This window comes from Triticum aestivum, chromosome 3B (genome assembly GCF_018294505.1).
Source record: "Triticum aestivum cultivar Chinese Spring chromosome 3B, IWGSC CS RefSeq v2.1, whole genome shotgun sequence".
In the NCBI taxonomy this organism is placed as follows: Eukaryota; Viridiplantae; Streptophyta; class Magnoliopsida; order Poales; family Poaceae; genus Triticum; species Triticum aestivum.
This window is the reverse complement of record NC_057801.1, coordinates 147,491,151-147,635,329: the sequence shown is the minus strand read 5'-3', so window position 1 is coordinate 147,635,329 and position 144,179 is coordinate 147,491,151. Positions and strand designations below refer to the sequence as shown.

The 144,179-nt window shown below is 46.2% G+C and overlaps 2 protein-coding genes and 2 pseudogenes across 2 annotated transcripts; all 4 read right to left on the bottom strand.

Annotated features, from left to right (window-relative positions):
• Positions 1 to 19,662: 19,662 nt before the first annotated feature.
• On the bottom strand, positions 19,663 to 20,718 carry LOC123067407 (uncharacterized). The gene has a single exon (XM_044490212.1). It carries the CDS (start codon positions 20,716 to 20,718, stop codon positions 19,663 to 19,665), a length of 1,056 nt encoding a protein of 351 aa, XP_044346147.1.
• Positions 20,719 to 64,207: 43,489 nt separating this feature from the next.
• Positions 64,208 to 65,346, bottom strand: LOC123065066 (uncharacterized; annotated as a pseudogene).
• An 18,129-nt stretch (positions 65,347 to 83,475) lies between these two features.
• Positions 83,476 to 127,396, bottom strand: LOC123067406 (palmitoyltransferase akr1-like). The gene is made up of 7 exons (XM_044490211.1): positions 124,768 to 127,396; positions 124,532 to 124,663; positions 124,257 to 124,396; positions 84,625 to 84,711; positions 84,389 to 84,516; positions 84,311 to 84,341; positions 83,476 to 83,637 (listed from the first exon to the last, which is right to left on the bottom strand). The coding sequence occupies exons 1-7, from the start codon at positions 124,964 to 124,966 to the stop codon at positions 83,476 to 83,478; spliced, it is 879 nt and encodes a 292-aa protein (XP_044346146.1). The 5' UTR covers positions 124,967 to 127,396.
• LOC123069084 (uncharacterized) lies at positions 121,193 to 123,120 on the bottom strand (annotated as a pseudogene).
• Positions 127,397 to 144,179: the final 16,783 nt, after the last annotated feature.

Sequence of the window (144,179 nt, the reverse complement as noted above, 5' to 3'; positions counted from 1 at the left end):
CACTTCCGCGTTGCCCTGGCCCTGCTTCTGCCACGGGACTCCTCGGCCTCCACTGTTGTTGAGCCCCCACGACCGCCTAGTGGCCGTCGCCGTTGTAAACCGCCCGCGAGCCGAGCCGGCCATCGCGCGACCTCGCCTCGCCCTTCGCAGGAAAATGATTTTGCATCAGTGGTCGGTTCAGTGGCCGGTTCTGCCATCCACCATTACCACAAACCACCGTGGCCGGCTCTACCTCTGCCCCGTGAGTTTTCGCTGCTATCACACAAGAAGATAGAAGCCAATATCTAGTGCTATATTGTCTGCATCTCACGTAAAGACTATCAGCCAACTAGTACAACTGGTCAAACTGTTACATCTACTCAAAGAACTACCAGGTTTACCGTTGAACACAAGATGTGAGGACTCCAACTAAGGGATTCAGAGTAAAGAAATAAACACTACTATACTATGGCGTGGCTACACTACTAGCATCATCAATCATTGAGCCGCCTGCGGTCGACCGCTGCTAAGGACCGCAACCTTGCCCCGAGCGTCTGCCGCCTCAGCCATCGAGGCCCGCAGCCGACCGGTGTCAAGCCGTTGTTCTCCACCTGTGCCGTGACCCGCCGACACCTCCGCTGAGCCATTGCTGCTCTCTGCTTCTGCTGTGTCCATGCCTAGAGGTCGCCGTTAGTCGCCGGCCTCTGCCTTGTCAGACTGCCTCAGCTATAACAAGCACGGAGCCGCCCATGGCCCTGGAGGCTGCTCTCTTCCCATGCGTTTGCACTGATTGAAAAAAAGAAGGGGGGAAGGCAACCGTCCGTGTTCATCTGACCAAGTATACCAGGTGCTATCCTTTTTATATATCTTATTAGCACATATTAAATTATTTGAGAACAAATACTCCGGTCTGTGGTATTTTTTCGCAGGACCATTATTCATTACAAAGGTGTTGCAAAGAGCCATGCGCCAACATTATTTTTGCACTAGCGCTCGTCTATGCCCTGCTGCTCGATGGATACATGTGCAAATCGCCGCCCCCGCTACGTAAACATGACGTGGTTGATTCGCCCGTCCGCGCGGCTTACCATGCCTGCGATGGACTCGCCCGTCCGCATTGGCTTACAACGCCGTGACCGGTTCATATATCCGCTCTCATGGCCAACCCGGTCGTGCTTGAGTTCAGCTTCATCATGGTGATCATCAACTCCGCAGTGGATAATCACTGGCCTAACATATCAGGTGAAATCCATCTAGTATATTTAATATTACATATTATTTTCTTTAAAAGAGCAATTACTTTATCTTGCAAGTTCTTCCATGCAGGACTCAAACCGGTCTATATCACGGTCAAATATGAAGAATCTCAAGCCAACTTTTTGAGTCGTCTTAAGACTCGGGGGCTACAATGACATGGCTCAGTAAATGTTGCCAGTTTAAAGACCGTCAGAAAATATCCAGTTTAAAAATCCGGTTCAAGCTCTCAAATATCCGGTTTAAAATTTTGGTTCAAGAAGGATTTATCTCTCGCAAAGCTCGAGTTCTCAGGGAAAATTAAAGGGACCAAAGAGAGTCTGTTGCAAAGCACAACTCAAACATAGGTGTCCTGCTTCAAATGACCATTGGGGGCTTCTTGATCGTATTTGAATCATAGGTTTAACCCCTTTTGGGTCCGACTTTGATGGTATTCGAATCAGAGTCATTAAAAAAGTCTCAAGGTCATTTGGGGGCTTCCTGTTCAAACATAGGTCATATTTGAACCAAAGAGAACATAGCTGTCGGTACCCTCTTGATCGTCGCAATGCCAAACCCACTAGGGGGCTTCTTGATCGTGTTCGAATCATAGCTTAACCCCTTTTGGGTCCGACTTTGATCGTATTCGAATCAGAGTCGTTAAAAAAGTCTCAAGGTCATTTGGGGGCTTCCTGTTCAAACATAGGTCGTATTCGAACCAAAGAGAACATAGCTGTCGGTACCCTCTTGATCGGCGCAATGCCAAAACCACTAGGGGGCTTATTGATTGTATTCGAATCCTAGCTTAACCCCTTTTGGTCCGGCTTACTGATCGTATTCGAATCAGAAGCCTCACTTTTTTCTCTCTATTTGACTTAAGTTTTTTGAAAACAGTCTTTTGGGTTTGTCTTGAGACTTTTTGTCCATATCTGAAGCATATATGTGGTTTCGATTAACCCGGCTTGACTTTGGATGACAATTCGCCATCATATGACAATCATAAACATTTGGAAGTTTTGGCTTCTAAAGATTGGGTTATCACCCTTACTATACACGTATCCTAAACCGGCAGTATGATTCAATATCACAGGAACCGGTTTTCCCAACCGGATTATATTATTCAAATCTTTAATAGCCAACATGGCTCGATTTTTATTATGGTTATCAATAGCCAATATTATGATGGAGGTCTTCAAGGTCGCTTCAGCGCAATGGTTATTATTTTATTAATGGAGATGATTTATTTTTACAATGGAGGGAACAGTCCCGAGTCGCTTCATGCTTACGACCCGGCACTTGGGGGCTACATTATTCAAATTGAGATTACATCACATATGCAAGTCCCATGTCACTGCCAGCATGCACCATGGCACTTGGGGGCTAATGTAAAGTCATTTTTTGATCAACTTGTTGAAGACCTGACTCATCCCATTGTAATGAGCCGGCCCTTGGGGGCTACCAATTGCTCTTGTCAAAAATTCAAGGTACACAAGCCTCGGTCCATTGTTCTTTTTGAAAGGAAAATGAATGTTCATGGTTCTTACTGGAAGCCTGAGTAGTACCCCACAACCACATGAGTGTCTACTAAGGATCCTTCAGTGGACCCATCCACCTTATCTGGCTTCACTTGTGCTAACCCTATTCTCATTGATGAATCTTTTGACGCCAATTATAAGCTTTTTAAGAATCAGAATGGTGAAGTGTTTGCCAAGTTTATTGGTACTAACTGCACAAATGGGCCACCTTTGAAGAAGATCTGGGTGCCCAAAAGTTGTCTTGAGAAGCTTCCAGTGAATGTCGTCATGGCACCACCTGGGAAGAAGACAAACCCCAGACCAAAGGCGTCACATGGCCAAAAGGCTTCATACAGATAGAGGACCTCACAAGGTCACCCTAACGCCAATGTTTTGCAGGGAAACCATCATCAAACTCATGAATATGAGTGTATTTCTTCTAACCACCATGTTAACAAAACAAATAACTTTTTTGCATATTCTTATGAGTATTATTTACCTCCTACAAAACTATTTGCTAGGGCTCCAAAGCCAAAGTTCTCAGTTGCTGCACTTAGACTTATTGCTTCTAAGCCACCCCTGAAGATGTGGGTGGTTAAGAAGAATTAACTTCTCTTGCAGGAAAAGGTCTCCAGCCGAAAATCAAAGACTTCATACGCCAATGCTAGGGACCTAAAACATCTTGTGGGATGCAAGATAAAGTGCCAGAATGGTCTTACCATTTATTTCGTCCCAGGGTTTCTTGACGAGCATCCTATCTTACCAAACAAGAATCTTAACTTTGACAATATGCTTGTTCGTTATATGTTTCGGCTTCACAATACTCTTGGTGAAGCCTATCCCACTAACTGCATTGTAGGGTACGACTCCGAAAGCCACTGAGTGGATAATGGACAGTGGATGCACTAATGATAACCCACAAGTGTAGGGGATAATTGTAGCCTCTTTCGATAAGTAAGAGTGTAGAACTCAACGAGGAGCTAAAGGTAGAACAAATATTCTCTCAAGTCCTATCTGCCACTGATACAACTCTACGCATGCTTAGTGTTCACTTTACCTAGAATAAGTATGAAACTACAAGTACTTTGTAGGTGTTGTTGGATAGGTTTGCAAGATAATAAAGAACACGTAAATAAAAAGTAGGGGATGTTTAGATAAAGAAGCAATAAAGTAAATATAGCGAGTGGGGAAAAGTGGTGGTAGGAATTGTGAAATTGTCCCTAAGCAATTGACTACTTTACTAGACCGGTAATCACTATTGCAATTTTATTTGAGGGAGAGGCATAAGCTAACATACTTTCTCTTTCTTGGATCATATGCACTTATGATTGGAACTCTAGCAAGCATCCGCAACTACTAATGATCATTAAGGTAAAACCCAACCATAGCATTAAAGTATCAAGTCCCCTTTATCCCATACGCAAACAACCTACTTACTCGGGTATGTGCTTCTGTCACTCATGCCACCCACCATAAGCAAATCATGAACATTTGCAAAACCTACAGCGGGGATCCCTCACGCTTGCACGACACGGAGAGCACCATATGACAGCACCAATAATAAAACATGCAACTCAAACCAATCATAGCAATTCATCAATCACCGATAGGACAAGGAAAATCTACTCAGACATCATAAGATGCAACACATCATTGGATAATAATATGAAGCATAAAGCACCATGTTCAAGTAGAGGGTACAGCGGGTTGCGGGAGAGTGGACCACTGAATATAGATGGGGGAAGGTGATGGAGATGTTGGTGAAGATGGCGGAGGTGTTGGTGAAGATCGCGGTGATGATGATGGCCCCCGGCAGCGCTCCGGCGCCACCGGAAGCAAGGAGGAGAGAGCCCCCCTTTCTTCTTCTTCTTCCTTGACCTTCTACCTAGATGGGAGAAGGGTTTCCCCTCTGTTCCTTGTCCCCCATGGCGTGGGAGGGGCAAGAGCCCCTCCGAGATTGGATCTGTCTCTTTGTCTCTCTCTGTTTCTACGTTCTTAGATTCTGCCCTTTCACCGTTTCTTTTATATCCGGAGATCCGTAACTCCGATTGGGGTGAATCTTTCGCCCAGATGTTTCTCACAAAATTAGCTTTTTTGCGGCAAAAGAAGAGCGTCAACAGCCTTACGGGGTGCCCACGAGGGTCCAGGGCGTGCCCCCCTGCCTCGTGGCCCCCTCGGGCACCATCTCGCATTGATTCTTCCTCCCAAAAATCACAAATATTCCAAAATAATCTCCGTCCATTTTTATCCCATTTGGACTCTGTTTGATATTGGGTTTCTGCGAAACATTAAACATGCAACAAACAGGAACTGTCACTGGGCACCGGATCAATATGTTAGTCCCAAAAATAGTATAAAAAGTTGCCAAAAGTATATGAAAGTTGAATAATATTGGCATGGAACAATCAAAAATTATAGATACGACGGAGACGTGTCAGCATCCCCAAGCTTAATTCCTACTCGTCCTCGAGTAGGTAAATGATAAAAAAGATAATTTTTGATGTGGAATGCTACCTAGCATAATCTTGATATAATGTCTAATCATGGCATGAATATTAAGACACGAGTGATTCAAAGCAATAGTCTATCATTTGACATAAAAACAATAATACTTCGAGCGTACCAATAAAGCAATCATGTCTTTTCAAAACAACATGGCCAAAGAAAGTTATCCCTACAAAATCATATAGTCTGGCTGCTGCTCTATCTTCATCACACAAAGTATTTAATCATGCACAACCTCGATGACAAGCCAAGCAATTGTTTCATACTTTAGTAATCTCAAACTTTTTCAAATTTCACACAATACATGAGTGTGAGCCATGGACATAGCACTATATGTGGAATAGAATGTTGGTTGTGGAGAAGACAAAAGGGAGAAGATAGTCTCACATAAACTAGGCGTATCCACGGGCTATGGAGATGCCCATAAATAGATATCAATGTGAGTGAGTAGGGATTGCCATGCAATGGATGCACTAGAGCTATATGTGTATTAAAGCTTAAACTGAAAACTAAGTGGGTGTGCATCCAACTTGCTTGCTCATGAAGACCTCGGGCATTTGAGGAAGCCCATCATCAGAACATACAAGCCAAGTTCTTTAATGAAAAATTCCCACTAGTATATGGAAGTGAAAGCATAGGAGACTCTCTCTATGAAGAACATGGTGCTACTCTAAAGCACAAGTGTGGTAAAATGATAGTAACATTGCCCCTTCTCTCTTTTTCTCTCATTTTTTTTATTTTTATGGTGGGCTTCATTGGCCTCTTTTTTTTATTTGGGCTTCTTTGGCTTCTTTTATTTTTCATAAAGTCTGGAGTCTCATCCCGACTTGTGGGGGAATCATAGTCTCCATCATCCTTTCCTCACTGGACAATGCTCTAATAATGATGATCATCACACTTTTATTTACTTACAACTCAATATTACAACTCGATATCTAGAACAAAGATATGACTCTATATGAATGCCTCCGGCGGTGTACCGGGATGTGCAATGATCTAGCGTAGCAATGAGATCAAAAAAATGGACAAGCCATGAAAACATCATGCTAGCTATCTTACGAGCATGAAAAGCAATATGACAATGAATGCTCAAGTCATGTATAAGATGATGATGGAAGTTGCATGGCAATATATCTCAGAATGGCTATGGAAATGCCATAATAGGTAGGTATGGTGGCTGTTTTGAGGAAGGTATATGGTGGGTGTATGGTACTGGCGAAAGTTGTGCGGCACAAGAGAGGCTAGCAATGGTGGAAGGGTGAGAGTGCGTATAATCCATGGACTCAACATTAGTCATAAAGAACTCATATAATTATTGCAAAAATCAACAAGCCATTGAAAACAAAGTACTACGGCATGCTCCTAGGGGGATAGATTGGTAGGAAAAGACCATCGCTCGTCCCCGACCGCCACTCATAAGGAAGACAATCAATAAATAAAATTGTGCTCCAACTTCATCACAAAGCAGTTCACCAAACGTGCATGCTTTGGGAATCACAAACCTCAACACAAGTATTTCTACCAATCCACAGTCACCCACTAGCATAGCTCTAATATCACCATCTTTATATCGCAAAACTATTGCAAGGAATCAAACATATCATATTCAGCTATCTGCAAGTTTATGTAGGATTTTATGACTAACCATGTGAACGACAAATTCCTTTCATCTCTCTAAATAGATATAAGTGAAGCAAGAGAGTTTAATTCTTTCTACAAAAGATATGCCCATGCTCTAACAATTATAAGTGAAGCAAAAGAGCATTCTACAAATGGCGGTTTTCTATGTGAAGAGAAACAGGCAATCCAAACTTCAAATGATATAAGTGAAGCACGTGGAGCATTCTATAAAGCCATACGCAAAAGATTTAAGTGAAGTGCAATGAGCATTCTATAAATCAACCAAGGACTATCTCACACCAGCATGGTGCATAAAAGAAAAGTGAAAACTAAATGCAAAAGATGCTCCAAGACTTGCACATATCGCATGAACGAAACGAATACGAAAACATACCGATACTTGTTGAAGAAAGAGGGGATGCCTTCCGGGGCATCCCCAAGCTTAGACGCTTGAGTCTCCTTGAATATTTACTTGGGGTGCCTTGGGCATCCCCAAGATTGAGCTCTTGACTCTCTTCCTTTTCCTCATATCGAGACCTCCTCGATCAAACACTTCATCCACACAAAATTTCAACAGAAAAATCGGTAAGATCCGTTAGTATAATAAAGCAAATAACTACTCTAAGTACTGTTGCAAACCAATTCATATTTTGTTTTTGCATTGTGTCTACTATAATATAACTTTTCCATGGCTTAATCCACTGATAAAAATTGATAGTTTCATTAAAACTAGCAAACTATGCATCGAAAACAGAATCTGTCAAAAACAGAACAGTCTATAGCAATCTAAACATTCACCATACTTCTGGTACCCCAACAATTCTACCAAAAATAGGAAAAATAAAAAAAATTACAGCAAGACATTTCAAAAAGAATCAGAACCATTTAACGTTCTAGTAAAAAAATGTAAAATCGCGCACTACAACCAAAGTTTCTGTTCTGCACCGTACAAACCAACAAGCATTGTAAACATCCTAAAGGCAAACCTTAGCACATTATTTTTTATGATAAAATGGAATTGTACAAGGGGATAATTATTTTTGATGAAAAGATTCTGTAATTAAGATTCACAAAGTTTCCGTGAGCATGAACAAAGTTCAAGGAGCTCTCCCACTTCAACAATGCTTATCTCTCTCACTTTCACCTTCCTTTTTGAAAAGTTTTGGGTTCCCCTCTTTATTTTATTTTGTTTTTAAACTATGTAAAAGCACTCAACAGAAATAAATGACTGTCTAGAACTTCCGGCTTGTCTCCCTGGTAGTGCTTTCTTTAAAGCCATTAAGCTAGGCATATAGTGCTCAAGTAATGAATCCACCCGGATCCCAAGGTATATCAAAGCCAATTTTAATTAACAATGATTTGTAATTTAGTAGTGAGCACAAAGTAACATATATCATGCAACAACAAAGTCTAACTCTCTTCCTATGCATCGGCATGTCATAAAAGAACAATTCATGCACACCAAGTAAAGGCCAATGCATAGTATAAGCAGTTTCTTGCAATTCTATCATATTGGAAACATAGAGAGGTGGAGATATAGTTCCTCTCTCATAATAATTGCAAGTAGGAGCAGCAAGCACATGCATATCATATTCATCAAAATTATCATGTGCAATGGTAAAAGGCAACCCATCAATATAATCCTTAATAAGCACAAACTTCTCCGATATAGTGTAGTTGGGAGAATTCAAAAAGATAATAGGACTATCATGCGTGGGTGCAATAGCAACAATTTCATGTTTAACATAAGGAACTATAGCAAGTTCATCTCCATAAGCATCATTCATATTAGAATCTTGTCCACAAGCATAGCAAGCATCATCAAAAAGGGATAGTTCAAGAGAATCAACGGGATCATAACAATCATCATACCAATCATCCTTCGGTAAGCACGAAGGGGAATTAAACAATGTATGAATTGAAGAGTTACTCTCATTAGAAGGTGGGCACGGGTAGCTAATCTGCTCTTCCTCCTTTTGTTCTTCGCTCTCCTCATCATCTTTTTCATCCAATGAGCTCACAGTTTCATCAATTTCTTCTTCCATAGACTCCTGCAAAATATTAGTCTCTTCTTGGACAGCGGAGAAGTCCTCAATATATGGTTTAACATAGGCATTATAAGCATAATTATCATAACAATATTCAAGTATGGCAAAATTTTCAGATTTGTAGAGAGTGGCATCATACTTTTCAATCAAAGAAGCAATTTCATAAGCACCCTTAAAAGCAACAAATTCTTCAATTTGTTGAACGTCATAGTAATTATAAACACCCTTAGCATACGAAGATACGATACCATTATCAATAAACTCACATTGGTAGGGAAGGTGTTTCTTAGGGTTTTCAGAATAACAAGTAACATCATATATTTCACATAAATTCCAAGCATAGCATTGCAAATGATGAATTTGATTCAGTAAAAGTTTCCCTTTTTCAGATATACGGTGTCGCACATAACAAGCATGCTCATCTAAAGATTTGCCCTCAACTAAGCTAGTGGGGGGTTCAGCACGAGCACAAAGGGATCGAAGATGATCCAAGTAAAAAGCTTCAGGAGTGTGATAGATTTTGAGTGGTTCTTCAACCATTGGTTCGGTAGGTACAACTAATTTTTTTGGTATTTTGCGTTTCCTACCCATAACTAAAGATAGAAAACAACTAAGAACAGCAAATAAAAATTACTTGGTGATAAAGCAAACAATCACACACGAGAATATTCACCCCATGCTATGACTGCCCGGCAACGGCGCCAGAAAAAGGTCTTGATAACCCACAAGTGTAGGGGATAATTGTAGCCTCTTTCGATAAGTAAGAGTGTCGAACCCAATGAGGAGCTAAAGGTAGAACAAATATTCTTTCAAGTCCTATCTGCGACTGATACGACTCTATGCACGCTTAGTGTTTGCTTTACCTAGAACAAGTATGAAACTAGAAGTACTTTGTAGGTGTTGTTGGATAGGTTTGCAAGATAATAAAGAACACGTAAATAAAAAGTAGGGGCTGTTTAGATAAAGAAGCAATAAAGTAAATATAGCGAGTGTGGAAAAGTGGTGGTAGGAGTTGTGAAATTGTCCCTAAGCAATTGACTACTTTACTAGACCAGTAATCACTATTGCAATTTTATTTGAGGGAGAGGCATAAGCTAACATACTTTCTCTTCTTGGATCATATGCACTTATGATTGGAACTCTAGCAAGCATCCTCAACTACTAAAGATCATTAAGGTAAAACCCAACCATAGCATTAAAGTATCAAGTCCCCTTTATCCCATACGCAAGAAACCTACTTACTCGGGTCTGTGCTTCTGTCACTCACGCCACCCACCATAAGCAAATCATGAACATATTGCAAACCCTACAGCGGGGATCCCACACGCTTGCCCGACACGGAGAGCACCATAGGACAACAACAATAATAAAACATGCAACTCAAACCAATCATAGCAATTCATCAATCATCGATAGGACAAGGAAAATCTACTCAGACATCATAAGATGGCAACACATCATTGGATAATAATATGAAGCATAAAGCACCATGTTCAAGTAGAGGGTACAGCGGGTTCCGGGAGAGTGGACCGCTGAATATAGATGGGGGAAGGTGATGGAGATGTTGGTGAAGATGGCGGAGGTGTTGGTGAAGATCGCAGTGATGATGATGGCCCCCGGCAGCGCTCCGGCGCCACCGGAAGCAAGGGGGAGAGAGCCCCCCTTTCTTCTTCTTCTTCCTTGACCTTCTCCCTAGATTGGAGAAGGGTTTCCCCTCTGGTCCTTGGCTCCCATGACGTGGGAGGGGCGAGAGCCCCGCCGAGATTGGATCTGTCTCTTTGTCTCTCTCTGTTTCTACGTTCTCAGATTCCACCCTTTCACCGGTTCTTTTATATCCAGAGATCAGTAACTCCGATTCGGGTGAATCTTTCGCCCAGATTTTTCTCATAAAATTAGCTTTCTTGTGCGAAAAGAAGAGTGTCAACCGCCTTACGGGGTGCCCACGAGGGTCCAGGGCACGCCCCCTGTCTCGTGGCCCCCTCGGGCACCATCTCGCATTGATTCTTCCTCCCAAAAATCACAAATATTCCAAAATAATTCTCCGTCAGTTTTTATCCCTTTTGGACTCCGTTTGATATTGTGTTTCTGCGAAACATAAAACATGCAACAAACAGGAACTGGCACTGGGCACTGGATCAATATGTTAGTCCCAAAAATAGTATAAAAATGCCAAAAGTATATGAAAGTTGAATAATTTTGGCATGGAACAATCAAAAATTATATATACGACGGAGACGTATCAACTAACCACATGACTGGTGATCGAAGTCTTCTCATGGATTCAACCCTACGTCCATCTACTAAAATCCACATCACATTCGCTGACACTAGTAAAAGCAAGGTATTGGGCCTAGGTAGAGTTGCTATCTCAAAGGATCAACACATGGACAAAGTGATGCTTGTTGAATCCCTTGGATACAACTTAATGTCTGTCTCAATGCTTTGTGATCTGAACATGATTGTGATATTTGGGAAGTATCGTTGCCTTGTGCTTATGGAAACTGACAAATCTCTAGTCTTTGAATGTTATCAAAGAGGTGATCTATAAATGGTAGATTTCTCTGCAGGACCACAACTTGACGTATGTCTTCTAGCAAAAGCTTCAGAGTGTTGGCTTTGGCATCGAAGGCTAGGACATGCAGGCATGAGGAACTTACACACTCTCGTGAAGAAGAAGCACATCATTGGCATCGAGGGCGTCAAGTTCAAGAAAGATCATCTGTGTGGTGCTTGTGAAGCCGGGAAGATGACTAGTGCCAAGCATCCCTCAAAGACAATCATGACTACATCACGTCCCTTTGAGCTGCTTCACATGGACTTATTTGGTCCTACTCACTACTCTACCATTACTACCTCTGCACATCTCTATGGCTTCGTTATTGTTGATGATTATTCAAGATACACTTGGGTGCGCATAATTCTCTATAAGACCGAAGTGTAGGATGTCTTCAGACGCTTCGCAAATCGTGCCGTGACCAATTATGGCATCAAGATCAAGCACATCAGGAGTGACAATGGCATAGAGTTCAAGAACACCGGCCTCAACACTTATCTTGATACATTGGGCATCACACATGAGTTCTCTGCTCCATACACACCTCAGCAGAATGGCATCATGGAGCGCAAGAATAGGACCCTCATTGAGATGGCACGCACGATGCTTGATGAATACAAGACTCCAAGAAAGTTTTGGCTTGAAGCCATTTATACTGCTTGCCACATCATCAACATAATTTATCTCCATAAGTTCTTCAAGAAGACATCCTATGAACTTCTGACTGGTGAGAAGCCAAGCGTCAGCTATTTCAAGGTCTTTGGTGCTAGGTGCTGGATCAAGGATCCGCTTCACACTTCACAATTTGCACCGAAATCACATGAAGGTTTTATGCTTGGCTACGGGAAGGACTCGCACACCTACAAATTCTTCATCCTCTTTCACTATAAAGTGGTTGAAACTGTAGATGTGTGGTTCAATGAGACTAACAGCTCACAAGGAGAGCACCTGCCAAATGTGCTAGATGAAGCTACACCTAGTGAATCTATCAAGGTAATGGGTGCTGGAGAAATCATACCCACTAAGGAACAGACTGAAGAGGAAATCATCATTTCTGCACCTAATCAACATGAAGACAATGCTCAGCCTGAAGCCAATGCTGAAGATGAAGACACCAATAAACAAGAGCAAAATCTTCGTCCAGTTCATCCTCGGGTCGCAAATGAAGTCCAAATTGAGAAGATCACTAATAGTATCAATGCACCTGGTCCCCTTACTCATTCAAGAGCTACTCAACTTGCAAACTTCTATGGACACTTTGCGTTTGTCTCTATATCTGAACCTAAGAAAGTTGATGAAGGCTTCATGGAACCTGAATGGATTCAAGCTATGCAAAAAGAGCTTCAACAGTTTGAGCTGAATAATGTATGGTAGCTAGTCAAATGTCCTGATCCTCACAAGCACAATATTATTGGCACCAAATGGATATATCACAACAAGCAACATGAGCATGGTCAAGTTTTCAGAAACAAAGCTTGTCTCGTTGCCCAAGGTTACACACAAGTGGAAGGAATTGACTTCGATAAAACCTTTGCTCCTGTGGCTAGGCTTGAAGCCATTCGTATACTGCTAGCCTATGCTAACCACAACAACATTGTTCTATACTAAATGGATGTGAAGAGTGCTTTTCCTCAATGAAAAAATTGAAGAAGAAGTGTATGTTGCTCAACCACCTGGTTTTGAAGATCCAAAGCATCCTGATATGGTATACAAGCTCAACAAGGCATTATATGGCCTCAAACAAGCAGCTCGCGCTTGGTACAACACACTCAAAGACTTCCTCAAGAGCAAAGGCTTCAAACCTGGTTCTCTAGATCCCACTCTCTTCACAAAGACATATGATGGTGGACTGTTTTTATGCCAAATACATGTGGATGATATTATCTTCGGCTCCACTAATAAGAGATACAGTGATGAGTTTGGGCATATGATGCAAGAGCAATATCATATGTCCATGATGGGAGTGCTAAAATTCTTTATTGGTCTTGAAATCCTTCAACAGAGGAATGGTATCTTTGTCTCACGAGAAAAATACCTCAAAGACTGCTTGAAGAAGTTTGGAATGCAAGATTGCAAAGGGTACACGATGTCAATGCCAACCAAAGGCCAATTAGGCCCCGACGACAATGGTAAAGAATTCGATCAAAAGGTATACCGCTCCATGATTGGTTCTTTATTGTACTTATGTGCATCTAGGCCAGATATAATGCTTAGCGTTTGCATGTGTGCCCGATTCCAAGCGGCACCAAAGGAATCACATCACCTCGTAGTGAAGCGAATTCTTCGATATTTGGCTCACACCCTTACGCTAGGATTATGGTATCCAAAGGGCTTAGAGTTTGATCTAGTTGGATTCTCAGATGCTGATTATGCTGGTGACAAGGTTGATCGCAGGTCCACATCAGCCACATGTCACTTTCTAGGACGATCTCTTGTCTGTTGTTCTTCAAAGAAGCAGAACCGTGTATCACCCTCCTCTACTGAATCTGAATACATTGCTGCTGGATCTTGTTGTGCTCAGCTTCTCTGGATGAAGCAAACTCTCAAGGATTATGGCATCAACATAAAGCATGTGCACTCTACTGCGACAATGAGAGCGCCATCAAGATTGCTAACAATCCAGTTCAGCACTCGAAGACAGAGCACACTCAGATCCGTCATCACTTTCTCAAAGATCATGTTATGAAGGAAGACATTGATATCATTCAGGTCAACACTGAAGAGCAATTGACAGATATCTTCACGAAGCCCTTGGATGAGAAAAGGTTTTGCAAGCTGCGGTGTGAGCTAAATATCTTAGAATCCTCGAATGTCCTGTGAATGGACACACATCCTAAATCTTGTGCATGTTGATGACTTAGATTTGCAACACATGAAGTAACGTATAACTTCAATCCATGAAGACTTACCCTCTGAGTGAGAATACATTTATGTGGAACTTGACTTCAGAGCGCCACGATAATTGTGGGCCGTGTCTTGGTCTAATATTTCCTATACGATGGGTAACGCCACTACCACACTTTCTTGAAGAATTTCATTTGGCGTCATGATTGCATTATCTTCATCTTTGGTTTGTCTTCAACATTGGTTTGACTTTATAGTTTATCTTCGCAATGTTGATTTGGTCCTCATATATATGCTAATATTAGCAGAATAACTATTCTGGTAACACTTCCGCACTGCACGCTCAACGCAAGTGCACGTCATTTTTTGTACCAAGTGTGCTGCAGTACTCACGCGAGTGAACTTCCCGTCGCAAAAAACTGCATGTTGTGTTTTTTTGGTACCTTTTTTGTTCTAGTTTTTTAACCGTTTCTCAGAACGAAGCGTGTAATATACCGTTGGACAGCGATGGATTAGGCGCAACTTCGCCATGTTGAAACTTTTCGAGATTCCACGCGATTTAAGAGCAGTTTTGAAAATGGTGCGGCCCACAATGAGTGGCAGCGACCGTTTTTTCACGTTTTTTCCTAAACCGCTCGGCAGAATGAAGCAAATGACATGTTGTTGGATAGATATCATCGAGGCGCATCTTTTTCATATATAAATGTTTCTCTAATTTGTTACAGTTTAAGAGCAGTTTCAAATTTACTAAATCGCGGAATTCAGTTTTTTGAAATTTTTTCGATTTTTGGTACTGTTTTCCCTCTAGTTTTTGAACCGTTTGTCGGAACGAGGCATGTAATATGTCGTTGGAAAGCTATGGACAAGGCGCAACTTTCATATGTTGAAATCTTTTTGAGATTCCTTACGGTTTTAAGTTAATTTTGAAAAGCGTGCGGCGGACGACGAGTGGCAGCTGCAGTTTTTCGCAAAATATTTACAAGACGCTGGTCGGAATGATTCAAACGATACTCCCTTGGAAAGATATCGACGAGGCGCAACTTTTTCATGTAGAACACTCTCTCTAATTCTTTACGGTTTAAAAGGAATTTCGAATTTACCGAAATGCGGACACTCTGTTTTTCACGACACCCAAATCGATGTGCGTACTTCATCCGACTGAAAACCGCACTGCATCGGACGAAAAACCGTACTTCATCAGACTGACAAGTGCACTGCATGATTCCTTTTTTGTGGAACATATTTTTCCCAAACAAGATGAAATGCACTTCATGTCGAGTGTTGGTGAGCCGCAATACTATGAAAAGTGAACCTCGAGACTACCGTAAACACGTCGTGACACTACCGAAAGTGAACCACTTGAGCTTTTTCCAAACTCAATATTCTTTACATGCGTAGACCGGGCGAGTGGATCGCAGGGATCGAGCAAGGGAACTACATCCAATATAAGAAGCGCGCTTCTTTTTGAGATGTTTTTGTTTCTGTATTACCAAGTGAACCACATAGGAATTTAATAGCGACTACTTCAGGTCAAAAATGCACTTCTTCAAATGGGCAAATGAACTGCAGAATTTATTTTCCGCTTTTGTAGTTTTTGGGTCTTTTGGTAGCGACATCTACACGGACGGAGAAAGCGAACCGCACGGTTGAGAAAAATGAACCCCCAACACAATTCCAGATGAGTTGCTTCTTTTAACAAACTCATATACATGTGCCCGAAAAAACAACACAAGCACCACTCAAAAACAAAACTTTTGTTTTTACAAATAAACTGCATTTGTTTTTTTAACTCCCAAACGTCCTGTTTTTTGTGCAGAACAAACTCACACACACATATCAACCCACTCTCACACACACACACATCAAACCGCGTGCACAACCGGCACGCCTACACAACCTGAGCTGCACGGGATGAGACACCAAACCGCATGCCTGTGCAAAACGAGCTGCACGGGACGAGCTGTCGGAACTGGACCGTAGACAAAACTGTGGAGATATCTTTTTTCAAAAAATCTAGACTTACGGGCTGGTTACGACATCATCTTACGGACTCCTCCCACTAACCAATCTCTCCTCCCCTTGAATTCAATAGTGGGCATTGCTTCTGATTTTCCATCCAACCAAAAACTACCACACATGTCCGTAACTTAATTCTGTAAGATGTGGCCCGTAAGTGTAGCAAAGCTCATCTTTTTTCGTCATCACACGATGAGCCCGTGAAGTGCAAAAGTTTCTGTACCACACAATGAGCCCAAAACTGCAGTGCACTGACAAAAAATTGCATATATGTTTCTAACTTTTTATACAAAACAAAAATCTGCGAGCAGTGAACCGCCGACGTGATGAACTTTCCCTAAAAATGGAAAACAAAGGGAAAAAGAATTGCACGCACAGGGAAACGAACTGCATCGACACCCTCCCGCAACAAAGATGATGAAGGGGAGGAGCAACTTGGATCTGCTCATGTGATCAACCTGAGCAGACCGGAGTGGGGCGACGCCCTGCTAGCCGACGGGCGCCATCTCAACCTCCTGTGGCCGCCACACATGGGAGCAAGGATGGAGCATCCAGATGTGTATCTGCACAAATCCATCCATCCATCCAGCGATGGACTGCATGCATGCGAGCGAGCTGCACGAACGCGACGGACATACTGCATGCAGGCGAGCGAGCTACACCAACGCGACAGACGTACTGCACTCCGTCGGGGGGCGGACTGCGTGCGCGCCAGGGTGCACTACGGAGAGGAGGTGGGGGCTCGGGGCCGAGCCGGCTGGGCGAACGGAGTGCAGATGCCAGCAACGCTAGAAAGGAAGGTAGGGTCGGCGAGGGATCCCTCCATGGCCACGGACGGCGGGGCTGGATCCAGACGGATCCATCGCAGGGGAGGCGCTAGGATGTGGGGGCGCTCGGCGTGATCACCATCAAGAGGGAGGGGCTGATGGCCGAAGGACGGTTGGACAGGGTAGATCTCCGGTTGCGACACCCGCTTGAAGAGGGAGGAGGTGAGGAGGACGAGGCAAGATGGCGGATCTAGTCGAGGAAGAAGCTTGCTGGGTGGGGGCGCGAGGGAGGCACGAGATCGAGCGGGGACCGTGCGGATCGGGCCCGTCAGCGGCAAGTCGCGGCCGCCCCCACCTCGATCTGGACTGAGTCGTCGTTGGGGGAGGTGGCCGCGCACTGCTGGATCCGGCGCAGGGAGGGCGGCTGTGGTGGATGCAGGGATGGGGATGGGCGGCCCGCCGGCGGCCTGGTGGGAGGCGTGGGGGTGGTGGGGCGCCGAGGTGGGTGGTGGTGAGGCGCCGCAGGGGTGGGTGGTGCTGGGGAAGGTGGGCAATGGGGTGGGTTACATCGGGGGAGAAGGCGTGTGTTTTGTCCTCTATATGTGTGTGTGTGTGTGTGTGTGTGTGTGTGTTGTCCTCTATAGCATTCACTTATAGTATGTCTTCAAGTTGCTATTTTCTAAACTAAGTGAATGTGATCGGACCCTAACCCCTTCTGTGCTTATCCCTCAAATTCTTTCTGTCTTCTCATATGCATTCTATTGACACATGTCGAATGTCTTCACTGTGTCCTTGTCAGCTGAAGATACAGAAATACACATTTAAAATTGTTTTAATGTTCTTATCCCTTTTGCCTGAAAACCGGAGAAGCCGGAACAACCACCCGACAAACCAGGCGCGCATGGGATCGTGGCACAACCATCGATAAGTTGCATGCGTGCCACGTGTCCACCAGATGTGAATCGCCAGGGGCACCTGCGTAATAATGCAACTTTAGCAGTCTAGTATAATTTACACACATATTGTATTGTACTTTCATGCATACATACAAATAATAATAGAATGTATTAAATTAGCAAAACAAGTAGCATTGGTATTACCCTTAAAAAATAAAGAAAATAAAAAAAAACAAAAAGTTTCACACAATTAGCATAAAAATGCACTTTTTATAATATGTAGAATAAATATATGAAAGTGAAGTTTGAGTACTCAGATGTAATTTGTACGTGTAGTACTTGTATGTATACATTTTCACGCACTGAACATCGAAAAATACACATAAAAAAATAAAGCTCAACTGAAAATTAAAAAATAAAAGCATACACATGCAGAAAACAAAAATAAACACATGAAAAAAGAGGATACACACATCAAAATCCAGCCCAAGAAGGAAATCGACTGTCCCAAAATAGGTGTCAATCGAATCCAAATAGCCCAGTACCACTAGCGAAATGTGACAGAAAAAATAAAAGCTACACAAATCTTAAAGCACAATCCAAGGGTCAGAAAATCGATTGACCACAAAACAAAAATTCAGCTGACTGAAATCTAGCTAAAATGGCTTTGTAGCCTCCTTGACTCTGAAGTTATCATTGCAGTTTTCTTTTTGTTGCAACCTTCTCGCCAATGGCTGCACCATCCATGTTAACATGGTGTCTTTTGTTTGGTCATGTGATTGCTTGAATTATTTTCTGTATGCTCAGTCCTTATTTACGATTTTTATTTTGAAGACCAGTTCAACCAGGAGACAATGGATTTTAATCATTGAAGTGAAGTTACCAACATGGCATACAAGGTGGCACAAGATCTATGAAAATGGTATGTTTGACATAGTAAAGAAGGTACAACACATTCCACATTATTTTTCATCTCGGTAGATAGTTCTATTGTTCACATGTTTGTTTAGGCTTCCAGGGCAGTGGATAACACCATCAAGAAGTCTGAAGACATTTTTGGATGAGGGAGTGGGTATCGTTGACCATTGTTATCCCTTATTTATTTTGAGAGAATAATCGAGTCTGCTAATGCTGTTGATATTGTAGATATGTTTCAAATTCTCTCGGCATGATGTTAGAAATTTAGAATCCTAGGTTAGTTTGGTGGCATCGGTTTCCGTCTTCATCATGTGTTAATCTAGGCCATGAATGCCAGTTTGTAGCAGTCTCTGCATAAAATCTCAAATCAGAATTATGGCGAGCAGCTTATATTTAGGCACAATAGGTGGACATGATAACATGCAGCTATAGCACGTCAAACATGCATCGATGCATGTAAAAAAGGCAAAAACAACATGCTACCATCAATGGAAAAAGACACACAAGAACATGCAACCATTACACAACTTACATTTCATAAATATTTTACATCATACGTACATCAATTCATTTTTTCTACTTCATCAAAATATATATATCAAACTATTCCCGCAACAACATGGAGTATTATCTAGTTTTCATAATCGATTGTGACTCAAACAATTCTCAGCACATGGCCACCTTAGAATTGAACACGGGTACGAGGATGATCGTCGGCCGGTGGATCATGACCTGCGGCATTACTGGCACCAAGAATACTGGAGCCAACTAGCACACCGGATTACTCAGCTCTGCTGGCCGGAACGCCGCGGCGTGGGTTTGTGTATGTTGGGTAGCTCTGGCTGCTGATGTCGACGTAGTGGTGATCAAAGAAGCCGCGCCATTTGTCGAGTCTGCCGTCAACAATGGCGACGACGCTATCCGCCGTGCGAAAGCAGGGGCGAGCGGCGGCTTGGAGGGCGCCGTGCCAGCTGTCGATGTCTTGCACAACGGATTACTCAGCTCTGCCGGCCGGAATGCCGCAGCGTGGGGTTGTGTATGTTGGGTAGCTCTGGCTGCTGATGTCGACGTAGTGGTGATCAAAGAAGCCGTGTCATTTGTCGAGTCTGCCGTCAACAAAGGCGACGACGCTCTCCGCCGTCCGAGAGCAGGGGCGAGCGGCGGCTTGGAGGGCGCCGGGCCAGCCGTCGACGTCTCGCGCAATGGATTCGGCGAAGTCATGATCCGCGGCACGGGAGAGGGAGCGGGAGCGGCCAGGCCCTGGGAGGGCCGCCCGTCGACGTCGGCCGGCTTCGCCGGCAACAGAGCCGGCGACGTCGCGCTGTGCCGCATGGGAGCTGGTTTTCCGAGGGCCTGGGAGGTCGGCGACGGGGCGGCGGCGGCGTCGCGGAACAGGTAGACCCGGAACCGGCGCGTGTTCTGGTCGTTGAACAGCCGGACCTGCAGATCCCGGTAGAGCAGCATGTCCAGCATGTCCCGCAGGTCCTCGTCCGTGTCCACGTCGCAGAGCGAGTCCAGCCCCTCGCCGGAGTAGCAGTACTTGAGGGAGAAGTCGGAGAAGCCCGCGCGCGCCGCCAGCAGGTCGCGGAAGCCCCTCGTGGAGACGGACGAGACGACGTTGAGGAGCAGGTGCTCACCGTCGACGTACCTCGGCGGCTGACCCTGGGCGCGCTCGATCCTCCCGCCGTAGCTAACTGTCATGACCCAAGGGGAGGAGGGGAGAAGGGGGATGAGATCTGATCGGAGAGGAGAAAGCAGGGGATGAGGAGGGAGCTTGGCGAAGGGGAAAGGAGATTCAATATTCATTACTCGCTGCCCACGCATTCCGTCACGGTACATTAAGTAGCTGTCCCCGCGGGCTCACACACACACCCACAGTGGGCTGGACCCAACACACCACATGGCCTCCGGCCCAAACACAACACACACACCAGTTGCGGTTCAGTTAACAGTAGTTACTGAACTGCACTTGCAGTCCGCTGCAGATCGTCATCTGCAGGTGTGACATTGCCCCCGTCTTGAGAAGAAGCTCCTTCCCAGATGCAGGCCGAGGGGTAGCGCTCCCTTAAGGTGGCATAGTCTTCCCAGGTTGTGGCTGTTGGGGACCGATTGGACCACTGCACTTGTAGCTGAATTACTGGCGCATCTCCTTTCTTCATCATACGACGCTCCACAATGGCCACTGGTTCCGTCTCACTGGTGACCAAATCTGGCACCTGCGGCAGCTCGGAGAAGACGGGAGTGTAATCAGGGGTGTACGGCTTCAGCTGAGAAACATGAAATACCGGATGGATTCGGCTGTCGGCTGGAAGATGAAGATGGTACGCCAGGTTGCCGATCCGTTCGGTCACCATGAACGGCCCGTAGAACTTGTAGGAGAGCTTCCGGCAAGGGCGATTCACAACCGACGACTGGGCGTACGGTTGCAGCTTGAGCAGCACTTGCTCGCCAACGTCGAACGCGCGCTCGGCACGGTGACGATCAGCCTGCTTCTTGAAACGCGACTGAGCGTGAGCAAGCTGAGCACGGAGGCGTTCAGTGTGTGCTGCCCAGTCCAGATCCTCCACAGGTGTGCCCGGGGTTGAGTCGGCACTGAAGTGAGGTAACCCCCCCAGGTTGGGGTCAACGCCGTAGAGCGCTCTGAACGGCGAGCACTTGAGAGACGCGTGGTGTGTGGAGTTATACCAGAACTCTGCTGCCGGAAGCCACTTGCGCCATCGCCGCGGGTTGTCGTGGACGGCGCAACGCAGGTACATCTCCAGACACTGGTTGACCCGCTCCGTCTGGCCGTCCGTCTGGGGGTGGTAGGCGGTGGAGTAGAGGAGCTTGGTGCCGGCCGCAGTGAGCAGTTCTCGCCACATTGCACTGGTGAAGATCTTGTCGCGATCGGAAACGATGGAGCGAGGGACGCCGTGCAGCTTTATGACGTGCTCCCAGAACGCGCGGGCCACCTGCGCTGCCGTGAAGGGGTGATGGAGTGGCACGAAGTGCGCGAACTTGGTGAGTCGATCGACGACGACCAAGATGGAGTCGCAGCCTTCAGACTTGGGTAGACCCTCGACGAAGTCCATGGTCACATCTTGCCATGGCGCGTCCGGAATCGGCAGGGGTTGAAGCTTGCCGGCCGGGTGCAGGTTCTCGTGCTTGGCGTGCTGGCAGATGTCGCACTGACGAACGAAGTCTTCCACGGCGCGCTTGAGGCCGGGCCAGGCAAAGAGCTTGCGTACTCTGTGGTAAGTGGCTGTGGCTCCCGAGTGGCCCCCGACCGCGCTGTGATGAAGCGCGGCGATGAGCTTGGTCTGGAGCGCGGAGTTGGCGCCGATCCACAGGCGGCCGTGCTGACGTATTACTCCATTCTGCAGTGCCCAACCTTGATCGTCCTCGCCCACAACTGCCAGCTTGGCGAGCAGCTCTTGTGACTCAGGGTCAGTCTCGTAAGAGTTCGCCACCTCTTGCAGCCACTGGGGTTGGCACATGGACAGCGCGTCGAGCTCCAGCAGATGGCCGACGCGGGATAGTGCATCCGCGGCGCCGTTGTCGACGCCTTTCTTGTAACGGAAGGAGAATTGGAGGCCAACCATCTTTGACATAGCCTTGCGTTGCAGATCGGTGACCAGCTGCTGATCGCCCAGTGCACACAAACTTTTGTGATCGGTGACAATCTCGAACGGGGCACGTTGCAGGTACGGTCGCCACTTGTCGACGGCCATCATCACGGCGAGGAATTCTTTTTCGTATGTGGAGAGCTTCTGATTCCGCACCCCTAGAGCCTTGCTGAGATAGGCGACAGGATGGCCATCTTGGGTGAGCACCGCGCCCACGCCCGTGTCACAGGCATCCGTTTCGATGGCGAACGGGCGTGTGAAGTTGGGAAGGGCCAAGACTGGCGTGCTCATCATCGCCTGCTTGAGCATGTCGAACGCTCGCTGAGCCATGTCGTTCCAAACAAACCCTTTCTTCGAGAGGAGCTGCGTCAGAGGCTTGGCGATGATGCCATAGTGAGGAACGAACTTGCGGTAATAGCCTGTCAATCCCAAGAATCCCCGCAGCTCGGTTGGTGTCGAGGGCACGGGCCAGGCCTGCATAGCACTGGTCTTGCTTGTGTCTGTGGCAACGCCGTCTTGTGAGATCACGTGCCCGAGGTACTCAATACTGGTTTGCGCGAACGAACACTTGCTGGCCTTGGCAAACAGCTGGTGCTCACGAAGGAGGTCCAAGGTGAGGCGCAGGTGTTGTTCGTGTTCCTGCAAGTCAAAACTGAAAACCAAGATGTCATCCAGGAAAATGATGATGAACTTACGGACATAACGGCCGAAGACTGTGTTCATCAGGCACTGAAATGTGGCTGGCGCGTTGCACAAACCGAATGGCATGACGCGAAAATGGTAATGGCCGTGATGAGTCTTGAAAGCTGTTTTTTCTTCGTCTTCTTCCCTCATACGGATTTGGTGATATCCCGCGCGCAAGTCGATCTTGGAGAAGTACTTGGCCCCGGCCAATTCGTCGAGCAGTTCGTTGACCACAGGAAGTGGAAATTTGTTCTTCACTGTTGCTGTGTTCAGTCGTCGAAAATCAACACAAAAGCGCCAGCTGCCATCCTTCTTTTTCACCAATAGCACGGGTGCAGCGTAGGGACTCATGCTGTGCGTGATGAGGCCCGAGTCGAGCATCTCCTGAACTTGCCGTTCAATCTCATCCTTCTGCGCCGGTGAGTAGCGATACGGCTTTGTGTTGATCGGCGGAGTGCCTGGTTCCAGGTTGATGCTGTGATCGTATTGGCGACGTGGAGGTAGGGTGGTTGGTTCTGCAAACACATCTTGATACTCGCGCAGAACCTTCTGAATGTTGGCGGGGACCGGTGCAGATGGTGGTTCATCAGTTTTCTCCACGGTGACCAGAGCCGCTGTCCAGATATCGTTGGCTATTTCCATTCTGTGTAGCTCATAAGCATCTAGCTCTGAAATTGGAGGCCTACTGGTGTTTGTGATCCCTTGGAGTTTCACAGCCTTGCCCTCGGTGTCAAACTGAATCGTCTTCAGTTCCCAGTGGCACAACATCGGACTGTGGGCAGAGAGCCAGTCCATTCCCAGCACGCCATCGTAGGCACTCAGTTGCAATACCCGAAGATCAGTGTGGAATGTGTGACCGGGCACTTGCCAGGCCAGTTTGCGCACCATTCTGTTGCATAACAGCCGTTGCCCATTGGCCACCCGAACAGACACAGGAGGCAGATCTTCGGGCTGGACAGCAATCCGGGCAGTGAAGTGTTCACTAATGAAACTGTGGGAACTCCCGGAGTCGACCAATAGCAGCATGACCTGATCGCCTACTTGAGCGTGTAGGCGAAGTGTAGATGTCCCTTCCTCGCCGGACATGGCATGCTGGCTCAGGGAGCAGCATTCGGGTTCCTGTTGAGCTGGTGCATCCAACAACTGAAGGGCGTGCACCGTGTCGTCGGACAGAATTTCTCCGAATTCCCCCACTTCAATCATCAGAATCTGCCCCATGCGTTTGCACTGATGCTCGCGGGAGTACTTATCCCCACAACGGAAGCACAAGCCATTAGCTCTTCGGAATTCTCGTAGTTGTCGTTCCCGAGCAAAATCATCGTTCGCTGGCCGCGGTTGCGCTGGTGCTGGCCGGACTGGAATGATGGCTGCTGTAGATGCGTGAGGAGGTGGGCGACCCACTGGCACGATCCGATGGCGTTGTGTGCGTTGTCGCTCCAACTCCTCTTCCTGAATCCTTGCAAACACTGCTGCTCGAGTGATACTGGAGGGGGCCTGAAGGCGGACGCCCAGCCGGAGTTCATCCTTAAGACCCAGCAGGAACTGTGAGATGAAAAACTGCGGGCTCAAGTGCGGATCCAGAGACAGCAAGTGATACATCGATGTCTCGAACTGCTGGCGATACTCTTGCACGCTCCCAGTCTGACGCAATTGCACTAGCTGATGCATCTGCGCTTCGAATTCTTCAGGTCCAAACTCTGCTTCCACTGCTGTCCTGAAGGCGGGCCACGACAGAGCAGGGTGCGTCTGTTTGTACGCCTGAAGCCACATGGCTGCAAGCCCATCCATATACAGGCCGGCAATGGCGACCCAACTGTGCTGCGGCACCCGGTAGAGCTCGAAGTAAGAGAGACACCGCTCCAGCCAGATGCGCGGCGCGTCGCCGTCGAAACGGGGGAAGTCATGCTTGGGCGGCTTGGTGTATTGCTCGGCGCCCCGCTCGTACGCCGTGGGAGAGTTTTGCAGCAGCAGGGGCGGCCCGTGGTTGACGAGCCGGGCGAACGGCAGCTGCGCTGCGCCCTCCGTGTAGAGTGGTGGTGGCGGGGGTGGACGAGTCATCGTAGGCGGAGGTGGTGGTGCGGGGTGGAAGGGGCCTGAGATCGTCGACGCTCCGGACCCAGATGCCCCGAGATGGCTTGTCGCGGCGGGATCGACAGGCGGAGGGGATTTGCGGGCCTCATCCACATCCGCCTGTGTCAGATCGATCTGCTTCGCCAAGTGCTTGAGCTCGTTGGAGACATGGTCGTTGTAGGCGACTTGTGCGTGGTGGCGCTCGTCGGCGGTCTTCTGGTGGTCGTCGAGGCGGCGCAGGATGGTCTCGAGGAGGCCTTGCATCTTGTCGGTGGTTTCCGTCATCGCATCCAGCACGCGACGGGTCTGCGCGGAGGGCTTGGACGGTGCCGTGGTCGCGATCCAGATCAAAGCGAACCCCGAGTAGGATTTCGAGCGAGCACGCCGGGGCGGCTCGCACCTAGCTCGGTGGGTGTTACCGCCGATCGAGGACACAGCGACAGCGACGGTGGTGGCGGAAAAAAAATTCGGAGGCTCTGATTACCAGATTGTCATGACCCAAGGGGAGGAGGGGAGAAGGGGGATGAGATCTGATCGGAGAGGAGAAAGCAGGGGATGAGGAGGGAGCTTGGCGAAGGGGAAAGGATATTCAATATTCATTACTCGCTGCCCACGCATTCCGTCACGGTACATTAAGTAGTTGTCCCCGCGGGCTCACACACACACCCACAGTGGGCTGGACCCAACACACCACATGGCCTCCGGCCCAAACACAACACACACACCAGTTGCGGTTCAGTTAACAGTAGTTACTGAAATGCACTTGCAGTCCGCTGCAGATCGTCATCTGCAGGCGTGACACTAACCATCAGCTTCACGCGGCGCTGCTGGTCGATTGCCATGCTCTGTGCGTGGCGTCGCCCTTCTTCTCGCGAACGGGATTCCAATGATCCGCTGGGTGGATCTAGACTGGAGGGGGCCGCGCGTTGCCGTCTGACTTATATTGGTTCACCTTTGCCCCTTCGAACGAGTGACGGACCCGGACTCATGACCGAACGACAGACGGACCCGGACTCAGGACTTGGATCGTGCTCCCACATCGCACTTGGCGGCGCGACACCGATCCCCTTCTTCCTCTGTTCTCCGCCCTCCACCCCTGTTTCCGTTTGGTTCTTGCACTCTCCGTTCCAGTCTCTGCTCTGATCTACCTCCCTGGCTCATCTTCCTGGCCATCTGCTGCTGTTCATCCTCTTCCGCTGCTGTTCCATCTCTGTCAACCATCTCCATCCCTAATCCAAATCTGCTCAATTCAAATCCATGATCCGCTGAAGCCTTTCATTGATACGGATAAGGAGATCATCCCTTTGTTTCTGCGGGCAGAGACCATGGATTTGTCCTGTCCATGGATGATACGGCCTCTTCTCTTGTCTGTCATCGACATCCTTTGTCTCGTGAGTTAAAGGTTGGTGATCCGCCGCCGCTGCTATGGATCCAAGCTGATGGAGTTCGCCCTGATTTCCCCATCGCCCCAACTAATGATCTGAATATTACTGTTCATAGTGCTACTTTCCACTATATATTAGCTAATGTAGTTCATCCTGCTTCTGGGGTCCAATTTTGTTTGATTTGTACTAGCAAACATGCTTGCAATGGTAGATTTTTTTTAACAGACCCCAATTTCAATAAGCATTGCTCAAGAATGAAAAATAGAAGACAATACTGAAGGTGCGTTCGTCTGTTCACTCTTGGCTGAGGACATAATGATTTTTGACATGATGTCACTATTAATTGTCATAGATTGTGGACACAGGAATAGTAAAGACATTTTTATTCACTTCTAGAAATATAATAGTTAAATTGTTGGCATGAACATGGTCAAACAAATATAGAAGGGCTGAATAATAGTACCACTATAAGCTTAACAGAATATAGTGAAATTCTGCATACCAGGCCAGCAAATATCAACAAAATATATAAAACACATACATCATCGGGAATATTAGGATCTGCTCCAGACTTTAATAGGAGCTTAATGAAGTTGGTATAACCTCCATGCATCGTAGCAAGCAACAAAGGAGTCAACATGGAACCATTGCAATTGACATCAGCACCAGCCTGTGAAAAGAATTGTGCAAAATTATGTTCATGGTGATATCTCCATGCAGAGATCGTAGAGTAAGCAAATCACAACATCGCATGGAAAAATAATCCAGAGAATACTCACCTTAATGAGTAGCTTCATGCACTTCAATGAACGGTAAACAAGAGCACTCATAAGGGGACTGGTAGTACCATTGATAATGATGTTAGGCTGAAAGCAGAGCATTGTTGTATTAAGATAAGAAGCACAGGTGTTATGATAAATTCAGTAGTTACGTTTGAGATGAACAAGGATATGACTATCAAAAAGCATGTCATCATATAATCAACTGGTGTGTGTCCGGTGGTTGAAGGGATCAGATGGTAAGTAGGTCCAATCGCAATTCTGACCTAGCATGCTTGATTTGTTGGAGGATTGGAATGGGTTGCTCCATTAAATGAATCACACTTCAAAATCTCAATTGAGTGTCCCTAATAAAATGATTATGTACTGCGGCATCTAAGTATGTATCAATCCGAGCAACCAAAGCAGACCCAGATTAAGACATATTTGTCCACGTCATATAACTCTGCACAAACTTAAAACTTCCCGTCGAAATTAACTATGAATCAAGAGAAATAAGAAATACCAGAGGCCATATACATTTGCATGGTGCTCTAGCAAAATCTTAACTGTCTTATCCTGCTCATTATTAGCAGCCCAAAAGAGTGGTGTTCCACGGCCACAATCTATGTCAATAGGCACTCCTTTTGACAGGAGGAACTCTGTAACCTTGCAGCATCCTGTGGTGAACGAGATGATCCCATAAGTCATGTGGGCACATGCATTGAACAAATGACTGGAGTAGAGTAAATAATTACCAGTACAATGACTAGATTGCAGAAATTAAGTGTGAGGGTGTGTGACATGGGGAGTACCTATACCCACAGCATGGTGGAGAACTGTGCGCCCTTTGTCATCTGCTTTCACAAGATCACCACCATGATCAAGAAAATACTTGACAGTAGCAACATCACCAGACTGAGCAGACACCATAAATGGAGTCGCACATGTAACAAAAGGCACATTGTTAGCATAATCGTACATCTCATACCACTTCTTCTTCGGTACAACCCCCCTAAACACAACAACGGCTGAGATCGCTCCGTACACCTTCATTAAAAAGGGTAGGATCGTCCCAGCACATATCTACGTGATTACTACGGGATTGATTTTCATGATCTTTCCCCCAACTCCTTCCTCAATATCTCGACGTTCATCGTTGTGTGCGAGGCTTTTCTCCGGATCCCACTTCACTTCGGCCTGTGGCTGAAGATTTTCAATGTGAAACCCAAGGTGGTGAGTGGCGAACACGCCGAGTGTGGCGGCTCCATGTTAAGCAAGATGCCCAAGGCTGCTTGGCCGAAGGGCGCTTTCAACGACTCCGTCAAGGAGTGGCAATAGCAGTGGTTCTATATCACCGAACCACACGGCAAAAAGCGGGTGGCAGCTCTAGAGTTCAGATCCGGAGCTCCACTGTGGCTCACGTCCTGGCCCAAGAAGGGCCCGAACTGGTCCTCGCCCGATGAGCTGTCACAGCTCCAGACGCGTGTCCAGAGCATGGTTGACAGGGACGTCAAACTCGTCGACGTAGTCCAGGTGATGCTAGTTCGCCTGGTTCTCCCTTGTCAGCGCCGAGCTTGTACTATGTGGGAGTTCGACCCAACCGAGCACCAAACCCTTCAGGAGCTTTATGATTCCTCCCACAAGGATATCTGGAAGGTGCTCTTCAAGTCTGGCAAATCGTGGCCGGGCCCCGCCGAGGACCGTGGGTATCAATTATCCCATCCTGCAAGCTCAGTAAGTTACAGCCACGCTCTGTCTATTCATGCTTCAGCTAGCATGTCATGAGGGAGACATCCTAATCGTGCTTCAATTGTGAGCTCAGGGATGGATAAAGAAAGTGGAGCGGATACATTGTCCGGCCCCGCTGCCGGAGGAACCGGCGGACCCCTTCTGTCGAAGATGCTGGTCCCCGCGCCTTACGAGGCGCCAAAGAAGGAGGCTTCCAAGAAGGTCAAGAAGACCCGGAGTGGCCTCCGTCGCCGCGAGGCTTTGGACGCAAAATCCGGAGACTCAAGGGACGCTCCTTCTTCAGAGGACGAAGAGGAGGAAGCAGAGGAAGACGAGCCTCACTCTGGAGGTGGGAGGAAGCGTGCAGCTTCCCCATCCCTGGAGGCCGAATCGCCCAAGAGGGGGAAAGGTTCCCTCCCAGAAACATCCACCACAGCCGCCGACAGCAGCCCGGAGTGGGATCCCAGGGCCCAGCCCCTGGGGAAGTCGTAAGTATACAGAATCCGAACTCACGTATGCGTCCGGGATTGTTTTCAGGTTTATCGGCTTTAACTATTGCCGCATTTTGCATAGCCCGGCGAGGTCTCATGCCGGACAGTCCTCATCGGAGGATTCACTAGGCTCAGACGCCTTGGCGAGCGAGACGCCTCCACAGGCCCCTTCCCCAAAGTCCAGGCGCGACACCGAGGTGTCATCCCGACAGGACCCAGACCAAAGAGGACATATCCCCGTTGCAAGACACACGGGGGCGGATAAGGCCCCTGGGACCTCTAAGGTTCCAGAGTCGAGCGGACAGCCACCTTCGATGGTGGGGGGCCTGCCTACCCCGCTGGCATCCTCTATTCGAGCAGAGCTTCCCGGCGATGTATCGATAGCGTTGAAGAATGCATCTATCGTTGATGAGCACCGCACTCTCATGGGCGTGGTGGTGGAGAAGATTCAATCCGCCGAAAGTGGACTGAATGAGTCCTGCTTTGGCCTTATAAAGGCCTTTGAGGTATGTTTCCTAAGAAACCTTTGAGGAATTTTCATAATAGGAGTAGTAGCCCCTGATACATTGTCCAGCGGAGAAGACGGAGCTGGGCAGGGGATCAAATCTTCTGCTTTCGCAGGAGCTTATGTGAATGACGTGTACCCCTTTATGTGAAAACAGGCTTCTGCCGAGAGGACGGCCGCTTATAATGCGGAAGTGTCCAAACTGAAGCATAGCCTTGCACGGGCCAAGGAAGAACTCGACCGTGTAAAGAAGCAACTGGAAGACAAGCAAGGTATGTTGAAAACATTTGTCTGGAAGTTGGCACAAACGAATAGTTGTGCATAATGAGAAATATATGTATTGTATGCTCTAGGAGCCGGTGCCGAATACGAGGCACTAAAGAAAGCTTTGGCTGATGCCAACAAGAAGGCTGAGGCCGAACAGGCGCTTCGTGAAAAACACGAGGCCAGGGTTATCGCAGCTGAGCGAGAGCTCCAGGAAGCTGTGAAGAAAAGCGAGGGCTTGGAGCAGAGTCTAAGAGGGAAAGAATCCGAACTTGCCCAAGCTCTCGAGGCTGCGGAAGGTGCTCGGGAAGAAGCCCGAGGTGCTGCGCAGGACATTCAGGAGGCCCGGAAAGTTGCGGCTGGTAAGGCCTTCTATATTCTTAGCCCTTTGTATGTGATAATGGGAAGAATCCTAAGCGGCAAGCTGAATTCTTATTTTTCCAGGGGCTTTTGCGGATCTTCCTCGCAGCATATCAGATGCCACCCAATTCTACCGCACCGAGGAGAAGAAGTCTGCGGAGAGGGATTTCTGGTCGCAGTATCTGGTGTCGAACTATCCGGTGCCATTTATCGATCAGCTGAAACAGCTGGTCGAACTGCACCAGGCGGCCGAACTAGCCATGAAGGACTTAGTTGTCCAGCTGTGGCCTGTGGAGCCGATTCCAAGCAGTTACTTCAGACTCGTCAAGCGGATTGTGGGCGCCTGTCCTCAGCTTCATGCTATCAAGTGATCAGTCTGTATAGAAGGCGCGCGCATGGCGTTTGCCCGTGCAAAAGTGCATTGGGGGAGGCTTGACGCGGAGAAGCTGATGACTGAGGGGCCACCGGAGGGTAAGGAGCCCCGCAAGCCCGAGCTTTACTATGAAAGTGTACTGAAAGGGGCCCGCCTTGCGGCGGACAAGTGTGCCAAAGACATTATATTTCCCTGAGGGCATTCGTGCCGCTTTTTGTAATGTGGGATAATGGCAATTTTATTATATATTGCATGTTTTGCTTGAACATATGTTCTTCCTGTTCGGCTGTTTATTGTATGTACATCTTGAGAGTTGGCCAGTCGTCGTCTTATGTCCCAATGCAGAAAAGAATACGGGGGTGTTCGGGGTATATCTAAACGCTCTTTATCCCATAGTTGGGTCCTTTGAAGGAGGTGTTTCTCACCACGAACCAGGCAATCGGACTATACGGCTTTATTACTCCCACTTAGCCATAGGAATTCGAGTATGGTCGGCGCAGCACCTAGTATTCGGAAGGCCGAACTAGGGGCTCTATTGGTGCCTGATCGGAAGACCGATCCGTCGCACTCTGCATTTATAATGGTGTTGTGCGGAATAAATCTTTAAGGAATTTATAACCTCTCGAACAGCTGACCAGCTCTCGCTGCATCATGATAGTCGGTTTTCGGCTTTCTATAGTGAGGTGCTCGTCCAGCAGAACCGGGACACAATCGCAGTAGTTCTCCCAGCGCTACCTTAGCCGATGGAACGTAACGTAAGGTACCAAAACATGGGAGCCGGGCAAACCCAACCAATGACCCAAGACATGATTCGGAGCTGATGCATATAGTGCTATAAGTTCGGGGTGTCGAGCGACCGAAAAGGTGGTCGGACTTGATTTTTATATTGTGCAGCCCCTGGCATAATCGGGCGTAACACGAAGCGTGACTGCCATATTTGGCAAAGAGGCATCGGCGATACACGTCGGCTGATAAGTGTTTTTTTAGTCTACCCATTGTACTAGTATGATATGTCTATGCATGTGGGTATGATGTATGAAAGGAGGTGTTTTTGGCGGAACCTGTGATGGCCGGACTGGAGGGGGTTGTGGGTGGATCAAAGGTGAATCCGCACGGCCTTCTACCTGCATATTCCCACCATCGAGTGTCCGGGCTGATTCCACGCCGCCAATCCTGTTCTGCGTCAGAGTTAGTTTGTAAAGGAAAATGCTATGAGGCAGCTGAGCGTCCTCTTGTGGTTGGTCTAAGGGTTCCTAATTGGACCCTGGTGAACCCAGCCGTTATACCGTGAAATAGCGTGGACTCCTTAGTTGGTGTCCGGATAGTTGGTTGTCAAATCAAAATTTTCATAGGCATGCACGACTCGCTACTCCGGCAGCTGTGTGGTTTCCGCTCTAAGTGTGTAGTCCGGCCTTGCCTATAGGTGTGATCATATCACACGGTGTTGGCCTGATGATTTGCCACGTGGAATCTAGCCAACGTGGTTCGTACTATTGCCACACGGTTAATTACCGCACGGGGGGAGGGTGCCGAAGAATTAATCTTTGGCATGGCATTTGTTGGTGATCCGAGGACAACCGTTAGAATGGTGGGCCAATAGACTTGGCCTTTACACCTAGCATCTTTTGAAAAGATGTTTATTTTTGGTTTCATACTAGCGAGGGCTTTATGTATTATGGAGCCCCCGGACTACTAGGTCTAGGGGTACAGCAATTGAATTGTCGTGCTTGGTGTGATCGGGGGCGATCCGCCGTGCTTTTATACTCTGGGGGTCTCTTTGACTAGACGCCTCCCATCATTGTTTCCGGCATACGACCAGCCGCTTTTTTTGGAGGATCCGGCATTCTCTATTGGTATGCTTCGCCGCCCTTCTAGGAGTACCATGAATTTCACATGGTTGATCGAGTGTGTGGCTCGAGCCGAATAGGCTTGATCTGCTCCTTGTCCGTTGACCGGACCGGGAGTTGATGGACTTGGCACTAGTTTCCTTTACTTGCCGCTTATGACCATTGCGTCGAGGCCTGAGGTCTTCGTGTATCCTTTTTTCTGTCTTGGGTCGTGATGATGTGTGGACATCGGGGTGTGTGCCTTGGGTTCTCCTGCTTAGGCTGAGGTAGCTGATTGTGTGGTTCATGGCTTTTGCTGGGGCTTTCAAGTTCGTACTTTTCGGTGGCCAGTACCTTGGTCCACCTATCTGTTAGCAAGTCTTGGTTAGCTTTAAGATGCTCTTGCTTCCTTTTCAGGCTCGTTGCCGTGGCCATGAGCTGTAGCTTGAAGCGAACTTGTTCCGTTGGATCTTCTGGTACGCCAAATTCATCATTGCCGAGGATTACCTCGTCGTCGAAGGGGGGTGTATGGTTGTCCCTCTCCAAGTATCCCATCATGACCGGTCCGGCCTGCTTGAAGGTAGGCTGATCCGGGCTATATTCCTCTTTGGCACCATCCGGATTGCTTTTGTCTCCGGGGCCAGTGTTGGTATGGCGGGGCTTGTAGCGGCGCCGAAAGCGCCCATGCTTTGGTTTTCCTCCCGAGGGGTTATCCTCCGTTGCCTCGTCGCCGTTGGCTTCCTTCGGAGTGTCCACCATATATATATCGTATGAGGAGGTGGCCGTCCACCGCCTTGTGAGCGGTGGCTCCTGTAATTCTCTTGCATCGTCGTCCATACCGTCGATGTCTTCAGAGTTGAAGTCGAGCACGTCGGTTAAATCATCGATCGTGGCAATGAAGTGGGTGGTGGGTGGGCAGCGAATTCCTTCGTCGCCTGCCTCCCACTCGAGCCGGACATAGTTCGGCCGGGAGCCTCCTAACAAAGAGAGAGACTTTAATGAGTTCAACATGTCACCAAAGGGCGAGCGCTGAAAGATGTCCGCAGCAGTGAACTTCGTTACTGGAGCCCAACCAGGCTCGGCGGGCTCGAGAATGCGCGGACTGGATCCTACAACCGGATACGAATCCGAGGGTCCGGAGTCACGGGCTTTCCCAGAAGTGGGGCCTGTGTTCGGCTCCATCGCCAATGAGGGTACGGCCTGCGGGGCAGGGTCCAGCCATCCGTCCTTAGGCAACGCAACCTGCCCCGGATTTAGATCTGAGGCTTCTGCCGGGGTGATATCCCGCGCATCGTCTGACAGCAGGTCTAAGCCGTGCTCATCATGACTATTCGGCGCTCCTGGCGCAATCTGCTCCAGATGGCCAAGAAAATTGGTCCACGGTGTGAAGCCGCCGAACACGAAGATCCGTCCGGGGAGGAAAGTCTCACCCTGGACAGTGTCATTGATGATGATTGAAGGAGTCATCAAGCCTTGCGGCGATGTCACAGAGGAACTCTCATTGAAAGCACGAATGTCAGTGTCAAAACCGGCGGATCTCTGGTAGGGGGTCCCGATCTGTGCGTCAAGGCTGATGGTAACAGGAAGCAAGGGACACAAATGTTTACCCAGGTTCGGGCCCTCTCGATGGAGGTAAAACCCTACTACCTGCTTGATTAATATAGATGATATGGGTAGTACAAGAGTAGATCTACCACGAGATCGTAGAGGCTAAACCCTAAGAGCTAGCCTATGATGGTATGATTGTAATTGTGATCGGCCTTCTAAGGACCAACCTCTCCGGTTTATATAGACACCGGAGAGGGCTAGGGGTTTACATGGAGTCGGTTACAAGAAAGGAAACACAATATCCGGATCACCAAGCTTGCCTTCCACGCCAAGGAGAGTCCCATCCGGACACGGGCCAAAGTCTTGAGTCTTGTATCTTCACGCTTCAATAGTTCGGACGTTCTACACAGTCCGGCTGTCCGGATACCCCCTAATCTAGGACACCCTCACTCACCGCAAGCCGCCGCTGGCCAAGTCGCTGCAGCCACCTTGCCAGGGGTTTCTACAGCCAAGGCACGAGCTGTCGCTGCCTTTGCCTTCGCGCCGCACGCCGCTGCGGGCCCTTGCATTGACGCCCCTGCAACCACTTCCGGGTTGCCTTGGCCCTGCTTCTGCCACGGGACTCCTCAGCCTCCACTACTGCTGAGGTCCCGCGACCTCCTAGTGGCCGTCACCGTTGTAAACCGCCCGTGAGCCGAGCCGGCCATCGCGCGACCTCGCCTCGCCCTTCACAGGAAAATGATTTTGCATCAGTGGCCGGTTCAGTGGCCGGTTCTTCCATCCACCATTACCACAAACCACCGTGGCCGGCTCTACCTCTGCCCCGTGAGTTTTCACTGCTGTCACACAAGAAGATAGAAGCCAACGTCTGGTGCTATATCGTCTGCATCTCACGTAAAGACTATCAGCCAACTAGTACAACTGGTCAAACTATTACATCTGCTCAAAGAACTACCAGGTTTACCGTTGAAGACAAGATGTGAGGACTTCAACTAAGGGATTCAGAGTAAAGAAATAAACACTACTATACTATGGCGTGGCTACACTACTAGCATCATCAATCATTGAGCCGCCAGCGGTCGACCGCTGCTAAGGACCGCAACCTTGCCCCGAGCGTCTGCCGCCTCAGCCATCGAGGCCCTTAGCCGACCGGTGTCAAGCCGTTGTTCTCCACCTATGTCGTGACCCGCCGACACCTCCGCTGAGCCGCTGCTGCTCTTTGCTTCTTCTATGTCCATGCCAAGAGGCCGCCGTCAGTCGCCGGCCTCTGGCTTGTCAGACTGCCTCAGCTATAACAAGCACGGAGCCGCCCACGGCCCTGGAGGCCTCTCTCTTCCCATGCGTTTGCACTGATTGAAAAAAAGAGAAGAAGGGGGGAAGGCAACCATCCGTGTTCATCTAACAAAGTATACCAGGTGCTATCCTTTTTATATATCTTATTAGCACATATTAAATTATTTGAGAACAAATACTCCGGTCTGTGGTATTTTTTCGCAGGACCATTATTCATTACAAAGGTGTTGCAAAGAGGCATGCGCCAACATTATTTTTGCACTAGTGCTCGTCTGTGCCCTGCTGCTCGACGGATACGGGCTGGGCCTCCGGTTAGTAGGTTAGTCCCAAAAATGATATAAATGTGTAAAATAAAGCCCATAAACATCCATAAGGGGTAATATAAAAGCAAGGAACAATAAAAAATTATAGATACGTTGGAGACGTATCAAGCACCCCCGAGCTTAATTCCTGCTCGTCCTCGAGTAGGTAAATGATAAAAAGAGAATTTTTGATGTGGAATGCTACCAATCATAATTCTTAATGTAATTTTCTTTATTGTGGCATGAATGTTCATATCCAAATGATTCAAAATATAAGTTCATATTGATAAAAGAAATAGTAACACTTCAAGCATACTAATCAAATTAATCATTTCTTCTCAAAATATCATGGCAAAAGAAAGTTCATCCCTACAAAATCATATAGTTAGGCTATGCTTCATTTTCATCACACAAAGATGTTCCCAACTTCTATACCCCCGATGACAAGCCAAGAAATTGTTTCATACTTAAATAATCTCAAACTTTTTCAACCTTCACGCAATACATGAGCGTGAGCCATGGATATAGCACTATGGGTGGAATAGAATATGATGATGGGGATTGTGTGGAGAAGACAAAAACAGGAGAAAGTCTCACATTGACGAGGATAATCAACGGGCTATGGAGATGCCCATCAATTGATGTCAACATGAGGAGTAGGGATTGCCATGCAACGGATGCACTAGAGCTATAAATGAATTCTCAACAAAAGAAAACTAGTGGGTGTGCATCCAACTTGCTTTCTCACGAAGACCTAGGGCATTTGAGGAAGCCCATCGTAGGAATATACAAGCCAAGTTCTATAATGAAAAATTCCCACTAGTACGAAAAAGACAACTTATGAGACTCACTATATGAAAAACATGGTGCTACTTTGAAGCACAATATACGAGACTCACTACATGAAGAACAAGGTGCTACTTTGAAGCACAAGTGTGGAAAAAGAGATAGTAACATTGCCCTTTTTATTTATTTTCCTTTTTCTTTTTTTCCCTTTTTTTCTTTTTTTGGGGCCTTCCTTTTTTTTCTTTTGGCCTTTCTTTTTCTTTTCTTTTTGGGCAATGCTCTAATAATGATGATCATCACACTTCTATTGATTACAACATATGAATTGCAACTCGAAACTAGAACAAGATATGACTCTATATGAATGCCTCCGGCGGTGTACCGGGATGGTGCAATGAATCAAGAGTGACATGTATGAAAAATAATTCATGGTGGATTTGCCACAAATATGATGTCAACTACATGATCATGCAATGGCAATATGACAAAAGTAAAGTATGTCATGATGATGATAAACAGAACGATGGAAAGTTGCATGGCAATATATCTCGGAATGGCTATGGAAATGCCATAATAGGTAGGTATGGTGGCTGTTTTGAGGAAGATATAAGGAGGTTTATGTGTGATAGAGCGTATCGTATCACGGGGTTTGGATGCACCGGCGAAGTTTACACCAACTCTCAAGGTGAGAAAGGGCAATGCACGGTACCGAAGAGGCTAGCAATGGTGGAAAGGTAAAAGTGCATATAATCCATGGACTCAACATTAGTCAAAAGAACTCATATACTTATTGCAAAAATTTAGAAGTCATAAAAAATCAAGTACTATGCGCATGCTCCCAGGGGGATAGATTGGTAGGAAAAGACCATCGCTCGTCCCCGACCGCCACTCATAAGGATGCACAAGCCAGGTACACTTCATGTTTCAAATTTGTTACACAACTTTAACCATACGTGCATGCTATGGGACTTGCTAACTTCAACACAAGCATTCTTTAACTTCATAATCACCCAACTAGCATGACTTTAATATCACTACCTCCCTATCTCAAAACAATTTTCAATTAACAAATTGATCATAGCATCCAATTCACTTCCTATGATAGTTTTTATTATACCCAACTTGGATGCCTACCATTCTAGGACCAATTTTATAACCATAGAAAATACCATGCTGTTCTAAAAGACTCTCAAAATAATATAAGTGAAGCATGAGAGACTAGCAATTTCTACAAAAATAAGCCACCGCCGTGCTCTAAAAGATATAACTGAAGCACTAGAGCAAAAACTATTGAGCTCAAAAGATATAAGTGAAGCACATAGAGTATTCTAGCAAATTCTAATCAAATAGGCTTCTCCCAAAAGGTGTGTACAGCAAGGATGATTGTGAACTAAAAATCAAAGACTAATATAATACATGACACTCCAAGCAAAACACATATCATGTGGCGAATAAAAATATAGCTCCAAGTAAAGTTACCAATGAACGAAGACGAAAGAGGGGATGCCTTCCCGGGGCATCCCCAAGCTTAGGCTTTTGGCTATTCTTGAATATATTGGGGTTCCATAAGCATCCCCAAGCTTAGACTCTTGCCACTCCTTATTCCATAGTCCATAAAAGCTTTACCCAAAACTTGAAAACTTCACAACACAAAACTCAACAGGAAATCTTATAAGCTCCGTTAGTGAAAGAAAACAAAACCACCACATATGGTACTGCAATAAACTCATTCTTTATTTAATTTGGTGTTAAACCTACTGTAATCCAAGTTCTCTATGGTTCATACCACTTAATACTAGCCATAGATGCATCAAAATAAGCAAACAACACACAAAAAACAGAAACTGTCAAAAACAGAACACTCTGTAGCAATCTATAACTAACGCAAACTTCTGGAACTCTAAAAATCCTACCAAAATAGGAAGTCCTGGAAAATTTCTTTATTTATCAGCAGAAAAATAATCAACACAAAAGCACGTTTCTGTGATTTAACAAAACTAAATTCGTGCGTGCAAAGTTTCTGTTTTTTCAGCAGAATCAAATCAACTATCATCATAGGTTATCCTATAGGTTCTACTTGGCACAAACACTAATTGAAAGGTAAAAACACATCTAAAAAGAAGGTAGATGCAAGATTTATTACTAAAAAGGAACAAAAACAAAAAACATAAAGAAAATTGGGTTGCCTCCCAACTAGCGCTATCGTTTAACGCCCCTAGCTAGGCATAAAAGCGAAGATAGATCTAAGTAGTGCCATCTTTGGCACTAAATTCATAAGTAGCCCGCATGATAGATTCATAAGGTAATTTGACTCTGTTTCTTGGAAAGTGCTCCATGCCTTTCTCTAAGGAAATTGGAATCTAATATTCCCTTCCTTCATATCAATAATCGCACCAATCGTTCTAAGGAAAGGTCTACCAAGAATAATAGGGCAAGAAAGATTGCAATCTATATCAAGAACGATAAAATCCACGGGCACCAAATTTCTATTTGAAACAATGAGAACATCAATGATTCTTCCCATTGGCTTTTTAATGGTGGAATCCGCAAGGTGCAAATTTAAAGAGCAATCATCAAGATCATGGAAACCTAGAATATCACATAAAGTTTTCGGAATCGTGGAAACACTAGCACCCAAATCACACAAAGCAAAACACTCATGATCTTTAATTCTAATCTTTATAGTAGGTTCCCACTCATCATTAAGTTTTCTAGGTATAGAAACTTCCAAAAATTAAGTTTTTCATCATAAGATTGCATCAAGGCATCAACGATATGTTTGGTAAAAGCTTTATTTTGACTATAAGCATGAGGAGAATTAACAACGGATTGCAACAAGGAAATACAACCTTCTAAAGAACAATTATCATAATCAAATTCCTTGAAATCCGAGATAGTGGGTTCAATGCTATTTAAAGTTGTGACCTCTCTAATCCCACTTTTACCAAATTTAGCATCAAGATCTAAAAACTCCGAATTCTTGGGATGCCTTCTAGGTAAAGTTGACTCATCATCAGTCCCATAATTATCAAGATTCATATTGCAAAACATAGATCTAATAGGAGACGCATCAATAACTTTAAGATCCTCATCATTATTTTCATGGAAACTAGAAGAACACACCTTTACAGAGCAATCTTTCTTAGCATGCAATCTAGCGGTTCTTTCCTTGCACTCGTCAATGGAAATTCTCATTACTTTGAGAGACTCATTGATATCATGCTTAGGAGGAGAAGATCTAAGTTTAAGGGAATCAACATCAAGCGAAAGTCTATCAACGTTCCTAGCCAAATCATCAACTTTGAGCAATTTTTCTTCAAGCAAAGCATTAAAATTCTTTTGAGAAATCATAAATTCTTTCACACTATTCTCAAAATCAGAGGGCATCTTATTAAAATTACCATAAGAATTATTGGAGGAATTTCCATAATTATTAGAGGAATTACTAGGGAACGGTCTAGCATTAAAGTTTCCTCTATAAGCATTGTTTCCAAAACTATTCCTGCCAACAAAATTCACATCCATAGGTTTATTATTATTCTCAATCAAAGTAGACAAAGGCATATCATTGGAATCAAGAGGAGTATTTTTAGTGGCAAACAACTTCATAAGTTCATCCATATTTCCACTCAAAACATTGATTTCTTCTATAGCATGCACTTTTTTACTAGAAGATCTTTCGGTGTGCCAGTGAGAATAATTAGCCATAATATTATCAAGAAGTTTTGTAGCATCTCCTAACGTGATTTCCATAAACGTGCCTCCCGCGGCCGAATCTAAGAGATTTCTAGAAGCAAAGTTAAAACGGGCATAAAAATTTTGTATGATCATCCATAAATTCAAACCATGAATAGGGTAATTGCGAAGCATCAATTTCATTCTTTCCCAAGATTGGGAAACATGCTCATGATCAAGTTGTTTAAAATTCATAATATCGTTCCTAAGAGTAATAATCTTAGCGAGAGGAAAATACTTAGAGATAAAAACATCTTTGCACTTGTTCCAAGAATCAATACTATTTTTAGGCAAAGACAAAAACCAAACTTTAGCACGATCTCTAAGTGAAAACGGAAATAACTTCAATTTAACAATATTGTTATCCGTATCTTTCTTCTTTTGCATATCACACAAATCAACAAAGTTGTTTAGATGAGTAGCGGCATCTTCACTAGGAAGGCCAGCGAATTGATCTTTCATAACAAGATTCAGCAAAGCAGTATTGATTTCACAAGACTCAACATCATTAAGAGGAGCAATCGGAGTACTAAGGAAATCATTATTATTGGTATTCGAGAAATCACACAATTTGGTATTATCTTGCGCCATGGCAACAAGTAATCCAACACACAAGCAAACAGAAAAAGGCAAGCGAAAAGAGAGGAGGAGATTGGGAAAGAGAGGGCGAACAAAACGGCAAGGGTGAAGTGGGGGAGAGGAAAACGAGAGGAAAATGGCAAATAATGTAAATGTGAGGGAGATGGGTTTGTGATGGGTACTTGGTATGTCTTGACTTGAGCGAAGACCTCCCCGGCAACGGCGCCAGAAATCCTTCTTGCTATGTCTTGAGCTTGCGTTGGTTTTCCTTGAAGAGGAAAGGGTGATGCAGCAATAGTAGCGTAAGTATTTCCCTTAGTTTTTGAGAACCAAGGTATCAATCCAGTAGGAGGCTCCTCAAAAGTCCCACGCACCTACACAAACAAACAAAGAACTCGCAACCAACGCAATAAAGGGGTTCAATCCCTTCACGACCACTTGCGAAAGTGATATCTAATAAAGATAGTATGATAAGATAAATATATTTTTGGTATTTTATAATATAGATGCAAAAAGTAAAGATGCAAATAAAACTAGATTGGAAGCAAATATGATAGGAGATAGACCTGGGGGCCATAGGTTTCACTAGAGGCTTCTCTCAAGATAGTATAAGTATTACGGTGGGTGAACAAATTACTATCGAGAAATTGATAGAAAAGCGAATAATTATGAGATTATCTAGGCATGATCATGTATATAGGCATCACGTCTGCAACAAGTAGACCGACTCCGGCCTGCATCTACTACTATTACTCCACACATCGACCGACTCCTGCCTGCATCTAGAGTATTAAGTTCATAAAGAACAAAGTAACACATTAAGCAAGATGACATGATGTAGAGGGATAAACTCAAGCAATATGATATAAACCCCATCTTGTTATCCTCGATGGCAACAATACAATACGTGCCTTGCTGCCCCTGCTGTCACTGGGAAAGGACACCGCAAGATTGAACCCAAAGCTAAGCACTTCTTCCATGGCAAGAAAGATCAATCTAGTAGGCCAAACCAAACTGATAATTCGAAGAGACTTGCAAAGATAACTCAATCATACATAAAAGAATTCAGAGAAGATTCAAATATTATTCATAGATAAACTTGATCATAAACCCACAATTCACCGGATCTCGACAAACACACCGCAAAAAGAGTTTACATCTAATAGATCTCCACAAGAGAGGGGGAGAACATTGTATTGAGATCCAAAAAGAGAGAAGAAGCCATCTAGCTAATAACTATGGACCCATAGGTCTGTGGTAAACTACTCACAACTCATCGGAGGGGCAAGGATGTGGATGTAGAAGCCCTCCGTGGTTGATTCCCCCTCCAGCAGAGTGTCGGCGAAGGCTCCAAGATGAGATCTCGCGGATACAGAAGGTTACAGCGGTGGAAATTGTGTTTCGGTGGCTCCCTGGATGTTTTCGGGGTACGTAGGCTTATATAGGAGGAAGAAGTACGTCGGTGGCCGCCCGAGGGGCCCATGAGATAGGGGGCGCGCCCTATAGGGGGGCGCGCCCTACTATCTCGTGGAAGCCTCGGCTACTTCTTGACTTGCACTCCAAGTCCTCTGGATCACGTTCGTTCCAAAAATCACGCTCCCTAAGGTTTCATTCCATTTGGACTCCGTTTGATATTCCTTTTCTTCGAAATACTGAAATAGGCAAAAAACAGCAATACGGGTTGGGCCTCCGGTTAGTAGGTTAGTACCAAAAATGATATAAATGTGTAAAATAAAGCTCATAAACATCCAAAATGGGTAATATAATAGCATGGAACAATCAAAAATTATAGATACGTTGGAGACGTATCAATGGCATGTCCAGGCTTGCGGCTGACCGTCCTGACATGTTCTCGCATGAGGTTCCACCTGCGCCGGCTGCCTCACGCCATGCCTCCGCCTCTCCTGCAGCACGGCGCCCCTGAGTCGTCGCTTCTATCGCGGTGGACCGCCTTGCTCCGCTTCGCGCCGGGCCTCCGCTAAGTCGTCGCCTCCTCACCGCAAGCCGCCGCTGGCCAAGTCGCTGCAGCCGCCTTGCCAGGGGTTTCTACAGCCACGGCACGAGCTGCCACTGCCTTTGCCTTCGCGCCGCACGCCGCTACGGGCCCTTGCGTTGAGCCGCCCCTACAACCACTTCCGGGTTGCCCTGGCCCTGCTTCTGCCATGGGACTCCTCGGCCTCCACTGCTGCTGAGCCCCGACGGCCGCCTAGTGGCCATCGCCGTTGTAAACCGCCCGCGAGCCGAGCTGGCCATCGCACGACCTCGCCTCGCCCTTCGCGGGAAAATGATTTTGCATCAGTGGCCAGTTCTGCCATCCACCATTACCACAAACCACCGTGGCCGGCTCTACCTCTGCCCCGTGAGTTTTCGCTGCTGTCACACAAGAAGATAGAAGCCAACATCTGGTGCTATATTGTCTGCATCTCACGTAAAGACTATCAGCCAACTAGTACAACTGGTCAAACTGTTACATCTGCTCAAAGAACTACCAGGTTTACCGTTGAAGACAAGATGTGAGGACTTCAACTAAGGGATTCAGAGTAAAGAAATAAACACTACTATACTATGGCGTAGCTACACTACTAGCATCATCAATCATTGAGCCACCTGCGGTCGACCGCTGCTAAGGACCGCAACCTTGCCCCGAGCGTCTGCCGCCTGAGCCATCGAGGCCCGTAGCCGACCGGTGTCAAGCTGTTGTTCTCCACCTGTGCCGTGACCCGCCGACACCTCCGGTGAGCCACTGCTGCTCTCTGCTTCTGCTGTGTCCATGCCAAGAGGCCGCCGTTAGTCGCCGGCCTCTGCCTTGTCAGACTGCCTCAGCTATAACAAGCACGAAGCCTCCCACGGCCCTGGAGGCCGCTCTCTTCCCATGCGTTTGTACTGATTGAAAAAAAAGAAGGGGGGAAGGCAACCGTCCGTGTTCATCTGACAAAGTATACCAGGTGCTATCCTTTTTATATATCTTGTTAGCACATATTAAATTATTTGAGAACAAATACTCCGGTCTATGGTATTTTTTCGCAGGACCATTATTCATTACAAAGGTGTTGAAAAGAGCCATGCGCCAACATTATTTTTGCACTAGCGCTCGTCTATGCCCTGCTGCTCGACGGATACATGTGCAAATCGCCGCCCCCGCTACGTCAACATGACGTGGTTGATTCGCCCGTCCGCGCGGCTTACCATGCCTGCGATGGACTCTCCCGTCCGCATTGGATTACAACACCACGACCGGTTCATATATCCGCTCTCATGGCCAACCCGGTCGTGCTTGAGTTCAACTTCATCATGGTGATCATCAAGTCCGCAGTGGATAATCACTGGCCTAACATATCAGGTGAAATCCATCTAGTATATTTTATATTACATATTATTTTCTTTAAAAGAGCAATTACTTTAGCTTGCAAGTTCTTCCATGCAGGACTCAAACCGGTCTATATCATGGTCAAATATGAAGAATCTCAAGCCAACTTTTTGAGTCGTCTTAAGACTCGGGGGCTACAATGACATGGCTCAGTAAATGTTGCCAGTTTAAAGGCCGTCAGAAAATATCCAGTTTAAAAATCCGGTTCAAGCTCTCAAATATCCGGTTTAAAATTTTGGTTCAAGAAGGATTTATCTCTCGCAAAGCTCGAGTTCTCAGGGAAAATTAAAGGGACCAAAGAGAGTCTGTTGCAAAGCACAACTCAAACATAGGTGTCCTGCTTCAAATGACCATTGGGGGCTTCTTGATCGTATTTGAATCATAGGTTTAACCCCTTTTGGGTCCGACTTTGATGGTATTCGAATCAGAGTCATTAAAAAAGTCTCAAGGTCATTTGGGGGCTTCCTATTCAAACATAGGTCGTATTCGAACCAAAGAGAACATAGTTGTCGGTACCCTCTTGATCGTCGCAATGCCAAACCCACTAGGGGGCTTCTTGATCGTGTTCGAATCATAGCTTAACTCCTTTTGGGTCCGACTTTGATCGTATCCGAATCAGAGTCGTTAAAAAAGTCTCAAGGTCATTTGGGGGCTTCCTGTTCAAACATAGGTCGTATTCAAACCAAAGAGAACATAGTTGTCGGTACCCTCTTGATCGGCACAATGCCAAAACCACTAGGGGGCTTATTGATCATATTCGAATCCTAGCTTAACCCCTTTTGGTCCGGCTTACTGATCGTATTCGAATCAGAAGCCTCACTTTTTTCTCTCTATTTGACTTAAGTTTTTTGAAAACAGTCTTTTGGGTTTGTCTTAAGACTTTTTGTCCATATCTGAAGCATATATGTGGTTTCGATTAACCCGGCTTGACTTTGGATGACAATTCGCCATCATATGACAATCATAAACATTTGGAAGTTTTGGCTTCTAAAGATTGGGTTATCACCCTTACTACACACGTATCCTAAACCGGCAATATGATTCAATATCACAGGAACCGGTTTTCCCAACCGGATTATATTATTCAAATCTTTAATAGCCAACATGGTTCAAATTTTATTATGGTTATCAATAGCCAATATTATGATGGAGGTCTTCAAGGTCGCCTCAGCGCAATGGTTATTATTTTATTAATGGACATGATTTATTTTTACAATGGAGGGAACAGTCCCGAGTCGCTTCATGCTTATGACCCGGCACTTGGGGGCTACATTATTCAAATTGAGATTACATCACATATGCAAGTCCCATGTCACTACCAGCATGCACCATGGAACTTGGGGGCTAATGTAAAGTCATTTTTTGATCAACTTGTTGAAGACCCGACTCATCCCATTGTAATGAGCCGGCCCTTGGGGGCTACCAATTGCTCTTGTCAAAAATTCAAGGTACACAAGCCTCGGTCCATTGTTCTTTTTGAAAGGAAAATGAATGTTCATGGTTCTTACTGGAAGCCTGAGTAGTACCCCACAACCACATGAGTGTCAATTAAGGATCCTTCAGTGGACCCATCCACCTTATCTGGCTTCACTTGTGCTAACCCTATTCTCATTGATGAATCTTTTGACGCCAATTATAAGCTTTTTAAGAATCGGAATGGTGAAGTGTTTGCCAAGTTTATTGGTACTAACTACATAAATGGGCCACCTTTAAAGAAGATCTGGGTGCCAAAAAGTTGTCTTGAGAAGCTTCCAGTGAATGTCGTCATGGCACCACCTGGGAAGAAGACAAACCCTAGACCAAAGGCGTCACATGGCCAAAAGGCTTCATACAGATAGAGGACCTCACAAGGTCACCCTAACGCCAATGTTTTGCGGGGAAACCATCATCAAACTCATGAATATGAGCATATTTCTTCTAACCACCATGTTAACAAAACAAATAACTTTTTTGCATATTCTTATGAGTATTATTTACCTCCTACAAAACTATTTGCTAGGGCTCCAAAGCCAAAGTTCTCAGTTGCTGCACTTAGACTTATTGCTTCTAAGCCACCCCTAAAGATGTGGGTGGTTAAGAAGAATTAACTTCTCTTGCAGGGAAAGGTCTCCAGCCAGAAATCAAAGACTTCATACGCCAATGCTAGGGACCTAAAACATCTTGTGGGATGCAAGATAAAGTGCCAGAATGGTCTTATAATTATTTTGTCCCAGGGTTTCTTGACGAGCATCCTATCTTACCAAACAAGAATCTTAACTTTGACAATATGATTGTTCGTTATATGTTTCGGCTTCACAATACTCTTGGTGAAGCCTATCCCACTAACTGCATTGTAGGGTACGACTCCGAAAGCCACTGAGTGGATAATGGACAGTGGATGCACTAATGATAACCCACAAGTGTAGGGGATAATTGTAGCCTCTTTCGATAAGTAAGAGCGTCGAACCCAACGAGGAGCTAAAGGTAGAACAAATATTCTCTCAAGTCCTATCTGCCACTGATACGACTCTACGCACGCTTAGTGTTTGCTTTACCTATAACAAGTATGAAACTAGAAGTACTTTGTAGGTAAATGATAAAAAAGATAATTTTTGATGTGGAATGCTACCTAGCATAATCTTGATATAATGTCTAATCATGGCATGAATATTAAGACACGAGTGATTCAAAGCAATAGTCTATCATTTGACATAAAAACAATAATACTTCGAGCGTACCAATAAAGCAATCATGTCTTTTCAAAACAACATGGCCAAAGAAAGTTATCCCTACAAAATCATATAGTCTGGCTGTTGCTCTATCTTCATCAACAAAGTATTTAATCATGCACAACCTCGATGACAAGCCAAGCAATTATTTCATACTTTAGTAATCTCAAACTTTTTCAAATTTCACGCAATACATGAGTGTGAGCCATGGACATAGCACTATATGTGGAATAGAATGGTGGTTGTGGAGAAGACAAAAGGGAGAAGATAGTCTCACATCAACTAGGCGTATCCACGGGCTATGGAGATGCCCATAAATAGATATCAATGTGAGTGAGTAGGGATTGCCATGCAATGGATGCACTAGAGCTATATGTGTATTAAAGCTCAAACTGAAAACTAAGTGGGTGTGCATCCAACTTGCTTGCTCATGAAGACCTCGGGCATTTGAGGAAGCCCATCATCGGAACATACAAGCCAAGTTCTTTAATGAAAAATTCCCACTAGTATATGAAAATGAAAGCATAGGAGACTCTCTCTATGAAGAACATGGTGCTACTGTAAAGCACAAGTGTGGTAAAATGATAGTAACATTGCCCCTTCTCTCTTTTTCTCTCATTTTTTTTATTTTTATGGTGGGCTTCATTGGCCTCTTTTTTTATTTGGGCTTCTTTGGCCTCTTTTATTTTTCATAAAGTCCGGAGTCTCATCCCGACTTGTGGGGGAATCATAGTCTCCATCATCCTTTCCTCACTGGACAATGCTCTAATAATGATGATCATCACACTTTTATTTACTTACAACTCGATATCTAGAACAAAGATATGACTCTATATGAATGCCTCCGGCGGTGTACCGGGATGTGCAATGATCTAGCGTAGCAATGACATCAAAAAATGGACAAGCCATGAAAACATCATGCTAGCTATCTTACAAGCATGAAAAGCAATATGACAATGAATGCTCAAGTCATGTATATGATGATGATGGAAGTTGCATCGCAATATATCTCAGAATGGCTATGGAAATGCCATAATAGGTAGGTATGGTGGCTGTTTTGAGGAAGGTATATGGTGGGTGTATGGTACCGGCGAAAGTTGTGCGGCACAAGAGAGGCTAGCAATGGTGGAAGGGTGAGAGTGCGTATAATCCATGGACTCAACATTAGTCATAAAGAACTCATATAATTATTGCAAAAATCAACAAGCCATTGAAAACAAAGTACTACGGCATGCTCCTAGGGGATAGATTGGTAGGAAAAGACCATCGCTCATCCCCGACCGCCACTCATAAGGAAGACAATCAATAAACAAAATTGTGTTCCAACTTCATCACAAAGCAGTTCACCAAACGTGCATGCTTCGGGAATCACAAACCTCAACACAAGTATTTCTACCAATCCACAGTCACCCACTAGCATAGCTCTAATATCACCATCTTTATATCGCAAAACTATTGCAAGGAATCAAACATATCATATTCAGCTATCTACAAGTTTATGTAGGATTTTATGACTAACCATGTGAACGACAAATTCCTTTCATCTCTCTAAATAGATATAAGTGAAGCAAGAGAGTTTAATTCTTTCTACAAAAGATATGCCCATGCTCTAACAATTATAAGTGAAGCAAAAGAGCATTCTACAAATGACGGTTTTCTATGTGAAGAGAAACAGGCAATCCAAACTTCAAATGATATAAGTGAAGCACGTGGAGCATTCTATAAAGCCATACGCAAAAGATTTAAGTGAAGTGCAATGAGCATTCTATAAATCAACCAAGGACTATCTCATACCAGCATGGTGCATAAAAGAAAAGTGAAAACTAAATGCAAAAGATGCTACAAGACTTGCACATATCGCATGAATGAAACGAATACGAAAACATACCGATACTTGTTCAAAAAAGAGGGGATGCCTTCCGGGGCATCCCCAAGCTTAGACGCTTGAGCTCCTTGAATATTTACTTGGGGTGCCTTGGGCATCCCCAAGCTTGAGCTCTTGACTCTCTTCCTTTTCCTCATATCGAGACCTCCTCGATCAAACACTTCATCCACACAAAACTTCAACAGAAAAATCGGTAAGATCCGTTAGTATAATAAAGCAAATAACTACTCTAAGTACTGTTTAAAACCAATTAATATTTTGTTTTTGCATTGTGTCTACTATAATATAACTTTTCTATGGCTTAATCCACTGATAAAAATTGATAGTTTCATCAAAACTAGCAAACTATGCATCAAAAACAGAATCGGTCAAAAACAGAACAGTCTATAGCAATCTAAAAATTCACCATACTTATGGTACCCCAACAATTCTACCAAAAATAGGAAAAATAAAAAAAATACAGCAAGACATTTCAAAAAGAATCAGAACCATTTATCGTTCCAGTAAAAAAATGTAAAATCGCGCACTATAGCCAAAGTTTCTGTCCTGCACCGTACAAACCAACAAGCATTGTAAACATCCTAAAGGCAAACCTTAGCACATTATTTTTTATGATAAAATGGAATTGTACAAGGGGATAATTATTTTTGATGAAAAGATTCTATAATTAAGATTCACAAAGTTTCCGTGAGCATGAACAAAGTTCAAGGAGCTCTCCCACTTCAACAATGCTTATCTCTCTCACTTTCACCTTCCTTTTTGAAAAGTTCCCCTCTTTATTTTATTTTGTTTTTAAACTATATAAAAGCACTTAACAGAAATAAATGACTCTATAAAACTTCCGGGTTGTCTCCCTGGCAGTGCTTTCTTTAAAGCCATTAAGCTAGGCATATAGTGCTCAAGTAATGAATCCACCCGGATCCCAAGGTATATCAAAGCCAATTTTAATTAACAATGATTTGTAATTTAGTAGTGAGCACAAAGTAACATATATCATGCAACAAAAAAGTCTAACTCTCTTCCTATGCATCGGCATGTTATAAAAGAACAATTCATGCACACCAAGTAAAGGCCAATGCATAGTATAAGCAGTTTCTTGCAATTCTATCATATTGGAAACATAGAGAGGTGGAGATATAGTTCCTCTCTCATAATAATTGCAAGTAGGAGCAGCGAGCACATGCATATCATATTCATCAAAAGTATCATGTGTAATGGTAAAAGGCAACCCATCAATATAATCCTTAATAAGCACAAACTTCTCCGATATAGTGTAGTTGGGAGAATTCAAAAAGATAATAGGACTATCATGCGTGGGTGCAATAGCAACAATTTGATGTTTAACATAAGGAACTATAGCAAGTTCATCTCCATAAGAATCATTCATATTAGAATCTTGGCCACAAGCATAGCAAGCATCATCAAAAAGGGATAGTTCAAGAGAATCAACGGGACCATAACAATCATCATACCAATCATCCTTCGGTAAGCACGAAGGGGAATTAAACAATGTATGAATTGAAGAGTTACTCTCATTAGAAGGTGGGCACGGGTAGCTAATCTGCTCTTCCTCCTTTTGTTCTTCGCTCTCCTCATCATCTTTTTCATCCAATGAGCTCACAGTTTCATCAATTTCTTCTTCCATAGACTCCTGCAAAATATTAGTCTCTTCTTGGACAGCGGAGAAGTCCTCAATATATGGTTTAACATAGGCATTATAAGCATAATTATCATAACAATATTCAAGTATGGCAAAAATTTCAGATTTGTAGAGAGTGGCATTATAAGCATAATTATCATAACAATATTCAAGTAAGAGTGTCGAACCCAACGAGGAGCTAAAGGTAGAAAAAATATTCTCTCAAGTCCTATCTGCGACTGATACGACTCTACGCACGCTTAGTGTTCGCTTTACCTAGAACAAGTATGAAACTAGAAGTACTTTGTAGGTGTTGTTGGATAGGTTTGCAAGATAATAAAGAACACGTAAATAAAAAGTAGGGGCTATTTAGATAAATAAGCAATAAAGTAAATATAGCGAGTGTGGAAAAGTGGTGGTAGGAGTTGTGAAATTGTCCCTAAGCAATTGACTACTTTACTAGACCAGTAATCACTATTGCAATTTTATTTGAGGGAGAGGCATAAGCTAACATACTTTCTCTTCTTCGATCATATGCACTTATGATTGGAACTCTAGCAAGCATCCGCAACGACTAAAGATCATTAAGGTAAGACCCAACCATAGCATTAAAGCATCAAGTCCCTTTTATCCCATACGCAAGAAACCTACTTACTCGGGTCTGTGCTTCTGTCACTCACGCCACCCACCATAAGCAAATCATGAACATATTGCAAACCCTACAGCGGGGATCCCACACGCTTGCCCGACACGGAGAGCACCATAGGACAACACCAATAATAAAACATGCAACTCAAACCAATCATAGCAATTCATCAATCATCGATAGGACAAGGAAAATCTACTCAGACATCATAAGATGGCAACACATCATTGCATAATAATATGAAGCATAAAGCACCATGTTCAAGTAGAGGGTACAGCGGGTTGTAGGAGAGTGGACCGCTGAATATAGATGGGGGAAGGTGATGGAGATGTTGGTGAAGATGGCGGAGGTGTTGGTGAAGATCGCAGTGATGATGATGGCCCCCGGCAGCGCTCCGACGCCACCAGAAGCAAGGGGGAGAGAGCCCCCCTTTCTTCTTCTTCTTCCTTGACCTTCTCCCTAGATGGGATAAGGGTTTCCCCTCTGGTCCTTGGCTCCCATGACGTGGGAGGGGCGAGAGCCCCTCCGAGATTGGATCTGTCTCTCTGTCTCTCTATGTTTCTACGTTCTCAGATTCCGCCCTTTCACCGTTTCTTTTATATCCGAAGATCAGTAACTCCGATTCGGGTGAATCTTTCGCCCAGATTTTTCTCATAAAATTAGCTTTCTTGTGCGAAAAGAAGAGTGTCAACCGCCTTACGGGGTGCCCACGAGGGTCCAGGGCGCGCCCCCTGTCTCGTGGCCCCCTCGGGCACCATCTCGCATTGATTCTTCCTCCCAAAAATCACAAATATTCCAAAATAATTCTCCGTCCGTTTTTATCCCTTTTGGACTCCGTTTGATATTAGGTTTCTGCGAAACATAAAACATGCAACAAACAGGAACTGGCACTGGGCACTGGATCAATATGTTAGTCCCAAAAATAGTATAAAAAATGCCAAAAGTATATGAAAGTTGAATAATTTTGGCATGGAACAATCAAAAATTATAGATACGACGGAGACGTATCAACTAACCACATGACTGGTGATCGAAGTCTTCTCATGGATTCAACCCTACGTCCATCTACTAAAATCCACATCATATTCGCTGACGCTGGTAAAAGCAAGGTATTGGGCCTAGGTAGAGTTGCTATCTCAAAGGATCAACACATGGACAAAGTGATGCTTGTTGAATCCCTTGGATACAACTTAATGTCTGTCTCAATGCTTTGTGATCTGAACATGATTGTGATATTTGGGAAGTATCGTTGCCTTGTGCTTATGGAAACTCACAAATCTCTAGTCTTTGAATGTTATCAAAGAGGTGATCTGTAAATGGTAGATTTCTCTGCAGGACCACAACTTGACGTATGTCTTCTAGCAAAAGCTTCAGAGTGTTGGCTTTGGCATCGAAGGCTAGGACATGCGGGCACGAGGAACTTACACACTCTCATGAATAAGAAGCACATCATTGGCATCGAGGGCGTCAAGTTCAAGAAAGATCATCTGTGTGGTGCTTGTGAAGCCGGGAAGATGACTAGTGCCAAGCATCCCTCAAAGACAATCATGACTACATCACATCCCTTTGAGCTGCTTCACATGGACTTATTTGGTCCTACTCACTACTCTACCATTACTACCTCTGCACATCTCTATGGCTTCGTTATTGTTGATGATTATTCAAGATACACTTGGGTGCGCATAATTCTCTATAAGACCGAAGTGCAGGATGTCTTCAGACGCTTCGCAAATCGTGCCATGACCAATTATGGCATCAACATCAAGCACATCAGGAGTGACAATGGCATAGAGTTCAAGAACACCGGCCTCAACACTTATCTTGATACATTGGGCATCACACATGAGTTCTCTGCTCCATACACACCTCAGCAGAATGGCATCATGGAGCGCAAGAATAGGACCCTCATTGAGATGGCACGCACGATGCTTGATGAATACAAGACTCCAAGAAAGTTTTGGCCTGAAGCCATTTATACTGCTTGCCACATCATCAACATAATTTATCTCCATAAGTTCTTCAAGAAGACATCCTATGAACTTCTGACTGGTGAGAAGCCAAGTGTCAGCTATTTCAAGGTCTTTGGTGCTAGGTGCTGGATCAAGGATTCGCTTCACACTTCAAAATATGCACCGAAATCACATGAAGGTTTTATGCTTGGTTACGGGAAGGACTCGCACACCTACAAATTCTTCAACCTCTTTCACTATAAAGTGGTTGAAACTGTAGATGTGTGGTTCAATGAGACTAACAGCTCACGAGGAGAGCACCTGCCAAATGTGCTAGATGAAGCTACACCTAGTGAATCTATCAAGCTAATGGATGCTGGAGAAATCATACCCACTAAAGAACAAACTGAAGAGGAAATCATCATTTCTGCACCTAATCAACATGAAGACAATGCTCAGCCTGAAGCCAATGCTGAAGATGAAGACACCAATAAACAAGAGCAAAATCTTCGTCCGGTTCATCCTCGGGTCGCAAATGAAGTCCAAATTGAGAAGATCACTGATAGTATCAATGCACCTGGTCCCCTTACTCATTCAAGAGCTACTCAACTTGCAAACTTCTATGGACACTTTGCGTTTGTCTCTATATCTGAACCCAAGAAAGTTGATGAAGGCTTCATGGAACCTGAATGGATTTAAGCTATGCAAAAAGAGCTTCAACAGTTTGAGCTGAATAATGTCTGGTAGCTAGTCAAACGTCCTGATCCTCACAAGCACAATATTATTGGCACCAAATGGATATATCACAACAAGCAACATGAGCATGGTCAAGTTTTCAGAAACAAAGCTTGTCTCGTTGCCCAAGGTTACACACAAGTGGAAGGAATTGACTTCGATAAAACCTTTGCTCTTGTGGCTAGGCTTGAAGCCATTCGTATACTGCTAGCCTATCCTAACCACAACAACATTGTTCTATACCAAATGGATGTGAAGAGTGCTTTTCCTCAATGAAAAAATTGAAGAAGAAGTGTATGTTGCTCAACCACCTGGTTTTGAAGATCCAAAGCATCCTGATATGGTATACCAGCTCAACAAGGCACTATATGGCCTCAAACAAGCACCTCGCGCTTGATACAACACACTCAAAGACTTCCTCAAGAGCAAAGGCTTCAAACCTGGTTCTCTAGATCCCACTCTCTTCACAAAGACATATGATGGTGAACTGTTTTTATACCAAATACATGTGGATGATATTATCTTCGGCTCCACTAATAAGAGATACAGTGATGAGTTTGGGCATATGATGCAAGAGCAATATCAGATGTCCATGATGGGAGAGCTGAAATTCTTTCTTGGTCTTGAAATCCGTCAACAGAGGAATGGTATCTTTGTCTCACAAGAAAAATACCTCAAAGACTGCTTGAAGAAGTTTGGAATGCAAGACTGCAAAGGGTACACGACGTTAATGCCAACCAAAGGCCAATTAGGCCCCGACGACAATAGTAAAGAATTCGATCAAAAGGTATACCGCTCCATGATTGGTTCTTTATTGTACTTATGTGCATCTAGGCGAGATATAATGCTTAGCGTTTGCATGTGTGCCCGATTCCAAGCGGCACCAAAGGAATCACATCACCTCGCAGTGAAGCGAATTCTTCGATATTTGGCTCACACCCTTACGCTAGGATTATGGTATCCAAAGGGCTTAGAGTTTGATCTAGTTGAATTCTCAGATGCTGATTATGCTGGTGACAAGGTTGATCGCAGGTCCACATCAGCCACATGTCACTTTCTAGGACGATCTCTTGTCTGTTGGTCTTCAAAGAAGCAGAACCGTGTATCACCCTCCTCTACTGAATCTGAATACATTGCTGCTGGATCTTGCTGTGCTCAGCTTCTTTGGATGAAGCAAACTCTCAAGGTTTATGGCATCAATATAAAGCATGTGCACTCTACTGCGACAATGAGAGCGCCATCAAGATTGCTAACAATCCAGTTCAGCACTCTAAGACAAAGCACATTCAGATCCGTCATCACTTTCTCAGAGATCATGTTATGAAGGAAGACATTGATATCATTCAGGTCAACACTGAAGAGCAATTGACAGATATCTTCACGAAGCCCTTGGATGAGAAAAGGTTTTGCAAGCTGCGGTGTGAGCTAAATATCTTAGAATCCTCGAATGTCCTGTAAATGAACACACATCCTAAATCTTGTGCATGTTGATGACTTAGATGTGCAACACACGAAGTAACGTATAACTTCAATCCATGAAGACTTACCCTCTGAGTGAGAATACATTTATGTGGAATTTGACTTCAGAGCGCCACGATAATTGTGGGCCATGTCTTGGTCTAATATTTCCTATACGATGGGTAACGCCACTACCACACTTTCTTGAAGATTTTCATTTGGCGTCATGATTGCATTATCTTGATCTTTGGTTTGTCTTCAACATTGGTTTGACTTTACAGTTTATCTTCGCAATGTTGATTTGGTCCTCATATATATGCTAATATTAGCAGAATAACTATTCCGGTGACACTTCCGCACTGCACGCTCAACGCAAGTGCACGTCATTTTTTGTACCAAGTGTGCTGCAGTACTCACGCGAGTGAACTTCCCGTCGCAAAAAACAGCACGTTGTGTTTTTTTGGTACCTTTTTTGTTCTAGTTTTTTAACCGTTTGTCGGAACGAAGCATGTAATATACCGTTGGAAAGCGATGGATTAGGCGCAACTTCGCCATGTTGAAACTTTTCGAGATTCCACGCGATTTAAGAGCAGTTTTGAAAATGGTGCGGCCCACAACGAGTGGCAGCGACCGTTTTTTCACGGTTTTTCCTAAACCGCTCGGCAGAATGAAGCAAATGACACGTTGTTGGATAGATATCATCGAGGCGCATCTTTTTCATATATAAATGTTTCTCTAATTCGTTACGCTTTAAGAGCAGTTTCAAATTTACTAAATCGCGGAATTCAGTTTTTTGAAATTTTTTCGATTTTCGGTACTGTTTTCGCTCTAGTTTTTGAACCGTTTGTCGGAACGAGGCATGTAATATGTTGTTTGAAAGCTATGGACAAGGCACAACTTTCATATGTTGAAATGTTTTTGAGATTCCTTACGGTTTTAAGTTAATTTTGAAAATCGTGCGGCGAACGACGAGTGACAGCGGCCGTTTTTCGCAAAACATTTACAAGACGCTTGTCGGAATGATTCAAACGATACTCCGTTGGAAAGATATCGACGAGGTGCAACTTTTTCATGTAGAACACTCTCTCTAATTCTTTATGGTTTAAAAGGAATTTCGAATTTACCGAAATGCAGACACTCTGTTTTTCACGACACCCAAATCGACGTGCGTACTTCATCCGACTGAAAACCGCACTGCATCGGACGAAAAACCATACTTCATCAGACTGACAAGTGCACTGCATGATTCCTTTTTTGTGGAACGTATTTTTTCCCAAACAAGGTGAAATGCACTTCATGTCGAGTGTTGGTGAGCCGCAATACTATGAAAAGTGAACCTCGAGACTACCGTAAACACGCCGTGACACTACCGAAAGTGAACCACTTGAGCTTTTTCCAAACTCAATATTCTCTACGTGCGTAGACCGGGCGAGTGGATCGCAGGGATCGAGCAAGGGAACTACATCCAATATAAGAAGCGAGCTTCTTTTTGAGATGTTTTTGTTTCTGTATTACCAAGTGAACCACATAGGAATTTAATAGCGACTACTTTAGGTCAAAAAACGCACTTCTTCAAATGGGCAAATGAATTGCATAATTTATTTTTCGCTTTTGTAGTTTTTGGGTCTTTTGGTAGCGACATCTACACGGACGGAGAAAGCGAACCGCACGGTTGAGAAAAATGAACCCCCAACACAATTCCAGATGAGCTGCTTCTTTTAACAAACTCATATACATGTGCCTGAAAAAACAACACAAGGACCACTCAAAAACCAAACTTTTGTTTTTACAAATAAACTGCATTTGTTTGTTTAACTCCCAAACGTCCTGTTTTTTGTGCAGAACAAACTCACACACACATATCAACCCACTCTCACACGCACACACATCAAACCGCGTGCACAACCGGCACGCCTACACAACCTGAGCTGCACGGGATGAGACACCAAACCGCGTGCCTGTGCAAACCGAGCTGCACGGGACGAGCTGTCGGAACTGGACCGTAGACAAAACTGTGGAGATATCTTTTTTCAAAAAATCTAGACTTACGGGCTGGTTACGACATCATCTTACGGACTCCTCCCACTAACCAATCTCTCCTCCCCTTGAATTCAATAGTGGGCCTTGCTTCTGATTTTCCATCCAACCAAAAACTACCACACATGTCCGTAACTTAATTCTGTAAGATGTGGCCCGTAAGTGTAGCAAAGCTCATCTTTTTTCGTCATCACACGATGAGCCCGTGAACTGCAAAAGTTTCTGTACCACACAATGAGCCCAAAACTGCAGTGCACTGACAAAAAATTGCATATATGTTTCTAACTTTTTATAAAGGGCAACCTGGTGCATGTAGCTCCCGCTTGCGCAGGGTCCAGGGAAGGGTCCGACCACTTTGGGTCTATAGTATGCAGCCTTTCCCTACATTTCTGTAAGAGGCTGTATGTTTCTAACTTTTTATACAAAACAAAAATCTGCGAGCAGTGAACCGCCGACGTGATGAACTTTCCCTAAAAATGGAAAACAAAGGGAAAAAGAATTGCACGCACAGGGAAACGAACTGCATCGACACCCTCCCGCAACAAAGATGATGAAGGGGAGGAGCAGCTTGGATCTGCTCAAGTGATCAACCTGAGCAGACCGGAGTGGGGCGACGCCCTGCTAGCCGACGGGCGCCATCTCAACCTCCTGTGGCCGCCACACAGGGGAGCAAGGATGGAGCATCCAGATGTGTATCTGCACAAATCCATCCATCCATCCAGCGATGGACTGCATGCATGCGAGCGAGCTGCACGAACGCGACGGACATACTGCATGCAGGCGAGCGAGCTGCACCAACGCGACGGACGTACTGCACTCCGTCGGGGGCGGACTGCGTGCGCGCCAGGGTGCACTACGGAGAGGAGGTGGGGGCTCGGGGCCGAGCCGGCTGGGCGAACGGAGTGCAGATGCCGGCAGCGCTAGAAGGGAAGGTAGGGTCGGCGAGGGATCCCTCCATGGCCACGGACGATGGGGCTGGATCCAGACGGATCCATCGCAGGGGAGGCGCTAGGATGCGGGGGTGCTCGGCGTGATCACCATCAAGAGGGAGGGGCTGATGGCCGAAGGACGGTTGGACAGGGTAGATCTCCGGTTGCGACACCCGCTTGAAGAGGGAGGAGGTGAGGAGGGCGAGGCAGGACGGCGGATCTAGTCGGGAAAGAAGCTTGCTGGGTGGGGGCGCGAGGGAGGCACGAGATCGAGCGGGGACCGTGCGGGTCGGGCCCGTCAGCGGCAAGTCGCGGCCGCCCCCGCCTCGATCTGGACTGAGCCGTCGTTGGGGGAGGTGGCCGCCCACTACTGGATCCGGCGCGGGGAGGGCGGCTGTGGTGGATGCAGGGATGGGGATGGGCGGCCCGCCGGCGGCCTGGTGGGAGGCGTGGGGGTGGTGGGGCGCCGAGGTGGGTGGTGGTGAGGCGCCGCAGGGGTGGGTGGTGCTGGGGAAGGTAGGCAATGGGATGGGTTACAACGGGGGAGAAGGCGTGTGTTTTGTCCTCTAAATATACTAGTATAACGCCCGTGCGTTGACACGGGCTCTTCAAAATTTATAATCAGTATCTTTCATTTATTATCCCCTCATATTGGATGATTATGGAGTGCTCTAATTAGAAACACAACAATCAAATATTAGGAAATTTCACCGAACGAACAACAACGAATAATACGATATCTATCAAACGAATAAAATAAGGTCATATTTTTGGTCCGTCATGCACTTCTGTTGAAAAGTGCCTATCCCTTTTAGAATCAACCCACTGTTTGCTCGCACGCAAAAAATATACATCTCTAAAGTGGGGAACCGATCGGTGCCAAAAAAAAACTCAAACTCCTATCCAATCTCGACTTCGTGCTCTTCCACTTCCATTGATAAAGATGGGACGTCAAGGGTTTCATCATGATGACCTCGAGCAGCCGCCGACATCCCTCCCCACATCTACCCCTACCCCCTGCTGCCGCTTGCACTGTCCTTGCTCCTCGAGGGAGCTAGGGACACAATGTTCTCTAGGATGGGCATGACCAGATCCACGAGGAGGCCACATTCTTCCATGGGAACCCAACCAAGCACACCACCCTCCGCAACCATCCAATCCCAGCCTAACAAAGTCAAGACCCGCCATCGATCCACAAATCAGGCTCGCCGCATCCAGGTTCACTGCAAGTCTGCGACGAGTCTGTAGTCGACATCTTGACTTTGGCTATCCCCACGGAAGAATCATCGGATCCTGCTTACTTTTACCATCACTTCGTCTCTTCCCAAGGCAGCGACACCACCCAGCCAATCACCACCACCGCTTGCGGCTTGCCTACATAAAATCATATGAGAAATCCCCACGGCGGTGCTGTAAGATCACCTTGGCGACCTCGACAGTGACCGACTGGTCTAAGATCTAAGCTAGCCGCTCTTTGTAGAAACCAATAGAAGTAGGCATGTGACTCAGATTTGTTCTTTGGTGTGCATGCGTTTCTTGCTGCCCACCAGCTCTTGTCTACAACTCGCCTATATCTGTACCAGCTCTTGGTCTACAACTCGCCTATCTCCATGCTCGAGAATCTGGAGTGTAGTAGTTAAAAAAAGACCAACTTTATACTCATTTGATAATTCAACGTGCATGGGCATGCACCGGATGGAATTCACGCTCTATGTAAAATCTGGAGTGTAATGACCGTGGTTGATGAATGAAAGTCTTATTTCCGCAAAAAAGAAGTTAAAGGTGAATATATTCCTCATGTGTAGAGTACAAACAGAGCATATAGTGGTGACCTAGTTCTTTGATTGAGTGAATACATGCCAGTACTAAAATCTTCTAATTTCTTTTGATTGAATCCAAGTTGTCTCTTTTCTTTCGATTCAGCAAAGCTAGTTCGAATAAATAGGATTGTCTATATCTTAACTCCTTTGCCAATTAAGCTTCAAAATTGCAGTCTGATTCAGAAACAATCGAACGATTGTGTCGTTAACTCCAGGAGATTCTCGTTAGATCTTAGGAACGCTGCAAGCCATCATATCATATAAGAATAAGATCGACAATCATATGGACAGATCTTACTACAATCATATTACTACTACTCGCACACTGATATGGACAGATCATACAAGATCGAAGGTACGTAAGACAAGGTCCTCTAGATTACGAAAAACTGTTTGCTTCGCCTCATGTGAGACGGACCCCGAGCTATTCTTCAATGGCGCACCGCGCGCACATATTTGGCGGCGAAGTAACTCGTTATCCTAAGGACGTCCCCGTCAAGCCCGTCGACAGCGTCACCCTTTTCCATCTCCCCGGCTGGACCTCGCCGAGTTTCCACCGTTGACGGCCTGCCGCCGCCGCATTCTGCTGCACGAAGGAGATCAACGATCGGTTTAGACGTGCACGGGTGCAGCAGAGCAGATCGACCGACGGATCGGTTGACAACACGTACCGTCGCAGGCCGCGTGGCCGTGGTGGGGGCGGCGGCGCTCGAGGTGCCCTGCGCCTCGCATTCGCAGGGTGAGACGACGCTCGTGGCGCTGGTGCCGATCTCCTCCTCCGGACGAACGAGGAGCCAGCCGTCCAAGCTGGGCGAGGGAGCCAACGGCGGCCTGCAGCGCTGCCGGCTCGACTCCTTGCAGTAGGCGATCGCGCTCGCGACGGCCTCCTCCCTCGCCCGGGCGGTGCCGTCCTCGCCGGCGGCGACCCTCCCGTCCGGCTTCGTCGCCCGGCCCTTCCGTCTCCCGCGCCCGTCTGGCCGCTCGTCCGCAGCACCGGCGCGCTGCAGATTTCTGGCGAACCTGCGCAGGCACCGCCTTAGCGCGTGGCCCTTCCGTGCGGCCGTGTCACCGCCCTCCCTCACCGGTGAGCGCGCGCTGTTCGACGAGCTGCTTCGGGCGCCGAGCAAGGAGGAGGAGGTGGACGACCTCGACGCCGGGGAGGAGCCCGGGTCGGAGGCCACCTTAGCGTCGCCAGGGCCGAACGCCGGCGACGAGGAGCTGCCCTGCTCAACGCTCGAAGCGCCATCCGTGGTCGCTGCCGTCGCCACGGCCGGCGCCATCGCCGCCCACACGGCGCACGGGAACATCCACGCCATGACGACCTGGAAGAAATGCATGGTGATCGGGAGCATTGGGGTTTGCTTGCAGGCCCTTGTGCACGTAGTACGTCCTTGTATATATATACACGTCGCGATTACGATCGCGTTCTCCTCCGACTCCGGCGGTGGTTGCAGGGGGGGCACGGCGGCGTCTGCGGGCGCGTGATTTCCGAAATCCGAGATGCCACATCGAGATTGCCAAAATCCTGTGGCTAATCTATGGAATACTCCGGCGGTTCCTTCCATATACGGAGGGAGTACTAATTACTGCACGGTTTAATTACTCGATCGCTGATTTATCGGATGAGCTAGTAATGCGGACGGATCGCTGATTTATTACCATATTCGATATTTCCCAAGTTATGGCCTTACCATACGGCCTGGATTGATAGCCTTTGGGGTAATTTAAATTTATTACCATATAATTACCATATTCAAAATTTCCTGAGTTATGATCTTACCATACCTGGATTGATTTATTACTATACGTGGATTAATTATGATTGATTACCATAAATTACCATAAATACGTTGGGTATTGCCGGTTAGACGAGAAAAGAGAAAAACCGGTGGGAGGGGCTGGTGGGAGGTGGGACGAAGAAAAACCGGTTGAAAATAAACCGGTTAAAAGTGGGGGGGGACTATTCAACCAATTCGTCCATTAGGAGTAGAGATGTGTGTGTGTGTGTGTGTTTTGTCCTCTATAGCATTCACTTATAGTATGTCTTCAAGTTGCTATTTTCTGAACTAAATGAATGTGATCGGACCCTAACCCCTTCTGTGCTTATCCCTCAAATTCTTTCTGTCTTTTCATATGCATTCTATTGACACGTGTCGAATGTCTTCACTGTGTCCTTGTCAACTGAAGATATAGAAACACACATTTAAAATTGTTTTAATGTTCTTATCCCTTTTGCCTGAAAACCGAAGAAGCCGGAACAACCACCCGACAAACCAGGCGCGCATGGGATCGTGGCACAACCATCGATAAGTTGCATGCGTGCCACATGTCCACCAGATGTGAATCGCCAGGGGCACCTGCGTAATAATGCAACTTTAGCAGTCTAGTATAATTTACACACATATTGTATTGTACTTTCATGCATACATACAAATAATAATAGAATGTATTAAATTAGCAAAACAAGTAGCATTGGTATTACCCTTAAAGAATAAAGAAAATAAAAAAATAAAAAGTTTCACACAATTAGCATAAAAATGCACTTTTTATAATATGTAGAATAAATATATGAAAGTGAAGTTTGAGTACTCGGATGTAATTTGTACGTGTAGTACTTGTATGTATACATTTTCACGCACTGAACATCGAAAAATACACATAAAGAAATAAAGCTCAACTGAAAATTAAAAAATAAAAGCATACACATGCAGAAAACAAAAGTAAACACATGAAAAAAGAGGATACACACATCAAAATCCAGCCCAAGAAGGAAATCGACTGTCCCAAAATAGGTGTCAATCGAATCCAAATAGCCCAGTACCACTAGCGAAATGTGACAGAAAAAATAAAAGCTACACAAATCTTAAAGCACAATCCAAGGGTCAGAAAATCGATTGACCACAAAACAAAAATTCAGCTGACTGAAATCTAGCTAAAATGGGTTTGTAGCCTCCTTGACTCCGAAGTTATCATTGCAGTTTTCTTTTTGTTGCAACCTTCACGCCAATGGCTGCACCATCCATGTTAACATGGTGTCTTTTGTTTGGTCATGTGATTGCTTGAATTATTTTCTGTATGCTCAGTCCTTATTTACGATTTTTATTTTGAAGACCAGTTCAACCAGGAGACAATGGATTTTAATCATTGAAGTGAAGTTACCAACATGGCATACAAGGTGGCACAAGATCTATGAAAATGGTATGCTTGACATAGTAAAGAAGGTACAACACATTCCACATTATTTTTCACCTCAGTAGATAGTTCTATTGTTCACATGTTTGTTTAGGCTTCCAGGGCAGTGGATAACACCATCAAGAAGTCTGAAGACATTTTTGGATGAGGGAGTGGGTATCGTTGACCATTATTATCCCTTATTTATTTTGAGAGAATAATCGAGTCTGCTAATGCTGTTGATATTGTAGATATGTTTCAAATTCTCTCGGCATGATGTTAGAAATTTAGAATTCTAGGTTAGTTTGGTGGCATCGGTTTCCGTCTTCATCATGTGTTAATCTAGGCCATGAATGCCAGTTTGTAGCAGTCTCTGCATAAAATCTCAAATCGGAATTATGGCGAGCAGCTTATATTTAGGCACAATAGGTGGACATGATAACATGCAGCTATAGCACGTCAAACATGCATCGATGCATGTAAAAAGGGCGAAAACAACATGCTACCATTAATGGAAAAAGACACACAAGAACATGCAACCATTACACAACTTACATTTCATAAATATTTTACATCATACGTACATCAATTCATTTTTTCTATTTCATCAAAAAATATATATCAAACTATTCCCGCAACAACATGCGGAGTATTATCTAGTTTTCATAATCCGATTGTGACTCAAACAATTCTCAGCACATGGCCACCTTAGAATTGAACACGGGTACGAGGATGATCGTGGGCCGATGGATCATGACCTGCGGCATTACTGGCACCAAGAATACTGGAGCCGCCTGGCACACCGGATTACTCAGCTCTGCTGGCCGGAACGCCGCGGCGTGGGGTTGTGTATGTTGGGTAGCTCTGGCTGCGGATGTCGACGTAGTGGTGATCAAAGAAGCCGCGCCATTTGTCGAGTCTGCCGTCAACAATGGCGACGACGCTATCCCCCGTGCGAAAGCAGGGGCGAGCGGCGGCTTGGAGGGCGCCGTGCCAGCCGTCGACGTCTTGCACAACGGATTACTCAGCTCTGCCGGCCGGAATGCCGCAGCGTGGGGTTGTGTATGTTGGGTAGCTCTGGCTGCTGATGTCGACGTAGTGGTGATCAAAGAAGCCGTGTCATTTGTCGAGTCTGCCGTCAACAAAGGCGACGACGCTATCCGCCGTCCGAGAGCAGGGGCGAGCGGCGGCTTGGAGGGCGCCGTGCCAGCCGTCGACGTCTCGCGCAATGGATTCGGCGAAGTCGTGATCCGCGGCACGGGAGAGGGAGCGGGAGCGGCCAGGCCCTGGGAGGGCCGCCCATCAACGTCGGCCGGCTTCGCCGGCAACAGAGCCGGCGACGTCGCGCTACGCCGCATGGGAGCTGGTTTTCCGAGGGCCTGTGAGGTCGGCGACGGGGCGGCGGCGGCGTCGCGGAACAGGTAGACCCGGAACCGGCGCGTGTTCTGGTCGTTGAACAGCCGGACCTGCAGATCCCGGTAGAGCAGCATGTCCAGCATGTCCCGCAGGTCCTCGTCCGTGTCCACGTCGCAGAGCGAGTTCAGCCCCTCGCCGGAGTAGCAGTACTTGAGGGAGAAGTCGGAGAAGCCCGCGCGCGCCGCCAGCAGGTCGCGGAAGCCCCTCGTGTTGACGGACGAGACGACGTTGAGGAGCAGGTGCTCACCGTCGACGTACCTCGGCGGCTGACCCTGGGCGCGCTCGATCCTCCCGCCGTAGCTAACCATCAGCTTCACGCGGCGCTGCTGGTCGATTGCCATGCTCTGTGCCTGTGCGCGGCCTCGCCCTTCTTCTCGCGAACGGGATTCCAATGATCCGCTGGGTGGAGCTAGACTGGAGGGGGCCGCGCGTTGCCGTCTGACTTATATTGGTTCACCTTTGCCCCTCCGAACGAGAGACGGACCCGGACTCATGACAAAACGACAGACGGACCCGGACTCAGGACTTGGATCGTGCTCCCACATCGCACTTGGCGGCGCGACACCGATCCCCTTCTTCCTCTGTTCTCCGCCCTCCACCCCTGTTTCCGTTTGGTTCTTGCACTCTCCGTTCCAGTCTCTGCTCTGATCTACCTCCCTGGCTCATCTTCCTGGCCATCTGCTGCTGTTCATCCTCTTCCGCTGCTGTTCCATCTCTGTCAACCATCTCCATCCCTAATCCAAATCTGCTCAATTCAAATCCATGATCCGCTGAAGCCTTTCATTGATACGGATAAGGAGATCATCCCTTTGTTTCTGCGGGCAGAGACCATGGATTTGTCCTGTTCATGGATGATACGGCCTCTTCTGTTGTCTGTCATCGGCATCCTTTGTCTTGTTTTTTTTCGAAAAGGGGGACTCCCTGACCTCTGCATCAGATCAATGCATACGGCCACTTTTATTAAAAAGTAAATAGGTCTCAACAAGGTCTTAACGTCTTCAAACAAAAGCAACAGCTAGCTCACCTAGAGCGTCAGCTGTAAAACAAAACCCAAAAGCCACAACCGGCTGGCACAATGAAAGATAGGTAAACTAAATGTCTATCCTATTACATGATCGCCATCCAAACCGGTTGAAGATATTCCGCGCTACCGTCTTCCACCGGACAGATCCAGTAACCAAACGCTCTCTGGCCTCCGTCGGAGTGAGTAAGGACCACATACGGATCAGTGCTGTAGCCCGGAATAACACCTGCAAAAAATGAATATTTGTTGTTCTGTTAAAAGCCAAATCATTTCTGCAATTCCAAATTGCCCATAACAACGCGCATACTCCTACACGAATGTGTCTGGCTGTTTCGGACTCTACCCCAACAAGCCACGCCCCAAATAATGTGTTGACCGAAGTCGGAGGAGTAATGTTAAAGGCAATTTGCACGGAGCGCCACAGCCCTTGTGCCAACGGACAGTCAAAAAATAAATGCTTGATTGTCTCATCCCGATCACAGAAACTACACCTAGTAGAACCTGTCCAGTTGCGCTTAACTAGATTGTCCTTTGTTAAAATCACTTGTTTATGCACAAACCACATAAACACTTTAATCTTCAAAGGTACCTTAACTTTCCAAACCTCTTTGAAACTAGGGATCACAGTAGAGTTAATGATATCGATATACATCGATTTAACTGTGAACACCCCAGATCTAGTCAGCTTCCAACATAACTGATCGGGCTGAGGAGTTAGCTGAACCTCCATCAGTCTACGGACCAAGTGAAGCCATGCTTCCCATCGATCCCCTACAAGCACCCTCCTGAACTGAATGTTGAGAGGAATAGACTGCATAACCGTGGCAACAAGAGCCTCACGACGCTGAACAATACGATAAAGGGACGCATATTGGGTCGCCAACGGTGCGTCACCAAGCCACGTATCCTCCCAGAATCGCGTAGCAGCACCATTACCGACAATACATCTCGTTCTGTTAAAGAAAGCGGCTTTGATCCTCATGAGCCCTTTCCAGAACGGCGAATCCGTAGGTCTCAGAGTAACCTGGGATAAGGTCTTTGACTGCAAATATTTACTACGTAAAATCTGTGCCCACGTTGCCTCTGTCTCAGAAGACAACTTAAACATCCATTTACTAAGAAGGCATCTGTTCTTGACTTCAAGATTTTCAATACCAAGGCCCCCTTGGTCCTTAGGTCGACAAATAATATCCCATTTGGCCAGTCTGTACTTCCTCTTAAGCTCATCACTCTGCCAAAAGAATCGAGATCGATAGAAGTCCAGCCTTTTCCTAACCCCAACTGAGACCTCAAAGAAGGATAAGAGAAACATAGGTAAACTCGTGAGCACCGAGTTGATAACAATCAGCCTGCCACCATAAGACATGAGTTTTCCTTTCTAGCAACTCAGTTTCTTCTCAAACCGATCCTCGATGCACTTCCACTCACCATTTGTTAGCTTACGATGGTGAATGGGAATACCAAGATACGTGAAAGGTAAAGCCCCAACTTCACAACCAAACAACCGTGTATAAGCCTCTTGTTCATCTTTGGCTCTACCAAAGCAGAACAACTCGCTTTTATGGAAATTAATCTTCAGCCCCGACAATTGTTCAAACAGGCATAACACTAACTTCATGTTCCTCGCTTTTGCCAAATCATATTCCATGAAAATGATTGTATCATCAGCGTATTGCAGGATGGACAAACCACCATCAACTAGATGAGGCACCAATCCCTCCACCTGACCGGCCTCCTTGGCCCTCCCAATCAGGATCGCTAACATATCAACCACAATATTGAACAGAATAGGCGACATAGGGTCGCCCTGTCTCAAGCCCTTGTGAGTTTGGAAGTAATGACCTATGTCGTCATTTACTTTAATTCCAACACTTCCTTTTTGCGTGAATGCTTCCACCTGGCGTCACCAAGTTTCATCGAAGCCCTTCATTCGCAAAGCCTGTTGAAGAAACGGCCATTTGACTTTATCATAAGCCTTCTCGAAATCCACTTTGAAAATAACACCATCGAGTTTTTTCGTATGAATTTCATGTAGCGTTTCATGAAGGACCACAACCCCTTCCAGGATGTTCCTGTCCGGCATGAAAGCTGTTTGAGAAGGCTGCACCACGGCGTGCGCAATCTGTGTGAGCCTGATCGTCCCAACCTTTGTAAAAATTTTGAAACTGACATTCAGAAGACAGATAGGCCGAAATTGCTCGATTCTCACGGCCTCTATTTTCTTAGGCACCAGGGTTATTGTTCCAAAATTAAGTTGGAAAAGCTGCAAATGTCCCGAGAACAAATCATGGAACATCGGCATCAGGTCCCCTTTAATAATATTCCAGCACTTCTTACAAAACTCAGCCGGTAAACCATCCGGCCCCGGTGCCTTGTTACATTTCATCTTGGAAATGGCCTCGAAAACCTCCTTTTCCGAGAAAGGGGCAGTTAAGATATCGTTCTCCACAACAGTAAGTTGAGGTACATCTTGAACCCTAGACTCATCCAGGGACACACAGTTCTCCTCTGGTGGTCCAAACAATCGTTTGTAGTACTCAGTAATATAGAGCTTCAGGTTATCCTGACCGATAATTGTACCCTCATCTTGTTCTAGCTAGAAGATTCTCTTCTTCTGATGTTTGCCATTGGCTATCATGTGGAAGAATTGAGTGTTCGCGTCCCCCTGGACCACTTTTCGCACCTTGGCACGCAGTGCCCACTTTAATTCTTCTTCAGGAAGTAACTCTTTCAACCTCATCTCAGCCTCATGCTTGATATGAAGCTCGGTGGCTAACAAAACCGTAGTTTCTGCTTTTATATCTAAGGTCTGAATAAGGGTAAGGAGCCGTTCCTTCTCCACCTTATACACTCCACTTAGATGTTTTGCCCACCCACGTAGGAAACTTCTGAGATGCCTAATCTTATTCTGCCAGCGCTCAAGCGCATTCCTACTGCCTGCATCCTTAGCCCATTCTCTGGCTACAAGATCCAGGAAGCCTTCTCTTTCAAACCACGCAAGCTCAAAAGAGAACAAATTCTTGTTACCCGAGTAGGTAGCCCCACCAGAGTCAAGCAACAGAGACGTGTGATCAGAAATCCCGCGAGAGAGAGCCTGAACAGCTACAAAGGGAAACTTCTGTTCCCAATCGACACTAGCCAGACACCAGTGCAGAACTGGGCAATAGCACCGGTTCGTAAGGCCCTTTAGTACCGGTTTCATAACCGGCACTAAAGTGTGGGCACTAAAGCCCCCCCCCCTTTAGTACCGGTTCGGCAGGAACCGGTGCTAAAGGGCAACCACGTGGCATGAGCCAGTTCCGAGGGCCTGGAGCCCTTTAGTACCGGTTGGTAAGACCAACCGGTACTATAAGGTTTGGAGGGTTTTTAGTTTTATGATTTCTTTTTCATTTAATTTTATGTTTCCATTTTAATTCTTTTTCGTTTGCTGGTATTTTACGATACTACACATTGTACACGTTATGCATATATATATATATATATATATATATATATATATATATATATATATAGGGAAAATCCATCCTACCACCCGGTGGTAGTTACCCCACATGTCTCATATACTACCATGTGGTACTATATATACTATTTTATTATTTTAAATATGTTCATATACTATATCTAAGATATTTCAAAGCAAGTTAAATGAAAAAATTGCATATGAGCCCATAGTTTTTGTTATATTTGTAAAATACGTACATATTTGTACGTAAAAGTGAGCATACTCAAAAAATTATACATACTACCTAAAAATTAGTATATATATACTACATAATCATTGTTATATACTACATACTACACGTACGTACTCTCGGTTCCGACAGATACTACATACAACATACAAAACGCAAGTGGTGGTAACTACCACTGCTTGTAGGAAACATTTGTCATATATATATATATATATATATATATATATATATATATATATATATATATATAATTTTCTAGTAGAACCAATCATGCATATATATATCATCAATGTCTCACAAACCACCATATTAATTAATTCACACATACACACATGTATAGCTATATACAATTTCTCCTACATATGCATGTTGCCTTCGGAGCCAGTGGCATTAGCCTAATTGGTGCCTTCGGAGCACGATGACAATTGGAAGTGGTTTTCATGGGGGCGGTAGCGGGTAATAGTATTCTCCCTTCGGATTTATGACCTGCTCGAGCAAAAATCCCGCTATTTCCTCTTGAAGTGCTTCTACGCGCTCTGTTTCTAGGAGCTTCTCCCGCACCTCTTTGAACTGTTAAGAAGGAGATCAATATGCATGTGTATTAGTTGTGTGACTAGACATCGATAATGGTGTAAAAATTGTGAATAGTGTTCTGACAAGCGTACCCATTCCTGTCTTTGAGATCTGCTCCTTTCGGACGCCATCATGCGAATGTTCTCGCAAACGCAGAATGCACATAGATCAGTCCCCTGCGCCTGCTTCAGGGCCTTTACGAGAATGGAATTTGATCAGATAATAATTAATCAAGCATGATAATTAAAGAGATGACAGCTAGCTAGCTAGCTAGTACTACTTAATTACTTACCTTGGGTCAAAACCATTGAAGCTTTTTTTTCCATTCGCCTTCCGTGACGCTGATGAACCATGCCCAAGCCCTGCCCGCCGACAAAGAAAATGAATAAAGGGGTTATTAAATAGTTCATATCATGAAATGACGAACTAAATAGGCCAAGATATATAGTTAATAATGATTGAAATTACCTGTTGACTATCCCAAACAAGATGTTATAGTCAGTTTTAACTTTGAGTAGTGAGTCCAGTATTTCAACTGTTCCGTCGTCAACTTTAATGATACACAAGACCCAGTGAAATCTGCATGCACACACGTTTGCATGTCTTAATTAAGTGGGCATATGTAAGGAAAAACATGTAGCTAGCTAGTAGGCAAAAACAGAGAATTTGTAGTACAAGACAGTGTGACTCACTGGAAGTTGTAAGGAAGTAGTATATATTCATTGTATTTGAGGCGCTTCGAGAACTCTAGCATGTTGTCCTCTACGTCCTTTTGATGATGTGGATTTATCCGCCATGTGTATTCATTAACGGTGTTTGGGTCAATGAACCCAATGCCAAAGCGTCCACCTTTTCTCATTTCATACATCTTCATCCTGCATAATACCACAGAAAAGAATATAGTGAGGATAATTACAGGTAATGATTGATCAAAAGGATCACTACAGCTAGCTTGAGACTTAAATTACAGAAAGAAATCACTTACAGACAATAGCAACTGACGATAGATTTGTCGAGTGCGTCTTGATTGTATAACTGAAACAGTTCAGAATACTCAACGGACAGAGCTTTCTCATGGAAGTAATGCTCCTCCTTAACATTCACCATGAGGGACAATCGATTTGAAATCTTGGTAATGTTCATGTACCATTGATGCAATTCATACATTCTCGTTGGGAGGTTCTTGACCTTGTCTGGCTCGACCAAAGGTTGGCCCCGGACATAATTTCCATTTTATTTCATCCTCTCTAAGCACATGCATGGGCTCGATCTCGAGGAGTTGTCCAACAGTGATGTTGAGAACTTTAGCCTGCATTATATGGTCCTTGGTTATTACCACATTGCCCACCTCGGGAACGTAAACTGTTTGCCCACAATAATATTGGGCGCGCGTACTGTCACGTGTTGTTGGCACAACAAGCGAGGGGATCGATTGCGCCGTCTGTTCTCCCACTGGGGAATGGTTTTCTCGCATTTTTTGAAAGCTGCTTGTTGTTTGCTCGATCCCGAGCTCGCCTCCTTATGTAGACGTGCTCGATTTAACTTCCTGATGTGGCGCTCATAGTCTGTGTCAACAGGCTTCGGAGCTGGTGGTTGAGCCATACGAATGAAGTGGTCAATCGTTTCCTCAGGCACTTTCTCCCTTGGCGGCGGTTGCGGTTTCGGTGCAAAATGGGCTTCCACCTCGGCCTTCGATATGGCTGCGTTTTCCTCCTCGGACTTGTCATAAGGCCTCTGCGGAAGAGGCGTGAGGCTTGGACCATATTTATATCGCTTGCCTCCGCCTGTACTTCCTGTACTACCTCGACTCGTACCGCTACGCACCATAGCTGCGGGGTGTCTCTTCTGCGATTGTTGAGGCGGCGGAGACGGCTGACGGGGCTGAGTTGGACGAGGAGGAGTGGCCTGAAGCTGTGCCGGACTTGGAGGAGTGGCCTGAGGTTGTGTCGGACTTGGAGGAGGAGTGGACGTCTGACGCTGTGGCGGACTTGGAGGAGGAGGAGTGGCCTGACACTTTGCCGGGCTTGGAGGAGGAGTGGTCTGACACTTTGCCGGACTTGGTGGACTTGCAGGAGCGGGAGTCTGCTGACTCGGTGGCGGACTTCGACGAGGAGTCGACTGACGCGGTGTCGGTGGCCTTCGAAAGATGATGCAATCCTTTTTCCATAGGATGATACGATGTTTGGCCTCTCCAAGAAAGCACTCGTCGTCACCTCCAGGAATGTCAAGCTGTAGCTCCGAATATGGTGGGTCCACCACCTCATCAACCAAGACACGAGCATAGCCCGCTGGAATCGGGTTGCAATGGAAGGTTGCCTCTGGGGGATTTGTAAAAGCAACGGCGTCCGCCACCTTCATGGATATGTTCGTTATTTTGACGTGTAGCTCGCAGTTAGTGTTCTCCGTGATGTCATCCACGGGGTATACCCAGCATTGCATCATCCGGGGCGGAACCCACGCTGCTTCTCGGCATGGATGGGGCGGTGCTATCCAATGCTGGATCATCCGCTAGCTGCTGCAGCTGCTGAGACCCCCTTTGCTGGGTAAGTGAGTCGATCTGCTCCTGCTGCCGCTGGAATTTGACTGCCAATTCCGCTTGACTTGCTTCTAGGCCTTGAAGGCGTTCATAGTCCCGCTTCCTCTGCTCCTCCTCCATCTTCCTCTTCTTCTCCTCCGCAATCTTCTTTCTCGCACGGGTTCTGTAGTCGGTGTTCCAGTCTGAAAACCCCTCATACCACGGAATAGCGCCCTTGCCTCGTGTTCTTCCCGGGTGTTCAGGATTTCCCAGGGCACCGTAAGCTCGTCGTTCTCTTTGTTGGGCTGGAACACCCCCGATCGTGCCTCTTCTATTGCAACAAGTATCGCATCGTCGGCTCCCTTTAGACTTGCCTTCGTCGAAACATTGCCTGTCTTCGGGTCCAACTCCCCCCCATGCGCATAGAACTAAGTCCTGCACCTGGGGGGCCAGCTCTTAGTAACCAGAGTGACACCTGCATCCTCCATCTCTTTCTCAGACTTATCCCACTTAGGCATTGCCACCGCATAGCCACCTGGCCCCAGCTTATGGAACTTATCCTTTTTTTCGGCATTCTTCTTGTTTATTCTCGACCGTTCCTTAGCTAATTCCGAATCCTTGAATTTCATGAAATCGTCCCAATGAGCACGTTGGTTCTCTAGTGTTCCCTCGAATACTGGAGTCTTCCTTCCTCCCTTGACGTACTTGTCCCATTCACGATTCTTGTGGTTCTTGAATGCAACCGCCATCTTCCTAAGAGCAGCGTCCTTGACTTTCTGCACATCTGCTTTTGTGAAATGACCTGGTAGGGTGAAATGTTCCATGAGAGTATCCCAAAGCAGATCTTTTTGATTCTTGTCGACAAAAGTAACATCTGGACGTGGCTTTGCTGGCTCTCTCCATTCTTGAAGTTTGATCGGGAGTTGGTCCTTCACAAGAACTCCACACTGACGAACGAACTTGTCCGCAATCTTCTTAGGCGCTAATGGTTCGCCATTAGGTCTGACTGCGTCGATATTGTACTTTACGCCCTCCTTCAACTTTTTGTTCGGGCCTCGTTTCATCCTTTTGCCTGAAGATTTGCTCGATCCGGATGGCTGAAAGAACAAAGATCGATTCGTTAATATATCTTCAAGTCATTTAAAACATGTGATGATCACCAGATGCCTGCTTATATAAATATACCTCGCCGGTCTTTGTTGTTTCAGGATCAACATGTTCTTCGCCATCGTCATAATCGTAGTTCATGACTTCATCAATTCGGTCGTCGCGATCGAATATCATATCACCCTCTCCGGTGTTGTTTAGAAATTCGGAGCCGTCATAATCTTCTTCTTCATTCTGATCATCATTTGGCCCGCGTATCATATCGAACATGGTCTGTTCTCCCTCTCTGTCGGTATTGTCTGCCATAACTTTTATTTAACTAATCCAAAAGAAATATAAAACAATTTAGTATTCAAATTACATCGTCTCGAATAATATATATAATCTCGAATACATCGTCTAGAATAATAGATATAATCTCGAATACATCGTCTCGAATAATATATAATATTGAATAGTACATCACTGGCTAGGTAGCTAATTAAAGATCGAATACTACAGAAGAATCTAGGACACTCGCGGTTCCTGCGGTGCGGGTGGTGGACACCCAAAGAGAAGGAACCCTCATAGGATCATAGCTGAAGTGAGATCCCTGAAGAAACTGCCAGGTATTGGAGAACCTGCCGCCTTCTAACGCAACCATGTAGCGATGGACGTGCTCGTCCTCCTCCCTGACACGGCGACGTACCACCTCCGGCGGGGTCGGGTCCCTCCGCACCGAAACTGGCCCACGCGAACGCCACCAAACGAGATCAGGGTCGACGACGGGACCCGGGGCTGGGTTCCTCATCAAGCGGCGCGCCCCTCTAGGCAGCACCTCCCAGTGCCAGCCCGGCGGAGCCCAGTCCCGGACATGGGTCAGCCGGACATTGTCGCGGACGGGTCGACGGCGAGGATGCGGGCCGGGTATCATCGAGAACAAATACTAGCTATATGCCCGCAAAAAGTAACAATTTTTTAATGATTGGATTTTGATAACTAAAATTTCTAACATTTCTATATAACACTAATTATGCTATCATTGCATATGTCAAAAATCTATATACTATTTCATACTAATTAAGCATCTAACACTAAAAACAGAAAACACAACTTCTATACATCCATTAAAAAACTGAAAAACAACATTATATAAAAATATTCAACACTAATTATATCCATCTAACATGCATTCATACATATATAATAGGGAAAAATAATAATCTAAATAATCTAAACTAATTAAACATACAAAATACGTATATACTAATATATACATGCATTAATTCATACATATGTACGCGCGTGTGTGTGTTCATCATGCTTGTGTGTGTGTGTATGGGCTCGGGGAGGGGCGGCGCCCATGGTGGCCGCCGGGGGCGAGGGAGAGGGGTTAGAGGGGGAGAGCTCACAGCGGGGCGACGGCAACGGCGAGGCGACGACCGGGGGCGATGACGGGCCGGGGCGTGACGCGGGGGCGGCGACGCGGGGACAGCGCGACGGGGACGGGCCCGGGGCGGCGACGGAGACGAGGGAGGCGACGGGGATGGGGGCGGCGACGGGGACGGGGCGGCGATGGGGACGGGGGCGGCGACGGCGACGGCGTCGATCGATCGGGGCGCACGGGCGGTGCTTCAATGGGGAAACAGAGGAAGAAACAGAGGGAGAATGAAATTTTCGCAAGTGTTGTATATATAGGAGAGGCCTTTAGTACCGGTTGGAGCCACCAACCGGTACTAAAGGCCAACTTTGGCCAGGCGAAGAGGCGGGAAGACGAGGCCTTTAGTACCGGTTGGAGCCACCAACCGGTACTAAAGGGTGGTCTTTAGTACCAGTTGGTGGCTCCAACCGGTACTAAAGGCCTCGAGCTGCCACCTCGAAGTTTAGTCCCACCTCGCCGGGCGAAGGGCAGCCGCACTGGTTTATAAACCCAGCCGCGGCTACCACTTCGAACTCCTCTATATAGCAGGCTTGTGGGCCTAAACTCTGCGCGCTGTCCTGTGAGTCTGCTTGGCCTTTAAGGCCTGTAATTACACACATGTGGCCTATCAGGCCCACAGGGCAGTGCCCCAATTTTTTTATAGTTTTTTTCTTTTCTGCTTTATTTTCTTCTATTTATTTTTGCGTAGTTTTTTGTATACTTTTTTTCTGTTATATTTATTTTCTTCTATTTATTTGTGAGTAGTTTTTCATCTAGTTTGCCAAAATTCAACATTTTCAGAGTTCATTTTGTAGTGATTTTCAATTTCACGGTCATTTTGTAAACGATTGAAAAATAGCAAATATATTTTTTTTCTTTTCTGCTTTATGTTTTCTTCTTTTTATTTCTGAGTAGTTTTTTCTTTTCTGCTATATTTATTTTCTTCTATTTATTTCTGAGTAGTTTTTTATATAGTTTTTTTCTTTTCAGCTATAGTTTTTCTTCTTTTCTGCTATTTTTTCTTTTCTGCAAAACTTGATGGTCAAATTTTGGAGTTTTAATTTAAAAAAAGAAATGTCGACGTGCAATTAGTTTTTGCCATAACAGAAGAAGTCCGGAGTTGTAATAAGTTATTAAAAATAAAAAAGAGGTGCAATGCTCGTTAATTTGCTTCAAGCCTTTCGGAATAGTGTAAACTGCACTGCGCATAGTGCAGTCTACCATATTCCTGAAGGCTTGAAGCTAAGCAATGTGAGCATTGAGCCTCTTCTTCATCGTCTCTGCACTCAGGGCTTATAAACCGCTCCTAGTCCCTCTCACTTCATGAGGTGGGACTAAAAAACAGCTTACGTCTGGTTCATCCTTGAACCGGTACTAAAGGTGCTCGTGGGGCCCCAGCCTTACCTGACACAACCTCATTAGTACCGGTTCGTGGTACGAACCGGCACTAAATGGTGATGGTGGGGACATAGCCTGACCGGAGGCTGACACAGCCTCTTTAGTACCGGTTCGTGGCATGAACCTGTACTAAAGGTTCGCCACGAACCGGTGCTATTGATCGCCGCCACGAACCGGCACTAGTGTACACATTAGTGCCGGCTGAAATTCCAACCGGCACTATTGTGCTTCACATTTGACCCTTCGCCACGACCCGGTACTAAAGGGGGTGCGCTGGCGCAGGTGCGGTGCGGCAAGTTTAGTCCCACCTCGCTAGCCGAGGGGCGACCGCACTGGTTTATAAACCCCCTTGCAGTCGCTCTCTCGAGCTCCTCTCCAAAGCAGGCCTACTGGGCCTACGTGTTCTTTGCTGCCCTGTGGGCCCACTTGGCCTTTGCGGGCCTGCATCCTGGCCCAACAACAGGTTGGGTTTCTAGTCGTATGCAGGCCGCTCTGGCCTAGTAGGCGGGCTTTTTTTTATTTTTTTTGCTTTATTTATTTTTGTGTTGTTTTTTGTGTATTTAGAGTTTCTTTGTGAATATTTTTGCTTTAGGTACAAAAAATTACAAACTTTCTGTTAGTGCCCGTAGTTTTCAAATTTGAATAGTTTAAATTTTGAATTATTTGAAATTAGTGTGAATCACTAGTTTGTGAATAACTTAACTTTAAAAATCAGTAAAGGCATGAAAGAATTTGTTTGCACATAAAATTTCTTCGCGTTTCAAATGCCAAAACACATAACTACCCTAACTATTACAGAGATTCCCCTCTGGGTGTGAAACATAGAAGAAAGTGATGATAGTGAAGCCGATCACATCCCAGATCTTTGGGTGTGAAACTTTTTCTTCGCGTGTGTCCCTTTGCGCCGTAACCATGGAAAATCTTCATCATTTAACGGGATGCTCGGGTCAATATTCACTGTGAATGGAGCAATTTCATCAAACTTTTCATAATCTTCTGACTTGTCTGTCTTGTCATCCACTCCCACGATGTTTCTCTTCCCAGAAAGAACTATGTGCCGCTTTGGCTCATCGTACGATGCATTCGCTTCCTTATCTTTTCTTTTTCTTGGCTTGGTAGACATGTCCTTCACATAGAAAACCTGTGCCACATCATTGGCTAGGACGAATGGTTCGTCTGCATACGCAAGATTGTTGAGATCCACTGTTGTCATTCCGTACTGCGGGTCTTCCGTTACCCCGCCTCGTGTCATATTGACCCATTTGCACCGAAACAAAGGGACCTTTAAACCACGTCGATAGTCAAGTTCCCATATGTCCTGTATATAACCATAATATGTTTCCTTTCCCGTCTTGGTTTCTGCATCAAAGCGGACACCACTGTTTTGGTTGGTGCTCTTCTTATCTTGGGCGATCGTGTAAAATGTATTACCATTTATCTCGTACCCTTTGAAAGTCATTATATTCGAAGATGGTAACTGGGACAGCAAGTACAGGTCATCTTCAATAGAGGTGTCATGCATGGTACGTGTCTGCAACCAGCTGGCGAAACTCCTGGTTTGTTCACGTGTAATCCAGTCATCAGACCGCTCCGGGTGTTTGGAGCGTAGCAAATTCTTGTGTTCATCCATATACGGAGCCACCAAGGCGGAATTCTGTAGAACTGTGTAGTGTGCTTCAGTGAGAGAATGTCCGTCCATACATATTATTTGTTCCCCTCCTAGCGTGCCTTTTCCATCCAGTCTGCCCTTATGCCGCGATTCAGGAACACCAATCGGCTTAAGGTCAGGAATAAAGTCAATACAAAACTCAATGACCTCCTCATTTTGATGGCCCTTGGAGATGCTTCCTTCTGGCCTAGCACGGTTATGAACATATTTCTTTAAGACTCCCATGAACCTCTCAAAGGGGAACATATTGTGTAGAAATACAGGACCCAAAACGTTAATCTCTTCGCATAGGTGAACTAGGACGTGCGTCATGATGTTGAAGAAGGATGGTGGGAACACCAACTCGAAACTGACAAGACATTGCACCAAATCATTCTGTAACCTTGGTATGATTTCTGGATCGATTACCTTCTGAGAGATTGCATTGAGAAATGCACATAGCTTCACAATGGCTAATCGAACGTTTTCCGGTAGAAGCCCCCTCAATGCAACCGGAAGCAGTTGCGTCATAATCACGTGGCAGTCATGAGACTTTAGGTTCTGGAACTTTTTCTCTGCCATGTTTATTATTCCCTTTATATTCGACGAGAAGCCAGACGGTACCTTAATACTGAGCAGGCATTCAAAGAAGATTTCCTTCTCTTCTTTGGTAAGAGCGTAGCTTGCATGACCCTGATGTATGCCGTCTTCTCCGTGCATACGTTGCTGGTCCTCCCGTGCCTCAGGTGTATCTTTTGTCTTCCCATACACGCCCAAGAAGCCAAGCAGGGTCACGCAAAGATTCTTCGTCACGTGCATCACGTCGATTGCGGAGCGGACCTCTAGGTCTTTCCAATATGGCAGGTCCCAAAATATAGATTTCTTCTTCCACATGGGTGCGCGTCCGTCAGCGTCCTTCGGAACAGGTTGTCCGCCAGGACCCTTTCCAAATATCACCTTCAAATCCTTGACCATATCATGTACATCAGCACCAGTACGGTGGCGAGGCTTCGTCCGGTGATCCGCCTCACCTTTGAAATGCTTGCCTTTCTTTCTTACGGGATGCCTGCTCGGAAGAAATCGACGATGTCCCAGGTACACATTCTTCTTACAACTATTCAAATATATACTGTCGGTATCATCCAAACAGTGCGTGCATCCGCGGTATCCCTTGTTTGTCTGTCCTGAAAGGTTACTGAGAGCAGGCCAATCATTGATGGTCACGAACAGCAACGCCTTTAGGTCAAATTCTTCCCCCATGTGCTCATCCCACGCACGTACACCTGTTCCATTCCACAGTTGTAAGAGTTCTTCAACTAATGGCCTTAGGTACACATCAATGTCGTTGCCGGGTTGCTTAGGGCCTTGGATGAGCACTGGCATCATAATGAACTTCCGCTTCATGCACAACCAAGGAGGAAGGTTATACAAACATAGAGTCACAGGCCAGGTGCTATGGTTGCTGCTCTGCTCCCCAAAAGGATTAATGCCATCTGCGCTTAGACCAAACCATACGCTCCTTGCGTCATCTGCAAACTCCTTCCCGTACTTTCTTTCGATTTTTCTCCACTGCGACCCGTCAGCGGGTACTCTCAACTTTCCGTCTTTCTTACGGTCTTCTCTGTGCCATCGCATCGCCTTGGCATGCTCTTTGTTTTGGAACAAACGTTTCAACCGTGGTATTATAGGAGAATACCACATCACCTTGGCAGGAATCTTCTTCCTGGGGCGCTCGCCCTCGACATCACCATGCTCATCGCGGCTGATCTTATAGCGCAATGCACCACATACCGGGCAAGCGTTCAAATCCTCGTACTCACCGCGGTAGAGGATGCAATCATTAGGGCATGCATGTATCTTCTGCACCTCTAACCCTAGAGGGCAGACAGCCTTCTTTGCTTCGTACGTACTCTCGGGCAATTCGTTGTCCTTTGGAAGCATATCCTTTATCATTACCAGCAACTTTCCAAATCCCTTGTCAGATACACCATTCTCTGCCTTCCATTGCAGCAATTCCAGTGTGGTGCCCAGCTTTTTCTTGTCACCTACGCAATTCGGGTACAACAATTTTTTGTGATCCTCTAACATGCGCTGCAACTTCTTCTTCTCCAAATCACTTGCGCAGTTTCTCTTTGCATCGGCAATGGCCCGACCTAGATCATCAACGGGCTCATCTGATGCCTCTTCTTCAGCTTCTTCCCGCATTGCCGGCTCAGCTTCTTCCCGCATTACCGGCTCAGCTTCTTCCCCCATTGTTGTATCATCGTATTCAGGGAACCCATGGCCAGGATAGCTGTCGTCGTCCTCTTCTTCTTCATTGTCTTCCATCATAACCCCTCTTTCTCCGTGCTTGGTCCAAACATTATAGTGGGGCATGAAACCGGACTCAAACAGGTGGACGTGAATGGTTCTTGACGTAGAGTAATTGCGACCATTCTTACAGCCAGCACATGGACAAGGCATAAAACCATCCGCCCGCTTGTTTGCCTCAGCCGCAAGCAGAAAAGTATGCACGCCCTCAACGAACTGGGGAGAGCATCGGTCATCGTACATCCATTGCCGGCTCATCTTCATTACACAACACCGAATAGACCAAATTAATACAAGTTCATACATAAAGTTCATACAACACTTAAATGCAACAAACAAATAACTCTCTAGCTAAAGCATTTAAATGCAACAACAAATGCGATCAAGATCGCAACTAAGGTAACAATTGATCCAACAGCATAATGATACCAAGCCTCACTATCGATGGCATATTTTCTAATCTTTCTAATCTTCAAGCGCATTTTCTCCATCTTGATCTTGTGATCATCGACGACATCGGCAACATGCAACTCCAATTCCATCTTCTCCCCCTCAATTCTTTTCAATTTTTCTTTCAAGTACTCGTTTTCTCTTTCAACTAAATTTAACCTCTCGACAATAGGGTCGGTTGGAATTTCCGGTTCACATACCTCCTAGATAAAAATATCTATGTCAACTTGATGGGCATAATTTGTCATAAACACGAAATGCAACAAATAGTTTTAAAAGAGAATATACCACATCCGAATCATAACAAGGACGAGGGCCGACGGGGACGGATATCAAAACCATGGCACTATGTATAACAAACAACGTACGGGTAAGATAATTATTATACGAGTAACTATATATCCAAATCACACAAACATCAATTTTTTATATAAAATTTCATGAACAAGAGGCTCACCACAAGGTGGTGCCGACGACGGGACGGTGCGGGCGATCGACGGTGGTTACGACGGAGATTTAGAAGGCACTAAGTAAACCACACCTACATATGCAAACTAAGTGTTATTTTGACCTCAAATTGCATATAAATCAAATACTACCACATATAATTCCTCCCAAATTACTAAAACCCACAATTAATCACTATATAAACCAATGCAAGAGCTAATCTAGCAATGAGAGATGAAAGGAAAAAGTTGCTAACCTTGGTGATCATTTGAATGGATGAGGGCCTGTAAATCTTGACAAATTTGGGGCAAATTTTGTGATGAACTCGAGAGGAAGAAGGGAAGAACAGAGGAGAGGGAGAGGGGAAAGGGGGAAGAACAGAGTGCGGGTGGACGAAGGGTTTATATAGGACGACCTTTAGTACCGGTTCGTGCCACGAACCGGTACTAAAGGTGCTGGAAGGGCCCCACTCTGACAACATCCTGCCACCACTTTCTTTAGTACCAGTTCGTGGCACGAACCGGTGCTAAAGGTTCGCCACGAACCGGTACTAAAGAGCTCCTCCCGCCTAGCCGTTGGAATCGGCACTAATGGACACATTAGTGCCGGTTCTGTTACAAACCGGGACTAATGTGTCTCACATTTGACCCTTTTTCTACTAGTGAGAACCTGATCCAACTTCTCGAAAGTTGGATTTGGCAACGCGTTAGCCCATGTGAACTTCCTACCTAAAAGCTTAATCTCTCTCAAATCCAAGCTTTCAATAATAGTGTTAAACATGAATGACCATCTCCCGTCGAAATTGTCATTATTCTTTTCATCACGTCTTCTAATAATGTTAAAGTCTCCCCCAACCAAAATTGGAAGTTGCTCAGACCCGCAGACTCTAACGAGATCGGCCAAAAAATCCGGTTTGAGTTCTGCCTGCGCGGCACCATACACCGCCACCAAAGCCCAGTCGAAACCATCAGCTTTGGACCGCACCCTAAACTTAACAGCAAAATCTCCCATGATCACACTTCGAACTTCGAGAGAGTCACATCTAACACCAAGTAAGATTCCACCCGACCTTCCTCTCGGTGGAAGACAATGTCAGTCAAACTCAATACCCCCCGACAAAGTATTGAGAAATTGTGGTGAGAAATTTGCTCTGCCCGTTTCCGACAATGCAATAAAGTCCAATCTATGCTCGATGGACGCTTCTGCAAGGAACCTCCTTTTAGCCAAGTCTTTAAGACCTCTGCTATTCCAAAAGATTCCTCTCATATCTCATCATGGAATTTTTTGGCCGTGCGGATCCTAGCACTCCTACGGACCGCGGACATCGGGTAAATCTTGCGCTTCCACTTGCGCTTAGGGCTGGTCCTCATGCCCACCCGGTCCACACTCCCCGCACCTGGGGATCTATCTACCTCCACGCCGACATTCTCGTCCTCCTCCTCCGGCTCCTGGAGGGGCGGTGTGAGATCATCACAAAATTTATCGAGCATCCGAACTCCCAAAGCATCAATCTCAGAAACGTTCATGGGTTTGACCGCGGCTAAGTTATGAATCATTTCTAAAGCCCTCTCGGCTTCTAGATCAAGCAAATCATTTACGGAATTAGACACTTCACCCTCATTACTACCAAATGAAATTCCTAATTGGTTTGCCTTATCAACAATCTCATCATTCGAAAAATGCAAGATAGTATTGGAAGTATTCACGGACATACCAGTAGTGACCTAAATGTCACGAAGCTTTGCCGCCCTCATGGCACAGCGCTGCTGCATGCCGTCCACCTCTGGATGACCCTGAAGCCGACAACTCAGCCGTCGGCCCTCAGACGCCTGGTCCGGAATACCATCGAACTGAATAACCTCCTCCCGCGAGAATTTATCCGGGGAGCGACCGCCTGTCACTCCCCGAACATTCACCCGGTCCCTTATCTCGTGAGTTAAAGGTTGGTGATCCGCCGCCGCTGCTATAGATCCAAGCTGATGGAGTTCGCCCTGATTTCCCCATCGCCCCAACTAATGACCTCGCTACAGCCGGGAAGATGCAGCTCCGCGTTTAGGCTCCTGCTTTTAATCCCCGCCATGTTCAACAACAGGGTGAGTCGTGCTCCACTTGCAGCGGTGATAATCTGTATCAGTTGGAAGAGTCTATGATTATAAATTGGGCAGCGGTGCATGGCGCGGGCGCCATGAGGGCCATTGCTTGGAATTGCCAGAGGTATGGGCCGGGGCCTCGGCAATGATCGTATGCTCTTCTTGGCCAACTTGATCCGTTCCACTAAAGCAGAGGTAACTTTTGTCTCAGAAATTAAGTCTTCCAAAGTCTATTCTGTTTATCTTGTTAATAGATTTGATGTTACTAATGTCCTTGTAGTTCCCTCTAGAGGTGCTTCGGGAGGTCTCTGGCTTATGTGGACTGATGATCTGAATATTACTGTTCATAGTGCTACTTTCCACCATATATTAGCTAATGTAGTTCATCCTGCTTCTGGGGTCCAATTTTGTTTGATTTGTACTAGCAAACATGCCCGTGTGTTGCAACGGTATTTTTTTTCTTTTAACAGGCCCCTATCTCAATAAGCATTGCTCAAGAATGAAAAATAGAAGACAATACTGAAGGTACGTTCGTCTGTTCACTCTTGGCTGAGGACATAATGATTTTTGACATGATGTCACTATTAATTGTCATAGATTGTGGACACAGAAAAAGTAAAGACATTTTTATTCAGTTCTAGAAATATAATAGTTAAATTGTTGGCATGAAAATGATCAAACAAATTTAGAAGAGCTGAATAATAGTACCACTCTAAGCTTAACAGAATATAGTGAAATTCTGCATACCAGGCCAGCAAATATCAACAAAATATATAAAACACATACATCATCGGGAATATTGGATCTGCTCCAGACTTTAATAGGAGCTTAATGAAGTTGTTATAACCTCCATGCATCGTAGCAAGCAACAAAGGAGTCAACATGGAACCATTGCAATTGACATCAGCACCAGCCTGTGAAAAGAATTGTGCAAAATTATGTTCATGCTGATATCTCCATGTAGAGATCGCAGAGTAAGCAAATACAACATCGCATGGAAAAATAATCCAGAGAATACTCACCTTAATGAGTAGCTTCATGCACTTCAATGAACGGTAAACAAGAGCACTCATAAGGGGACTGGTAGTACCATTGATAATGATGTTAGGCTGAAAGCAGAGCATTGTTGTATTAAGATAAGAAGCACCGGTGTTATGATAAATTCAGTAGTTACGTTTGAGATGAACAAGGATATGACTATCAAAAAGCATGTCATCATATAATCAACTGGTGTGTGTCCGGTGGTTGAAGGGATCAGATGGTAAGTAGGTCCAATCGCAATTCTGACCTAGCATGCTTGATTTGTTGGAGGATTGGAATGGGTTGCTCCATTAAATGAATCACATTTCAAAATCTCAATTGAGTGTCCCTAATAAAATGATTATGTACTGCGGCATCTAAGTATGTATCAATCCGAGCAACCAAAGCAGACCCAGGTTAAGACATATTTGTCCACGTCATATAACTCTGCAAAAACTTAAAACTTCCCATCGAAATTAACTATGAATCAAGAGAAATAAGAAATACCAGAGGCCATATACATTTGCATGGTGCTCTAGCAAAATCTTAACTGTCTTATCCTGCTCATTATTAGCAGCCCAAAAGAGTGGTGTTCCATGGCCACAATCTATGTCAATAGGCACTCCTTTTGACAGGAGGAACTCTGTAACCTTGCAGCATCCTGTGGTGAATGAGATGATTCCATAAGTCATGTGGGCACATGCATTGAACAAATGACTGGAGTAGAGTAAATAATTACCAGTACAATGACTAGATTGCAGAAATTAAGTGTGAGGGTGTGTGACATGGGGAGTACCTATACCCACAGCATGGTGGAGAACTGTGCGCCCTTTGTCATCTGCTTTCACAAGATCACCACCATGATCAAGAAAATACTTGACAGTAGCAACATCACCAGACTGAGCAGACACCATAAATGGAGTCACACCTGTAACAAAAGGCACATTGTTAGCATAATCGTACATCTCATACCACTTCTTCTTCGGTACAACCCCCCTAAACACAACAACGGCTGAGATCGCTCCGAACACCTTCATTAAAAAGGGTAGGATCGTCCCAGCACATAGAAAGCCGCCTCCCGCGCGACTGGGATGTACCCGCCCGCGCGACGGGGCTGTACCCGCGCGACGGGTGCTCTACATCGACTACCCCATACACGCGTCCGTCCGTGTACATACGACGACGACCAAAGAAAAAAACGACGTGAACTGTCAAGCGACGTACTCGTGGCGACATGGCGTCGGCTAGATGAAAAAAAAGACGACGCGACGTGTGGGGACGGGCGGTTGCGTGCCATCTAAGCGTCAGTCGAGGGCGGTTCCCGACGCGGCGGACGGCCTGATGCGCCATTAATGCCGGCGTTACGCCGGGCGTCGGTCACCTACCGGACGGCCTCCCCCACCCACCGACGCCTGCCTTTAAAACACCGCTCATCGCCCCGTCTGCCTCCCCCCACTCCACTCGACGCGCCTCGACCATCTCACCCCACCCACCGACGCGCTCCACCGCCAACGAGCTCCCATTCCCGGCGGCCTCCATGGCGTCCGACGGCGACGGCGGCGGTAGCTCGTGGCCGACGAGCCTGGGCACACTGGAGACAGACGAGCTCATCCGTCTCAGGCTGATGGTGCCGCCGGGCTGCCGTCTACCTCGCGTGTTCCACATCACCTCCGATGGGTACCCGACGAGGGGGCCCGGCGCGACGCCGGTCGAGCTCCGCCAACACGAGGGTGGCCGGTGGAACATCGTCGGCCGCACGAGATTTTGGAAGGGCAAGAACTTCTGGGTCGTCATCGCGCAGGCTCGTCGGGATATGCGGACCGACGGCTCGTCGTTGGGCCTAGGAGGCTCATCGTCTGCTGCGCGTGGCTCGTCTTCCGCCCTGCGCCGGCCCCGCCGGCCCCCTCCGGCGGTCGCGTCGTCTCCGAGCTCGTCCCGCCGTCTGGTTCCCACCATCGCCCGGCCCACCTTCCCTCCCATCGTCGAGATCCCACCAGAGCAGTTTGCACTGCACGAGGACGGTGACCCCAACGATTGCCCCGACTATCTCATCGCACTGCGGGCGTCGCAGGCAGAAGCGGCGGCGGCGGCCGCGGAGGCGAGAGAGGCCGCCGAGCTGCAGGCCACACTTGACCCGCCGGCGGCTATGGCAGTGGCAGCAGAGGCCGCAGAGCTGCAGGCCGCACTCGACGCGGAGGCGGCCATTGAAGCGGTGCAGCCGCAGGTGGCTCCGGAGGAGGACGACGACGGCTACTGGGATGACGGCGGCAAGAGCAGCGACGACGGCTACGGTGACGACGACGGTGACGTCGGTGCGGGCGAGATCATGGACCTCGCCGCCTCCGACGACGGCGAGTAGATTAGGTTTAAATTAGGTCGTTATGTTTAATTAAGTTTAATTAAGTCCTGTTTAATTAAGTTTTGTATGTTTTAATGTAAAATGAACCGTCGTTATGTTGAATGAACTATCGTTTATCGTTATGTTGGAGTGATGAAAATTAGTATGAAATATTATGGAAAAAAGTGAATCGTTTTATAAAAGAAAAGTTACCCGAAAGAAATTAAAATTAAATAGTTTACCGGTATAATTGAAAGATTATATAAAAAAGGATGAAGAGAGGAAAAAAGAAAAAATAAAAAAAGAAATTAGAAGAAGGCATTTGTAAAAAAAATTAAAAAATGAGTATGAAATAATTTTAAATTAAAAATAGTGTTTTAGGACTGTCGAAGCCAAAAACCATAGAAAATGCAAACAGACCAAAAATGCACATAAAATTGGCACGCATGATTCCCACGTAGATACAATTCAATAAAAAAATTTGGGCATGTTTGTAAGTTACAGGAAGGAACGTGTTCGGTACACACCTTTTCGCCCCGAAACCACCGGGTTGCACAGCAAGTGCTAGTTTGGTTTGCCGGAATGTACCCAACTTTTGGCAGCGTGTGTGGGGACCCGCCCGGTGACCGCACGCCAGAGATGAACAAAATCGGACTACGAACGCATGTTGCGTCACGTCCGGGTAGTGCTTTAGGGTTTTCGGTGCGGAAAATCATTGAAAATCCGTACAGCGTCGAAACGCGACAAATTTTGGCGTGCGTGTCCTGCATGGTCACTGTGGCCCATGGAAAAAAAGTGAGCGGCTTTGGCGGATGCGACGGAGAGACATACGGCCGAGGGTCCCCTCCACCCATACCGAAACCACCGGGTTGCACAGCAAGTGCCAGTTTGGTTTGCCGGAATGCACCAAACTTTTGGCAGCGTGTGTGGGGACCCGCCCGGTGACCGCATGCTAGAGATGAAAAAAATCAGACTACGAACGCACGTTGTGTCACGTCCGGATAGTGCTTTAGGGGTTTTCGGTGCGGAAAATCATAGAAAATCCGTACAGCGACGGAACGGGACAATTTTTGGCGTGCATGTCCTGCATGGTCACTGTGGCCCGTGGAAAAAAATGAGTGACTTTGCCGGATGCGACGGAGAGACGTACGACCGAGGGCCCCCTCCACCCATACCGAAACCACCGGGTTGCACAGCAAGTGCCAGTTTGGTTTGCCGGAATGCACCCAACTATTGGCAGCGCGTGTGGGGACCCGCCCGGTGACCGCATGCCAGAGATGAACGAAATCAGACTACGAACACACGTTGCGTCACGTCCGGGCAGTGCTTTAGGGGTTTTCGGTGCGGAAAATCATAAAAAATCTGTACAGCATCGGAACGTGACAAATTTTGGCGTGTGTGCCCTGCATGGTCACAGTGGCCCGTGGAAAAAAATGAGCGACTTTGGCGGATGCAACAGAGAGACGTACGGCCGAGGGTCCCCTCCACCCATACCGAAACTACCGGGTTGCACAACAAGTGCCAATTTGGTTTGCCGGAATGCACCCAACTTTTGGCAGCGCATGTGGGGACCCGCCCGGTGACCGCACGCCAGAGATGAACGAAATCGGACTACGAACGCATGTTGCGTCACGTCTGGGCAGTGCTTTAGGGGTTTTCGGTGCGGAAAATCATAGAAAATCCATACAGCGACGGAACGCGACAATTTGGCGTGCGTGCCCTGCATGGTCACTGTGGCCCGTGGGAAAAAAATGAGCGACTTTGGCGGATGCAACGGAGAGACGTATGGCCGAGGGTCCCCTCCACCCACACTGAAACCACCGGGTTGCACAGCAAGTGCCAGTTTGGTTTGCCGGAATGCACCCAACTTTTGGCAGCACGTGTGGGGACCCGCCTGGTGCCCGCACGCCAGAGATGAACGAAATCGGACTACGAACGCACGTTGCGTCACATTTGGGCAGTGCTTTAGGGGTTTTGGGTGCGGAAAATCATAGAAAATCCGTACAGCGACGGAACGCGACAAATTTTGGCGTGCGTGCCCTGCATGGTCACTGTGGCCCGTGGAAAAAAATGAGCGACTTTGGCGGATGCGACGGAGAGACGTATGGCCGAGGGTCCCCTCCACCCATACCGAAACCACCGGATTGCACAGCAAGTGCCAGTTTGGTTTGCCGGAATGCACCCAACTTTTGGCAGCGCATGTGGGGACCCGCCCGGTGACCGCACGCCAGAGATGAACGAAATCGGACTACGAACGCACGTTGCGTCACGTCCGGGCAGTGCTTTAGGGGTTTTCGGTGCGGAAAATCATAAAAAATCCGTACAGCGTCGGAACGTGACAAATTTTGGCGTGTGTGCCCTGGATGGTCACAGTGGCCCGTGGAAAAAAATGAGCGACTTTGGCGGATGCAATAGAGAGACGTACGGTCGAGGGTCCCCTCCACCCATACCGAAACCACCGGGTTGCACAGCAAGTGCCAGTTTGGTTTGCCGGAATGCACCCAACTTTTGGCAGCGCATGTGGGGACCCGCCCGGTGACCGCACGCCAGAGATGAACGAAATCGGACTACGAACGCATGTTGCGTCACGTCTGGGCAGTGCTTTAGGGGTTTTCGGTGCGGAAAATCATAGAAAATCCATACAGCGACGGAACGCGACAATTTGGCGTGCGTGCCCTGCATGGTCACTATGGCCCGTGGGAAAAAAATGAGCGACTTTGGCGGATGCGACGGAGAGACGTACGGCCGAGGGTCCCCTCCACCCACACTGAAACCACCGGGTTGCACAGCAAGTGCCAGTTTGGTTTGCCGGAATGCACCCAACTTTTGGCAGCACGTGTGGGGACCCGCCTGGGGACCGCACACCAGAGATGAATGAAGTCGGACTACGAACGCACGTTGCGTCACATTCAGGCAGTGCTTTAGGGGTTTTGGGTGCGGAAAATCATAGAAAATCCATACAGCGACGGAACGCGACAAATATTGGCGTGCGTGCCCTGCATGGTCACTGTGGCCCGTGGAAAAAAATGAGCGACTTTGGCGGATGCAACGGAGAGACGTATGGCCGAGGGTCCCCTCCACCCATACCGAAACCACCGGATTGCACAGCAAGTGCCAGTTTGGTTCTCCGGAATGCACCCAACTTTTGGCAGCGCGTGTGGGGACCCGCCCGGTGACCGCACGCCAGAGCTGAACGAAATCGGACTACGAACGCACGTTGCGTCACGTCCGGGCAGTGCTTTAGGGGTTTTCGGTGCGGAAAATCATAGAAAATCTGTACAGCGATGGAACGCAACAAATTTTGGCGTGTGTGCCCTGCATGGTCACTGTGGCCCGTGGAAAAAATGAGCGACTTTGACGGATGCGACGGAGAGACGTATGGCCGAGGGTCCCCTCCACCCATACCGAAACCACCGGGTAGCACAGCAAGTGCCACTTTGGTTTTGCCGGAATGCACCCAACTTTTGGCAGCGCATGTGGGGACCCGCCCGATGACCGCACGCTAGAGATGAACGAAATCAGACTACAAACGCACATTGCGTCACATTCGGGCAGTGCTTTAGGGGTTTTCGGTGCGGAAAATCATAGAAACTCTGTACAGCGACGGAACGCGACAAATTTTGGTATGCGTGCCCTCCATGGTCACTGTGGCCTGTGGAAAAAAATGAGCGACTTCGGCGGATGCGACGGAGAGACGTACGGCCGAGGGTCCCCTCCACCCATACCGAAACCACCGGGTTGCACAGCAAGTGCCAATTTGGTTTGTTGGAATGCACCCAACTTTTGGCAGCGCGTGTGGGGACCCGCCCGGTGACCGCACGCCAGAGATGAACGAAATCGGACTGTGAACACAATTTGCGTCACGTCCGGGTAGTGCTTTAGGGGTTTTTGGTGCGGAAAATCATAGAAAGTCCGTACAGCGACGGAATGCGACAAATTTTGGCGTGCGTGCCCTGCATGGTCATTGTGGCCCGTGGAAAAAATGAGCGACTTTGGCGGATGCGATCGAGAGACGTACGGCCGAGGGTCCCCTCCACCCATATCGAAACCATCGGGTTGCACAGCAAGTGCCAGTTTGGTTTTCCGGAATGCACCCAACTTTTGGCAGCACGTGTGGGGACCCGCCCGGTGACCGCACACCTGAGATGAACGAAATCGGATTAGGAACGCACGTTGTGTCACGTCCGCGCAGTGCTTTAGGGGTTTTTGGTGCAGAAAATCATAGAAAATCCGTACAGCGACGAAACGCGACAAATTTTGGCGTGTGTGCCCTGCATGGTCACTGTGGCCCATGGAAAAAAATGAGCGACTTTGGCGAATGCGACGGAGAGACGTATGGCCGAGGGTCCCCTCCACCCATACCGAAACCACTGGGTTGCACAGCAAGTGCTAGTTTGGTTTGCCGGAATGCACGCAACTTTGGGCAGCGCGTGTGGGGACCCGTCCGGGGACCGCATGCCAGAGATGAACGAACTCGAACTACGAACGCACGTTGCGTCACGTCCGGGCAGTGCTTTAGGGGTTTTCGGTGCGGAAAATCATAGAAAATCCGTACAACGACGGAACGCGACAAATTTTGGCGTGCGTGCCGTGCATGGTCACTGTGGCCCGTGGAAAAAAATGAGCGACTTTGGCGGATGCAACAGAGAGACGTACGGCCGAGGGTCCCCTCCACCCATACCGAAACCACCGGGTTGCACAGCAAGTGCCAGTTTGGTTTACCGGAATGCAACCAACTTTTGGCAGCGCGTGTGGGGACCCGCCCGGTGACCGCACGCCAGAGATGAACGAAATCGGACTACGAACGCATGTTGCGTCATGTCCGGGCAGTGCTTTAGGAGTTTTTGGTGCGGAAAATCATAGAAAAAAATGAGCGACTTATGCGGATGACGGAGTAAAAAAGTGGTACAAACATGTTTGTTTTTGGTGCAAAGTTTTAAAAAATACACTAAATGACAAAATTCTACAACTAAATAAATACATATTTAATATTGCGATGCGACTTTACCTAACTGCCCGGTCAGTACAACCCGGACAGTTGTACTGCCGAGCAGTTATGTAGAGCCATATCACTATATAAGCTGGTCGGGGCGTCGTTCGGCGGCCGAGGTGGGACTAAACTAGCCAACTAGTCGTCGCCCACATTGATATAGTAGACGGGCCTTCGCCCACTTAATAATTGCCGCGGGCCCGACACAGCAAAATATCTGCACGCGCTGTCGCTATCTGAGGGAATATTCCCGACAAACGCGCACGTCGCCCAATCACGTCGCGCATGCACTTTTTGCGTCGTACGTGCCGACGACGCGCCCGATCTGATCCCTGTCGCCCGCTGCCGCCCACACTGTCGTTCCCCGCCCGACAGCGTCGCGCCACCGTCAACGCCCGTCGTCACCCCGCACTAGTCGACGTCACCACCCGCCGTCAACACCCGTCGTCACCCCCGCACCAGTCGACGTAACCACCCGCCGTTAGCGCCGGTTGTGAACGCCCGCCGTCAGACGCCGCCGTCAGCCGCTGTGATCACCGTCGCCCGCTCTTGTCGCCGTCTGGCAGGTATTTCTTTTAATATTTTCAATAGTATATAACACATTAGCTGCATGCAACGTCACATAGATATTATTATATGTAGTATGGACATGGATGGTGTGATTGCATGTTCCGTAGAAAAGTGGGTTATTCTTGTTAATAAGTTAACACCAAGTCAGCGATTTATGTTTTACGAAACGGAGATGGAGGGCATGTTACGAATACCTTTGCTTAAGATGCGTGATAATTTGCTTGCACTTATGATTCAAGGTTACAATCCTAGTAGTAAAAAATTCATGGTGCAAGAGGCAGCCGGAAAAAAAGGGTTGATTTCACTAAGGCCTGATGATGTGTTCGCTATATTTGGTTTGAAGAATGAAGGAGTTGATGTTTCTAGTTTTTTGAGTATGGACCAAGGCAAAGCAATAAAAAAATTCCAGCTAGTTTTGTTAACAAGAAGAATGGTAAAATATTGATTGATGATCTTATTGACAAGATTGTGAGAAATAAAAACACGGACGATGAATTTGTTCGGATGGCGTTTCTCGTCCTTTTAGGGACTATAATTGCACCAGTGTCTGATGAGTACATTCTGAAGAATTATTATGCACTAGTGCAAGATGTTAGGCAGATAAAAAAGTTCAACTGGAACGCATTCACTTTGCGGTTTTGTTTGTCGGAGATTGGTATGGTCTTGCAACCCGGTCGTGTTAGGGAATGGCCACGCGGCAACCTAGCACTTCTGCAGGTATGATTTATTTTTTAAATTGAATAGTTTTATTATGTAATAATACTGTAACACATGCTAAATGGTTGTTTGTTTGTTTGGTAGTATCTATATTGGGAGAAGGTGCAGCCAACCACCGGTCCACAGTATGATCTTTTAGCGCTGTTGAGCCCCTTGATGAGGAATTGGACAGAAGCGGCAGCGGAGAAAAAAGACAAGTACGACTTTCAATATGTTCGTGGTGTTGGAATGGTAATCCGTTATATATATATTTCCATTTAAAGTCTGCAATTAATTATTAATTAAATATGATTGTATGATTCTTTATGTTGTAGATCGATGACACCATTACTGAAGAGTACCGCTTAAACAAAATTAGAATGGAACAGGCTGAAAAGAATAAGAAATCCAGTTCGAGAAAGTCTAACATTACTGGAAGGAGAACAGGCGTGAGTATATCTGAGGCTTCAGCTACCCAGAACCCTATTATGGATCGGATTTTGACTGAGCTGAAGCACATTCGTAAGGATATGCTTCGTATGTCGGAGCTATGCGCACAGGTACAAGTTTTTTGATTTTGCCGTTCATTATGTTTTTTGATGTGTCATATAACTAATTACAACTAATTTTTACTCACAGAGGGTCATAGAGAAATTGAACAAAAGCTTTGTATTCTACAAAGCCGATGATATTGAAAAAGAAGAGGAGAATAAGTATGGTGAAAATAGTGAAAGTAGAAACTATGGTGGAAAACCTTGTAAAGAATTTGTATATAATCCTGATGTGGACAATTTCAAAACACTAGGAGAAAAGAATGTGCAAGAGGATGATGAAGATGATATTAATGATTCTGAAGAGAAGACACCTTATTATTGCACACCTGAATATTGGGATAATTTCAAGGGTGATAAAGAAGATCCTATCGAAGTTCCTGAGGTATCTGATGAGAAATCCGTTACATCTTTAGGAACAGATGAAATCGCATCATGTGGATCCGTAGATTGTATTGGAGAAGATGAGGTACATGAGGAGGGTGTAGGGAAACGGAAGCGGAGGGTATCAACATTATAAAGTCTCCTTATATTCCAGTTAAACCTACAAAGCGTGCAAAACGTTCAGCAAAAGCAAGTGAGTTTTATCATATTTGTTTTCGAGCTGAACTTTCTACTTATCATTGACTTATTAACATATTACCGTCATGTATTGCAGAACTATTCGAGAAAGAAGTCTTTCAAGATGAATACGATGTGATTAAAACTAGTGTTAAGTTTGTTCGTGCTTATGAGCGGTCAGCAAAACATAGAAAGAAGGAAATATTCAATGACGGCATGCGCGGAGGTCTCAGTGCAGAGAGGGCTTGTAAGATTCTTGACCATCAATGGCTAACCGGTGATGTAAGTTATTGTTGTGTTTTATATTAGCTTTCAATGCAAATTGGAATTGTTATACATCATATAAATTATTTTCAGGTTATCAATGCTTATTCGTCGTATCTGTTGGGAGTTGTTGGTGATGATCGTCATATAATGCCGACCTGGCTGGTCAATTGGTTACTTGAATTTAGACCGGACACCGAGCCAGGGAAAAATGACAACGAAGTTGTGGCGAAGAAGAATGGACCCGTGAATAGATGCGTCGATGAGTATTTTAAAAAAGATAAGGTAAGTTCAATTGCCTTAATGTATGCATATATGGGATATAAATAATAAGAGAGTATGTGTTGATTGCATCATATTTTCGTTGTGATGCAGATTTATATTCCTCTTAATAAGGGAAATACCCACTGGGTTTCGGTTGTCATGCATCGTCCGAAGGAAGTGTTCCAGGTTCTTGATTCTTTGATGGGACCCGAACTTGATAGTGAAATTACAGAAAAAGTTGAGGAGCTGGTACGGCATAAATTTACATGAGTATATTGAAACTATCATTTAGTAACTGAACGATGTTAAATTATTTTCGTGCTATCATCTATATGAACAGAGAAAACAACTTGGATATGACATACGTGATGCAAATGCGAGCGGTGCTGTGAATTATCTGGATGTGTCTACCTGGCCTATCAAAACGTATAAGATGCCACAACAAGAAGATGGGTGAGTAAATACTTTCATATTGTTTTAATATCTTACCTGAAATGCGAACTTATGAACCATTTGTACGGACCGGCAATTCATGTGGAATATTTGTTCTTTGATGCTTTCAATATTGGAACGGTGAAAGATGGACAAGCCATTTTTCTCAGGTATGGTTTTATTTCAAATGCTTATATTCAATTAAATCCATTATGTAATACTATTTAAATTGTACTAATATGAAGTTTTAACAGGGGTCAATTGATAAATCAAGGGACTTAATGATTGCGCAAATTATTTTTCGGAGAGAAATACGCTCAACGATGTGAAGGACGAAGTTACCCGGCTTGCGAAGAGGAAATAAATGTGGCAAAAAATTTGTACTAGAAAATTTTCCGGGCTCAAATAATGTTTACATTTATTTCGACTTTGATATCTTGTGACGAAGAAGACACTACTATTTTGAATATTTAAGTCGAGAATGACATTTGGATTATTATGTTGTCTTCATGTCATTGTCTTTAAATTTGAATCTTCATATTCATAGTTCTGCCATCGTCAAATTGTTTGGATATAACAATCCATGTTTTCCTATACTGTTGAATGTTAATAAAAATGCACATGTATTTATTATGCACTGTATTGCCTGTCGCCGTCGCCTGTAACACCGACGTTCTTATGTTTTATTTTTAAAGCACTGTCGCCATCGCTTATAACACCGACGTTCTTAGTTTTCCTTTGTAAAAAAAAGGCCCGACAAGTGCGCCAGCCAGTCTGACGTCAGACAGGACCGACGGCACTGTCCAACAGGGCAGCATCCGACGACGTGTAGCATAGCGGTTTAATCAAAGACGTTCGACTGCAAGTGCGTCGCCGGGTATATAAGCCGGTCGTCGCGCGCTCCGTTGGGCGAGGTGGGACTAAAACTTTGCTATCGCAGACGCCGTGCCTGCAGCGACGCGCGTGACCGCGTGGGCCGGCCCAATAACACTGTTTACGCCTGCGGCGCGAAGACGGCCCAAGTAGTAGGCGGCGCGACGGCGGCCCAAGTAGCAGGCGGCGCGACGACGGCCCAAGTTCCACGCGGGGCGACGGGAAATGTTTAGTCCCACCTCGCCCGACGGAGGGCGCGACGACCGGCTTATATACCCGGCAGCACATGAGCCGTCGAACTACTCTGATTACCTCGTACTGCTGCCAACCGTCTGACGCTACCCTGTGGGACAGTGCCGCCGGCACACTTGTCGGGCTTTTAAAAAAAATTAAAATGACGGGGTTCTAAGCGACGGCGACCGTACAGTGCTGAAAAATAACAGTAAACAGCGACGACACTAGTTTGGAAAAATGAGCACTGTCAAAATAAACGACGATTAAACAGCGACGGCACTACTGTGCAAAATGAGCACATCAAAATAAACAAAGTAAAAACTCCTTCTTGCATTACATAGTCCGTTATCAAAACAACTACTTATGTCAGTATCGTAGCAAATAGTCTGACATCAACAAAGTAAAATAAGTTCATATAACATATTTTAACACTTATTAAAGATCACACATATAGAACATTAAAAAACTGTCTCCAATGGAAGGGTGAAGCAATCTTCCATAGCAATCCATAATAAAACTGTCTTCAATCAAAGGGTGAAGCAATCTTCCATACTCCACAATTCAAACAAAGTTCCTACATAACTGTAAAATATGTGTTAATTCACAATAAACAAATAAATTTGGTTTGAACAATAAGATTTACAATAATATAAGAAAATCATACTTAGGATTTTGAGGGCACGTGGACTTATAATGACCCGTAAGACCGCACTGTCCACATTGACGTTTGATTTTCTCATCAAAATCTTTAGGTCTCCCATTTTTAGTGACATCAGGACCATCCTTACCGCGGCCTTTAACATTCTGTTTTGGTGCGCCTTTGGTGTTAACTTTTGCGGTATCATGAACAAGACCATGATCTTGATTAGGCTCAAATGCACCGTCGTTCACAAACTGTACCTCCGCACCAGGCTCATCCTCCTCAGTGTAATCATTATCTATTATGTCCCTCAGAGCCGCCTTCAACTTATCGAATAAAAATGGTTTATGGCATGCTTTATGAGTTGCTTCAGCAGATAAGATAGTCAACTCACTGTACCTAGCTCTGTCACCTGCACCTGCCCATCCCAACGCAAACAGATCGCTAGTGCGCTTCACGGGAAGTCCACCCCTTGCAACTTGGCTCAACCTCCGCAACACTAAATGTTGGGGAACGTTGCAGAAAATAAAAAAATTCTACGCTTCACCAAGATCAATCTATGGAGTCATCTAGCAACGAGAGAGAGGAGTGCATCTACATACCCTTGTAGATCGCGCGCGGAAGCGTTCAAGAGAACGGGATTGAGGGAGTCGTACTCGTCGTGATCCAAATCACCGGAGATCCTAGTGCCGAATGGACGGCACCTCCGCGTTCAACACATGTACGGTTGGGAAGACGTCTCCTCCTTCTTGATCCAGCAAGGGAGAAGGAGAGGTTGATGGAGATCCAGCAGCACGACGGTGTGGTGGTGGATGCAGCAGTGATCTCGGCAGGGCTTCGCCAAGCACAGCGAGAGGGAGAGGGAGGTACCAGGGGCTAGGGTGTGCAGCCCTCCCTCCCTCCTCTTAATATAGGGGTCCAGGGGGGCGCCGGCCCCTCTAGATCCCATCTAGATGGGGGGCGGCGGCCAAGGGCGGTGGCTTGCCCTCCAAGCCAAGTGGGGCGCCCCCCACCCCTAGGGTTTCCAACCCAAAGCGCAGGGGAGGCACAAGGGGGGGCGCACCAGCCCACAAGGGGCTGGTTCCCCTCCCACTTCAGCCCATGGGGCCCTCCGGGATAGGTGGCCCCACCCGGTGGACCCCCGGGACCCTTCCGGTGGTCCCGGTACAATACCGGTGACCCCCAAAACTTTCCCGATGGCCGAAACTGGACTTCCTATGTATAAATCTTCACCTCCGGACCATTCCGGAACTCCTCGTGACGTCCGGGATCTCATCCGGGACTCCGAACAACTTTTGGGTTACCGCATACTAATATCTCAACAACCCTAGCGTCACCGAACCTTAAGTGTGTAGACCCTACGGGTTCGGGAGACATCCAGACATGACCGAGACGACTCTCCGGTCAATAACCAACAGCGGGATCTAGATACCCATGTTGGCTCCCACATGCTCCTCGATGATCTTGTCACATCCCTGGATCTGTTATGCACTAGGCCAGACCTCATGTGTGCATCATATTTAAATTCTGAAATTTGAATTGAGGAATTTTCAAAAGCCTCAGGAAACCTCTAGAAATAACCAACAATTAAATCTTCTCAAATGTGTCCAAGAAAATGTTCCTGTTATTCCATGAAAATATTGGTAAGAGGTAAAATTTAAACCAATATTTTTGGAGTCACAGAGATAATTATTTTGGCCATTTGAATTAATCCAATAACTACTTGCTTTGGATTTATATTTAATATATAATAAATATGACTCCAATAATTCTGGAAGTTTGTGAGTGGCTTTGTATATATTTTAGCAAGCCACATAAAAATCTACAGAATTTATTTAAATGATTTAGTTGCTAAACTAAATCAAAACAAACAGAACAAAAATAGAAAACAGTAAATAAAAGGAGGAGAGAGAGAGAAAGACCCGTACCTGGGCCACTTACCTGTAGCCGGCCCAGCTTCTGCGCGGCCCGTTATTGTGCAGCCCAGCTGCCAGTCATCTTCCTCCCCCTCGCCCCGAAGCAGCTGCGTGCTGGACGCACGCGCGCCGACGCCGGCCACCTCCTGCTTCGCCGTGGCAGCCTCCCCGACTTCCTCGCGACGCCACGGAGACGTCCCCGACCCCCTCTCACTTCTCCCTCGCTCTCTGGACCTCCCTCCCCCTCGCTCCTCTGTTTCCCCTCCCGCGACCGAGTGGAGCTCGCCGTCATCGTCGCCGTACCCATGGCCACCGGCCACCCCTAGCCTCGCCGATGCACCCAGGAGCTCCGCCTCGACCCCCTCTTCCTCCCCACCGATCCACAGCCCTCCGGAAGCCCTGCACCGCCGCCATCGCCGTCGTCTTCTACCTCGGACCCGTCGGCCATCTTCGTCAAATTCGCCGGCTCCGGACCGTCCCCGACCTCGCCGAGCATCTCTTCGTGACCGTGGTGAGCCCCCGGTCCTCTTCCCCCTAATCCCGCCTTCGTTTGCTTGCCGTAGCCGCCGCCCCCTTGCTTACCGTAGCCATCGCCGCGCGTGCGTCCGTTGCACTCGCAACGACCCGTGGAGTAACGCTAGCGTGGCAGCTAGCTCGTTTGCAAGCCGCAGCGCTAACCCCGCACCCACCCGAGCTCCGGCCGCCGCCTCGCTCGCCGCCATTGCTGATTCCGACCACCTCAGCACCTCCCGCTGCTACCAAACGACGCGCCTCACCACGACGCGTCCGTAGAGATCAACCGCGGCTCAAACCGCTGTCTGTACGCGAAACCCGAGCAACTCCGACGTGTTGCCGCCCCGGGTTTGGTCGCCGTCGGCTGGTCTCCGGTGACGCCGACGTGGCGCACTTACTTAGTCGCTAATGACCCTGTTAACTAACCCTGTGACACTGACAGTGGGCCCCGTAGCGGGTCAAAGCCCGGGTCAACGCGGGGTTAGCCCCTGTGTCACTGACGTGTGGACCCCACACATCAGGTTTGACCCTGACCGACCCCTGTTGACTTGCTGACGTCATGCCAATGTCATGCTGACGCAGTAATGTTTTCTGGATTTAATTTAATTCTGAAATTCCAGAAAATGCCTAAAACTTCTAAAAATCATAGAAAATTAACCGTAACTCCAAATTAAATAATTTATATATGAAAAATTATCAGAAAAATTCAAGGAATCCATCTGTACCATTTTCATGCATGTTAGAACAACTTATAGCTGCTGTTTAGCACAAATCAATTAAATGGCATTTGAATAATCACATATGGAGTTTGAATTTGAATCTTGTATTCAAACCAACTTCATTTAATCTGTTGCTAGTTGCATTAGCCCAAAACACATTCATTTTGCCATGTCATGATCATGCATCATATTGTGCATTGCATTGATTGTGTTCCCTTCTGTGTTGCCGGTATTTGTCCCCTCTCGATAGACGTGATACCGATGATGTGATCGTTGACACTGATGAAGACTCAATGTTATCTTCAGAAGTGCCAGGCAAGCAAAACCCCCTTGTTCATTCCGATACAATCCCACTCTCTCGCTCCTGCTCTCTTTTACTGCATTAGGACAACAGCGACATATCTGTTACTTGCTGCGGTAGCTGAACCCCTTTATCCTTTGCATGACCTGTCATTGCCACAGTAAATAGATGAAACCCACTAGCATGAGTAGGAGTTGTTTGAGCCCTGATGTGCCTACTCATTTATGTTTGTTGTCATGCCTGCTACTGCTTAGAGTTGAGTCAGGTCTGATTCATCGGGGATGAATCAGAGGCGTGTGAACATGTCCTACTGTGTGTGAGCTAAGTGTGTGAACACGATTTGGTAAAGGTAGCGGTGAGAGGCCATGTAGGAGTACATGGTGGGTTGTCTCATTGCAGCCGTCCTCAGGAACTGAGTTCTATGTTTGTGATCCATGATTCAGCTACTACCACGCATTGGGCCCGAAACCAATGGACCCTCTCGGTTTCTTAATCACCCTTGTCCTCTGTCCAGGAGTTGCAAGTAGTTTCTGGTGTTTCTAGTATGCTGGAGGCCGTGGGCAGCGCTGACCGTAGGGGTGGGCTGTGATGCGGTAGGCACGTGGTCGGGTAAACCGGGCGCCCGTTTGGTGTCACGGAACCCTGTTCACATCGTTTGGGGCTGTGAGCGAAACTCCGGCCGGATCTCCTCATGGATGGAACCCGAATAGGCGATAAACCTGGACTAGAGACTTGAGTGTTTAGGCAGGCCGTGGCCGACACCCACGTTGGGCTTCCGCTTGAAGGTTGCCGAGTACATGTCGTGTAAACGGCGGTAAGTGGTGAGAGCGTGTGTGAAGAAGTACACCCCTGCAGGGTTAACATCATCTATTCGAATAGCCGTGTCCGCGGAAAAGGACTTCTGGGTTGCTTATATCAGTTCATAGACAAGTGAAAGTGGATACTCTAAAATACGCAAGATAAGCGTGAGTGCTATGGATGGCGTTCTCGTAGGGAGACGGGAGCGGATCCATAGTGGTGTATTGATATGGGGAATATGTGGACTCGTGTGCGCCACCTCAAAAGAGTTACATTGCAGTCGTAGTTCAGGATAGCCACCGAGTCAAAGCTGGCTAGCTGCAGTTAAACCCCACCATCCCTTTGTTGATAATGATGCATATGTAGTTAGTTCTGATGTAAGTCTTGCTGGGTACATTTGTACTCACGTTTGCCTATTTTATGTTTTTGCAGAGAGACTTCGGTCTCACTAGTAGTTTCGCGTGGACTTCGACGTTTAGCTTGTTACCTCAGCTACAATCTTGTGCCCCGGCAGGATCTGGTAGATAGTCAGGCTTCTCAGCCTTTTTCAGTTATAGATGTCTGTACCCAGACATGATAGCTTCCGCTTGTGTTTGATTTGTATGCTCTGATTGTTGGGTCATGAGACCATGTTTGTAATGTCTCGCTCCTCGGAGCCTAATGAATAAATTACTTGAGTCGTAGAGTCATGTTGTGATGCCATGTTGTATTTGCACATATCGAGCATATTGTGAGTATGTTATTGAAATGCTTGGTATGTGTGGGATCCGACCATCTAGTTGTTTATCTTTAGTAGCCTCTCTTACCGGGAAATGTCTCCTAGTGTTTCCACCGGGCCATGGTAGCTTGCTGCTGCCCCGGAACACTTAGGCTGGCCGGCATGTGTCCTTCTTCGTTCCTGTGTCTGTCCCTTCGGGGAAATGTCACGCGATGAATACCGGAGTCCTGCTAGCCCGCTACAGCCCGGTTCACCGGAGTCCTGCTAGCCCAGTGCTACAGCCTGGATTCACTCGCTAATGACCGACACGTTCGATGCTGGGTCATGGATGCCTGTCCCTGTAAGTCTGTGCCACTTTGGGTTTACGACTAGCCATGTCAGCCCGGGCTCCTTACCATATGGGTGCTAGCGACACTATCATATACGTGTGCCTAAAGACGCAAACGGTCCCGGGCAAAGGTAAGGCGACACCCGTGGGAATACCGTGCGTGAGGCCGCAAAGTGATATGAGGTGTTACATGCTAGACCTATGTGGCATCGAGTCGGGGTCCTGACAGCGTTGGTATCAGAGCTTGACTGCCTGTAGGATTACCAAGCCAAACTGGTCGAAGTTGAGTCTAGAAATTCTTTAGTTATATGTAGGGGAATTGATTGTGGGATGGAACGTAAGGCTCTTTTTACTCCTTATACCTCATGGCCTTCTGATCTGAGTCATCATCTTCTCTTCTACGGGGATTAAGAACTAGGCTATCTCTTCTTTCTATTAGGATCACGTGTTACTAATCAGTGGACTTATAAGATTGTTGGATTTAAGTCTCAGTTCAGTTCCTACTACTTCCGTATGTTAATTGTTGATCTCGAAACCTTGATATTGTGCTTCTGAGTGGTTATGCCACCATTTTTGTGAATGTCTCAAATCTTTTCTGGGCATTTACAGCCGTTATGCTGTCCGAGTCATCCCAGGTTTCTAAATAGTCTGATGCATTTGCAAAATCCTTTCCCTCTGGTTTTGATGTTCCCTTATGCCAGCTCAATCACACTAACTGTTGAGTTGAGGTATTCTATTGCCTTGACAATTATGTTGGAATTATTATTATGACCCTAGGTGTCTTAGGGGATCATCTAGTGGTCTAGCCATGATTTGTGTCCTAGTGTCATGATTCTGGCCTTTACTCTCGAAAGCATCCCGTGATGCTACTTAGTAGTAGGTATTCTACTCCTTGGGCTTTGAACCCGAGATTCACTCTACTTACTTCATGTTGATAGTGTTTGCTAGTTCCTTCAGGATATTAGTAACTCTGTGATAGTCCTCGAGGTCCGTGGTATTTCCTTCTTCCAAATACTATGAACCGCTTATGGCAGATGTTTATTGGATCAAAAGATCACAATTAGAGTACTCTTGAGGAGTTCTCCATTCATAAATCGTGACTCTGCCAGTTCTACCTTTCTGCATGGGTTATCCGGAAGAAATATGTTGAACTTCGTTCGACATACTAATCTATGCATCCACAACTCAGAAAATTATATGTTCCTTTGAGTTGTCCCTCTTTAGTTGTCTACTGACCTTCGTCTATCAATTGATAGTCAAGAGTATGCGTGCGTTCGTTTATCTATGCCTATTACTCTTGTGGTCCGTCAAGCCATTCTATCGCAGAATGACTAGGAGAAACAAACTCCAGTACCTCTTCCATATCCAGGATTGGGTCAAAGAAGTTGTGCTCCGCAGATCAAATTGCTAATCCAGCTTTTGGTTCTGTTCTACCTTGGAGTATTACCCCCTTTATGTCAGAATTGTCATGAGAACTGCACCAACTCTCATGAATTTTGATGTAGTGATACTTCTCACCATCATTAGTCATTCCTCGGCCCTCGTGTTGATGCAACCGGAATACCGACAAATGGATTGTGATGTGTGAAATCAATACTCCCAGCGACCTCGTTGCTTGGTAGTTAAAGGATAATAATTTCATTCTTAGCGTGTTGGTTTTTGAATCATCCTTCTAAGACTGATCGTGCTACCTAGTCCTTATTTCGATGCACCCTTCGATTGATGAGTTAGGATCTTGTCAAGTCCTTGCTCATTTGATTATATCATCTTGCCCTGAAAAGCAAGATTGTTCTCGAGCTTAGTAACATATCGGTGGTTCGTGATTTTCCGAATATCTTCCCGGAAGTATTGCCAGGCTGTCCCCTGACTGTTATGTTGAGCTCGTGATCAAGTTGGTTTCTTGTGAACCACCTTCTCTCCAAGAATTGGTGTTGGATATCCCTGAGCTAGTTGGTTAAGCTAGACAACAACTTGGAGAGTTGGAAGATAAAAGCTTGCCTGACTTAGTTCGTTAGAAAGGGATATTTTTGTGTAGTGTGTGTTTAAGAAAGATGATATCTTCATCGATCGGTCCCTGTGATCAGTTGCTGGACCTATTGTCTTATCAATCCTTTGATTTGAGTGTGGGCTATTGTCAAATCAAATCAGTACCAACGATGCTCGTAATGTTGTCTTACTCGTGGTTGATCCCTCGAGCATACACCATTACATCTTTGGTCTGACCAATACTATCACCGTGTTCACATGATGGTGGAAGTCCAGTGATATGGAAACCCGGATGAATTGTTGTTGAGCCCATTGACAACATCCTTATCTCCTCCATGATTTGTTGAACATTAAGCTAGTGTTGGAAACTTTTGAAAGCATTTCTTCATGCTAGTTCATGAAGCATGTGTTCGGATGTAAGAAGTGACTTCCTCTAGTTCATGTGCATTTGATGCAAGTTGCCGCCGTGGACTCGAGAAAGTCAATGTTGCTTCCTCTGGAATCATCGCAAGTCAGTCATGCACATGTGCGAAGAATTCTGTGGTTTGAAGACTTGCAACCTTCAATCTATATGTATCCCTAGCACACCAAGCCACTGATTGATTTGTTCAAGGAGAAGAAGTTCCTTCTTAAGAGTATACCTTATGCAAGGATTTTGATATCCTCGTTGATGGTTCCCCTCCTGAACTCGGTAGTGTTTTATTATAAGACTACCACGTGGTCATGCTTGTCTGGGACAACGTGTTCACATGTTTGTAGCAGAACCAGCTCATGTTTTGGAGCTTGCTATCGTAGTTCATCTCCCGAGAATCCCGCAACGTCATCTCGTCGATTTGTGTTGCAAACTTTCATTTTTCTTCCTAGACTCGATGAGTCTGGAATATCCTGACACCAACCAGATCTGAATCTCAGGCAGATATGATGGTTGGAACATTTCCCAAGAACTATAATATCGGTCCCTCGGAAACCGGTAATGTGGATGTCGTGGTCAACACACCCAGCCGGAAGACCTGTTATTATAATATCTTGATTGAGGAAGTTGGCCACCTCCCCATAGGGATTTCGTAGGGTTTACTCCCTAGTTGCCCCTATGGATTTCTGTGTTCCGAAGTCCGACCTTTTACTTGATGTTCTAGATATCAAACCATATCTATGGGTGGATTACGCTGGCACATCAAGGAGAACATTAGAAGCGGAGTGCTAAATGTCTCTCGGTCGATCATCCAGATTTTACTTCCTTGGCCCCGCCAAGGGTGAAATTTGAGAAGGTGTTATCTTCCTTTGCATCTGCATCCTCCATCACCATTCATCATGGTAGTAAATTGTGTTACCGGATCCTTGACACGGATATTAGTAAAACCTTGATGAATATGGAAATGCTCAAGTTCTTGAGAGCACGCACAAGCGCAAGGTGTTATCATCGACACTAACTGGAGTGCTCTCGGTTTCCTCGGCAATGCTATGACCTATTCAAACAGTGAATTCACTCTCTATTGTTGGGTTCTTCCCCAGTTACCAGAATCATTCCCAGCATTTGCATTTTGTTCCCAGCTTGCACCACCAATGTGCCATTCTACCATGGGTCTCGTCCATTTCCGGTGATAAGGAAATTCATCCATTACGTTGTCTTCAACAAGGTAATCCACATCATCCAAGTCCGAGTATGCCATTCTACCGACCCCCTCCAAACGATCGTTGTGAATTGCCTTAGGCTGGTATGAAGAGTTTCAATGATCTTTGAATCAAAAGTAATTCTTTTTGCCACTTAAGGTAATAATCTACGAATCACCCTCCTCCAGGATGTTTCGTCGTGGTATCATGGCAACTCAACTCCTCGCTACGTTGACAACCGATTACCACCTTCTTAGGTGTGGAATTGTGTTCTACCTAGTGAACCTTCGTCATCCGTTTCTTTCCACCCCTCTTGATGTGTATCTCGTGTCTCAACCCGAGAGATGGTCCTATGTCTCATTCCGTGAGTTGTTCGATCTTCGAGAAGATCGACCCTTCTAGAGTCTCCTTCTTCCCTCCTTGTCATGTCAATTGGAGTTCTCAGAACAAGACGACAAGACAAAGATGGTGTTCAAATCAACGTTCATTCAAAGTGCAACCTGGATTGTGAAGATTATACTAGTTGCGTTTCCCTTTCACCTTACCCTACGCTTGAATCTCGAGACGAGATTCTTGTTTAGTGGGGGTGAGTTGTCACATCCCTGGATCTGTTATGCACTAGGCCAGACCTCATGTGTGCATCATATTTAAATTCTGAAATTTGAATTGAGGAATTTTCAAAAGCCTCAGGAAACCTCTAGAAATAACCAACAATTAAATCTTCTCAAATGTATCCAAGAAAATGTTCCTGTTATTCCATGAAAATATTGGTAAGAGGTAAAATTTAAACCAATATTTTTGGAGTCACAGAGATAATTATTTTGGCCATTTGAATTAATCCAATAACTACTTGCTTTGGATTTATATTTAATATATAATAAATATGACTCCAATAATTCTGGAAGTTTGTGAGTGGCTTTGTATATATTTTAGCAAGCCACATAAAAATCTACAGAATTTATTTAAATGATTTAGTTGCTAAACTAAATCAAAACAAACAGAACAAAAATAGAAAACAGTAAATAAAAGGAGGAGAGAGAGAGAGAGAAAGACCCGTACCTGGGCCACTTACCTGTAGCCGGCCCAGCTTCTGCGCGGCCCGTTACTGTGCAGCCCAGCTGTCAGTCATCTTCCTCCCCCTCGCCCCGAAGCAGCTGCGTGCTGGACGCATGCGCGCCGACGCCGGCCACCTCCTGCTTCGCCGTGGCAGCCTCCCCGACTTCCTCGCGACGCCACGGAGACGTCCCCGACCCCCTCTCACTTCTCCCTCGCTCTCTGGACCTCCCTCCCCCTCGCTCCTCTGTTTCCCCTCCCGCGACCGAGCGGAGCTCGCCGTCATCGTCGCCGTACCCATGGCCACCGGCCACCCCTAGCCTCGCCGATGCACCCAGGAGCTCCGCCTCGACCCCCTCTTCCTCCCCACCGATCCACAGCCCTCCGGAAGCCCTGCATCGCCGCCATCGCCGTCGTCTTCTACCTCGGACCCGCCGGCCATCTTCGTCAAATTCGCCGGCTCCGGACCGTCCCTGACCTCGCCGAGCATCTCTTCGTGACCGTGGTGAGCCCCCGGTCCTCTTCCCCCTAATCCCGCCTTCGTTTGCTTGCCGTAGCCGCCGCCCCCTTGCTTACCGTAGCCGTCGCCGCGCGGGCTCGTCGCCGGCGAAGCCCCGGTGACCAAATGGCCACGCGCGTGCGTCCGTTGCACTCGCAACGACCCGTGGAGTAACGCTAGCGTGGCAGCTAGCTCGTTTGCAAGCCGCAGCGCTAACCCCACACCCACCCGAGCTCCGGCCGCCGCCTCGCTCGCCGCCGTTGCTGATTCCGACCACCTCAGCACCTCCCGCTGCTACCAAACGACGCGCCTCACCACGACGCGTCCGTAGAGATCAACCGCGGCTCAAACCGCTGTCTGTACGCGAAACCCGAGCAACTCCGGCGTGTTGCCGCCCCGGGTTTGGTCGCCGCCGGCTGGTCTCCGGTGACGCCGACATGGCGCACTTACTTAGTCGCTAATGACCCTGTTAACTAACCCTGTGACACTGACAGTGGGCCCCGTAGCGGGTCAAAGCCCGGGTCAACGCGGGATTAGCCCCTGTGTCACTGACGTGTGGACCCCACACGTCAGGTTTGACCCTGACCGACCCCTATTGACTTGCTGACGTCATGCCAACGTCATGCTGACGCAGTAATGTTTTCTGGATTTAATTTAATTCTGAAATTCCAGAAAATGCCTAAAACTTCTAAAAATCATAGAAAATTAACCGTAACTCCAAATTAAATAATTTATATATGAAAAATTATCAGAAAAATTCAAGGAATCCATCTGTACCATTTTCATGCATGTTAGAACAACTTATAGCTGCTGTTTAGCACAAATCAATTAAATGGCATTTGAATAATCACATATGGAGTTTGAATTTGAATCTTGTATTCAAACCAACTTCATTTAATCTGTTGCTAGTTGCATTAGCCCAAAACACATTCATTTTGCCATGTCATGATCATGCATCATATTGTGCATTGCATTGATTGTGTTCCCTTCTGTGTTGCCGGTATTTGTCCCCTCTCGATAGACGTGATACCGATGATGTGATCGTTGACACTGATGAAGACTCAATGTTATCTTCAGAAGTGCCAGGCAAGCAAAACCCCCTTGTTCATTCCGATACAATCCCACTCTCTCGCTCCTGCTCTCTTTTACTGCATTAGGACAACAGCGACATATCTGTTACTTGCTGCGGTAGCTGAACCCCTTTATCCTTTGCATGACCTGTCATTGCCACAGTAAATAGATGAAACCCACTAGCATGAGTAGGAGTTGTTTGAGCCCTGATGTGCCTACTCATTTATGTTTGTTGTCATGCCTGCTACTGCTTAGAGTTGAGTCAGGTCTGATTCATCGGGGATGAATCAGAGGCGTGTGAACATGTCCTACTGTGTGTGAGCTAAGTGTGTGAACATGATTTGGTAAAGGTAGCGGTGAGAGGCCATGTAGGAGTACATGGTGGGTTGTCTCATTGCAGCCGTCCTCAGGAACTGAGTTCTATGTTTGTGATCCATGATTCAGCTACTACCACGCATTGGGCCCGAAACCAATGGACCCTCTCGGTTTCTTAATCACCCTTGTCCTCTGTCCAGGAGTTGCAAGTAGTTTCTGGTGTTTCTAGTATGCTGGAGGCCGTGGGCAGCGCTGACCGTAGGGGTGGGCTGTGATGCGGTAGGCACGTGGCCGGGTAAACCGGGCGCCCGTTTGGTGTCACGGAACCCTGTTCACATCGTTTGGGGCTGTGAGCGGAACTCCGGCCGGATCTCCTCATGGATGGAACCCGAATAGGCGATAAACCTGGACTAGAGACTTGAGTGTTTAGGCAGGCCGTGGCCGACACCCACGTTGGGCTTCCGCTTGAAGGTTGCCGAGTACATGTCGTGTAAACGGCGGTAAGTGGTGAGAGCGTGTGTGAAGAAGTACACCCCTGCAGGGTTAACATCATCTATTCGAATAGCCGTGTCCGCGGAAAAGGACTTCTGGGTTGCTTATATCAGTTCATAGACAAGTGAAAGTGGATACTCTAAAATACGCAAGATAAGCGTGAGTGCTATGGATGGCGTTCTCGTAGGGAGACGGGAGCGGATCCATAGTGGTGTATTGATATGGGGAATATGTGGACTCGTGTGCGCCACCTCAAAAGAGTTACATTGCAGTCGTAGTTCAGGATAGCCACCGAGTCAAAGCTGGCTAGCTGCAGTTAAACCCCACCATCCCTTTGTTGATAATGATGCATATGTAGTTAGTTCTGATGTAAGTCTTGCTGGGTACATTTGTACTCACGTTTGCCTATTTTATGTTTTTGCAGAGAGACTTCGGTCTCACTAGTAGTTTCGCGTGGACTTCGACGTTTAGCTTGTTACCTCAGCTACGATCTTGTGCCCTGGCAGGATCTGGTAGATAGTCAGGCTTCTCAGCCTTTTTCAGTTATAGATGTCTGTACCCAGACATGATAGCTTCCGCTTGTGTTTTGATTTGTATGCTCTGATTGTTGGGTCATGAGACCATGTTTGTAATGTCTCGCTCCTCGGAGCCTAATGAATAAATTACTTGAGTCGTAGAGTCATGTTGTGATGCCATGTTGTATTTGCACATATCGAGCATATTGTGTGTATGTTATTGAAATGCTTGGTATGTGTGGGATCTGACCATCTAGTTGTTTATCTTTAGTAGCCTTTCTTACCGGGAAATGTCTCCTAGTGTTTCCACCGGGCCATGGTAGCTTGCTGCTGCCCCGGAACACTTAGGCTGGCCGGCATGTGTCCTTCTTCGTTCCTGTGTCTATCCCTTCGGGGAAATGTCACGCGATGAATACCGGAGTCCTGTTAGCCCGCTACAGCCCGGTTCACCGGAGTCCTGCTAGCCCAGTGCTACAGCCTGGATTCACTCGCTGATGACCGACACGTTCGATGCTGGGTCATGGATGCCTGTCCCTGTATGTCTGTGCCACTTTGGGTTTACGACTAGCCATGTCAGCCCGGGCTCCTTACCATATGGGTGCTAGCGACACTATCATATACGTGTGCCTAAAGACGCAAACGGTCCCGGGCAAAGGTAAGGCGACACCCGTGGGAATACCGTGCGTGAGGCCGCAAAGTGATATGAGGTGTTACATGCTAGACCTATGTGGCATCGAGTCGGGGTCCTGACAGATCTCATCGGATGAACCATGATGTCGAGGATTCAATCAATCCCGTATACAATTCCCTTTGTCAATCGGTACGTTACTTGCCCGAGATTCGATCGTCGGTATCCCAATACCTCGTTTAATCTCGTTACCGGCAAGTCACTTTACTCGTACCGTAATGCATGATCCCGTGACCAGACACTTGGTCACATTGAGCTCATTATGATGATGCATTACCGAGTGGGCCCAGAGATACCTCTCTGTCATATGGAGTGACAAATCCCAGTCTCGATTCGTACCAACCCAACAGACACTTTCGGAGATACCCGTAGTGCACCTCTATAGTCACCCAGTTACGTTGTGAAGTTTTGCACACCCAAAGCACTCCTACGATGTCCGGGAGTTGCACAATCTCATGGTCTAAGGAAATGATACTTGACATTTGGAAAAAGCTCTAGCAAAACGAACTACACGATCTTGTGCTACGCTTAGGATTGGGTCTTGTCCATCACATCATTCTCCTAATGATGTGATCCCGTTATCATTGACATCCAATGTCCATAGTCAGGAAACCATGACTATCTGTTGATCAACGAGCTAGTCAACTAGAGGCTCACTAGGGACGTGTTGTGGTCTATATATTCACACATGTATTACGATTTCCGGATAACACAATTATAGCATGAACAATAGACAATTATCATGAACAAGGAAATATAATAATAACCATTTTATTATTGCCTCTAGGGCATATTTCCAACAGTATCCCACTTGCACTAGAGTCAATAATCTAGTTACATTGTGATGAATCAAACACCCACAGAGTTTTGGTGTTGATCATGTTTTTCTCTAGGGAGAGGTTTAGTCAACGGATCTGCTACATTCAGGTCCGTATGTACTTTACAAATATCTATGCCTCCATCTTGAACATTTTCACGAATGGAGTTGAAGCGACGCTTGATGTGCGTGGTCTTCTTGTGAAACCTGGGCTCCTTGGCTAGTGCAATAGCTCCAGTGTTGTGATAGAAGAGTGTGATCGGCCCCGACGCATTGGGTATGACTCCTAGGTCGGTGATGAACTCCTTCACCCAGATTGCTTCATGCGCTGGCTCCGAGGCTGCCATGTACTCTGCTTCACATGTAGATCCCGCCACGACGCTTTGCTTGCAACTGCACCAGCTTACTGCCCCACCATTCAAAATATACACGTATCCGGTTTGTGACTTAGAGTCATCCAGATCTGTGTCGAAGCTAGCATCGACGTAACCCTTTACGACGAGCTCTTCGTCACCTCCATAAATGAGAAACATATCCTTAGTCCTTTTCAGGTACTTTAGGATGTTCTTGACCGCTGTCCAGTGTTCCATGCCGGGATTACGTTGGTACCTTCCTACCAAACTTATGGCAAGGTTTACATCAGGTCTGGTACACAGCATGGCATACATAATAGACCCTATAGCTGAGGCATAGGGGATGACACTCATCTTTTCTCTATCTTCTGCCGTGGTCGGGCATTGAGCTGAGCTCAATTTCACACCTTGCAATACAGGCAAGAACCCCTTCTTGGACTGATCCATATTGAACTTCTTTAATATCTTATCAAGGTATGTGCTTTGTGAAAGACCTATGAGGCGTCTTGATCTATCTCTATAGATCTTGATGCCTAATATGTAAGCAGCTTCTCCAAGGTCCTTCATTGAAAAACACTTATTCAAGTAGGCCTTAATGTTGTCCAAAAGTTCTATATCATTTCCCATCAAAAGTATGTCATCCACATATAATATAAGAAATGCTACAAAGCTCCCACTCAATTTCTTGTAAACGCAGGCTTCTCCATAAGTCTGCATAAACCCATTGCTTTGATCATCTCATCAAAGCAAATGTTCCAACTCCGAGATGCTTGCACCAGCCCATAAATGGATCGCTGGAGTTTGCATACCTTGTTAGCATTCTCAGGATCGACAAAACCTTCCGGCTGCATCATATACAGTTCTTCCTTAAGATAGCCGTTAAGGAATGCCGTTTTGACGTCCATTTGCCAAATCTCATAATCATAGTATGCGGCAATTGCTAACATGATTTGGACGGACTTCAGCTTCACTACGGGAGAGAAAGTCTCATCGTAGTCAACCCCTTGAACTTGTCGATAACCCTTAGCGACAAGTCGAGCTTTATAGATGGTAACATTGCATCCGCGTCCGTCTTCTTCTTAAAGATCCATTTGTTTTCTATCGCTCGTCGATCATCGGGCAAGTTTGTAAAAGTCCATCCTTCGTTTTCATACAAGGATCCTATCTCGAATTGCATGGCTTCAATCCATTTGTTGGAATCTGGGCCCGCCATCGCTTCTTCATAGTTCGAAGGTTCACCGTTGTCTAACAACATGATTTCCAGGACAGGGTTGCCATACCACTCTGGTGTGGAACGTGTCCTCATGGACGTACGAAGTTCAATAGTAACTTGATCCGAAGTACCTTGATCATCATCATTAGTTTCCTCTCTAGTCGGTGCAGGCACCACAGGAACATCTTCCTGAGCTACGCCACTTTCCGGTTCAAGAGGTAGTACTTCATCAAGTTCCACTTTCCTCCCACTTACTTCTTTCGAGAGAAACTCTTTCTCCAGAAAGGACCCGTTCTCGGCAACAAAGATCTTGCCTTCGGATCTGAGATAGAAGGTATACCCAATGGTTTCCTTAGGGTATCCTATGAAGACGCATTTTTTTGACTTGGGTTCGAGCTTTTCAGGTTGAAGTTTCTTGACATAAACATTGCATTCCCAAACTTTTAGAAACGACAGCTTAGGTTTCTTCCCAAACCATAATTCATACGGTGTCGTCTCAACGGATTTAGACGGTGCCCTATTTAAAGTGAATGTAGCTGTCTCAAGAGCGTATCCCCAAAATGATAGCGGTAAATTGGTAAGAGACATCATAGATCGCACCATATCCAATAAAGTGCGATTACGACGTTCGAACACACCGTTACGATGAGGTGTTCTAGGCGGCGTGAGTTGTGGAACGATTCCACATTTCCTTAAGTGCGTACCAAATTCATGACTTAAATATTCTCCTCCACGATCTGATCGTAAGAACTTTATCTTTCGGTCACGTTGATTCTCTACCTCATTCCGAAATTCCTTGAACTTTTCAAAGGTCTCAGACTTGTGTTTCATCAAGTAGACATACCCATATCTACTCAAGTCGTCAGTGAGAGTGAGAACATAATGATATCCTCCGCGAGCCTCAACACTCATTGGACCGCACACATCAGTATGTATGATTTCCAATAAGTTGGTTGCTCGCTCCATTGTTCCGGAGAACGGAGTCTTGGTCATTTTGCCCATGAGGCATGGTTCGCATGTGTCAAATGATTCATAATCGAGAGACTCTAAAAGTCCATCAGCATGGAGCTTCTTCATGCGCTTGACACCAATGTGACCAAGGCGGCAGTGCCACAAGTATGTGGGACTATCATTATCAACTTTATATCTTTTGGTATTCACACTATGAATATGTGTAACATCACGTTCGAGATTCATTAAGAATAAACCTTTGACCATCGGGGCATGACCATAAAACATATCTCTCATATAAATAGAACAACCATTATTCTTGGATTTAAATGAGTAGCCATCTCATATTAAACGAGATCCAGATACAATGTTCATGCTCAAAGCTGGCACTAAATAACAATTATTGAGGTTTAAAACTAATCCCGTAGGTAAATGTAGAGGTAGCGTGCCGGCGGCGATCACATCGACCTTGGAACCACTCCCGACGCGCATCGTCACCTCGTCCTTCGCCAGTCTCCGCTTATTCCGCAGCTCCTGCTTTGAGTTACAAATATGAGCAACCGCACCGGTATCAAATACCCAGGAGCTACTACGAGTGCTGGTAAGGTACACATCAATAACATGTATATCACATATACCTTTGGTGTTGCCGACCTTCTTGTCCGCTAAGTACTTGGGCCAGTTCCGCTTCCAGTGACCACTTCCCTTGCAATAAAAGCACTCAGTCTCAGGCTTGGGTCCATTCTTTGGCTTCTCCCAGCAACTGGCTTACTGGGCGTGGCAACTCCCTTGTCGTCCGTCTTGAAGTTATTCTTACCCTTGCCTTTCTTGAACTTAGTGGTTTTATTCACCATCAACACTTGATGTTCCTTCTTGATCTCTACCTTCATTGATTTCAGCATTGAATATACCTCAGGAATGGTCTTTTCCATCCCCTTCATTGATTTCATCACAAAGCTCTTGTAGCTCGGTGGAAGCGGCTGAAGGATTCTGTCAATCACTGCGTCATCCGGGAGATTAACTCCCAGCTGAGTCAAGGAGTTGTGCAACCCAAACATTTTGAGTATGTGCTTACTGACAGAACTATTTTCCTCCATCTTACAACTGAAGAACTTGTCGGAGACTTCATATCTCTCGACCCGGGCATGAGCTTGGAAAACCATTTTTAGCTCTTCGAACATCTCATATGCTCCGTGTTGCTCAAAATGCTTTTGGAGCCCCGGTTCTAAGCTGTAAAGCATGCTGCACTGAACGAGGGAGTAATCATCAGCACGAGACTGCCAAGCGTTCATAATGTCTTGGTTCTCTAGGATGGGTGCTTCACCTAGCGGTGCTTCTAAGACATAGTCTTTCTTTGCAGCTATGAGGATCCTCAGGTTCCAGACCCAGTCTGTATAGTTGCTGCCATCATCTTTCAACTTGGTTTTCTCTAGGAACGCGTTGAAGTTGAGGGCAACATTTGCGTGGGCCATTTGATCTACAAGACATATTGTAAAGGTTTTAGACTAAGTTCATGATAATTAAGTTCATCTAATCAAATTATTCAATGAATTCCCACTTAGACAGACATCCCTCTAGTCATCTAAGTGAAACATGATCCGAGTCAACTAGGCCGTGTCCGATCATCACGTGAGACGGACTAGTCGACATCGGTGAACATCTTCATGTTGATCGTATCTTCTATACGACTCATGCTCGACCTTTCGGTCTTCCGTGTTCCGAGGCCATGTCTGTACATGCTAGGCTCGTCAGGTCAACCTAAGTGTATTGCGTGTGTAAATCTGGCTTACACTCGTTGTATTCAAACTTTAGGATCTATCACACCCGATCATCACGTGGTGCTTAGAAACAACGAACCTTCGCAACGGTGCACAGTTAGGGGAACACTTTCTTGAAATTATTGCGAGGGATCATCTTACTTAAGCTACCGTCGTTCTAAGCAAATAAGATGTAAAACATGATAAACATCACATGCAATCAAATAGTGACATGATATGGCCAATATCATATTGCTCCTTTGATCTCCATCTTAGGGGCGCCATGATCATCTTCGTCACCGGCATGACACCATGATCTCCATCATCGTGTCTCCTTGAAGTTGTTCGCCAACTATTACTTCTACTACTATGGCTAATGGTTTAGCAATAAAGTAAAGTAATTGCATGACGTTTATTCATTGACACGCAGGTCATACAATAAATAAGACAACTCCTATGGCTCCTGCCGGTTGTCATACTTATCTACATGCAAGTCGTGATTCCTATTACAAGAACATGATCTCATACATCACATATATATCATTCATCGCAAACTTTTTTTGGCCATATCACATCACACGGCACATGCTGCAAAAACAAGTTAGACGTCCTCTAATTGTTGTTGCATGTTTTTTACGTGGCTTCTATAGGTTTCTAGCAAGAACATTTCTTACCTACGTAAAACCACAACGTGATATGCCAATTTCTATTTACCCTTCATAAGGACCCTTTTCCTCGAATCCGCTCCAACTAAAGTGAGAGAGACAGACACCCGCTAGCCACCTTATGCAACTAGTGCATGTCAGTCGGTGGAACCTGTCTCACGTAAGCGTACGTGTAAGGTCGGTCCGGGCTGCTTCATCCCACGATACCGCTGAAGCAAGATAAGACTAGTAGTGGCAAGAAAATTGACAACATCTACGCCCACAACAAGTTTGTGTTCTACTCGTGCATAGAAACTACGCATAGACCTAGCTCATGATGCCACTGTTGGGGAACGTTGCAGAAAATAAAAAAATTCTACACTTCACCAAGATCAATCTATGGGGTCATCTAGCAACGAGAGAGAGGAGTGCATCTACATACCCTTGTAGATCGCGCGCGGAAGCGTTCAAGAGAACGGAGTTGAGGGAGTCATACTCGTCGTGATCCAAATCATCGGAGATCCTAGCGCCGAACGGACGGCACCTCCGCGTTCAACACACGTATGGTTGGGAAGACGTCTCCTACTTCTTGATCCAGCAAGGGGGAGGAGAGGTTGATGGAAATCCAGCAGCACGACGACGTGGTGGTGGATGCAGCAATGATCTCGGCAGGGCTTCGCTAAGCACAGCGAGAGGGAGAGGTGTCGCGGGAAGGAGAGGGAGGCACCAGGGGCTATGGTGTGCAGCCCTCCCTCCCCCCTCTTTATATAGGGGTCCAAGGGGGGCGCCGGCCCCTCTAGATCCCATCTAGATGGGGGTGCGGCGGCCAAGGGGGGTTGGCTTGCCCCCAAGCCAAGTGGGGCGCCCCCCACCCCTAGGGTTTCCAACCCTAGGCGCAGGGGAGGCCCAAGGGGGGCGCACCAGCCCACCAGGGGCTGGTTCCCCTCCCACTTCAGCCCATGGGGACCTCCGGGATAGGTGGCCCCACCCGGTGGACCCCCTGGACCCTTCCGGTGGTCCCGGTATAATACCGGTGACCCCTGAAACTTTCCCGATGGCCGAAACTGGACTTCCTATATATAAATCTTCACCTCCGGACCATTCCGGAACTCCTCATGACGTCCGGGACTCCGAACAACTTTCGGGTTACCGCATACTAATATATCAACAACCCTAGTGTCACCGAACCTTAAGTGTGTAGACCCTACAGGTTCGGGAGACATGCAGACATGACCGAGACGACTCTCCGGTCAATAACCAACAGCGGGATATGGATACCCATGTTGGCTCCCACATGCTCCTCGATGATCTCATCGGATGAACCACGATGTCGAGGATTCAATCAATCCCGTATACAATTCCCTTTGCCAATCGGTACGTTACTTGCTCGAGATTCGATCATCGGTATCCCAATACCTCGTTTAATCTCGTTACCGGCAAGTCACTTTACTCGTACCGTAATGCATGATCCCGTGACCAGACACTTGGTCGCATTGAGCTCATTATGATGATGCATTACCGAGTGGGCCCAGAGATACCTCTCCGTCATACGGAGTGACAAATCCCAGTCTCGATTCATGCCAACCCAACAGACACTTTCGGAGATACCCGTAGTGCACCTTGATAGTCACCCAGTTACGTTGTGACGTTTGGCACACCCAAAGCACTCTTACGGTATCCGGGAGTTTCACAATCTCATGTTCTAAGGAAATGATACTTGACATTTGGAAAAAGCTCTAGCAAAACGAACTACACGATCTTGTGCTACGCTTAGGATTGGGTCTTGTCCATCACATCATTCTCCTAATGATGTGATCCCGTTATCATTGACATCCAATGTCCATAGTCAGGAAACCATGACTATCTGTTGATCAACGAGCTAGTCAACTAGAGGCTCACTAGGGACGTGTTGTGGTCTATATATTCACACATGCATTACGATTTCCGGATAACACAATTATAGCATGAACAATAGACAATTATCATGAACAAGGAAATATAATAATAACTATTTTATTATTGCCTCTAGGGCATATTTCCAACACTAAACACTTAGGTATCTCACGTAAGCGTAGCTGAATCAGAACATGAAGAATATGTTTGCAGGGAAGTCCTTTGCAATACATGCTTCTGCAACTGCACTTCACAGTTTCTTCGGAGTTACCTGGGGTGTACTCCACAGTGAATCTGATATCTCTATTTTCCTTCCATGTCAGTATGAATCTGTGAGTGTCTGCTCCTCTCAGTCTCTCAAGGACCTCAAGCTCCCATGCCTTCTTCATATCTTCCTGCAAGATATAAAAGTTTGCCGTAGTGAACTCACGGGCAACTAATTTCTCAATATCGTTACACTCGTCCAATACTGGTACTGGAACTGTCTGTGAGTTTGTGTAATCGTCATGCGCCTCGTTCTCACGAAGACGAACTATGCATTTCTCATAGTGCACAATCATATCAACAATAGTCATACCGGAGTCTAGATGCAAGTGAAGGCATGAATTCAGACTCTCACTTCGCTGGTTACTTCACATACCTAAGAAAAACCCACCTGACAGATATGATGCAACCCAAAGCCTTTTCTTCTTGTACATCCTATGTAACCATGTCTTTGTTTTCTCCGACTGCCATTTGGCGGTAAACGCTGCCCATCTCTCCTCAAATACCTTCTTTGAAGTAGCATAATAAAGTAGAGACCTGAACTCCTTTAGAGACTTATGATGAAGGTGTTTCTGCATGTTCTTCTCAATATGCCACAAGCAAAGACGATGCCAAACCTCCGAAAGTACCTTTCTTATGGCCTTAATCATAGCTGCATCTCGACGGTGTGTTCAAAGAAGAAATATGGATCTCTCTCTTTTCTGGTCATCATGATCCCAATGGTAGTGTCTGCATCACCTTGTGCAAGCAACTTCATTTTTTCTCTATAACACATGTTATAAAGCTTCTTCCTCCCAAAACCAGCCTTTGCATATGACCCGTACCTACTGACGAGTTGATCATAAATCATATGTTTCCTGATTCCAGCACCTGCCATGGTTAAGATCTCAGCTTTCTGATATTCTTTTATCTGATTATGAGACCGAAGAAACGTTACTTCATCCGGTCTAGCTAGAACGTGACTGTGATCATCATTGAAACTACTGACATACCAAATGTCACGCTCTTTATCAAGTTTCAAAGTTATATGCGCATCGCAGAAGCAACGAGTCTCCCCTCTCAGCCTGCGGGTCCTGCCTTCCATTGTACAAAGTTTTGCCTGTCGTTTCCCAGCTCTCGCACACAGATACTTTCTCAAGCGCTTAGTTCCCTCAGGACCTTTCGAATATTTCAGTGAGTCATTTCTTACCCTGAAACCACGCTCGTAAGCATACTGGTTATAGAAATTGTAAGCCTATCCTAGTGACTTGAACGTCTTCCACATGACCTTCCAATGCATGTCCAATGATTCTTGCTGATATTCATCAAATCCGATGTCAAAATTAAACAGATCATCACCAACATGCTCATCATTCCTGCTTGTACCATCTACATCTCCCTGTAAATTAATGCATTAAACCATTTATGTCAGTCAGTTATTATTTTAATATGTAATGTAGTGATGTAAGTTTCAAAACTTACTTTGCTGGAGCTGTCATCATGAGATGCATCAACGTGCGATTTGTCACTTTCATCGTCCACAATATTCCACACAAAGTCCCCGTCCTCGTCCATCTGCGCGCATTGCACAAAAAAACATGTAAGCGCTCATATGGTTATTATGTTATTTCTTCTCTGATTTTATTAATAACATACCCGGAGTGCACTTTCAGCAAATGAATCATCTATATCCATATTATCATCATCATCGTCATATCGCTGCATGATGCAAAAAAATATGAAATTTTCCGTGCGGTCTATCATATTTATTGTTTTTATCAACATTGATCACACTTACATTGCCACTATAAGATTCATCCAAACTCATGTAGTTCTCCTCAGCAGGTTCATCCATATTCAGTGACGAGGTTTCGTTGTCCTCGCCGTAATCATTGCCATCATAATCGCCCTCCTCCTCTAACTATACATAGTTAAAAAAATTGTACGATCAATCAAACACCGTGTAACATCATCCCTAAAACAATTATTTCATCAAGCACAATGATGTCTCAAACCAACCTCTTGCACGACGGCGAGGATTTCAGCCGGATCCATTTCCTCCGATAACGAACGTGATGACGGCGTGACGTTGCTGGCCGGCGGAGGAAGGTGTCGACGGCGTGAGGACAATGGCTGGTCGTAGCAGGCGTAGTGCACGGAGGGAGGCGGCGACGTAGATCGCGGGTGGGCGGCCATCTGGGTGACGGGAATGGAACGTGGCGGCAACGGTAACGGCGCCGGGGCACGCGCGGCGGCCTGTTTGGGTGGCGACCCGGGCGACGGCGACTTGGCGCAGACGGGGGCCGACGTGGAGATGGCGTGGATGCGTTAGGGTTCAGGGTTTCGACGGCGGGCGTCGGCGGCTATCGTGTCTTTTTTTTTCTCCAACACCTGTCGATGCCAACGTGGAGACGTGCGGGCGTACGACGGCGACGGGTGCGGGTACGCGGGCGGGCGTACGTACAGCGACGGGTGCGGCATACGCGGGCGGGCGTATGACGTCGCGCGCGGACGTACGGCGTCGGGTGGGTATTTCTATACCTAATGTGAAATTACCATACTATCCACTATACGTTTTAGGAGGGGGTGTTGTAGCAGTCTCCGCATAAAATCTCAAATCAGAATTATGGCGAGCAGGTTATATTTAGGCACAATAGGTGATGAACATGATAACATGCAGCTATCCCATGTCAAACATGCACCTATGCATGTAAAAAGGGCGACAACAACATGCTACCATCAATGGAAAAAGACACAAGAACATGCAACCATTACACAACTTACATTTCATAAATATTTTACATCATACGTACATCAATTCATTTTTTCTACTTCATCAAAATATATATATCAAACTATTCCCGCAACAACATGCGGAGTATTATCTAGTTTTCATAATCGATTGTGACTCAAACAATTCTCAGCACATGGCCACCTTAGAATTGAACACGGGTACGAGGATGATCGTCGGCCGGTGGATCATGACCTGCGGCATTACTGGCACCAAGAATACTGGAGCCGCCTGGCACACCGGATTACTCAGCTCTGCTGGCCGGAACGCCGCGGCGTGGGGTTGTGTATGTTGGGTAGCTCTGGCTGCTGATGTCGACGTAATGGTGATCAAAGAAGCCGCGCCATTTGTCGAGTCTGCCGTCAACAATGGCGACGACGCTATCCGCGGTGCGAAAGCAGGGGCGAGCGGCGGCTTGGAGGGCGCCGTGCCAGCCGTCGACGTCTTGCACAACGGATTACTCAGCTCTGCCGGCCGGAATGCCGCAGCGTGGGGTTGTGTATGCTGGGTAGCTCTGGCTGCTGATGTCGACGTAGTGGTGATCAAAGAAGCCGTGTCATTTGTCGAGTCTGCCGTCAACAAAGGCGACGACGCTATCCGCCGTCCGAGAGCAGGGGCGAGCGGCGGCTTGGAGGGCGCCGTGCCAGCCGTCGACGTCTCGCGCAATGGATTCGGCGAAGTCGTGATCCGCGGCACGGGAGAGAGAGCGGGAGCGGCCAGGCCCTGGGAGGGCCGCCCGTCGACGTCGGCCGGCTTCGCCGGCAACAGAGCCGGCGACGTCGCGCTACGCCGCATGGGAGCTGGTTTTCCGAGGGCCTGGGAGGTCGGCGACGGGGCGGCGGCGGCGTCGCGGAACAGGTAGACCCGGAACCGGCGCGTGTTCTGGTCGTTGAACAGCCGGACCTGCAGATCCCGGTAGAGCAGCATGTCCAGCATGTCCCGCAGGTCCTCGTCCGTGTCCACGTCGCAGAGCGAGTCCAGCCCCTCGCCGGAGTAGCAGTACTTGAGGGAGAAGTCGGAGAAGCCCGCGCGCGCCGCCAGCAGGTCGCGGAAGCCCCTCGTGGAGACGGACGAGACGACGTTGAGGAGCAGGTGCTCACCGTCGACGTACCTCGGCGGCTGACCCTGGGCGCGCTCGATCCTCCCGCCGTAGCTAACCATCAGCTTCACGCGGCGCTGCTGGTCGATTGCCATGCTCTGTGCGCGGCGTCGCCCTTCTTCTCGCGAACGGGATTCCAATGATCCGCTGGGTGGAGCTAGACTGGAGGGGGCCGCGCGTTGCCGTCTGACTTATATTGGTTCACCTTTGCCCCTTCGAACGAGAGACGGACCCGGACTCATGACCGAACGACAGACGGACCCGGACTCAGGACTTGGATCGTGCTCCCACATCGCACTTGGCGGCGCGACACCGATCCCCTTCTTCCTCTGTTCTCCGCCCTCCACCCCTGTTTCCGTTTGGTTCTTGCACTCTCCGTTCCAGTCTCTGCTCTGATCTACCTCCCTGGCTCATCTTCCTGGCCATCTGCTGCTGTTCATCCTCTTCCGCTGCTGTTCCATCTCTGTCAACCATCTCCATCCCTAATCCAAATCTGCTCAATTCAAATCCATGATCCGCTGAAGCCTTTCATTGATACGGATAAGGAGATCATCCCTTTGTTTCTGCGGGCAGAGACCATGGATTTGTCCTGTCCATGGATGATACGGCCTCTTCTCTTGTCTGTCATCGGCATCCTTTGTCTCGTGAGTTAAAGGTTGGTGATCCGCCGCCGCTGCTATGGATCCAAGCTGATGGAGTTCGCCCTGATTTCCCCATCGCCCCAACTAATGATCTGAATATTACTGTTCATAGTGCTACTTTCCACTATATATTAGCTAATGTAGTTCATCCTGCTTCTGGGGTCCAATTTTGTTTGATTTGTACTAGCAAACATGCTTGCAACGGTAGATTTTTTTTTAACAGACCCCTATTTCAATAAGCATTGCTCAAGAATGAAAAATAGAAGACAATACTGAAGGTACGTTCGTCTGTTCACTCTTGGCTGAGGACATAATGATTTTTGACATGATGTCACTATTAATTGTCATAGATTGTGGACACAGGAATAGTAAAGACATTTTTATTCACTTCTAGAAATATAATAGTTAAATTGTTGGCATGAACATGGTCAAACAAATATAGAAGAGCTGAATAATAGTACCACTATAAGCTTAACAGAATATAGTGAAATTCTGCATACCAGGCCAACAAATATCAACAAAATATATAAAACATATACATCATCGGGAATATTAGGATCTGCTCCAGACTTTAATAGGAGCTTAATGAAGTTGGTATAACCTCCATGCATCGTAGCAAGCAACAAAGGAGTCAACATGGAACCATTGCAATTGACATCAGCACCAGCCTGTGAAAAGAATTGTGCAGAATTATGCTCATGGTGATATCTCCATGCAGAGATCATAGAGTAAGCAAATCACAACATCGCATGGAAAAATAATCTAGAGAATACTCACCTTAATGAGTAGCTTCATGCACTTCAATGAACGGTAAACAAGAGCACTCATAAGGGGACTAGTAGTACCATTGATAATGATGTTAGGCTGAAAGCAGAGCATTGTTGTATTAAGATAAGAAGCACAGGTGTTATGATAAATTCAGTGGTTACGTTTGAGATGAACAAGGATATGAGTATCAAAAAGCATGTCATCATATAATCAACTGGTGTGTGTCCGGTAGTTGAAGGGATCAGATGGTAAGTAGGTCCAATAGCAATTCTGACCTAGCATGCTTGATTTGTTGGAGAATTGGAATGGGTTGCTCCATTAAATGAATCACACTTCAAAATCTCAACTGAGTGTCCCTAATAAAATGATTATGTACTGCGGCATCTAAGTATGTATCAATCCGAGCAACCAAAGCAGACCCAGGTTAAGACATATTTGTCCACGTCATATAACTATGCACAAACTTAAAACTTCCCGTCGAAATTAACTATGAATCAAGAGAAATAAGAAGTATCAGAGGCCATATACATTTGCATGGTGCTCTAGCAAAATCTTCACTGTCTTATTCTGCTCATTATTAGCAGCCCAAAAGAGTGGTGTTCCACGGCCACAGTCTATGTCAATAGGCACTCCTTTTGACAGGAGGAACTCTGTAACCTTGCAGCATCCTGTGGTGAACGAGATGATTCCATAAGTCATGTGGGTACATGCATTGAACAAATGACTGGAGTAGAGTAAATAATTACCAGTACAATGACTAGATTGCAGAAATTAAGTGTGAGGGTGTGTGACATGGGGAGTACCTATACCCACAGCATGGTGGAGAACTGTGCGCCCTTTGTCATCTGCTTTCACAAGATCACCACCATGATCAAGAAAATACTTGACAGTAGCAACATCAGCAGACTGAGTAGACACCATAAATGGAGTCGCACCTGTAACAAAAGGCACATTGTTAGCACAATCGTACATCTCATACTGGCAAACATTTACATGGTAGCCACCAAATTGAAAAATGGAGAAAGGGATAGAGAAAGACCTAGAGCTGTATCCCCAACCCCAGGAGCATTTACATCTCCTCCAAGCTCCTCCACTAGGTACCTGCAAACCTCTAAATGGCCTGCGCATGCCGCGAGATGCAACAGATTACATCCGTTCGTGTTGATAGAAAAAAGCGCTGACAGGTCGCCATTTCTTTTGGTAAGTCTCTTTACAATATCTTTCACAAAAGTAAACATGATAGGATTATAGAAGCGAATAGACAAATTAACAAGTTAGAAAACCAAAAGAAAAGAAGCAAACATGTTGAATGCACAAGAGCCTCTGGAAGTCAAAGTGACCGATCTATCACATTGCTGGACAGAGTCATGCGGTGAAAATACTTGATAAGACACACTATGCTGCAAATTAGGACGCAATGCACAATTGTACCGCATCATCTTTAGTTCTCACATTATCAAGAGACTGATCAACCCGTTTTTTTTACTATGGTATCTAATCATGTGAGCGTGATGATCGGTCCTAAAATTAATATGCCATGGCTGTCACTTAGAAAAATATTTTTGATTGAGTATGAGAAAACCTTTGACAAAGGTATCAGATAGGAAAGTCTAGTGAGTAAAACATTCAAGAGAAGTACATAACTATATTTTTATGCCAGCTTACATGGAGCAAACTGTACTGAAACTCTGGAAGGCAGAGCACACTGTAACTACTCAAAATAACTGACAGACGCAACCAAATGTAGTCAGAAACCAGGTCATACAGGCGGCCCATTAGGTGCTTCTCATGCAAATCTATTTGTTTTTACTAGTTAGAAGGCCATCTGTGCTTACCCAACGCCCATGTTTTAAACGTACCAACAAATCAAGCGACAATCTGACCAAATCAAGACAATCAGAGCATCACAACAGAATCCGAAGGCAATCGGTAGAGTAGACGGTTACACGCAGCAATGTAGCTGCTAAGCAGAGGAGCGATCCTGGCCGTTGGTGACGCGTTAACTGAACCGAATGCTGAAACTGGACTTTACTGCAACTCAGGTCCTGACATTGCCCCCTTCTTGAGCATCGACGAGTCCTCACGTCGATTCTTGTGCTGTGCGCCAAGCTTGAGTAGTTTGCCTGAAAAACTCCAGGAATGAGTACTTGATGAAGTCTGCATCCTCCCACGTCGCGTCGTCCGGTGACAGATTTTCCCATTGGATTTGCCACTGAACCACTGGTGCATTGTTGCGTGGAATTTGCCTGACTTGTAGAACTGCGGCCGGGCCCGTTTTGATCGTGCCATCTGCATTGACCATTGGAAGATTGGGGCTCGGAATCGCCTTTTGTCCAATATGTTTTTTGAGCTGGCTGACATGAAAGACCGGGTTTATCTGAACGTTGCTAGGAAATTGCAATTTGTAAGCAGAGTTCCCTATCTTTTGTGTTATGAGAAAAGGGCCATAATACTTGTTCTGCAACTTAAGAGCTCCTCGAAAGCCAAATGCTGCCAATCTATAAGGTGCCATCTTCAAGTAAACCATGTCCCCCACCTGGAAACTTCTCTCCACTCGTCTGAGATCTGCATAACGCTTCATTCTGTTCTGAGCCTTGCACAAATTCTCTTTCAACTGCTCTAACATTTGCTGTTTAGCTGTCAAGAAATCTTGTGCTTCCTCATCATCTGGTCCAGGAATTGCTAATTCAGATATGAGTGGAGGTGGAAATCCATACAGGGCTTGAAATGGAGACATTTTCAAAGCCGTGTGATAAGTGGAATTATACCAATATTCTGCCAGAGACAGCCATGACATCCACTTGGTAGGTTGATCAGTTGTCATACAACGCAGGTATGTTTCCAAACACTGGTTCACCCGCTCTGTCTGGCCATCCGTTTGAAGATGGTAGGTCGTGCTGAATCTGAGTTCCACCTTGAGGGCAGTAAAAATGTCTTTCCCCAGTTTGCTGGTAAAAATTCTATCTCTGTCAGAGATAATGAGCTTAGGAGGACCATGCAATCTTATGATGTTGTGCACAAACTTTTGAGCCACGGAGAGAACTGAATAAGGGTGGGACATGGGAATGAAATGACTGTATTTCGTGAATCTATCGACCACCACCATAATAACATCCTTGCCCTTGGATTTTGGTAGGCCTTCCACAAAGTCCAGAGATATGTGTTGCTAAGCCATGTCTGCAACAGGGAGGGGGTCCAGCAGGCCAGGTTGCAAGCAATTCTCATGTTTTGCTCGTTGACAAATAGGACAAGCTGCAATAAAAGCCTCTACATCTTGTTTAAGTCCTGGCCAGAAAAAGATGTTCTTCACCCTGTTATATGTAGCTCTCACTCCTGAGTGGCCTCCAATAGGAGAATTATGAAGAGCATACATTAGTTTCTTTCTTAACTCTGCAGACTTGCCAACCCATAGCTTGCCCTTGAATCTCATGATCCCAGAATGTAGGCTGTAATCTGAAGAATTATCCTGTTTTTGCACTAACAACTTTTCCAGTAACTGTTGAGACTGTGGATCCTCCTTATAACTTTCCACTAGATCTTCTGCCCATGTAGGAGTCACAGCAGATAGGGTGAAACAACTTGGCAATAGTCTAGACAAAGCATCTGCAACTTTGTTTTGCACTCCTTTCTTGTACTGGATAGTGAAATTGAATTCTAAGAGTTTCATCATCAACTTGTGTTATACTCCCTCTGTTATTTTCTGATATGTGATGAACTTTAAGGATTGTTGATCAGTTTTGAGCACCAGCTCATTGCCCAGCAAATAGTGCCTCCACCTCTTTAATGCTTCCAAAATAGCTAGAGCTTCTTTTTCATAAGTAGAGAGAGCTGCATTTCTTGGACACAGAGCAGAGCTGTAATAAGATATGGGTCTTCCTCCCTGCATGAGAACTTCCCCAGTGCCCTTTCCTGATGCATCAGTTTCCAATACAAATGGTTGACTGAAATTTGGTAGTGCCAGAACTGGAGTTGTAGTTAATGCTTGTTTCAGTGTACAGAAGGCCTTGTCCTGCACTAGGGTCCATTGGAACTGTCCTTTCTTTAGAAGGTCATGTAGTGGCCTACAAATAAGGCCATAATCTTTAATAAACCTTCTATAATACCCAGCCAAACCCAAGAAGATTCTCAACTTTGTGACTGTGTTAGGAGTTGGCCAATCAGCAATTGCTGCAATCTTTTGTGGATCAGTAGCTACTCCCTTCTCAGAAATCACATGTCCTAGATACTCCACTTTTTGCACTACAAAGCTGCACTTGGACATGTTTGCAAACAACTTATGGTCCTTCAACACTTGTAAAACCATTTGGACATGTTCCAGGTGCTCTTTGAGGTCTTTGCTGTAGATGAGGATATCATCAAAAAACATCAACACAAACTTTCTCAAATAGGGAGCAAATATTGTATTCATCAGTTCTTGGAATGTGCCAGGAGCATTAGACAGCCCAAAAGGCATGACTAAGTACTCAAAATGCCCCCAAAAGGTCCTGAAGGCAGTCTTGTGTATATCATCTGGGTGCATTCTTATCTGGTGATAACCAGATCTCAAATCCAACTTAGAGAAATACTTTGCTCCATGCAATTCATCCAATAAATCCTCTATTACTAGTATAGGGAATTTTATTCTTGACTGTCAGGGAATTTAGTTTTCTGAAATTAGTGCATAACCTCATAGAGCTATCCTTCTTCTTAACCAGCAGGATTGGAGCAGCATAAGGACTTTGGCTGTGCCTGATCAAGTGTTTAGCCAATAACTTTTTTATTTGCTCTTCCATTTCTTTCTTTTGATGTTGTGGAACTCTGTAAGGTCTCAGTTGTGGAGGATTTGCCCCTGGAATCAAAGGAATTTTGTGATCCAGTGCCCTATGAGGTGGAAGTTCAGTGGGCTCCTCAAACAAATCAGCATATTTCAAGAGCAGTTATTGTATTTGTGGAGGAGTTTTGGTTCCTTCTGGAGCTTCCATAAGTATATTGTGCACTTGCAATAAGAATACCTCTGCTCCTTTACCCATGAGCTTCTTCACATCCTCTGCTTGAACTTCCTTAGTGGTTTGAGGGTTTGTGAAGATAGCTGTAGATATTGACTGTTGCCTCTGTTGTGTGAAACTGAATTGTTGCTGGGGAATGTCAAAAGCCACAGGACTAACTGTTGTAAACCAGTCATACCCCAAGATTACATCATGGGTAGGCAGGTCTAGAGTTCTGAAGTTGTGTGACATCTTTGTTTTAGCAACTATGAACTCACACTTTGGAACTACAGATGCAGATATTAACTTTGCACCACCTGCTACAGCAATGGCTCTTGGTTTCACTGGCAATATGTTGCAATTAGCTTTAGCTGCAAATTGTGGATTTATAAAGGAAGTTGTACTGCCCGAATCCAGAAGAGCAACTGCTCGTTTGCCATTGATGTGTATAATGATTGTTGGTGTGGGCACTGCCAATTGTTGGCCCATAGCATGAGCAGAGAGAAACATGACTTGCTCTTCTTGTTCATTAGTTTCCATTTGTTCATGTTGTGTTCCTTCCTCTATTTCTTCTTGTTGCTGCTCCCCTCCTCCTGTTGCAACATATGGACATTTGGTATTAGTCTGCACTTGTGTCCATGCACCCACCTGTCCCCACATCGCCAGCATTCCCCCACTTTTCTCACTTTTTGAGTGTTAGTAACAGGGGCTTCTACTTGTCTGACAGGTAGTGACTGCTGTTGCAAAGGGGTGCTCTGCTTTGCTTGGGAATGCCAGCTAGACTTCTGGTAAACATTGTTGTATGGGACTCCTTGCTTCTTTGGTGCTACACTTATGGGAGGGTGGCAAGGTTCAATATCTCTAGCCAAACAATAAGCATCTGTAAGTGTTTGAGGCCTGAGAGGCCTGAGTTGAAATTTTATCCCATCTCTTAATCCATTAACATAACACCTGACAAACCACTGTTCCCCTAGCTCAGGTTTCTTCCTGGACATCAGCCATGAGATCTTCAAAAAACTTAGTGTATTCTGACACTGAGCTGTTCAGCTATTTAACTGAGTTGAATTTTTCAGTTAAGTCATAGGATCCTGTGTCAGAAAACCTTTTTATCACTTCAGCTCCAAACTGCTTCCAGGATAATTGTTTCTTCAGTAACCCAGAACGTCTAAGCCACACATCAGCTTCATCCACCACATACATTTGTGCTAGGGACACCTTGTACTCTTCAGGAGCTGCTGACATTTGAAAGTACTTGTTGCATTGCCTAATCCACCCCACTGGATCATCGCCCGAAAACCTTGGAAAGTCCAGTTTTGGTCCTTTTGTTAATGATCTCATGAACTGAGCTTGCATCTCTTGTTCATAGGTTTTGTGATAACCCTGCCACATTTGCCTCTCTCTATTCTGTTGATAAAATTTGTTGAAGGCTGGAGTGGGCACACGATCTCTTGCAGTTAATGGTGTACTGACATTTTGGCTAAAATCTGTCCTGATTGCGTTTGCAAACCCTGGAGGTGCTTGTGTTCTGCTAGTTCTTATTGGGGGCAGATTTTGCAATTGATCTTCCATCTGTTTTGATTTTTCTCTTTCAAGATCCAATTGCTTCCGCAGCTATTCTATTCTGGTCAGCTGATCCTGAATGTTTTCTTGCTGCAGCGTTGGGGACTTGGGAACTTGACGAGAGGTGGAGGGCATTTCACTCTGAGTAAGTGTTATTGTGGTTTTTACTAGCGATTGCAGCACTGAACTGATGGTAGACAGTTGTTTGTTGAGGTCCATAACCCCTCCAACCTGCTTGGAGATTTCTCCTTGTTTAGCACTCATGGACAGCACCTCCCCCTGTAATTTTGACATCTCGGACCGCATCTGAACATTATCCTGCTGCAGAGCGCCAAAATCATCACGCAGTGCCATGATCTCTTGCAGATCCGCCTCGTCAATTGCCTTTGCATGCCCCATCTCCTTCGATCAGAGGATTGGGTGAGGAATTTTAACACTGGAACTCCAGCAACCCTTCCCGTCCCTCTGATCCTGCCGCCGCCATGATCCACGCCACCGTAGCGCACAGACTGTGCAGGAACTCGGGATTTTACTGGTCAAGCAGTGTGCCCGAGCAACCGATTCCGCTCGACAGACCTGCGCCCAAATTTCACCGCCACCAACACCTCCACACCGTCGCCGATCACCACCACCCCGCCGCCAACGCCACCCACTGAACTCCGCCGCCGATCACGAAGAAGGGTGGGAATCGCCCATCGGAGAAAATTGCCCTCGGAATTGCGCTGCCGCCGAGGATCTCTAGCTCTGATTACCACTTTGTCAGGAACTAGCCATGATCTAGAGAGAAATCGCAAAGGGGATTGTATAAACGGAGAGGAATGAGTCTCTCAGATCTACTTTATTGAATGTATGTAAACGAGCTAGCGTATATGTGAAGCCATCAGGCAATCCAGAGAGAATAGAATGCTTGACCAGCCACACCCTGGCTGTTATATAAGGGAAACTTTTACCGGCAAGACGGTGAAGTGGAATAGTAACTACTAGAAACGATACAGTAAGGATCTAATGGCCCGTGACGCTGCTAAGCAGAGGAGCGATCCTGGCCGTTGGTGACGCGTTAACTGAACCGAATGCTGAAACTGAACTTTACTGCAACTCAGGTCCTGACACTCCGACCTCGCGAACGCAGCACACGCATGACGTAACCAATCAAGCGTCGCCAGACTAGAATCGAAGCAAGGAGAACCAGAGCAGCAGGGTTGATGAACCGGAGAAGAGTAGAATAGTACGCTTGAGGCGGCCGAGGTTGCCGTCGTGGGCCGCCTTCATGAGAGCCTTCTCACCTGCACACGCGCGCGCGCGCGATCGCCGTCAGAAACGCAGCCAGGGTTCAAAGAGAGGGAGGGGCGAACTTGGGAGCAAATCGAGAGGGTCGGGAAGCGGAGGCTGGACGCACCGATGCCGTCGTCCTCGACGGTGGGGCGGAGGAAGACAAACGGCGCCGCCATGGCCCAGCCCCGGCGGAGTGGAAGCTCCCCAGAGGCGGCAGCGACGAGACGGAGAACCCTGCGCCGCGGTGGGGAGGGGTTTGGGTTGGGGGCTTCCAGTTTCGGCCTGCCGCTTTGGTTTGCCTCGTTAACTTGGCGGTGATGGCGACGGCGTGGTTGGCTGAATGAGTCCGGTGTTGGTGCACCGGAGCTAGCGCTGTCTAGTGACTTGTGGCCCCGCGCGCACCACCGCTCAGTTGCTCGGACAAAGACCTGGTCCACACAGACTACTTGTTCTCGGGGAAGGTTGGCGAGTAGCCGGTAGCGGGTGCAGAGGTTTCTTGCGAGGGTGGATGAGGTGAGCCAATGTAGGGGTGACACGTGTAGAACAAGGACGAGCGAAAAGCTGCAGCGAGGACTGCACCTTCCACGGAAATGGCGCTGAGAAACCGTGGACGCTGCACTATCCGGTGGCTCGAGCAAATCACATCTCTTTAGGCCTCCTTTGTTTGTAGGTTAGAAAAATCATAGAAATAAAAAAGTCATAGGGTATTAGATGATATGCATCTTAAATTCTATGAGTACGAATATGAAAGAAGATGCCCTTTGATGTATATTTTATTTTTTTTTCCTCATTGGGTCTAGATTAATGTTTATTTTTATATGAAATGTAAAAGGATAGAAAGAGTTCCTCCATGGAAATAGGATATTATTCCTACAAACAAAAAGGCTCTAAAGGAATTTTTCTATAGAAATCCTATCCTATGATATTCTGAATATACCTCTGGCTATAGGTATGATGAATGATTTTGTCTCTTGGCACTGCAATAAGAACGATATTTTTTCTGTACGGTCAGCTTAGCATGAAGAGTGGGAACACCAACATGGACGAAAGTTGAGAATGACAAACTCAGTTCAATCCTAAAGTACTAGTCCTATTTGGAGTACCATTTGGAAATTAAGTGTACCAGCCAAGATAAAGATTCATGTGTGGAGAGCCTTACTTGGAGCCATCCCTTGTCTGGGGTTTCTAGCAAATAGACATATGATCACGAGTTTGCAATGTCCTATGTGCAGTATCGATTGTGAGAGTATTAAACATGCCCTATTCTTATGCCCATGAGTACAAGATGTGTGGCGCATCCTGGGTCTAGGACAATTGGTGGCTGAGGTATGTACTTCACAACGTGAGGGAGGATCAGTACTAGCTGACATGTTTCTGTCCAAGAGCAGACTACAGGCAACGGTGGCGGGAGTCCAACACAATGCATTGCCGGCAACCACTGTATGGTATGTGCGGTGGGAGCATCGCCCCTACACCCACAGGAGTTTCTACAGGACCCGTCCAGATCAGCGCAGGCTATTGCGGCTCTAGCTAAAAATTTCATGAGAGCTAGAAATAAGAACACAAAGATCAGGAGGCACGGCTGGGAGACACTAGTAGAAAACAGGGCTACCGTTCGGGCCTGGCCAGCCCATTAGTCCCGGTTTTAGACCCGGTTCGGGAGGTATTAGACCCGGTTCGTGAGCCCGGGGGGCGGCCGGGGCCTCGTGGGCATTGGTCCCGGTTCGTGTGGAACCATTTGTCCCGGTTCAAGCCACGAACCGGGACCAATGGTCCTCGCTCCTGGCCCACAACCATTGGTCCTGGTTCGTGGCTTGAACCGGGACAGCAGGGGGTGCTTTAGTCCCGGTTCATGCCATGAACCGGGACAAATAACTTGCCTATATATACCCACTGCCGCAGCAGAGCACTCCAGTGCTCTGTTTTTTCAATCTGGCGAGGAGAGGGCATTTGGGTGCTCTAGTTCACCTCCTATGCACATGAGGTGTTCGATGAAATGCCCGAGCCACACTAGTTAAGCTTTCTCCTCTCGAAGCTCGACCTCGGAGCTCCATTTTTTTCGGGATTTTTCTAGATTTAGCGGTCCGTCACGCCCTGTCCCCGTGTTCACCGTCGTTGATCGCCCGCGCTGATCTCGTTGCCGGCACCACCGTGGTGAGCCTCTTGTTCTTATCTTATTTCTGATACTTGTCTGATTTTCTTACTTTAGGTGGATATTTGTCTGATTTTCTTACTTTTGACACACATAATTATATATAATGCACGGAGATGAACCGGCAATGGATGTATGGTGACAGACACACCTCCGAGTACATTAAGGGCATGCATAATTTTCTTGAAGTGGCTGAGGTAAACAAGCAGAATGGTTTTATGTGTTGTCCATGTACTAAATGTGGGAATACGAAGTCTTACTCTGACCGGAAAATCCTTCACACCCACCTGCTTTACAAGGGTTTCATGCCGCACTATAATGTTTGGACGAGGCACGAAAAAATAGGGGTTATGATGGAAGACGGCGAAGAAGAAGAGGACGATGACAACTATGTGCCCCCTGAATACGGTGATGCTGCAACGGGGGGGGGGCTGTTGAAGATCAAGAGGAACCAGACAATGTGCCCGATTGAAAGAACATGCGGCGCCCCCATGTTTGGTTTTGGCAATTGATGACAATCTCTATGGACTAATGGTTGCCTTGAGTTATATTTGAAGGGTTTGTCCATAGGCTTTTCTTGGAGTCCATTTGTTGGTTTCAAGGAGAGTTTGTGATGACCAAGGTGCTATTAAGGAATCATTCAAAGATTGGTCTTATGAGTATTGAGCTTATAGCAAGCATGTCTTGAAGAAGAAGAGTGTGTGATCATTCATGTTTACCTTCAAGACATCATCCAAACGAAGAGAGTTGGAAAGACTCAAGCTTGATCAAGACTAAGTCAAAGAATGAATCAAGTTGATCAATAGACAAAGCATAGAAGATGTACCGAGAGGGATCAAGTGATCCCATGGTATGGTAAGCATGGTCAATTACGCTTTGTGTACTAACCCATGGTCTTCGTGAGAGTTCTTTGTGGGGTTAGGTTGCGGTGTGCAAGTTCAAGTAGGATCATCATGAAGAGATCATATGCTTGAAGCTTGCCGTCCATTGTGGCGACAATGGACTTGTGAAGATGTGCAGAAGAGTGGCTCACCCATAGTGGAGTATGGGGAGCAATCTACTAGTCTTCATCGAGCCAATGCAATCAAGAAAGGTGGTCCATCTTGAGGAGGAGAAGATCGTCATCATCTAGCTCAAGTGGATCATGTGCAAGGCAAAGGTTTGCCCTTGATAGGTTTTCTTTTTTACCAGTCTCACGGTAGTTGTGGGAGACCGGGTTATAAGATCGATTGTCGTACTATCAAGGGGGGCTCTCGATGAGTTGCTTGATCATATCGTTCGTAGAGAGCTCAAACCATTGCATCCTTGCATCATCTTTATTGGTTCTTGTTTGGTTCTTCTCCTTGTGAGATTTGGAGCTTATGGTCATTTTTATGACAAGCTCGAGTTCATCAAAAACGGAGTTCACTTGCTTCTTCTATGATGTTTTCGATGTTGGAGGGTATGCCGGTTCTTCTCTGTTGGAGGTTTCACTCCTTTGTTTGATGCTACTCGTTGTCTTGTATCCAACAAGCTTGAGTTTGCTCAATTCGGAGCTCATATGAAGAAGTTATGGCTTTTCTGTTTTTCTCCCTGCTCTGGTCTGAGCGGTAGTACCACGGGCCGGAGCGGTAGTACCACTTGGGTGCTATAAGCGGCAGTACCGCTCCACAGCAGTAGTACCGCTTGTAGCCCCAGCCGTAGTACTGCTGCGATTTCGTGCTAGTGCCGCCTCGATTCGAGGGCTCGTTTTTTGTGTCGGACTTTCCGGTACCAGCCGCGGCAGGAGTGGCGGTAGTACCGCTCTGGAGCGGTAGTACCGCGAAGGAGGAGCGGTAGTACCGCTTAGGCTGTTAAGCGGTAGTACCGCTGGCCTAGCGGTAGTACCGCTCTCTGCGGGACTGGTAGGGGGTAACGGTTGGTTTTTCCCCCTCCTATAAAAGGGGGTCTTCTTCCCCAATGAACCTTATCCCTTGAGCTCGTGTTCTTCCCCCATTGTTGACCTTCTTCGAGCTTGCTAACTCTCAATCCCTCCAATGATTCTTGCTAGTTCTTGAGGGAAAAGAGAGAGGAGATCTAGATCCACGTTTCCACCAATCACTTTCTCCTCTAAGTGAGGGGAACCCCTTGGATCTAGATCTTGGAGTTCTTCGTGTTCTTCTTTCGTTCTTCCTCTCATTTTCCTCCCTAGCATTAGTTGCTTTGGTGGGATTTGGGAGAGAAGGACTTGGGCACTCCGTGTGCCCTTGCCATTGCATTTGGTGCATCGGTTTGAGTTCTCCACGTGATACGTGGAAGTTACAAGTTGAGAAGCTTATTACTCTTGGGTGCTTGGTGCCCTTGAGCTTGTTCCTCTTGGGTGCTTGGGCGCCCTAGACGGTTGGTGGTGTTCGGAGCTCAATCATTGTGGTGTAAAGCTCCGGGCAAGCGTCGGGGTCTCCAATTAGGTTGTGGAGATCGCCCCGAGCAATTTGACGGGTACCGGTGACCGCCCCCAAGGGTTGCCAAAGTGTACGGGTCCGGTGACCTCCCCAAAGGGTTGCCATTTGTACGGGTTCGGTGACCGTCCTCAAGGGTCCCTTAGTGGAATCACGGCATCTTGCATTGTGCGAGGGCGTGAGGAGATTACGGTGGCCCTAGTGGCTTCTTGGGGAGCATTGTGCCTCCACACCGCTCCAAACGGAGATTAGCATCCGCAAGGGTGTGAACTTCGGGATGCATCGTCGTCTCCGCGTGCCTCGATTATCTCTTACCCGAGCCCTTTACTTATGCACTTTACTTTGTGATAGCCATATTGTTCTTTCTCATATATCTTGCTATCACATAGTTGCTTATGTTGCTTAGCATAAGTTGTTGGTGCACATAGGTGAACCTAGTTGTTTTAGGTTTTGTGCTTGACAAATTAACTGCTAGATTTATTCCGCATTTGTTCAAGCCTAAACCGTAATTATTTTAAAACGCCTATTCACCCCCCCCCCCCTCTAGGCGACATCCACGATCTTTCACCGATGATGCTGCAACGGGGGAAGCTGCTGAAGATCAAGAGGAACCAGACGATGTGCCGGATGATGATCTCCATCGGGTCATTGTCGATGCAAGGACGCAATGCGAAAGTCAAAAGGAGAAGCTGAAATTCGATTGCATGTTAGAGGATCACAAAAAAGGGTTGTACCCCAATTGCAAAGATGGCAACACAAAGCTGGGTACCGTACTGGAATTCCTGCAGTGGAAGGTAGAGAATGTTGTGCCTGACAAAGGATTTGAGAAGCTACTGAAAATATTGAAGAAGAAGCTTCCAAAGGATAATGAATTGCCCGATAGTACGTACGCAGCAAAGAAGGTCGTATGCCCTCTAGGATTGGAGGTGCAGAAGATACATGCATGCTCTAATGACTGCATCCTCTACCACGGTGCGTACGAGGATTTGAACGCATGCCCGGTATGCGGTGCATTGCGGTATAAGATCAGACGAGATGACCCTGGTGATGTTGACGGCGAGCCCCGCGGGAAGAGAGTTCCTGCGAAGGTGATGTGGTATGCTCCTATAATACCACGGTTGAAACGACTGTTCAGAAACAAAGAGCATGCCAAGTTGATGCGATGGCACAGTGAGGACCGTAAGAAAGACGGGAAGTTGAGAGCACCCGCTGACGGGTCGCAGTGGAGAAAAATTGAGAGAGTACTGGGCTGAGTTTGCACATGACCCAAGGAATGTATGGTTTGGTTTAAGCGCGGATGTCATTAATCCTTTCGGGAAACAGAGTAGCAATCACAGCACCTGACCCGTGACTCTATGTATGTATAACCTTCCTCCTTGGATGTGCATGAAGCGGAAGTTCATTATGATGTCAATTCTCATCCAAGGCCCTAAGCAACCCGGCAACGACATTGATGTGTACCTAAGGCCATTAGTTGAAGAAATTTTACAGCTGTGAAATGGAAACGGTGTACGTGTGTGGGATGAGCACAGACAGGAGGAATTTAACCTGCACACATTGCTGTTTGTAACCATCAACGATTGGCCCGCTCTCAGTAACCTTTCAGGACAGACAAACAAGAGATACCACGCATGCACGCACTGTTTAGCTGACACCGAAAGTATATACCTGGGAAGCTGCAGAAAGAATGTGTACCTGGGCCATCGTCAATTTCTTCCGACCAACCATCAATGTCAAAAGAAAGGCAAACATTTCAAAGGCGAGGCAGATCACCGGAAGAAGCCCGCCATGCGTACCGGTGATTACATACTTGTTATGGTCAATGATTTACACGTAATCTTTGGAAAGGGTACCGGCGGACTAGTTGTTCCGAGTGACGCTGAGGGACACGCACCCATGTGGAAGAAGAAATCTATATTCTGGGACCTACCCTACTGGAAAGACCTGGAGGTCCGCTCTTCGATCAACGTGATGCACGTGACGAAGAATCTTTACGTGAACCTGCTAGGCTTCTTGGGCGTGTATGGGAAGACAAAAGATACAACTAAGGCACGGGAGGACCTGCAGCGTTTGCACGTAAAAGACGGCATGCCTCCAAAGCAGTATGAAGGTCCTGCCAGCTACGCTCTTACCAAAGAAGAGAAGGAAATCTTCTTTGAATGCCTGCGTAGTATGAAGGTCCCGACTGGCTTCTCGTCGAATATAAAGGGAATAATAAATATGGCAGAGAAAAAGTTTCACAACTTAAAGTCTCATGACTGCCACGTGATTATGACGCAACTGCTTCCGGTTGCATTGAGGGCGCTTCTACCGGAAAACGTAAATGCTTTTATAAAACTCTAATAGCAAAAGGAATCAACTAAAAAGCTTTTATAAACCTATAGTATTTTTTAAACTAAAATTATATAAAATTTATGCAACTAAAATTATCAAAGTATTTTCTGTTCAAAACATGAAAAGCAGAAATAATTATTATAAAGAATTTTTTGTTAGAAACTTTAGTAGCAAAAAGAATTGTCATAAAGATTTTTTTTGATAGAAACTAAAATAACAAAATCTGATTTTCAATATAATGATAAAACGCAGTAATATTAAATAGCAGGAAAAAGAATCACTCCAAATATATTCTTAGTTGCATAAAGATTATAATTATTCAAATTTGGAAACTAATGGAGTAACAGAAAGATTATAATTATTCTGAGCTAAAAGAAAAAAGAATAAAAAATAAAGCAAAAATCAAAAGAAAATAAATAATTCAAAGCAAAAAATAAAACAAAAAAATAAAAAAGTGCCACCTAAAGGGCCACCACGGCCTGAATACGACTAGAAACTGAACAATGGGCCAGGATTCAGGCCCGCAGTAGGCCCAATAGGCCCACAGGCACATATAGTGCGTTTAGGCCCGTAAGCCTGCATTTGAGAGGAGCTCGACAGGGCAGCGGGACTAGGGCTTATAAACCACTCTCAAGCTCCCTCAGCTAGCGAGGTGGGACTAAACTTTCGTGCCGCGACGCCCTTTGGGCTGCTGAAAAGAGGCTTTTGGTCCTGGTTGGTGGCATGAACCAGGACTAAAGGGGGGCATTGGTCCCGGTTGGTCTCACGAACCGAGACCAATGCTTTGCCTATATAAGCAGCACTCGTGAAAATTTGGTTCAGTTTGTTCTTCCCCGCCCGACGCCGCCAGGCTGCCCGTTTCCGCCTCGCCGTCGCCGTCGTCGTCCCGCGCCGCCCCGATGTCGTCGCCGCCCCCCACCCCGCGCCCCGTGCCCCGTGATGCCGCCGGCCCCTGCCCATCGCCGCCCCGCCCCGCGCCGCCCCTTACCGTCGACCGTCGCCGTGCCGCCCCTCACGCACCGTCGCCGTCGCCGTCGTTGTCCCCTGCCCATCGCCCTCGCCTCGCCCATCACGTCGTCGCCATCCCGTGAGCAAATTTTTTGCTAATTTAATTTGATGTAGTAGTTAATTTAGATGTGTAGTATAATTTAGATGTGTAGTTAATTGAGTTAGATTTTGTTAGATTTTTTGTAGTTCATAGATTTTTTTGTTAGATGTGTAGTAATTTAGATGTGTAGTTCATAGATTTTTCTGTTAGATTTTTTCATATTGTGTAATTTGTTCATATTGTGTTAGATTTTTTCTGTTAATAGATTTTTTGGTGATATTATTGTTGGATATGCATGTTTGTATGTTCATATATATGCAAAGATCGAATATGTCGTGTTTTTATGAATTTTTTTCTGTTCATAGAATTTTTATGATTTTTTTCTGTTTTAATTTTGTTCATAGAATTTTAATGATTTTTTTGTTCATAGAATTTTCTTTGTCAATTTATGTATATGTTCATATTGTGTATGTATAGGAAAATTGTGCATGATCAAAGTCATTTATAAATATGTTCATATTTAGAATAGAGGAAAAAGGAAAATAAGAAGAGAAAGTGTTTAATATAATTGGTTAGAAAAATAATAGAACTATAGTTAAACTAGTTTATTTTTAGTAAGTAGTACTTTATTTTATTTGTAGTAAGTACTTAATATATAGTTGAACTAGCTAGTTGATTTAATAAACTACTTTATTTTACTATATATAGAAGTAGTTTATTTTTAGTAAGTACTACTTTATTTATTTATAGTAAGTGCTTAGTAGTTGAACTAGTTGATTTAATTAATAAAACTACTTTATTTTACTATATATAGAAGTAGTTCCCGCATCGACGTCGATGATGCCTATCCCGCATCTTCGTCGTCGACTCGGCGGTGGAGGCCTGTTTGATCAGGGCCATGTCCGGGACTAGGCTCCGCCGGGCTGGTATTGGGAGGTGCTACCTTCCGGGGGACATAGGTTGTGAGGAGCCAGCCCGTTGTTGACCCGATCCTTGTTTGGTGGTGGTCTTGTGGGTCAGTGACGGTGCCGAGGCTTCCGGACACCGCGGAGATGGTACGTCACCGTGTCAGCGAAGAGGACGAGCACATCCGTCGCTATATGGTTGTGTTGGAGGGCAAGTTTGACAATACCTGGCAGGTTCTTCAGGGATCTCACTGGAGCTATGATCCTGGTATAGTTCTTTATCTTTGGGTGTCCACCGCCCACGACGATACCCGTCGGGCGCTACGGTTCTAGCTGTATTAGCGATGCTATATGTATGATAGTATTCGAGGAGTATTAGTGATAATATTCGACGATGTACGAACACAAAAGATGATGTACTTTTGGTTATAATTGAATGCATGCTAATTTGAATACTAATTTATTTTACGGTTTGGATTTGCTTATTGAATGCTCATATTGGAAAAGTACTCCTATTTTGAATGCTAAAATTGAAAAGCACTCTATGCAGAAATCTAGGAGCCGCCTCCATCATCCACGCCGTCGTGGGGGTAGCTTCTCCTTCATTCCCGTGTGCTAGACAATTTGGTGTAATAATGCACTCAGGAATGAAAGGAGGAGCTATCATCATCGATAGTCAACCCGTGATTAATAATAATGATCTATGTTTTTTTAGTATATATATTTAATTGTACAAGTTTAATATTTGAATTATAAACATAGGACGGAAATGTCGTACTCGGACGACGAAAACCGCCCGGGGGAGTGCGACTGGTGCCACGATGACCGAGGTATATGCGACAGGTTCCTTGAGCTGGACGAAGATCGGCGCTTCAGCATTAAGCTCGAGGAGACCTTCGATGTTCATACGGTACGCAACGACGACAATATTTTTTTCGTAATTAAGCACGACTTCAACTATTTTAACGTGTATTTTTCATCTTTTCTAATTCGACTAGCTTATCCAATGCTATGCAAGACGCTGTGTCTTGGAGAGGATGGGTTTTGAAGACCATGAAAGTATGGAAACCAAAAAAATCACCTAAGGACCCATCATGATGTGGATTTTGAAGTAAAGCTGTACAATGCTGAGAGTGTAACCCATTTTAGTTGCAAAAATTGGGAAGCACTTTGCAAGATGTATGATTTTGATGAGGGTATGCTTGTCACCATGGATCTTGGTGATCCTACAATCGAGCAAGACAATATGGACATTTGGGTCCTTGTGGATACACTTCCAATTCTTCCCTCATGTGAGCTTCTCAAACATAGTTATTAAGTAATTTATATTGTTTATTTTAAAATAGTTGACAGCTTATTTCCATTGACAGCTTATTTTCATTCTTCAAAGAATGTGCGGAAGATGGTAGACAAAACCCACTACACCGATGGCTCCGAATTAACTTATAAGGAGAAAAATCATCTGATCGCATTTTGTACTGATCTTGAGAATTACAATATCTACAATCGAACTCCTCAACATTATGGTCAATACGTGCCACTAGTGCACGTGTTGAACTACGGTAACTACCATGGAGATACCCTGGTAAGATTTTTTACTATTACGACATCCGTGCATCTTTTTGCATACTTCTAAAACTAGTACATCATTGCTAACTACGAAGTTATTACTATGTTTTTCAACAGATAATCCCGAATGATTGTGTGCCTCATCTGATGTATACGCACGGTCGCCTTGATGTTTTGAACATACAACCAGGTCATCCTACAAATCTCAACTGTCCATACCGGATTTCTAAAAGAAGTGGAGACATGACAATCAAAGAATGGAAAAAATGTATGGACAGTCGTAAGGAGCTTCTTGGAAGCAAAAGAAAGCGAAGAGCAAGAATTGGAGACAGGATGATCTCCATTCTTCATAATGGAGAGTCAGGGTCTATATTGTTTTATGTTATTTTACCTTAAGGGTGTTTAGGTCCTATCTGATACTGATGATCATGTGCTAAGAACAATTATGTAGGGTTGGGTTCAATGACTATGAGGATGAGGATCGTATGACTTGTTATTAATAACGAGTAGAAGTTGTATGATGATGCATGATTAGTAGGACTTGTTATTATATATGATGATGTATGATGCGAGCATGAGTTATTATATATCAGCGGGTGAAATGAACATATAGCAGTAGCGTTGGTAAACCAAGAACGAAGATATAAGAGAGGACACTTCTCTCTATTAGCTAGCTAATAACAACCTAAATTAACCCCCCAAACCCCTAAACCAGTCACTTTTTTTAAAGAAAAACCTCAGCTCCAGCCAGCTGCTGACGCGTGGAAGCCTTTTGGTCCCAGTTCATGTCACCAACCGGGACCAAAGGCCCCCTTGCCTGGGCTGCCCGCAGTGGCCACATGGAGGCCCATCTGTCCCGGTTCGTGTAAGAACCGGGACTAAAGGGGGAGGGCATTAGTACCGACCTTTTTGTCCCGGTTCTTAAACCGGGACAAAAGGCCCTTACGAACCAGGACAAATGCCCTGTTTTCTACTAGTGAGAGGCCACCTAAGGGAATTATAAAATTGAACGTCGACGCGGGATTTGAGATGGACAACGGCTCTGGGAGTACATGAGCTATCCTGCGAGATGACATGGGAAATTTTATAGCTGCTTCGTGCGGGGACATTCCCTTTGTGGAGGATGCGGCGACGGCAGAAGCAAGGGCTCTGAGAAATGGGTTGTTACTTGCTAATGATACGGGTTGCAACAAACTTTATGTCGAAGCGGACTGCATGGAGGTGATTGATGTTATGCAAAACGGCGGGAACTTCCTCGAACATGCGGCGGCAATCTATGAATAAGGTACTTTCTTAGCTCGTAATTTTAGTTTTATTGTTTTTAAACATTGTCCTAGAGAAGCCAATATGGCGGCCGATGTGTTGGCTAGGAATTCGGAGACCTCTCGAACTATTGTTTGGAAGTTGGAGCCTCCGGGTTTTCTAGTGGACGTCCTATCAAACGATGTATCCTTATTTTCACATGAAATATAAACCGCCATGATGGCTTTCCCTAAAAAAAAGGAAGCCTTAGTTTTGAAAAGAATGGGCCACATCGATCCAATGCTACACATTACACTTTTGGGGAGTGTTTGGCTACCTTCGCCGATTTTTGCCCATGCATCTGCACTTAGGGCATTTCAAACATTGACCTCAAAACACACGCATATGTTTCGACTGAGCTTTCGGTATGTAGTTTGTTATCCAACACGAACTCGTATTTGTTCGCGGACACGTCCACATGTCTGAATTCTCGCAAAACGGACACAAACTGAGGGGAAATTTGCGGGCGTCCGGACCTCCGCCATGTGGGACTCCGACACCCTGGCCCACTCAGATCCCTCTCCCGGGTCACTCTTCTTCCACTCCGACCTTGCTTCCCCTTGCTCTATATCCGCACACTCCTTGTCCACCGACGCAATTGTACCTCACCAACCGTCGCCCACGTGTTGTCGTACGTCCACAGCCCCCATGCACGAACTCGTCGTCCTTGAACTACGCCGCCGTCTGATCACGACAGCAGGAGGAGGCGAAGGAGGAGGATGACAAGAAGAGGCAGCTGGTGTAAAGCCAAATGGCGCCTCCCGATGTTGCCACTCTGATATCCAAAATCATGTGAACTTCAAGTTATGTTAATGAACTTCTTGCTTGTTGACTTCGTATGCTTGTACTCTTCCATGTGTGTGTGAGAACATATATTGCCTCTATGTTTTGGAATGGTGATTTGGCTATGATGTTGCACCATTTGTGA

Bases quoted from the DNA above. Each gene is read 5' to 3' on its own strand.
- LOC123067407 (XM_044490212.1), bottom strand. From the start codon at position 20,718: ATGCGTGGGCAGCGAGTAATGAATATTGAATCTCCTTTCCCCTTCGCC.
- LOC123067406 (XM_044490211.1), bottom strand. From the start codon at position 124,966: ATGTTTACTTTTGTGAAAGATATTGTAAAGAGACTTACCAAAAGAAAT. The intron at 124,664-124,767 runs GTCTTTCTCTAT...CTTTTGTTACAG, and splicing joins GGTTGGGGATACAGCTCTAG to GTGCGACTCCATTTATGGTG. The intron at 83,638-84,310 runs GTACTATTATTC...CAACTGATACAG, and splicing joins ATTCTGTTAAGCTTAGAGTG to ATTATCACCGCTGCAAGTGG.